This window comes from Barbus barbus, assembly GCF_936440315.1.
Source record: "Barbus barbus genome assembly, chromosome: 37".
Classification (NCBI taxonomy): domain Eukaryota; kingdom Metazoa; phylum Chordata; class Actinopteri; order Cypriniformes; family Cyprinidae; genus Barbus; species Barbus barbus.
This window is the reverse complement of record NC_136715.1, coordinates 24,850,884-24,983,344: the sequence shown is the minus strand read 5'-3', so window position 1 is coordinate 24,983,344 and position 132,461 is coordinate 24,850,884. Positions and strand designations below refer to the sequence as shown.

The following is a 132,461-nucleotide window of genomic DNA, read 5'->3' as shown; positions in this document are numbered from 1 at the left end:
CTTCTTAGAGCTGGCCGTCCGGCCAAACTGAGCTATCGGGGGAGAAGAGCCTTGGTGAGAGAGGTAAAGAAGAACCCAAAGATCACTGTGGCTGAGCTCCAGAGATGCAGTCGGGAGATGGGAGAAAGTTGTAGAAAGTCAACCATCACTGCAGCCCTCTACCAGTCGGGGCTTTATGGCAGAGTGGCCCGACGGAAGCCTCTCCTCAGTGCAAGACACATGAAAGCCCGCATGGAGTTTGCTAAAAAACACCTGAAGATTCTCTGGTTTGATGAGACCAAGATAGAACTTTTTGGCCTTAATTCTAAGCGGTATGTGTGGCGAAAACCAGGCACTGCTCATCACCTGTCCAATACAGTCCCAACAGTGAAGCATGGTGGTGGCAGCATCATGCTGTGGGGGTGTTTTTCAGCTGCAGGGACAGGACGACTGGTTGCAATCGAGGGAAAGATGAATGCGGCCAAGTACAGGGATATCCTGGACGAAAACCTTCTCCAGAGTGCTCAGGACCTCAGACTGGGCCGAAGGTTTACCTTCCAACAAGACAATGACCCTAAGCACACAGCTAAAATAACGAAGGAGTGGCTTCACAACAACTCCGTGACTGTTCTTGAATGGCCCAGCCAGAGCCCTGACTTAAACCCAATTGAGCATCTCTGGAGAGACCTAAAAATGGCTGTCCACCAACGTTTACCATCCAACCTGACAGAACTGGAGAGGATCTGCAAGGAGGAATGGCAGAGGATCCCCAAATCCAGGTGTGAAAAACTTGTTGCATCTTTCCCAAAAAGACTCATGGCTGTATTAGATCAAAAGGGTGCTTCTACTAAATACTGAGCAAAGGGTCTGAATACTTAGGACCATGTGATATTTCAGTTTTTCTTTTTTAATAAATCTGCAAAAATGTCAACAATTCTGTGTTTTTCTGTCAATATGGGGTGCTGTGTGTACATTAATGAGGAAAAAAAATGAACTTAAATGATTTTAGCAAATGGCTGCAATATAACAAAGAGTGAAAAATTTAAGGGGGTCTGAATACATTCCGTTCCCACTGTAACTGTACCTGTACTCCTTCAAATTTTTTAACATGTAGTAATGCTCGTCATGCAGGTATACTGTAAATGTACGGTGTTCTGGTGTGTTTCATCTGTATTTTTATTCACTTCCAATTTACCTGAACACGATCTGTGAAAGATGACTATTTTCAAGTCTAACATCATTTTGAATTTAGATACGTCATGAAACGCGATTTTATCTTGTGGTCCATAACCCAGACCAAAAAGATTCATCTTATTTTTTTGGATGACCATATTGTGAGCCAGGTCGCTTAACTTTCTACGGCCTCCGTCTCGCCTATTCCTTGCCACTGATACACATAACTGTAAAGCAGAATCGCAACCCACATTTGCATTGCTTTGAACCGCTCGTTCGATTTGATCAACAAATGTGTTAATGTCATGATTATTATCTGGCGTTAGAATCGCATTAATGTCTGTGGGGAGTTATTCAAATCTCATGCGATCTCATTCAAAATATCTTGCAAAAAGATATTATATGCAGCAAAATCATCTGTGTCGATTTCGCGGAAATGTAAAGTTCTACGAATTTCTAAACCGTTAAATCTCGGTCTAGGGATAATTGTAAAATCACCCACGAGGCCCCCTTCACTTATTAGTCTATCTATCAAATTTTGGCTGAGGCCCATATCTGGAGCTGACGGATCATAACCTGAGGCATCATCATTAGACGGTCCCGCTAATTTGTTCGCCATCATTTATAGACCATTCGTGTTGGTCATCTACCAGCTTGTGTAATCTTTCGATCATGTTAAGGGAATATGGTTGTAACATCTGTAACTGATTATTAATCAGATCGCATAACTGATCGGCATTATTTTGAAAATCGTGTCTAGGCCTTAATGATCTCTGTTCGTCTTCTGATTCATGGTTATGTAAATCGGTGTGACATCTTTTACTGCTCATTTTGAAAATTTATTTTTAAAATCAGAAAATACAAAAAAAAATTCAACTTTAAAGACAAATGTGTACACTCCCTTGAACCACAGCGGTTCACAACGTAACATAAGCAGATATGTAAAAAATAAACACTTACAGTATAAATTCAAAAATCGTATTTTGTCAAGAACTTGCAAATTGAATTAGAAATGAACAATAATAAGCAGGTACAAATCAACACATATATGAAATGCTAATGATATAAAGCGATGAGAAGAATTCAACATACATGAACTACTAATAACATGAATAAAACAATAATAATCCGTTGTCAATAACAAACGGTAATAATTGCATGAAAAATCCAATACCTGTAACATACAAATAATGTAAGAAATAAAATCAATAAAAAAAAAATAATAATAATTATTCCATACGTGGAAAATGATCTCCTAGCCATCATACGATCATGCAAATCTGCTAACATTCTCTGTATAAGATTTAGACTTTTACACCACACAGCACACTGGACTGCACTTCCCACAACCCATTGCACTGACACACAGCTGATTACACGGATCACACAGCTGATTTCACTGATCACCCTATCACACACACTATTTAAGCCATGGACTTCCTCAGCATCAGGGCCGAGTATTGTATAGCACTTATCACTTTCCCAGGGATAGCTACTTTACGGAGCATTAGTCATATTCTTAGTCTTGCCTTGTTTTTTTTGCCGTGTCTGACCCTGCCCGTGTTTCCTGGATTTACCCTTCGCCTCTGCCGTTTGGACTCTGTTCGCTCCCCGTTTGGATTATTGCTCTCGTTTCTGGATTATCTCTCTGCCTTGCCCCTTTGGATACTGTTCGCCGATCGTCGACCCACGCTTGCTCCACTGATTGCTGCGTCTTGCCCTTGCCATACCTGTTTGCCACTGTCTGACCCTGCCTGTTTTCTGACCATGTTTTATAATAAAGCTTTGCATATGGATCCGCACGTCTCACGTCTCGTCAGCCCCGTAACAGAATACTCGGCCCCACAAGGATCCAGCGGCTTTTCAAGTGGACATTGGCCAGGTATGGAGTCTGCACGGCTGTTATTAACCCTCGAGCAGGGCTCGCGACCGCTCAAGGATTATATTCAGGAGTACTTAGACCTTGCCTATTTTTCTGATCTGCCGGACTTTGCACTCATAGATTTTTTTTGTGAGGGCATTAATCAGCCGCTCCGGTCACAGTTAATCCGCGAGGGTCCCCGTTCATCTCTCAGTCAATTTATGGACTATGCTTTGCTGTGTGTGGGCTCTTCTTTTACTGTGGGTGTCGCGGAGGAACATGACACCGCACTCACTCGGAAAATGGCGGACACAACAGCATCCCGTTCTGTCACAGCTGCCAACCACGAGTCTCACCACGTCTCCGCTGATCTGCCAGAGTCTCACCACGTCTCCGCTGATCTGCCAGAGTCTCACCTCAGCTCCTCAGCCAGAGTCTCTACACGCCTCCGCCGAGCTACCAGAGGCTGTCACCAGAGATTTAAGGTCAGTCCTTCGAGTTCCTTGTCTGATATCCAGTGTGATGGACCCACCACTGATGTCGGTGCGAGAAGCTGGCATTCCCAGGGCCTCAACCCTGGCTGTTACAGAGACTGTTCCCCTGACCTCAGTGCTTCCCGTTATGGCGGTTGCCATTTTGAGTGTGTGGGCTGCACACTGTGCTACTGAGGCCTCTCCTGTCCACGAGTCTGCTCCTGAGGCCTCTTCTGTTCACGAGTCTGCTCCAGAGGTGGCGGCTTCCGCTGCAGAACCTCCCGAAGTGGTGGTGCCCACTCTTGAACTCCCTGTCTACCCTGTCACGGCCATGGAGGCCGTTCCTGAACTCACTGTCTACCCTGTCACGGCCATGGAGGCCGTTCCTGAACTCACTGTTTGCTCTGTCATGGCCACGGAGGCCGTTCCTGAACTCACTGTCTGCCCTGTCACGGTCATGGAGGCCATTCCTGAACTCACTGTCTGCCCTGTCACGGCCACGGAGGCAATCCCTGAACTCACTGTCTGCCCTGTCACGGCCACGGAGGCCATCCCTGAACTCACTGTCTGCCCTGTCACAGCCACGGAGGCCATCCCTGAACTCACTGTCTGCCCTGTCATGGCCACAGAGGCCACTCCAGAACTTCCTGTACCTCAAGTCACGGCTAAAGAGGCCATCGGTGAATCCACGTCCTGCCTTGTTACGGCTATGGAGGCCGTCTGTGAATCCTTGTCCTGCCCAGTCACGGCTATGGAGACCGTCTGTAAATCCTTGTCCTGCCCAGTCACGGCTATGGAGGCCACCTATGAATCCCCGTCCTGCCCTGCCCCGGCTCTTGAGACCATGGATTCTCTCCCTGTGGTGTCTGTCTCTGTTCTCCCTGTGGTGTCTGTCTCTGTTCTCCCCAGATCCCTGTTCCTGCCATGGTTTCCTGACCAGTCTGCCCTACCGTGGAGATCCTCTGCCCTGCCGTGGTGGTCTTCTGCTCGGGTCTGGTGGTCGTCTGCCCCGCCGTGGTGGTCTTCTGCTCGGGTCTGGTGGTCGTCTGCTCCGCCGTGGTGGTCTTCTACTCCGGTCTGGTGGTCTTCTACTCCGCCCTGGTGGGCTCCTGGTCCGTCTGCTCCGCCCTGGTGGGCTCTTGCTCTGTCCTGGTCTCCGTTTCCGCCGGGGTGTCCTGCTATGCCGGTTCTGCCTCAGTCCCCGGTCTTCCCACTTCCTCACGGACCTGGCCCTCCGTCCCTCTCCCTGTTCCGCCTCCGCTCCACCGCCCTCCTGGACTATATAGGAGCGCCTGGAAGCCGCTCCTTGGGGGGGGGGGGGCTATGTCACGAATCCTGGCCATGCTCTTCCGCTAACTCGCCACCAGATGTCACTCACTCACCACATGGACTCTTGCACCACACAGCACACTGGACTGCACTTCCCACAACCCATTGCACTGACACACAGCTGATTACACTGATCACACAGCTGATTTCACTGATCACCCTATCAAGATTCAAGATTCAAGAGATTCAAGAGTTTTATTTGTCACATGCACAATTATACAGAGTATAACCAGCAGTGAAATGTAGGTCAGGTCCGCTCCAAGGACAGTGCAATTATAAAGTATACAAATATTAAGAGAAGAAAAGTAGAAAAAAATAAAAAAAATAAAATAAAATAAAAGAATAAAATAAAAAGATAGATAAAAAATATAAATATAAATGTGCAGGTCAGTATGTTGTTGACTTAAATAGTACTAAGAGGAATGTGCAAAATAATGTGCAAAAAAGTTGTACAGGGTATATAATAGCAGCAATATGAGGTAGAGAAAAATTATGAATAGCTTATTGATATGGTGATATTTACATGGAGTCAAGTGATGTTATGACACAGAGTTAGAGTTTAGGAGCCTGATGGCCTGGGGGAAGAAGCTCCTCCTAAGTCTCTCAGTTTTTGCCATCAGGCTACGGAAGCGCTTACCAGATGGAAGCAAAGTGAATAGCTGGTTACCAGGGTGATTTGAGTCCTTGATTATTTTGACAGCTCTAATTTTGCAGCGTTTGAGGTAGATGTCCTGCAGAGAGGGGAGAGCAGACCCTGAGATGCGCTCAGCTAAGCGCACAACTCTCTGTAGTGCTTTGCAGTCCTGATTGGAGCTGTTTCCATACCACACTGAGATGCACTGAGTCAATACACTTTCTATGGTCCCTGAATAGAAAGTTTTCAGGATTGCTGGTGAGACCCTGAATTTCCTCAGCTGTCGCAGATGGTACAGTCTTTGCCTGGCTTTCTTTACCTGTGTTTGGATGTGTGTAGTCCAAGTCAGGTTCTCGGAGATGTTTACACCGAGGTACTTGAAGCTGCTCACCCTCTCCACAGGGGTCCCGCTGATCATAAGAGGAGTGTAGGGCTGCTGCTGTCTCTTCCTGAAGTCCATGATCAGCTCTTTTTTTTGTGTCTGAACAGGTGTCCAGTTATGGGTGGGGGGATGAAATTTTTATGAATTTTTGGAGACAAGGTGCCCTACCATCTCTCTCAACTGTTCATTTTTTTACAGTGTATCTATCACAGACTGTATAAAATTGTGTTATTTATAACACAATGAACACCATATTAAATCTACTTTTACACTGATAATGGGACTATATATCTTGACATTATTTATGATCTGCATAGTATCTTACTACAGTACATCTTGTAAGTGGTTAGGTGTGGAGTGTTATTTGAGTGTTGCCTGTGAGACTAATGTTAATTTTGATGTTAGCTAGTTAATAATTTCAACTGGGGAAAAAAATGCAATGTTTGTATGTTAGGTTACATTTTATTTTGATGTCCCCTTAGACTATTGATTATAAGCAACTTTGCAACTACATGTCAACTAACTTGCATTAGAGTATTAGTAGGCTTAGGTTAAGGTTAGGGTAGGTAGAATATTGGCGTACTCGCAAAGTTGCTTATAGTCAGTTTGTCTGTTGTGGAACCATCAAAATCAATGTGTTAGCATATATTTATCAGACATACTACTAATACTCCAATGACTGCTAGTTGACATGTAGTTGCAGAGTTACTTATCAACAGCTGTCTAAAGGGTACCATCAAAATAATCAAACTGATATTAAAATAAAAATAGTTCAAAGCAATCTGATCTGATATTTGATCTCATGGCTGTTTGAGAGAGAAAAAATATATATACTATTATTATTACTATAGTTATAAGTGGTCATTGATGGCTTTAAGTAAAGTAGCATAAGAAAGGTGGCAAAATACGAGACGTATAATACCTTATAACTATATGAAATATAATCCATTGTAACTTAAGTGGATGCAACGTGTTCACTGTGTTATACATCATCATACTCTTAAAAGCTATAACCACTAATAAGTAAATATTATAATACATTAAAACTGTTCTTATGGATATTCATAAGATGATAACATATTATAAGGTTTTTTATAATGCAGTATGCATTCATTATAATGCCTTAAAATACCCTTATAATGTATTATAAATATGGGCTTCATAGAAAGTGTTACCAATAATTACAATGCCATGCAATTACATTACCTGCGTATGGTCTTTAGTATCCATAACCTGGAGAGTAAATTAGTTGTTTGTAGAAAAAAAAAAAAAAAAAGATATTGTCAGGCACAAGATTGTTGTTACGGGGCGAACAAGACGTGAGGCGGGCGGATCCATGTGCAAGCTTTTATTTATAAACATAGTCAATACACAGGCAGGGTCAAACAACGACAAACAGATATGGCACGGGCAAGACACAAGAGTGATCCTAGTGCAAGTGTGAACAATATCCAATAGGGCAAGGCAGAGAGATAATCCAGGTACACAAGCAATAATCCAAACGAGGTGCAAACAGATTCCGAACGGTAAGGCAAAGGGTTAATCCAGGAAACACAGGCAAGAATCAAAACACTAGAAAAGGCAAGGCTATGATAGTAGCTATCGCTAGGATATGCGCTATACAATACTCGGCCCTGACAGAGAGGAAGTCCAAGGCTTATAAAGCGTGTGTGATTGTGTGATCAATGAAATCAGATGTGTGTGTCGTCAGTGCAATGGATGATGGGAATTGTAATCCGATGGTGAAGTGCCAGTAGTGTAGTGTAGTGCAATAGTCTCTGGTGGTGAACGAATGGAGCCCAATGGAGCGGCTTCCAGACGCTCCTATACAATCCAGGAGGGCAGTGGAGCGGAGGTGGAACAGGGGGAGGGATGGAGGGCCAGGTCCACGTGGAAGTGGAGTGGCCGGGGAACGAGGCAGAGCAGGAAGCGAGGGCGGAGCAGATGGGACTGGAGCCCACCAGGACGGAGCAGAAGATCTCCACGGCGGAGCGGTTGTGACAGATAGGGCAACCAACTCAGTATTGGCCTCCTTGAGAGTGGTTGGACAGGACAAGAGCTCACTGACGGCCTCCATAGCCGTGACAGGGCAGGGCGAGGATTCAGAGATGGCCTCCATAGCCATGACAGGGCAGGACAAGGGTTCATAGACTGTTCTTTTTACCATAACATGATGGGCTGGAAGTGTATTGTTGGGCGCCACCACCACACAAGGAGCTGAAGCCACCACCACTGCTTCAAAAGGTTCTGCAGCAGGCACCATAGCTTCGGGGAACACAATAACAAGCGCCACTACCTCCGGAGGTTCTGCAGCAACAGCCGCCACCTCTGGAGACATTATAGTGGTCGCCGCTGTCTCTGGGAGTTCTGTGGTGATGTACGCAGCCCAAACACACCAAAGAGTGATCCCCATCATGGGAAGCACTTCGGACAGGGAAATCAGTTCAGAAACAGAAGGGTTGGAGTGAGTGGATTTGGGGATACCAGCTGCACGTGCCGACACCAGCGGTGCATCTCTCACACTGGATACCAGACTAGGAAATCAAAGAACTGACCTTGAATATCTGGGTGTGACAGACAGGACGTGACGTGGTTCTGGATGGTTAGCAGTGATGTGAAGAGACTCTGGCAGACCAGGGGAGACGTGGTGAGACTCTGGCAGATCAGCCGAGACGTGGTGAGACTCTGGCAGATCAGCCGAGACGTGGTGAGACTCTGGATGACCAGCCAAGACGAGAATGACATTAAACAAACCAATCAAAATCATCTGTCTGCCCACTTGTAGCTTAAGTCCCACCCACTTGCCGTCTGGCCCACCCATTTGCAACTGGCTCCGACCTCCGTTTATACCAATCTCGATGGGTCTGGTGGGACTTTCATCTGTGGCAACCCAATGAGAAGTTGGTAATTTTCCAAATGGATGTAATTTATTAAACGATACTAATAAACGTCCTATTTCACTGTAATTTCATATATTTATTAAAAAAATATGAAACGCTTGTTTTCATGGTCAATTACAGGTCGTTTCTTAGATTTCCCTCTTCCTATAGGTGCATCACGTTTTTCAATATGATGATAAATATGAGTCCCACCCACAATGTTATGTTTACGACGTAAGAATATAATAGTATAATGCTCACGTTTGTGAAGTTAAATTTGAAAATAGCAGAGTTGAGCAATCATAAATCAGATCAATTCTTTAAAAAGTAAAAGTCTTAGCAATAAATCCGAACCGTCTACAAATGAAACTCGCCAGACCACCTGCGGGTGCTGGATTTATCGATTGGAAACTTCTGAACCAAGTGTGTTTGAAACATCATATTAGCATATGCACAGTGAGTGTCCTTTGTTGAAAGAAACACATAAACTTTGTGCTGGATCCTGGTCACCAAAACAAACTGCATAATTTGCAGCTTTGCACATTTCTGCGGTCCTCGATGTGCGTGAACTGACAGAGACGCTTGATTATGAAATCATCGGCGAAGCCCCTTTGTTTGAGACTGAGGTAATGCTTTTTAATAAACTTCCTTTAGTTAATGTTCATTAATGCATTAACTAACATTAGCAATACATTTGTTACCGTGTTTATTCAACTTTTTTAACCACCTCAGGCAGATGTTAATAGATACCACTTTGAATTTTAATAATGTCCTAAATTTTGAAATTAACATTAATATAAGAAATTACTAATGTTAATGCATGCTTTAGAAGTACTGTGTAATGAACCTTGGTGCTGTATTTTTTGTTGGCAATTTGACATGCAGTTTTCATATGCTAGACTCTTGGCCCACCCAGTTTTATGTAGGCCCACCCACTTTAAAATTTCTGGCTACGCTAGTGCCTAAAACTGGAAGACACTGCATATACAGACAATACTGTCAAAGGCCTGAGACTCATCATTCTTAATGTTTTAGCACGTGGTCAAAATAGAGTAGATCCAGGGGTGAAGCAGCCACGGGGGAAATGGGGGTAATGTCCCCCGCACTTTTAGAAACAGGTGATTCTGTTCCCTGCACTTGTTTTGACCCAACACCAATATTTCCACCTGTGTTCTCTGATTTGTTACTTGAATTTGAGTGAACTAACATGCAGCCAGTCACAAGGTGAATCATCTCTTGGGGGTGTTTGCCATGACTTTCAAATCTCCTGTTGCTCTCGTGATTTCTTTCATTCATTCACTTCTTTGCTCTTTGACGGTCTGGGGTAAAATGCACCCTGAAATTTACATAAACCCTGCCCACAGGAACATGCAACAAAGGGGCGGAGCCATGCTGCACAGCTTTAGAGAAGAGGAAGAGTTGTTGTCATGCCATCAAAACTAGGGGTGCACAAAAAATATATTCATATATGAATCACGATTCTGTCTTCTAATGTTTCAAAATCAATGTTTTAAAGCAGCGGATATTAGGCCCTGTTTACACTAGTGCATTTTTGTTTTAAAACGGTGCTTTAAAATGAAAACGATCCTCGTCTACACTGGTGTTTTCACTGTGTTTCAGAAACGATCTTCGTCCACACTACAAAACCGAAAATGCATGTCACATGACCATGCATGCAGGTACAACCATGTATAGGTAGAGTCCCCATTATTTAGATGGCGGATGCAGCTACATGCTTGGAGCGGTCGAATTCTACCTATATATATCTATGGGTACAACAATGATCATATTGTTATTATTTACATGGTCGTCAAGAATACACAGAGCGAAAGTGAGCAGCCACGCCATTGTTTTCAAAAGTCTCAGTTTTGGTCCGTTTAGACTGAAATGCAACCCCAGAGTTTTTAAACTGTTTTATTCAAAAGTCTTCAAAAGCCATAACCGTAGCAAAAGTTATGCATTTTAAAATGAAAATGCACTAATATAAACAGGGCCTTAATCCTGTTCCTCGCGTCCCCTGCTCTGCACATCTCTCTCTCTCTCACCTGATTCAGATCATCAGATAGTCAGCTCCATCAATGAACTGTGTTCCAATTATACACTTTATGTGTATAGACAAACAAATAGATATTTTTTCTCATACATGTAGCTACGAGAAGCGTTAGGGGCCATTCACGTCACGTCTTTTGCGCACTCAAGTTCATTATTTCAAATGTAGAAGCGTGGTATTCGCACTCATGATGGAAGCGGAGCAGTGCAGAGCTACTGCAAGCAATTTTTTAGTGCTGGGAATCCATTTGTCCTTTACTGAAACTGCGGTGTCTTCATGGAGAGCGCAGGTCATGGTTGCTTAGCATTGGCAGACACCACAGGAGCGCAAGCTTGGAAAGAAGGAGAAAACGGCGTGCCTAGCGTTTTCCCACACATTTTTAGGCATGACAAGTGAACGGCCCGTTAAACACGGATGCGCACAATGTAGTGAGCAATACTTGCTGGAAAACACTTCTTACTGTAACAAAAATGCTACAATGCAATCATGTATTCTGCTGTATTAAAGGTTTAATCAGGATGAAACGGTATATTAGAAGCTTACATAAGCGGTAGCATTTACAAATAACAGCATATCTAAAAGTATGAGACAACAACAACAAAAAACATACCATTATGAAATGTCCTGTAAGAGCTGTGCTTGCATAGGTTCTATGCGATCCTCTTCATTAATATTATCCGGGTCTCAACCGGGTTCAAACGGATAAGCAATATTGACGACACCATTGTTTACAATACAACCGCAGCTCTTGTCACTGAGGTGAGGGCATGACATTTCTGGACTGCACTAGGCGGTTTAGGAATCACAAAACACTGGGCCAGCTAAGCAATCTGAGCCCATTGTGTGTTTCTGAGGGAAGGGCTTCTTAAAACAAGGAAATCCATATAATAATTCATGCATTTATGACCTCAAGGTTAGACTATTGTAATGCTTTATTGGGTGGTTGTTCTGCACGCTTGATCAACTACAGCTGGTCCAAAATGCAGCAGCTAGAGTTTTTACTAGAACCAGGAAGTATGAACATATTAGCCCGGTTCTATCAACACTGCACTGGCTCCCTATCAAACATCGTATAGATTTTAAAATCTTGTTAACTACTTATAAAGCCCTGAATGGCTTAGATCCTCAGTACCTGAGCGAGCTCTTATCACATTATAGTCCTCCACATCCACTGTGTTCTCAAAACTCTGGCTGTTTGAGAATACCTAGAATATCAAAATCAACTGCGGGCGGCAGATCCTTTTCCTATTTAGCACCCAAACTCTGAAACAATCTACCTAACACTGTTCGGGAGGCAGACAGACTCTGTCAGTTTAAATCTAGATTAAAGACACGTTTCTTTAACCTGGCTTTATTCAAATCCATTAAAGGATTGTTAGGCTGCATTAATTAGATCAACCGGAACCGGGAACACTCCCCATAAGACACAATGTACTCATTACATCGTAAGAAGAATGGCATCTACACTAATATTTGTCTGTTTCTTTCTTATTCTGTTTCTCAATCCGTGTCCGGATCAGATGGTGGATTGGCGACGGGAGATGATGTCTCCCTGATTGTCGACGGAGGCCGGGACACCTGGATGAGCCCCGGGGACATATCCCTGTAACCTCGACTTAAATACAATAAAACTAAAAATACAAGAAAATACCTAAAAATATAATAAAATACCTAACTACATAATACTATTTTTGTTAGAAAATTGCAACAATATAAAATAGAAATATAATACATTTATACATTTAAAATTAAAACAATAAGTAAACAATAAATAAACAATAATCTCCTGGCCAAAGGAGAACTGGCCCCCCATCTGATCCTGGTTTCTCCCAAGGTTTTTTTTCTCCATTCTGTCACAGAGGGAGTTTTGGTTCCTTGCCGCCGTCGCCTCTGGCTTGCTCAGTTGGGGACAGTTAATTTGTAGTGATTATCGTCAATTTGATTTTGCAGATACTATTTAAACTAAACTGAGCTAGACAATAATGAAATGCCTTAACTGAAAATGTTGTGTTTAATCTTATATTTATACATTACTGACACTCTGTCCTTTGCTTTGACACAATCTGTATTGTTAAAAGCGCTATATAAATAAAGGTGACTTGACTTGACTTTCGAAATCTTTCGTCACTTGAATTAAGATTGTAATATTTTAATTTTGTAACACAACCACCCTACAATGATAGAAATTCACCAACGAGTAGTTTAGCAATGTGGTCACATGCCTGCTGTCTACCTGCTTCTGTGTTTCCCTGATAGCAGAGACAGAGGGTGAACCAGCTGCAGGGTAGTGTAATCTATTAAGTACACATATATAATAAACCTGTCTTTTTAGCCAAGTACCAGATATAGGTGTCATGTCAAAAATATTTTATACGGCTGAATTTGTATTAACTTGTATTAACTTAATAAAAACATTGTAAGATGAAATATTTCACAAGTGTGCAGAATTAAATCAGCGAGCGCACACACTGAACACAGGCATTTCAGCGATGACTAGTCTGAACTCCTCTAATAAATAGGTAATTGCATTCATAAAATCTTTTGTGATTGGTTAATGCGCAACACTGTAAAAATGCATAAAAAGAAATACGATGCAACATTAGCAGATCTAAATTTAATGGCGAAACTTTATTTCATTTTCATTCTTTTTGCGACAGCCATAAAGAATTTAGTTTAACTGTGCAGCAGCATTTTATTTCCCAAGTCCCTGTTAATTTCCGACCTCTGGCCAGGGGAAGACTAAGCTTTGCCCTGCCTTACTCACGCTCCACCTGGTGATACAATGACCAATAATCGACATTTTCAACACCAACATTTTGCAGTTTCCACCTATATTTAGTGCCCACCACTTGTGATCAGATCATCTTCCAGGTAGGAATGAGGCCTAGTGGTTTCTGGAAGCCGGTGGGATTTGTCTAAGTCTAGGTACGGAAGACTTTGATGAAACCAGTCAGGAATCTAATTCCATTCTAATGCCTTCTAATTGGATGAGACATGTCAGTTACGAATTAGCCCTCGGGCAAAGAGTGGGTCAAGAACGACACTCAAAAGGGCTGTGAGGTCATCTTTCATGTAGAATGAAACACTAATGATTTATTTCCCTTATCTTTTGATGACTGTAGCAGAAAATATCACAATAATCCACGTGTAATCCACACCACTCTAGTCCGTCAATTATTTTACTATGAAGTGAAAAACTGTGTGTTTGTAAAACGTTTTAAAAGTCCAAATGCCACTTCTGGCTAAAATATAAGTTCATAATCCATAATAATGCTTCCTCCAGAGAAGAAGTACCTCTACTGTCATCATCTCACTTTAAAATCCAACTTAGAGCTGTTTTGGGTCATTTTCATCTGTAAACAGTGCTTGATCTGTGCACATTTCTTTCCTGAGATATTATGGACTCATATTTTAGCTGGAAACAATGGTTTAAAGCATATCGATGAATTTGTTTCTTATAAACACGCAGCTTTACGCATTACAAGACATTAATTGATTATTGGAAATAACTTTGACTGAAATAGAGCAGGAACAGCTTAATTTACAGACAATGTTCAATAACTCTGATTTATGCAGTTGCAGTGAGTCATGTACTGGTGTGGGAAAAACAATTCCATCAAACAATGTATAAAATTGATTTTACTTGAAATATAAAAGGTTACACATATGCAGAAGTTGAGATGGTCACAAAGTTAAATGCTTTAGGAGAAATGCGAATGAACAGCTGTTGAAGAAAGGTTAGTGAGATATCAGGTATCAGGTAATTCATAATACTGTGAAGAGTTATTAGCAAGGTAATGAGGTAGTTGTGGGATACATTGCTTTGCCCACCTGTTCTGCTTTTGAAAAAGTAGCTATATGGTTAGCGAAGATCCTCCTGAAGTCAAGGGAGAATTTCAAGAGTTGATTTGGTTCAACGTCCACTTTGTGAAACTGTAATTAAATTTGTATTTAATATCTATTTGAAAGTGTCCATTAATATAGCTATAGTACATAGATTTCATTCTAACAAAGACATAAAGTAGTTTATGTAGAAGGTCTCCTGAAAAATCCAAGTCAGATCCTAATTTTGCTTCATGAGAAACCTATGGGACATGGCTAAGAGGGTAAAATTACTCTCAGATGTTGCAGGGTTAAAAGGCAGACAAGAAATGATTTAGTCTTAATCTACCATCTCCAGCAAGCATCTTCAGACAAGTTTCAGATTAATGTGGGGTATGGCCAGTGCTGCAGGCTGCAGATATTTTTGAATATGATTTTAATATGTTCTGTTTTCATTTTAGTTAATGTTCTAGTAATTCTGTGTCTTCTTTCTTTTTATTTCTTTATTTCATTTTTGTTTTTTTTATGTCTAAAATAAGTTTAGTTTAGTTGTTTAACTAAATGAAAAAGAGAAATTAAATATGTTTAAGGTTTCATTTTATTTTAAAATAAGCTTGTTTCCAGGTAAGGTTTTTTTTGTTTTGTTTATTTTTAATTTTTTTTGCTTTGCAACTAAATCGTTCAAGAATTTGTCGTAATGTGTGCAGACAGATGACAGCTAATGGTCTCTGTGGAGGTATCATGTTGGGAATGATGATGCTTTGTTATCACCTTCTAAGGAGTAAAATATCCACTGTCTTACTGCAAGTAATTATAAAGTTTATTAAGTTGTGGTGTTATCTCGTAGATTTCAAAATAATATTTTTTATTGAGTTGGACAGCCCCATCCTCATTCATTTCCATTTCACTGTAAATTATTTTCATAGCACCCTTACAATAAATAAGGGGTTTCTTGTGTTGTTTGATATTAAGATATTACCTCTACATTGGGTAAGCTCTGGGTGTCCATTCAAGTTTGGCACCGGGGTTGGAAGGGGTGGGGTTTATTACAACAAAGAGCTTGTAATAAACACATATGAATATGTATCTCAATATCTGAAGACTATGGTTAGGTCTTGGTGCCTGCTGTGATTTCTGCAGAATCCCTGCTCTGCAGATCGTTATCAGGCTGAGATGTCAATATTAGTTATCATCTGTAAGTGATGCAAAGCTCAAATATCAAGATGTGTTATCACTGGCACCTGAAACCAGGATTCAATCACTTCATGGTCAATTATGGGTGTAATGTAAGTTAAATTCAGTGGGAATGTAAATAAATGAAACTGAACTGGCCACACAAGCAGCCATTGATTAAAACCTTGCAAAACGATTCTCAGTTAAAACTATACTGAACTACAATCTAAACCACCATCAAACAGTAAACCACTTGAATGTCTTGATATTTAAAATCTCTTTATACATTTTAACTCTCTACAAGTCTTTTGTGTGAGCTTTTATACTGCATATGCCTCATACCGGCAGGCAACAGGGCCCCAACATGACTGTTTTTTCAAGATTAATTTCCCTGTGGGATCCATGTGGAATGAGGATTTTAATCCCATGCTGTACATTCCCATGACATGTGCAAGGTGACTTCTGATGTACCTCTACTTTCAACTTTATTTCTATGATATTTATTTGACTTTATTTATGTTTTCTGGTTAACATGGAAGCAGAAAGAAGGGGGAAAAAACAAAAACAAAAAAACATGCTAGTTGAAATATAGATAGAGAGCCAGGGTATAAATGTTTCCATTCTTAATTACTGAACCATTCTTTAATTATTCAGTTAGCAGATGAATTTGAATAAAAAGAAAGTGAAAAATGTCAGGATGTCATAGTCTAAGGAATGTTCCCATTTTGCTTAATGACAGCAGAATAAACAAGAGCTGACATGAACAAAACCAGGTGATCGTGTTCTCCAGTAAGCAAGAAAACTGTCTGTACTTTTTTTTTTTTTTACTTTCAGTTAATGTGTGACCTAGAACATAATTTGAAATATTCATTTTACACCATAACATTTCTCAAAATCAGTTTATATTTTCTTTGTGATCTCAGACTTTTTGACTCCACTGTAAATTCTTTATGTTTGAACTAGTTACATGCTATAAAAAGGATAAAGAAGATCAGTATAATATTTATCTTATATTCTAGCACTATTAGTACTTACTACTACTATAATGTTCTTAGCACTATTTCTCATCATTAATGTTTTTCATTATTTTTTGCATTATTTGTTCAATTGTTTGCATTTTTGTACATTTTTGAAGTAAAATGTATAAAATGAGACTTGGCCAACACACAGTAGACAAAGAAAAAAAGAAAAAAAAATCAAGTTCTCTGGAAACTTGTTGAAAAGTGAAGGCCAGAAGGCCAGAGGTCAGCATCTGATTGTTACCGCATGGCAGGGATCGACGGCACACTTTTAAAAATAAAAAGTAAGATAAGATGTCTGGACAAATTGCTTTGTTCAGACCCCACACTGTTTATAGTATTGGAGGGTATGTTGGAGATTAAATCAATCAATCAATTACCCTGGTATCGCAGTTTCAGTTCACACAATATATCATCTAGCTCTTCTTTGTAAATATTTGTGATGCTGACATTTATAGGTCATTTTGATACATACTAATAGTTATTTAATCTGCTAACAATGCTTTACAGAATGAATATTCTAAAATATCAGGTAAATTATATAATGATGTGAGATGTAAAATCATTTCTGAAAAACTGTTTATGTCTGCAATTATGTTTGGAACATTAAAAGTTCCAAATGCAAATGCATTAAAAGAGCAGTGTTGAGGCCAAAACATGCACTGGATACAATTTACTGTCACACATTTTTTTAACTAGACATATTTTCCCCCGCTGGACATGAACCACTCTTATGCCTAGTTGAGTCATTTTACTAACAGCTCTTGTCTACAGCTGCATTTTAAGAACTGGAAACTCCAGTGTGGTCCTTTGATTAATGGGACGTGTCTTGTTTGATAAAGTGTTAGTGTTACCGCGTGCGTGCATGTGTGATTTAATGACATACATATGACAACTGATACAGCTGAGACAACATCAGTGCGGTGTTCCAGCAGGCTGATAGGTGCTCACTATAAAGCCTCCAAGAGCGCAACTCAGGATGCTGTTCCGTCGCGCTCCACTGTTCTGTCAGAGAGGCGCGTTCATGTGGGAATAAGCCAGTGACAAAGAAAATGTTACTTTTCACTGCAGTTGGATCACTCAGCACTTCTGGTCAGTCCAGGACTTTAAACTGACTTTGTTCACGGAGACTATCTGGAATAACTGTGATGGCCAGGGTGTCATTAATACATTTGGGAATTTTGCTTTTTATTGGACTAACAGTCGCAATGGCGAACGGTGGGTTTAGATTGCATTGCACCACATTTCACTTGCAGAAAACTTGTACATTTATTGGACTAAAATCACTCTCCGCATATAATTGAAAATTATGTACTCTGAAGCACACAACATTTTATATGTCACAGTTTGCACAAAGCAATTTTTGATTTGGCGCCACTGTCACACGAAATCCACAAAGTTTAAAACATTAGGCTTTTTTCGAAAGTGTTCACATTTTAAAGACAGCGTAATATTGTTTACCTCCTCTTGCTAACGCGACAGGTGAAAATGTCCGCTGACCAAATCTTTATCCTAAAGTTTAAAACCTTTTGTTTGGAATTTCTTCGGGGGTTCAAGACCTTCATCACTGGGTAGTGACCCCCTACTTCAACAGCTGTTTCTCACCCTGAGTAAACCAAGGCTTGACCCTTAAAATACTTTCGATTCTGTAGCCTCTGTCACCCATATTAGGGACAATCGTTGACTTTAATAAACGCTTACCACATGAAGCATTCTACATTTTTAAGTGAATGGACGTTTATGGTAACGTAAAATAAAACCGAAATGTGTGTCAGATAGAAAGGCGTTTATCAGCGTTTATAGTGTCCTTTAAATCCTGTTGCAACATGAGATTATTTTAATGTATAGAATTGCCACTTGTTCTAATGAAAGCATTTTCGCTTGCAGGATTGTCCTCGTTTCTTCAAGATGCGCTCATGAAAAACAGCGCGAAGGATTTAACCCAAGCATCAAGTGCGACTCCGAAGCAGTTTGGTGAATCTGGATTAAAACCCGGAGCGTGTTATTTCTGCCAGGTTCTGAAACCTCGGAGGCGAGCCAAGAGATGTACGTGTTACTCGTACACAGACAAAGAGTGTGTTTACTACTGTCACCTGGACATCATCTGGATCAACACACCAGAGTAAGTTTTCATGGCTTGCCCATGAAATAATAATCAACAGCTGAAACCCGTGAAAGGTTATTCGGGATAGTTTTGGACGGATTTATTGTGCCTCTGACTTTTAAATTACAGACAGGGTTGCATTTACTACTACTAAAACTTTGATTCAAACAGCCTTTATGTGGCATAATATAGCATAGCAAAACCATATGAATACATGTGGCAATATATTTATGAATATTCTTTATTAAAACACAATTAGGACATGAAGACACCAAAACATTTGTAATTAATAAAACTTAATATGGTAAGGGTTTCTGGGCCATAATAATGAATATAACTAAGCAAATATGTTCAATGAAAATCCATTTAATATATTTAAGTGCAATGTAGTAAAAATGTACTTTAATCAAGTGTTTAAGAATACTTGCTATTGTGCAGATACAATGGTAAAGATGCGCGTGAAGCATCTTCCACCGTAAAAAAATGTCTACTTAAGAATAATGAAGATTTGGTCACTAAAATGAAAAACAGTTAACTGTATATGATTGTTGTCTTAGAAGCAAAAGTGAACTATTGCATTTGGCAGTGTCACCAGAGACACGCGGACAAACATTCTCCTTTCTGTCAAAACTAAATTATTTCTGGCCTGCCTCCTTTTTTATCACAGATAAGATTGCAAACTCCTTCTGTAGTTTAAACAAGTCAATGCATCAATCCTATCCAAAATGTTCATTATAACAATTTATTGCTCGTGATTAGAGAAACTTATATTTATTAAGAGTTGTTGGGGGAAATGTTTCAGCTTCTGCTGCAGGCTCCGTCTTAGTAAATTACTAGAACTATATGTTACCAACTAAAGTTGCCATTTTAAAGTGTTGGTGAAAAATGATATATATATATGAAATATATTCACTTTTAATGAAGAGAATTTGTCGTAAGTCATGTTCATAAAGAAGAACTGCAGTTTTAGTATATTAATCATAAGTCTTGAAATGTAGGTCAACATAGCTACAGTAATTCTTTGCACTGAGAGTAATTAATGTTCTCCGCCACTTGTCTAGGCACTTGTCTACCATATAAGACTGGCTAAAGAGAATGGGCTGAGATCGAAGAGATGCTTGCATGACAGGATGTTTGCAGGAGTAACTCTTAGCAGATGAGGCCTATGGCTCCCTGAGTACAGCTGTTCAGATTTACTGAGCCTGAGAGTTTGCTTTATTAGTTTCAATACAGTATAAATAAGAGTACTTTTTTGAGGTGTTACCAGAAAAACACAAAGCCTAATGAACTACTGGGTGGCCTGCAATGAGCTGAAGTGAAATATGTAATCAAGGTTAGACAAAAGCAAACTATGCCTGTTGTGTCCACGCTTTTGAGCTGAAATGTATTTTTAATAAAACGCCAAGTTTATGTGTTTTATTGTATTTGTTATTCTTACTGTCAAATATTTTTTATTGATTGATTGATTGATTGATTTACTTACTAACAAGCTACCTTTTCTAACTAAACTTGGTTGCCCATTAACATAATTTGTATGAAAGCTCTGGAGATTTCAGCAGAATTGAAGCATCCTTCATTTTCAAATCCTTTGCTCATCATCCGCCCCTTCGGTGTGTGTGTGTGTTTAAATATTTTGGATAATTGAATCATTCTAACTGCTATCAAGACAAGTTCAGCTATCTCAAATTGATGTTTTGATACTTCTATGATGCTTCTAGGTATTTGTGCAGTGGGGTTGGGATGTCCAGCACATCCATACTCCATACTCATATTTTCTGACCTCTGCATTATGCATGGTTCAGTGTCACATTTCAGACCTCTTGGCAGATTGTGTATGTAACCTGCTCTGTGAGTGCAAAAGAAAGATCAAACTGAACAGGGTGTTGAAACAACGCACAAAGACTCTCAGCAGCACACATTAAAACCTTCTGGTTTAAACTTCCAGCTTCTGACACGTTAAGGTGAATGGAGACGTGATATACAGTATAATTTATAGGATGAATTTGAATCTTCCTTTGAAAAAAGACTTGCTGGTTTAAGTCCTTTACTACATCAAAGAACTGAAAGTATTTCTCACTTTCACTGTATGCCAGTGTTGCAGTAGCGTTCTCTGTAACTCAAAGATCTTAACCTTTTTGTACTGGCAGGCGCACTGTCCCATACGGCTTGTCGAGTTATAGAGGCTCCCAGCGGGTACGGCGTTCTTCTGAGGGCAGACTTGGAGGTCAGCGCTGCATGTGTGCTTTACACAGCGACCAAGAATGTAACGCTTTCTGCAGTCGAAGGTAACAATAAAACCTCAGACCACTAAAATACCAACATAGAATTATTGGAAAATGTGCTTCTACCTACATTTTTTGCAAAACTCAATAAACGTGGATATACATATAATTCATATAATAGAGATTCCACTTGCAGGACTGTTATTTCCTTTTTTACACAAATTGTATGTGGTTTCTTGCCCAATACTGTCATGATCTCAAAACGCTTTCACCATAGCACATGATTTGTAAATTAATACATGTAAATTCATGTTTGCATCACATAACAATCTGCATATGTTTGGCTTTTCTGACATAGTAAACTTGCTTTTTAGCTCACCTGGTACAACATTGCATTTGACAGTCATTTTGCAGTAATGTCACCACAGGCAGGTTTTTCCAATGAGCCTGGATTGTAAAATACAAAGTGTCTTATCTGAATGGGATATGTGGACCATAAATATATACTGAATAGTAATATTTATCTTTATGTAAATAACATTAACAGCAGCCACCAGGTGGAAAATGTAGGCACATGCAATGTAACTGTTTTCATCAATAGATTTTAAAGTAACAGCATGTTTGTTCTCCTTCAGTAGGGGGACGTCAACATGACTAATCACTGGAGCACAGCTAAACTGATATTCACTCATCCATTGGACTGCTTCTTCATTCTCCTGTCCCAACACCTGGAGAATCACCTCAGAGAAAAGGTTCCTGTCTATTCAAAAGGAAGGTTGTTGGAATTCCATTACCGAGATGGAGAATTAAAGAGCAGAGAGAGTCGGGAAGTACTTACGCTATCAACATGAAAGCTTTACGTAACAGCACCTAAGCTAACACATCTCTGAAGTAGCCATGCATTGACTGCCACTCTCAGTGTGACCATGTGAGTCACATTCTGGTGAGATATCTGTGAGGGTTTAAATTATGGACTGTATCGACTTGCCGTTATTATCTGACTTCCAAATCAAATGGGCACGATGGAGTTAAATAAGCATCACACACAGGACTTTGAATATTTGAAACCGTTCAGACCAGTAACCAACATGTAATATGTATAAAGGACTTTGTTAAAATATTTCTTGAACAATTCATTTAAAAAAAAAAAAAAGTGCTGTACAGCAAATTCTACATTGCAACATTGGCTTTTTCTAAAAAAAATAGCTTCATATTTAATACAGCCTTTCATAGTTTTATACATGACTATTATGTTTCCTCAAGAGTATGAATAATTAACGAAGCAGACAATAGGAAAATTCCTAGCTTTCCTCAAGCATAAAATAAATCTTGTATTTCCCAACTAACCAAAAGGTGTCCATTTTAAATGCCACATTAATACACATATTACTGTATGAACAGTTGTGATAAAGAGTATATGAAATAATGATCTATTTATTTCATAACTATTATCTATCTGTTCATATCTATCTATTAAAATATTCCACTAACCAAATATTTTAATAATACATTCTCCAAATTGAAACAAAAAAGAACCAATTTTCCTTCCCAATTCAAACCATTAAAGGATGAAATATCCTTAATTTATTCAGAACATTATGATTTTTTTTTTCAGCAGTGAAAAAAAGCACATGTGGCAAAGGAAATGGATTGTACCTGTTCTTACTTTTCATGGCCGACATACAGGTCATTATGTATGTAAAAGTCCTGTACAGATTCTCTGTTTAATATTAAATTAAAACCTTTTTTATAACTTGTTTTTATACCCATGAGTTGTCTTGTTGCTCTTATTGAGTTCAAACATCAGAAATATTTAGATTATTCTGCAGAGCTAATTTGAAACTTGCATGTGGCTCAAAAATAAAATGAATGCCTCCTGTCCTCTGGCTAGATTACATTCTCTCATTACTTTGCAAAGGTACGTCTTATCCTTCCACAAGGGGGGCCAGCCAAGAATTGTTTGCTGTCTTGGAATATGCCCTCAGTACACCCTGAAAAATAAGAGGTAATTTCCTCTGATGGTGCATGATGGGGTACGTCAAAAACGGCTGTATCGCAGTTCTCATCTAGGAATATTTTCTGGTTGTTTTCAATAATAACAGTATTGTTCATAAATAAGAGTTCAGTAAATGAAAAGGCTTGCGCCAGGCTTCACCGATCTAAAAAAAAAAAATAATAATAGTTTTTTAATTGCAAAGTAATTTGAATGGACATTTGGATTATAAGAGAAAAATCTCAGTGTTTACACACAACCTTTGAAAGATCTAATTCATAATATGTAATAAATTCATTATTTCTTTAATGAAAATGTCCTTTTGTTGGCTGCATGCTGATTTTAGTTCAGTACTTAGACATTTCTTACACTCAGCTGACACGGAATGAACTATTTCTCAGCTTTTTACAAGACCCCAAGTGACTACCATAAGGAAGGTTGATCCAAATAAATCTACCACCAAAAACACCAAACTTCTAAAACGTGTTGAGTAACAAAATTAAGCATTTTTTTGTAGCCATGACTGTCAAGCTTTTTCATATGACCAGACTGAAGTCTGACTGCAGAAACTCTCCATGGGACATTTCATATTTATCCTGGAGTCCGGCAGAACTCTTTGCAACAGGTAATAGCTTGATGTGTCCCTTTAGGATGAATTGCTGCATTTTAATGCTGACTTTGGCTCATTGACACATTTTATCCGAACAGCGTGACAAAGCTATAGCTGATAGCTATAATAGTTTAAACAGAGCTCATTCTCATCCAAGAAAACAAGCAATACATTTGTTACCAAAAGTTACAGTGCATACTTACAGAACATTTCATTGTTAGTTTAACACTCAGTAACTGCCTCCAATATGAGATAGCACTCCAGGGAAGTAACCTCGCCACCTTTTCTGACTGTGTAATGTCGCATCCATCATGGACGTAAAATAGTGAGTCAACACCACAGTCTGAAACACTGTCTTTAAGACATCTATGGTACAATATAGGGTTTCCGCAGGTCTTAAAAAGGTCCTTAAAAAGGTCTTACATCAGAACAGAAACGTTTTAATTGATAAAGCCAAGGCAATAAATGTTGCATGCATTGAAAAAATAAAATAAATAATAATAATGTAAATATTACTGTTTTCCAATACAAATATCCTTAACATCCTTAAATCAAGATACATTTACTAGAGATGCAAAAGTAAAACTAAGTTTTGAAAACTTCTGAAAAATTAAGTGCCTTTACACTTAAATCAAGAGCAAATATCCGTCATAATAAACTGTGTTTTCCCTTTGAATTATGTAGATTCTTCTGAGCTTGTTGTCAGTTATTTGTTCTTGTTTCAATCATAAACTCTATTTATTTCCCATAAAACCATACTTCTTATGTCATTTCCTTCTCTAGTAAATGTGCCTTGATTTAATATCTTTTAGGCATTTGCTCTGGAAAACAAAACAGAAATACAGAGGAAAATGACACTTTTTTTGCTGTGTGTGATCAGGGGGTACAGCAGAAGTTATTTCTACTATTATTTGGTTGGGAGGTATTCAGTCCTTAATGTTTCTTTCTTTTTCTTTCTTTCTTTCTTTCTTTCTTTCTTTCTTTCTTTCTTTCTTTCTTTCCATTTAGACATTAATATTTAGAGAACAATGACATATTGTATTCTTTTAAATAAATTCCTTAAATTTGATCTACTTGGTCTTAAAAAGGTCTTAAAAATAACCTTGATAAGCCCTACTGAAACCCTGATGCTGCTCCATAAATAAATTACAGTCTATTTCTCTTGCAGTCATGAGTTTCTATAAAGTCAAATCACCACATAATGTGACAAACTATAATGAGAGGGTTTTTGTTTCGACAAAACTTTCCACCTTTGTTATTTTCTAGATAAAAAGTTTCATAACAGGCAGAGGTCGCACTAACTGAAAATTTTCCGTCATTGACGGAATTCTTTTAGCAGTGACAGAAAAATCTGAAGGCTGTCCGTCACTTTGACAGATTACTCGGAGGGTGATCTATTGTAATTTATAACTGTAATTCCCACACCTGTCCAGTTGGTGGCGAGTGCGCTCCAGTGTGCCACGAGTCTTTTGCTATGCGTTTGATTACGCGCAAGCAAGCATCCACTAGTAAAGCGAAAGAGATGATCAGTTCACATGCGCTGCCGCTTCGCTTGATCTGAGGTGTCTACAGCGATCTATCACGCCACATTAAAGAGTGCCAAAACTGTATTTATTGCTTGAATTTCCTAATAAAATGAACAGAATTTGAAATCTGACACTGTCATACTCATATCAAAAGTAACAATGCACAAAGCTTAGCCTATTTGGGATTTATTGGATAGGAGGCGCACTATATGTACAGTTCATTCATCGATAGAAAACAGAATTGATTGGGATTTAAGAATCGATATTGGTTCATAAAAATGAGAATCTATTGAAATCTTTTTTTCATTATTTTTCATTACACAGTCTCTGTTCATCTGTTCTCTTCATAAAAAAAAAAAGAAAAGCAGAAGCCTATACTCGTCCTGTAGCTTCAGTATTAAAAATAAAAATGTGAAAAAAAATAAAAAGCAATTAATTGTGTTATTATAATTAAAATCTGAAAATCAAAATTATGGTTAATAATAGATTATGACGAATTTTTTACAACCCTGTTAATGACGGACAATGTTAAAGTCTAACACAACCTCTAATAACAGGTGTTACTTGTGTAAATCGCACACATGATCAAACTAAGTTTAACCACATTATAGATGAATAACATGTCATTTGTCATTTTAGACATCAGTTTCATTGGACAACATTAGTTAAATTCACTGAGGGGAGACTCTCACAATAATGTAAAATCAATGCAAATATTGATTCATTTCTCACTTGTATTCTATGGGACCTAGAACATGAGAAAAACAACTCATCTTGAGTTCCAATTCACTCCAGCAGACACTGGCCCACCACAGCTCCAATTTTTCAACCGTATTATTAACCAAGAACTCCTGTATCCTTATCTGCCTACAATAGGTCAAATAAGGTTCAACTAAAGAAGACAGTCATTCACTAAAGAATATGAGATGCTTCTGTGTAGATTTACTGCAGTTATAGAGGGCTTGTTCATAATCCAACATTTTTTGCCATGCATTCACAACAAATCATCAAACCTCTGTTGATTCACAGAGTGTCTGCAGAGAATCCCAAGAACACCTGACCATATGGTAAAATTGCATTTGTTCACATTGACTGTAGCACAGTCATTTTCTATCATGATGCTATTGTACAAACATCAGCCATACCCACCCAGCTCAATTTAGTCAAGCATTTGTTTAATCGTTAATTGTTATACACCCACAAGAGCATGCCAAAATAACAGCAATAGCTGGCCCCTAATGGATTGTCAGGCTATTAAAGCGGCCAAACTGTAGTCACGATATAACATATATAACACTGTTATTGCTTCATGTTGGTGTAGTGGTTAATGAAATAATGGACAGAGTACATGACAGTAGTAAACTTTTTTTTTTCTTGAGAAATAATAGTGAATTAACTGATAATATCTTGTTTTTAGGGAATACATCGTGAAATAGGTGTTGTTCTTACTGCATTGCTAAATACATTTTTTCTTTAAATAAAGTTTTTTGTTTCTAAAAACAAAATAATTTTAACTGGAATAAAATGTATATGTAACATTCTGTGGCTACTGAGCTGAAATTTACATAAAACTAAACATTTCTCAAATTCCAACAGGGCACAGCTTTTGGTCAAAATAGCCATTTTAAACCCAGAATGTGAGTAAGTAAAAATGTGCCTGTCTTATTCTTCAGCACACTGCTGTGAGGTCAGAGGTAAGACTACTTATTGGTGGGTTTGGTCTCATTCCAAATTTTATAGTCATACATATTGCATTGGTTTTTGCATCCAGTATGTCAAATTGTGGGTTATAGCAATCTATCAGACATTCTGTAAGAAATGTCAAGTAAACTATTGTTCTCTTAAGGATTTGTCTGCCATGAATTTCTTTCATTCAACTAACAAGTGAAGGTGAAAAAAGAAAACTAGGCTTCTGTCCACTGGGAGTCATCTCAAAGAAATGGCAACACAAGCAAGTTATCAAGAGTTATCTGTTAGTTTAGTTGTTAAGCAGAATGTTAATTGAATTTACAAGCAATTATTTGAACAAATTTAAAATCAATTTAATACATTTGGCGAGCAGTGTGTTTTGATCCTGATATTCAAAACTTCATGAAAAGAAAATATCTTTTGAGATCACTCATTATGTTGTCAGGTATTTAATCCAAGTTCCACTTTGGAAGCTGAGCCTCAGCAGTAATACTTTCACAGACATAGGCCACGTATTATGTTGCCACCAAAATATTCACACATTTCTCTCAGAATTTGCTGGTTGTCAGTGGTTTTGGCTCATGAAAAGTGTTTGAGTGTGCTGTTTAGGATGGATCTGCAGTATAGGAGTTATTACACAGAATATTGCACTCAAAATTTACATATTGATGTGATAAGAATAAATAATTACAGCTAAAATAATGCAAGGCACATATACAAATGAATTGTTGTGTGTTTTATACAAGATTCAAGATTTTTATTCGTCACATACACAATTATACAGAGTATAACCAGCAGTGAAATGTAAGTCGGGTCCGCTCCAAGGACAGTGCAATTATAAAGAATACAAATATTAAGAAAAAGAAAAGTAGAAAAAATAAGAGAATAAAATAAAATAAAAGATACAAAATATAAATGTACAGGTCAGTATGTTGTTGTCTTAAATAGTAATATAAGAGGAATGTGCAAAAAAGTTGTACAGGGTATTTAAATAGCAGCAATATGAGGTAGAAAAAATTATGAATAGCTATTGATATAGTGATATTACATGGAGTCAAGTGATGTTATGACACAGAGTTAGAGTTTAGGAGCCTGATGGCCTGGGGGAAGAAGCTCCTCCTAAGTCTCTCAGTTTTTGCCATCAGGCTACAGAAGCGCTTACCAGATGGAAGCAAAGTTAATAGACGGTTACCAGGGTGATTAGAGTCCTTGATGATTTTGACAGCTCTATTTTTGCAGCGTTTGAGGTAGATGTCCATGATCAGCTCTTTAGTTTTGCTCACATTCAGAGAGAGGCAGTTGTCCTGGCACCATGATGTGAGTCTCTCTACCTCATCCAAGTAAGCGGTCTCATCATTGTTGGAGATGAGGCCCAGAACCACAGTATCATCAGCGAATTTGATAATAGATGTGGAGCTGTTAGAGGACACGCAGTCATGTGTGTAGAGAGAGTAAAGCAGGGGACTCAGGACACAGCCCTGTGGGGCTCCTACGTTCAGGGTGATGGAGTTTGAGGTGAACTGGCCAACTTTCACCACTTGAGGTCTGCCGGTGAGGAAGTCTTGAATCCAGTCACAGAGTGAGGAGTTTAGGCCGAGGTCTGTGAGTTTAGATGCTAGCTTGATGGGAACTATAGTATTGAAAGCTGAGCTATAGTCAATGAATAGCAGCCTTACATAATTCCCATTGTTGCTGTCCATGTGTGTGAGGGAAGAGTGGAGGACGTGAGAGATGGCATCGTCAGTGGATCTATTTGGGCGAGTATCAGGTATGGAGGAGCAAATGTGGCTCTTTACAAGTTTCTCAAAAACCTTCATGACTATAGATGTGAGGGCAACTGGGCGATAGTCATTCAGGCAAGAGGGTTTATTGTTCTTTGGCACAGGGATTATGACGGATTTTTTTAATGAGGTGGGAACCACGGAGGTAGCAAGGGACTCATTAAAGATGGAAGTGAAAAAAACAGCGAGCTGATCAGCACAGGACCTCAGAACACGGCCGGTTATCTCATCAGGTCCGGCTGCTTTCCTGACGTTCACTTTCTTTAGCGCCCTCCGAACCTCGTCCTCCGACACGGTGATTACAGGATCATCGCTGCTCTGCCTGCTGCTTCCTGACGCGCTGGTCGTCAGAGTCGCACTGTTGCCGTTGCAATCGAAGCGGCCGTAGAAGATGTTTAACTCGTCGGCCAGCAACGGATTTGCTCTCACCTCAGCGGAGGATTAGTTTCCGAAGGCACAGATGATCCTCTGTCCCTGCCACATCCGTCGAGAGTCACTGAGCTGGAAATGAGACTCAATTCTCTCTCTGTATCGGTGTTTGGCGGTTCTTACTGCGCGTCAGAGAGCATTGCACGATGCTTTGCACTCGCACATATTCCTGGTCAGAAAAGCCTCATTATAAGCAGCAGTGCATGTGTTAACCGCAGCACGGATAGTTCTGTCCGCCCACGGTTTCTGGTTGGAGAAGGTCCTTATAGTTATTGTTTCTGTAGCTTGCTCGGTTAGCGTGTTTACAAAAAAACATGTCCCAGTCGACGTCATCAAGAGCCGACTGTAGCATAGCCTCTGAGTGGGAGGACCAGCGCGTCACTACACTCTGCACCGGGGGATCCTGAACGAGCCTTTGTTTATATTCCGGTGTGAGGAAAATGGCGGCATGGTCCGATTTGCCAAAAGCCGGTAGTGAGCGGGCTTTGCAGGCATTCTTAAACTGAGAGTAGCAGTGATCCAGTGTATTTGGTCCTCTAGTTGGACAGGATACATGTTGATGAAATTTGGCATGACCTGCCTGAGGCTAGCTTTGTTAAAGACTCCCGCAGTGATGAAGGCAGCGTCAGGATGTTTGTTAATGTAGCCGCTGAGCACATCGTGAATCTTAGACAAAGCCAAGCCAGTGTCTGCCTGTGGTGGAATGTACACAGCAGTAACAATGATCGATGAAAACTCCCGGGGCAGATAAAATGGGCGGCAAGTAATGGAAAGATGTTCCAGATGAGGCGAGCAGGAACGGGACAGAATGGAGATATTCCTGGGATCACACCATTTCTTGTTAATCATGAAACACACTCCTCCACCCCTGAATTTACCGGCCTCTGCTGTTCTGTCCATCCGAAAAACAGAGAAGTTATCACTTGGCATAACAGCAGTGTCCGGGACCGAGGACGAAAGCCATGTTTCTGACAAACAAAGGATATTACAGTCCCTAATGTCCCGTTGGAAACTAATACTGGCTCTAAGATCGTCCATCTTATTCTCCAAGGATTGGACATTTGCGAGCATAATGCTCGGAAGAGGAGAATGTGAGCCCTTTTCCTGAGTCTATCTCGAATCCCAGCGCATTTCCCGCGGTGTTTCTTGATCCGTCGCCTCGGGGGGTTATTGTTCATCTCCGCGTTCCGAAGAATCTCCAGTGGCCATGATGGATTCGTGGATAGAGTGTCCTGGAACAGGTTAGTGTAGCGGTTTCCAATGTTCAAAAGTGTTTCTATGTTATAGGTGATCAGTGCCGACGTGAAATGTGTAAAAAGAGAAAGTAAAAGTAAGTAAAAAAGTAAATTAAAGCAAAATCTGAGCGGAGCGACCTGGACGGCGTCCGAACACAGCGGCACCATTTTACAAATGAAAAAAAAAAGAGGAAGTGGTGAGGATTCAAAACTAATTAATTTGGGAAACTTAAACGAGGGTAACTGAGCATGTAGAGAAAAAAAACCTTACCCAAAGCCACAAGACAATAACAAAGAAACCAAATTAATTCTTTTCGCCCACAAAATCTATTTAAAGTTCAAACAGTTCATCAATTTCACCTGCTACATCATAACAGAAAAGCTAAACTGAGATATATAAACTGAACACATACTTTTTTTTTTTTGCCATGTTTCTGTACTCTTCAAGCAAACTTAATTTGTAGAAAGAAATGTTTATTTAAGCATTGTACATAGTTTGGTATTTATTTGAAAAGTTAACAACAAAACTATTTCCACATACTGTGGATATACCTTCAAAATTTTCTAGTAAACCTTGAAATTCAGTAACCTGCACAAACAACAATGCATTGGTTTCAGCATCATTCAAATCTACAATTATGTAAAAAAAACTTATAGGTTCAAATAAATAATAAAAACCCTTAAAACTCCATAAAAAGTACAAAACCCATTGGTAATCATCTGTAGACAAGGTGCTTAGTAAAGGCGTCTCTTTTCCTGGACTCCAGTCCCTACAAAATGATCTCCCACAAAAAATCAGGAATGTTTTGGCTCATGAAAACCAAAATCTACAATAATTGAGTTGGTAGTTTAAATATTAGATTCAGTATTGACATCCAAAAAACACAATGTTATTGTTGTACCACAGGGAGCTCAAGGCATGAATAAGCAACGCTCACAGGTCAAACTGTCAAGATTTGCCATACATACTTTTGAAGAATAAAATCTTCTCAAATAATATATTATGTATGATATATGGATTTCAAATGAATAATCAATTGCTAATTATTTTTATAATTAGTTTTACAAATGTAAAATAGTTTAATAGCATGATACTTATGCAATTTGTATGTGGCACCAGTCATTTTTCCTCCTTGCAATCAATATGACAGCAAGGCCAAAATACATTTTTCTTCATCTTCTGGTCTGTTGTTAACGGGGTGTTACTAGCATTACTGAAAGAACACCTCAATCTGATTGATTGATTGATTGATTGATTGATTGATTGGTTGATTGAAAGAAAGAAAGAAAGAAATATTTTTCTAAATTAAATGCACTAAATTAATCAAAAGTAATAGTAAGGTCAAATTCAAATAAATGTTGTGCTTTCTAACTTTCTATTCTTCAGTCCTGACAATATATATATATATATATACACTCACCTAAAGGATTATTAGGAACACCATACTAATACTGTGTTTGACCCCCTTTCACCTTCAGAACTGCCTTAATTCTACGTGGCAAATTCTATGTGGCATTGATTCAACAAGGTGCTGAAAGCATTCTTTAGAAATGTTGGCCCATATTGATAGGATAGCATCTTGCAGTTGATGGAGATTTGTGGGGTGCACATCCAGGGCACGAAGCTCCCGTTCCACCACATCCCAAAGATGCTCTATTGGGTTGAGATCTGGTGACTGTGGGGGCCATTTTAGTACAGTGAACTCATTGTCATGTTCAAGAAACCAATTTGAAATGATTCGAGCTTTGTGACATGGTGCATTATCCTGCTGGAAGTAGCCATCAGAGGATGGGTACATGGTGGTCATAAAGGGATGGACATGGTCAGAAACAATGCTCAGGTAGGCCGTGGCATTTAAACGATGCCCAATTGGCACTAAGGGGCCTAAAGTGTGCCAAGAAAACATCCCCCACACCATTACACCACCACCAGCAGCCTGCACAGTGGTAACAAGGCATGATGGATCCATGTTCTCATTCTGTTTACGCCAAATTCTGACTCTACCATCTGAATGTCTCAACAGAAATCGAGACTCATCAGACCAGGCAACATTTTTCCAGTCTTCAACCGTCCAATTTTGGTGAGCTCGTGCAAATTGTAGCCTCTTTTTTCCTATTTGTAGTGGAGATGAGTGGTACCCGGTGGGGTCTTCTGCTGTTGTAGCCCATCCGCCTCAAGGTTGTGCGTGTTGTGGATTCACAAATGCTTTGCTGCATACCTCGGTTGTAACGAGTGGTTATTTCAGTCAAAGTTGCTCTTCTATCAGCTTGAATCAGTCGGCCCATTCTCCTCTGACCTCTAGCATCAACAAGGCATTTTCGCCCACAGGACTGCCGCATACTGGATGTTTTTCCCTTTTCACACCATTCTTTGTAAACCCTAGAAATGGTTGTGCGTGAAAATCCCAGTAACTGAGCAGATTGTGAAATACTCAGACCGGCCCGTCTGGCACCAACAACCATGCCACGCTCAAAATTGCTTAAATCACCTTTCTTTCCCATTCTGACATTCAGTTTGGAGTTCAGGAGATTGTCTTGACCAGGACCACACCCCTAAATGCATTGAAGCAACTGCCATGTGATTGGTTGATTAGATAATTGCATTAATGAGAAATTGAACAGGTGCTCCTAATAATCCTTTAGGTGAGTGTATATATCCTTTATTTCATGAAACATTGAGCAGCACAACAAATTTCAGCTTTGATGATCATTTGAAATGTTTCTTGAGCTACAAATCAGCTGAATGATTTCTGACACTAAAGACTGGAGTAATGATGCTGGAGTAAATTCAGCTTTGTTCTCAGAAACAAGCTACTTTTTTTAATAAACTGTAATAATGTCAAAACGTTGTTGTTCTTCTTGTATTTTTCATCAAATAAATACAGACTTAGTGAGCAGAAGAGACTTCTTACAAAATATCTCACTGACCTAATTTATAAATTGCTTCTTTTTATTTTCTCTCCACCTTACTATTTTTGCAGAACCATATTTGAAAATTATTATGTAAACATTTTATACAGACATTATATAATTTGATAACAAACAACTGTTGGAACCAGTGTTACCTAAGAAGTGAATATAAACTATTTGTATTAATTATGTACAGTGTTATAATTCAAAGAGCCCATCAAAAATAGTGTCAAAATTGATTCACCATGACCTAAACGAAACACTGAGCAGCAGCCAGGGATCAGAGGAGTGTCCTGAAAAAGCTTTAGAAAACCAAGACAGCTCAAATGATTTACAAGTGTATACCTAAAATCATTTATGCAATGATTCATAAATGATTCACACCCCAAAAATGCAGATGTTAATATGATCAAATACATGGGAGGATTTTTTTTGACACACAGGTGCAGGTAAATGGCTTTACTTTGTGACCGGGATTCTTGGACAAATGACAGAATCACATTTTAAACCGCAACACATTATCTCTAAACAGATTTTGAACTGTACTGCTGACCTGTTTATTTATTTTATGCTTTTAATTTAGTAGTGCTTAAGTTGTAATTAGTGATACAATGTGGTTATTGGTTTTTAAATAACAGCACTCTCCAACCTCGAGAGTTTCATCAAGTCCACTTGCTACGTAGTTTGGCTGCATGGCTATAGGCGTTCATAACAAATAAGGATGATGGTCCAAAGCCAGAAGGTTAATATGGACTTTTTGCTTGTGGGGGCTCAAGTGAAAAAGGAAAAAATCCTCCCAGGTTGGTTGTTCATCACAGCAGGAGTAGTGGGAGAGAGTTACAATTTATGTTTTTGTAGAATCAAGACATAAATAACTTGACTTGACTGTGGGTCCATTCCCACTTTCCACCGTGAGAGTTATTCTGCTTAATGAAGTAAACAGTGATGCAAAAGTGACAGTTCTTGGCCATACAAATGAGTTAAATTAGTAATTAAACAGTTGACCCAAGAGTCCGTTCTTTACTGACAGCAAGCCAGATTATTTTAGTAGTATATTGCATAATTCATAAATGCCATTTAAAATTATAATTGTAGTGCTCTGGGCTGCTCAGATGGGGCTATGTACAGTTTCCTCAGATCTTTGTGTGTCTCTACAAAGGCTTACAGCACAGCTCACACAATTTGTAATGAGAATGCCATTGCCAATAAGCATATCCAAGGAGATCATGCAGGTCTGGGAAATATTAAAATAGTTTGAAGAGCTGCAGTCTCCATTGTGCAGTTCCAGCTGTGTTTTCTCTTAAAACTGGATGAGAAAGGTTAACATTATTTTCCTTAATTGTTATTTTCCTGCTTCATTCCATTTCTTGGTTCATTTCCTTCAGCTTGTTAGTTTGAAGTTTTTATTTTTTAGTTCTGTCGTGTAACTAAGCTGTCAACACATCTTTAAGATTTATACTAATATGAACTATCAAATAGGCATCAAAATTGTTGCTGTGCTGCTCATATGGTTGAAGAAAGTTCAAGTCTGGACTGTGAGAAATCCCCCCAAATTCCCCTGTCTCACAAAAACAGTTTCTTAAAGTGTGGTCAGTTTGTTTCTGCTCTGTTAGCCTATCTGAGTTATCAGAAAGAGAACTGTTTTAATGGGAGTTAAGGAGATGAAAATCAATTTAAAATGGTGTATCAGATGTCCAAAACTCACTACAATACAGTTTGGAGAAGTAGTTTCCATACTAACCAACAAACTCATCTACCAAAGACAGATAACACCAGAACGGCTTCACATTTCATACTGTGGCCCAATTTATAACATTACTGTCCAGGGTATGTCAGTAAATGGCTCCGTTCTATTAACTGCTGTTTGGACTTGACTTGTGCTCAACAAAACCTCAAAACAAAAATATCACATTGGCCATCATGATAAAAAGAACATCAGCATGAATCATTGTTATATTCTGACGTGAGCCTTATTAATCTATCATCATATACTGTTGGAAGTGTTATTTTGAGTAATACTACAAATCTGAAGACAAATATATCTAAATATATCTTTCTTAAAGCTAACCTGCCTTCATAATACTAGGATTCTTTGGATGATTGTCAAGTAACTATTATTTTGAGAAATACTACAGTGAAGGTCTCTTTAGAAAGCACTAATAATGAAAAGTAACCAAGCTGTATATTAAGTCAACATGGGTAACTGTCAGTTTGCTTCCAGCAAAAAGGAGAAAATCCACAACCACAGAAGGTTAACTTAACAATTGCCTGCATATGTAGGTAGAGCGAGGTTGGTGACCGTATGACCTTACTGTGTCTGTTGCTTTAGCCAGGCGAAGCATGTTGGGTTTCTATAAGAACCAATCAATCCTACAGGTCAAAAGACAGCAGGCTAGAAGAAAATCTAATGGTTAGTGCAGTTGGAAAAGTGCTGCACTCTACTACAAACCAAATGGCACATTCTAATAACCATGCAGCCTTTTGAGGGCACTTGTGTTGTGCTTCTTTGAAAAGAGTTCACACTCAAAAGTATTTCTTACAGTAGTGATAAGGACAAAAAAGTGGCTTTTGCACTGGGTAGTTATAGGAACTACAGTAGCCACTATCGTCAGTCACCTGAAAACTACATTTTCCTGTAGGGCAATTTTCCTAGTTGCATTCGCACTGCCAGTAGGAACAATGAAGTGAAGCTGCCAGACAGTGATGTAATTTAAGCACAGCATTCAACAATATTAATTTGTGAAGTAAGAATACGTAAACTGTGTGTTTACAAGGCTTTTTAATAATGTAGGGTGTCAGTGCTTCATATGGCATGCATTCGACCAATCAACGTATATTTATATCACTGGTAGTTCCCATCGTGCAGCGTTAAACCCTACACTGAAGTAGGAAGACATTTAGTCCCCCCAAAAGGCATTCTTATAACCAAAATCATTCCCAATTCCTGAGGTGTGAGTGTGCCAAAAAGCGGGTACTTCTGCCAATAGTTTTGGGAAATATAGCTACAAGCAACAATTAAGGGGCTAAGCACAACAGAGGCCAAATAAGGAGCTAAGCATGGCAAGGAGCATCAGAACAATTTAACTACAATTAATGAATAATTAAAGCCATTTTAAGATGATGTGATAAGATGATCAGAATAGGTAAATGTAGCTGCAAGCAGTAATTTTCAGAGCCAAGCACTACAGAAGCAAGGCAGCGCGCATCAGACCAACTGCAACAAGTGTAATTAAAGCCATTTTAAGATGATTTCAGTAAAAATGGCTGAGAATCATAAATACAACCACTAGTAATATGATTTAATGGCTTATCACTTTTGATCAATAGGCGGCGCTGTTATCAAATTGATGTGAGGTGTGAGGTGACAATGGCACACACAAAGTTTAGTGTCAATAGCCGCGTTTCCACTGTCGGGCCAAAAGCGGGCGTGCTACTGCGTGCCAGGGCCAGTTGCATTTCCGAGTTTTTTTGCCCAACGAAAACCTTGGGCCAACGCAGGCAAGCTTGGGATAGAGGAGTAGTTATGAATAAAGGCGGAGTTTCTCCGCCTCTGGAGAGCGTCAGCACTTTTATAAAGTTAACAGCTATAACACCAGCATTAAAGACTTAAAATAATTTTAGCTCAGAACTCACTTTCAAACAGCAGTGAGGTTAGATGTGGATTATGATCACCATACATGGCAGAAATTTCTAAGCGATGCAAAAGACTATGCACGCTAGCCATTACCATAGTAAACATGGTAAAAACGACCACTTGAAGAAATAAGCTTTTCATTCAGGCTATTACAATCGTGTATTTATTTAGTATCATATTTTACCTGTCATACGTCTCGTCTCAGGCATTTAGCACCACGTAAGTCATAAAAAAATATCATAATAATGGTTTTTGTTCGGGAGCTCCCTCTGCTAGGCTACTCAGGTCGTCTTTTTGATGGAAAAAATATAGAAATGATCATTCTCGGGGGAAGTCGTGGCCTAATGGTTAGAAAGTCGGACTCGTAATCTAAAGGTTGCAAGTTCGAGTCTCACGTCTGGCAGGAATTGTAGGTGGGGGAGTGAATGTCCAGCGCTCTCTTCACTCTCAATACCATGACTGAGGTGCCCTTGATCAAGGCACTGAACCCCCAACTGCTCCCCGGGCGCCGCAGCATAAATGGCTGCCCATTGCTCCAGGTGTGTGTTCACTGCTGTGTGTGTGCACTTTGGATGGGTTAAATAAAAAGCACAAATTCCGAGTATACTTGGCCTCACGTCACTTTCACTTTCTTGACTACAAATAAACTGAAACAGACTCGACTGAATGTAGGCTATGTGCACTCTTTCTTTTGTGAAATACCGGTTCATACCGCTTTATTTCTGTGTGACTAATTTTCAATCCTGATTAATTCATTGTGATCAATGTAGGCCTATCACTTATTTTTGTAAAACATCAATGCTTTTGGATTTAAATCTTTAACAAAACATGCAAACAAATGGCCGCTTTTATCATGTTCGTTTTGTGATTGCGCTAGTTCTAGTGAGTGATTTATTTCTGATTATAGTTTTCTGATAACTGACAAATGCTGAGGTTGTGTGACGTTATTACAGAGAGGTGTGTAAAGTGTGGGTTTTAGTGAAGCGCTGCGTAGCTTCTGGCACTACGGTGGAAATGTATTGTGATTTTGGGCTCGTGCTACAGGTCTGAGGCTATTAGCCCGACCCGGCCCGTTGAAAGCACTGGCTCGCACTGGCCCAAGAGTATGTCAAAGCTTTGCAGAGATACAGCCTCAGTTTGGCATCATTCCAGCAAATTTGTTGATGCGATAAAAAAAAACAATTTTTATATTGACATTAAATCCATAACTTTTTGCTAGCATGGTCTAAAGATAAGACCATGTCTGCCTCAAATTTGGTGAAAATCGGACCAACGGTCTAGGAGGAGTTAAAAAAAATACAAAGAATATATTGAGACCAGTTATATCACAAGAGTCTAATATATTCAAAAGTATTAATAGCATTTTTGGAAATTTCATTTTAATTTTTGACCACAAGGTGGTGCTGCCCCGAAATCTTTTGAGTAACATCAGGGCATGGTGCTGAAGACACATACTGAGTGTCGTAACGATACGCCAATGCATTCATAAAATATAGGACTATACAATAAAATTCTAAATGGCCGATGCCCATAATAGCTGACATGGAAAAATTGGGTATGGTCTGACTCTAAAGAGACCAGTTCTGTGATTTTTATTGGCCAAACCATTCAGAAGTTATAAGCAAAAATAGCCATTTTTATCTATCTACTGTCCACTTGGTGACTAATCTATTTGAATTCCATAAATGTTTTGCCAGCATGGTCTGAAGATGATCTGAGCCAATTTTAGGGAAAATCAGACAAACCATCTAGGATGGGTTTGGAAAAAGAAGGTTATTTAAGGTATTAAAAAAGGCGAAAAAATCTTGACAGTGGAATTTTACATTTCGGTGTGCGGAATCAGCAGAAAAAATAAATGCTTCTAAATGTAATGGTTCAAAAGATATTAGCATAGAAATATAGTGCAAATTTGAACTGTTGGTGGCACTAGAGAGTTTGAGACTCCAAACCTGCTATGGTTAATGCTGAGGCTATCCTCTATCTGTGTGCCAAATTTCATAATTTTCCCAGAAGCAGTTCTATGGGCTGCCATAGGCTCCCAGTGCAGAAGAAGACGAGGTAAAACATTGGATTAAATAGGTGCTTGGCCCCTAAAATAATAAATATAATGACGAATAGATGGCACTGTTACAAAACGTATGTAATGTTGTCAGTGCAAAGTGACAATGGCACATACAAAGTTTGATGTCAATGTGTCAAAGCTTTGCAGAGATACAGCCTCAGATGCAGTTTGGCATCATGCCATCAAAAACGTTGATGTGATAAATGTAATCCACTTTGTAAATGCATTATGTCAAAAGCCCCAAATGACTGACATGGGACAACTGGATATCTGTCAACTTGGTATGCTGCACTGACTGTAAAGAGACCGGTCTCATGATTTTTGGCATGACCACTGTTTTGGCAGCTTCTTTATCAAATTCATTTGCACATATTTAGTTTGAGTGATAACAGTTTGACTATTCTACTGTACTTGAATTCTATAACTTTTTTGCCAGAATGGTCTGAAGATGATCTAATCTCATTTTGGTGAAAGTCAGACAATCCATCTAAGAATAATTTGAAAAAAACAATAGTTTTTTTTGCATAACTGAAAATTGCGAATAATCTTCACCCATAAAAGGACAGGGTATTTGAGAGATCTGTTGAGTGGGTGAAGATGAATAACAGCTTACTGCAAGGTATACACCCCAGGCATATTTAGACCAAAGCATTTGAAAATGGAACTTGTGATAAGGGTTTTAGTAGGGGCAACCACGAGGCAAGAGAGTTTAAGTGTTTTATAAAGTCTAGCCAAGGCTTACTTCTACACATCCCCAATAAACATCTCATATTGCCATTCCACTAGCCCTCACACCAAAGGGAAAAGCATTAGGCCAATGTTTAATCTACAGCAACACTACAAACACTTCTGCCAAAACCATCGCAGACCGTAGTGGCATTCTTCATGAAAGTTCCACCCATCAGTGGCTGGGCGTTATTTACTTAATTCAGTTGCTTGTTATCTTTCTTGTTCATGAAGAATAATAAAGGGAATGACAATAGCTGTCTCAGTTAGTTCTACAAAACTTGCAAAGTCTCTTGTTTGCACATAGAAACCACAGTGGAATGAATCCCAGGATGGTGGTCCCTCGAGAATTTGCTGGAGTCACACAAACACAGGCTAAAGAAATACAATCAAAACAGAAGGTTTAAATTCATGCCCATCCCCTGCAACGTGAACTACACTATTGGGTGCATACCAATGTTGAAATGCTATCTAATTTTCAGTCTAGCATGAAGAAAAATTTAAAGACCCCAATTCTTTCTCTACAACTCAAAGTTTAGCTTCATTCTGGGACTGTGTTGTGTTATTAAAACGTCATCCAAGTTTTGATTTGGCAGTTACATTCAGATCACCTATGATGCATTTAAGACGGACGTTTTTGTCTGATAATCTGCATTTTTTTTGTGGTGTTTTCATCTACATTATAACTATATACTGGCATTCCAAATACTAAGACTGCACAAGATTAGCCAACAACCTGAAATTCAAAGCTTTTGAGTAGACACACACCAGTCGTCTATTCTTGTTTGAGAAGGTGCAGACCCTCGTCTAGGGTTCATAAAGTTTTGATTTATGATAAATCTTAAGGGAATCATGCAACTGTGGTTTTAATGTGCTACTTTTCCACAAAAAAAAAATAGCCTCAGTGTTTTCGTGGTATGCACACTGGTCAAAGTCACGTGCTGGAGTCAGATGTTGGATCATGGCTGTGGGAATTTGCTCCCATTCAGACCGGAGCATCAGTGAGGTAGAGGCAGTGATCTCGGGCAATGGGGCCTGGCTGAAAGTCACTGTTTCCAATTATCCCAAAGGTGTTTGCTGAGGCTTTTTGTAGGCCAGTCAAGTTCTTCAACATCAGACTAAATAACGCATTTCTTAATGGACCCCATTTTGCGCACAGAGCCACTGTCATACTGGGACAGGAAAGGAACCCTCAGAAACTGTTGCCTTTGGTCTGGCCTGAATTTGACATTTCTAGGATTTCCAGATCACATCAGATGAGCAGGGAGCTGTCTAGCTCTGAACCACTAAAGAAAGGCATCAGACACGTCCAAAGTAAGCTGTATGGAAGATGTTGAGTTGATTTGTAATTTACTTGTCAACGTTTTGACAGAACTGTTGATTACAGTCTGCTCCTGCTCTCACAAGGAAAATAAGAACGCAAGTCACTGCATAATTCAACAGCCAAAAGCAACAATATTCCTGCAACGACAATTCAGCAGAGCATTTACTATGAGACAACTACTGCCATCTTATTTGCTTATTTCATTTAATGAGAAGATTTTTATAGAAAGCAGAACATTTTCTTCAAACTATTCAGTATTTGGGTCTGTAGATGTTGAGTCATGGACATACAGACAGTAAATTGTTGTGGGCTTCTATTCAGAGTTCCCCTTTGGCAAGTGCAGTGTTTAAATGAGATGTTTGTAATAATGTGGCAAAAATAAGACAGTCTCAGCTTTGACTCATCTCTGCTCAAACTCGATCGTTATGACTGTACGCACTAGAGATGATTGTTCTTGGTGTAAAGACCTCTGTGTCACAACACCCTCGCACCGATCATAAGAACAAATCATTATCGTTAAACTTCACTGCAGTATTTTTGCGCATAACATTAGGCCGGCTTTGCGTAACTGTGTTATGAACCTGTTGAATGTGTTTTCACATGTCGTTCTCCTCTAGTGGAATGTCTTGTTTGGAGATTATATAACTGAGAACAGACTTCTGTTTCCCACCTCATCTGACTCATAAATTCATCACACTGGACTGCATCCAGGACTGTACCACTGCACGCAACCTGGCAAACGTTCCTTTGCCACAAAGCATTTCCTGTCATTTCATTTAACTGACCTTTTTTACTTGGTATTGCTTAAATGTTTTGTCGCTGAACCCTCTCTTCATTTAAAAGTTACATTCTGCTTATTTGATATAATTTCATAACAATAGAGTGGAGTGTTTTACAATCACCATCTGTTCATTAAATGATCACGGCTAGCACAAGAAGTGCATTGCAACAACCACACATACACTAAAAAATAAAGAGACACTGCCACCTAGAGTAAGAGACAGACAGGGTTTATAAACACCATGATAATTTGCATGGTCTTCAGCCTTCTTGCATAACAATGTTACTGGTTAGTAAACCAGGTGTTTGGACTACATCGGTGGAACTGAATGTACGGATCATTCAGGTGATTTCTAAAAACCTTTCCTTTCAAGTTCCATTTGTCCACTCCCATGCATAGACCCATGTTGTCTTTTTCATATCACGATAAACTAAAGAACAAACATTATCCTGGTGCTTTGAGAAACTCAGTTACTGCTGATAAAAAAAAGTACATGTTCTATTTAGGTAGACAGTGTAATATTTAGCCCATGTTTACAACATGGGAAAAGGCATAATGAATGGTAAATCAACAATCAGCGATGCATCATTTAATTTATTGAGTAAAGTCACTACATTTTCAATTTATAACAGAAATCCCACATAATTAGTGCAAAAAATGAGTTTTCAGACTTTGACAGACATTTTATTGAATTCAAAATTTCAACAATTTTGTTTGCTAACCATTTATAACAAAACCTGTGAAAGTAAAAACATACATCGCATGTTGTGGTAATATCCACATTTTAGCTTACTCTCTTCAACAATTGTGTTTCTCACACAAAACCTAGGCAATACTTTTACAAAAAATCCATGTAAAAGCACTGAATGATGAAGACAGATTATGTGAGCCAGTTGTCAAAGATCAACCAAAAGAGTTGCTCCGATGCACAGGTAACAGTCCAGTCCAAACCAGTTACTCTCAGGTTCAAGACAGTCCCAGAAGCTACTGAATATTATTTCTTAAGGAGGCTGTTAATTGCTTTTATCTCACCATTGCTCAGAGGAGAAAGGTTGTATCCTCTGAGTTCAGGCTTACCTGTGCGAGAAACAATTTGAAACAGAAAAGATTAGATGCTCTGCTATCTACTAATATTTTATGACAGTAACCTCAGTACATTTAGGTTACTTAAAGATGAGATTTTATATATGAAAAATGATGAATGAATAGGCTGGCAAAACAGTTCTACCTTGCAATTCATTGAGACGATTTACTTTTGCTTTTAGTAGTTTGCGGAGGTCAGTTATTTCCTTGTCAAGCTGCTCTTGGTCTGTTGGGAACAATATAACATCAAGAGGTCAAGTAAACACAGAGACAAGTCTAAATGTATTATTCAGACAAAAAATATGGTTGAAGGCGGCACACTCACCTTTAAGGATCATGGACCTGGTGCATTCTTGAGGGAATTTGATGAACATATTTCCAAAACACACCTTCACATTATCTGGATTAGATTGGATTAAACTTTATTGTCATGTGCAAAGTTCAAGCACAGAAGTATCAAATCAGCATCCACAAATGCAAATAGCAGCATGTGTTTTATATAATGTTATGCTGTAAATGCAAAATGTTATGATGTTAATGCAAATGGTTTCATGTATAGCCTCCTGGGACCCAGCTATAAAATATAAAATAACACTTTAGGAATTTTTTTATGTTATCAAGACAATTTCATCACAATTTCAGTACATTTTAAACAGAAATGCACTACAGGTTCCTTATATTATATATTTTATGTATTTCATAGCATAGTAGATTTAATGTTTATCAGGAAAAGACACTTATTACTGAAATACATATTTTATAAACATATTAATTCAATATTTAAGTGTTACAGATAAACCAAATAAATAAGCACTGAAATATCAATTATGTTGCGAGTATTGACTCATCTTCTTCATAAGTCCTATACATGACACATATGAATAATACCATATTCATATGTTGACCAAAGAAACACTATGCACATCCACACAGGATCCCTGGAGGATACATAACCAGTAACAGATCAGTGAAAATGCCAATAAAACACGGCACAATATAAATAGAGATGGTACAGTGTATTCAAGAACAGCAAAGCTTGCTAAATGGCAGGGAAAACAACGGTCTGACAGTAGTGATGAGATCATATACACATTTGTACTTGCCGTTTGGAGAAAGGTTTCGTAAAGCGCTGAGTGCTTCTCGATTTCTGTTTCTCCGCGAATCCAGATCCACGATCTGTCAACATTTAAGCGGATATTAGAAAACCTATTTAAGCGAAATGTCTCATTCTGCGTTTGACTATAATTTTCTGCTTTTATCATTCAAACATACCTGTTGTTTGTCACTAAGAATATCTTCGGCAGCAACTTCTACCTCAGTCAAATTCTCCAGTATTCGCTGTGCTGTCTCGTCCATGCTTGAGTCTGCTGTGCGCTGGAAAAACATTCCCCGCTGCTCCGGGAAACAAGTTCTGTTCGATTTCAGTTCCGTCCGCCAGCGGCCACACAACGGTTCCCACCTTTGACGTACACAACGTAAAGTATCCAATCGTTAGGACATATTTAACGATACCTTAATAAAAAAATAAAATAAAAAATGTCCACAACACATCACTATACCATAATACTTTTAGGTACATTTTAGGTAGGCTATATAATCAGACTACTTTTTGGTTACTTTTAGATTACTTTTGGCCTAACTTGATTTAAATAAGATAATCTTGTACTATGATATACAAATATAAAGAGTAAGAAAATATATTCCATTTGTTGTAAGTAATTAACAACATGACGTGCATTTCCCAAATTGGTGATCATAAAACTGCTGGGGGGTTAATGAAAAGCTAATAGTCATTAAATCATAAAAAGTAAAATTAAATTAAGTCATTTTAAAATAACATCAATCAAAATACTCTTAGCAACTAAATATATATTATATTTCATTTGTTTACCTGCATGTCATGTGACCATTAACCAGAACCGTGAACATGCAAATGTGATACTTAATTATTAATACATTTATTTTAAAATCGCAGGGGGTGCTTCAAGTAGGAATAGGCTGAAGGAACTTTTAAAACAGGTATTTGAGAGAATCAATAAATTCTGATTAATTACTTTTTTGTTTTGTTTGTTAGTTTTTTTGCTATTGTGTGAATACTATAATCATAATCAATAAAAAAAAGTAGCTGTAGCTTTTTTTGTCTACTTGATATATTTCCCATGACTGAAAAGTTTGGGACTCAAAAGAAGGGACAGCTTGTCACCATATTTTGATAGCTTCATTACCTTAAAATACAACATTTAGCATTGTAACTATAGTGGGGCATGTTGTCACAGCAATTATTTGACAAGAACACGGTTTATCTGTAATAAATATCTACATTAAAATTTAACCAGTAAAGCATTCTAAATACTCTGAGATTAAACGAAAAGGAATAATTTGACTCTTGTCTAAATGTAATTTCTATGATTGATTCATAAAAAATAACTTAGAGGCATTTATTTTATTCAACAGACTTTAACAGCAGCTAGTGTTGGTAAGAAATGAATCTGTCCTTCAAACATATGGAATTACTTTGGATATGGCTATCATAAACATGTCCTAGTAATTATTCCCTTGTCAAGAAGATTGTAAAGTGCTTTAAAAACATGTTTTATTTATGGTCTTTACATTCACCTTATGAATCAGGCATAGAATGAGAAAAACTATATGTTATACAAAGTAAGACGGTTGCTTGTGCTCATTGGGACAGTCAGGTTGAGGGTAATGGTGAGCAGACACATGAAGTTTCAGCTCGAGCGTATCATGTGTAACTGTAAACTCTGGAGTGAGAGGTTAACCAGTGCTGCTAACAATGAAACATCTGTTTACTATTAAATACATCACTGTACCTGAAACATCTCTGTAAGCACGGCCTACATATAAATGAATAAGTATTGCAGAAATAACAATTGTCTGTTCCCTAAAGGGACCTGAATTTATAAAATTGCAGTCAGACCTGTTGATAGACGATGTTTCAAAGAAACTAATGCAGATATATTGCTATTTCAACCAATTAATTAATAGAAGTTGTTTAAACAATTTACTAAAAAATAAGATTTCAGTAAAAATAAACATGGGGGGATAGCATGCATAAAGTCTTACTAAACAACAACTTAAAATAATGCAGGCGTAAACAGGCAAAAATAATTACTGAAGAAGAATATGTACATACAATCATCCAAAAACTATTTGGACACTTAAACCACACTGAACAGAATGTCACCACATTAGATGAAAATAAAATAATACACCACGTGGCATTTACAGTATTAAAACATATTAAAATCAATAGTTTGTTAGGTTTTAAATGATCAGTTAATAGATATGCTGACAAATAAAGTTTTATTCTGTGAAACAATCTGTTTGCAAAATGTTAGTGTAGCACAACGTTCATAATTAATGTGATGAACTGACTTCATGCATTCATTAAAATAATGTTGGGATCAGTTGTCTAAATGTCACTGTGATACATTTCTCAGAAAATATGCCACTTGGTTTGGTATTTCTTTATCTAATGCTATGAAATTCATACATTTGAATTGATTTCCAGGCTCCTGTGTTGGAAGCTACTTTGTGACAAATTCAACATGCTTTCGCCTCCTGTTCACTTGACTAGTCGCTGAGTCTTTTGAGCTATGTAACCCATCAGCACAAGATAATTTTGAGTCCTGTTGATTTTTATGTTTTTCACTACGTCCTCGTGCCCTATAGCCAACCTCCCTCGTACCCACACAGGAATTACTCCTTTGCCCTGGCTTTCTCTTTTTTACATCCCCAATACTGGCATTGCTGGCTGTTGTAGCTGTAGAAGAAACTTGGTCAACACTGTATGTGGAACCAACCGGATTGCGAATGTTACCGATGGCCTGCATGCGCCTCAAGTGGCTACTCTCGCTCAAAGGGTCGCTGAGTCTGTGCTCTCGAGATCGGTGTCTGGGATCCGGCTGATGAGCCCTGCTCTCACTGCTGCTCCTTTTAGGCAAACCTGAGGCCTTCTTCTCCAGGAGTGGACTCAGCCGTGTGTGGTGGTGGTAGGCATAAGAGCGGCATGGGCCATTCAAGATGGGATATTGATTCTGGCAGTGTGGGCAGGTACAGCTTGACAGCTGAAGGGTGGGAGCACTGGCCAAAGAGGACAGTAACGCCAAAGGGAACGCTCGCTGGCACTGGAGGATGCATTTAGGAGAGCTGAGGCTGAGATGAGAAGACAAATGAGGCAAGTGGCGACCTTTAGGTAATGGGGCGTTGGATTTGCTGCTGTCTTCTTGGACCGTTTGGATCTGATGCCACTCCAATCGCAAAAGCCGGTCCAAGTATCTCTCAAGCTGCCCAACGGGCTTGGGACGAGGAATGCCCTTGCCTTCTGTGTTCAAGTACACAGCTAACTGCTGGAGACTCCAAGAATTAAAAGGAGGCGGTAAGAAATCTGGATATCTGCCTCTGGACTTGTTGTGCGCTCGACAAGAAGGTCTCGAGGGATGAAAGTCTGACGGATCTATGATCTCTGCACGTAGGTTGAGGTCAGGTGGAGAGATTTGAGCGGGAAGCGCAGAGTATCTTTCAGAGTCTGAGAGGTCACTGGCACTGTCCTCTTCTCCATCTTTACTTTGTAGCGTACAGCCCTCGTCTTCGCTTCTGCACTCTGACAATTCTTCTCTCTGAACTTGTACAGAATGAGGGGTTACGGGTCTTACACTTGAACTTTTACCCCTGCCACCACTCTCTTTTGCACCATGGCTGTTTTGTCTTTGTCGTCTCTCCTTCTGTCCATTTTTGGAAGTGGGATGAGATTTGATCTTAGTGTTGTGTTGCCTTGAGGAACCAAAGGAAAGGGTTTTAAATGTCTTTGCAATTTTTTACAATATTTGCCACATATTGACAAAAATAATTATGTATTTGGTGTGGCTTTATTTATATATTTATTTGAGCTGCTTGTCCTATTATAATAATTAGGCTATAGTAAAATGTAATATGCATAACTTAAACACTGTAAAACCTTTATTTCAATTAATCATCTATGTGCCAAATTATTTTCTAACCTGTCTGTGGGGTTTGCCATGATCAGCATTTTGTCCAGTCTTGTCCTTCTTAACCTTTGCTGAGAGTCCTGTAGACATGAGGAAAACAGCACTCACTTATAACCATCATATGCTCAATTTATACTGATGTTTACTATTCGAAATCTATTTCATTTAATTATTCTATACCAATGTTTTTGTTGTTGTTTTTGTTTTTAATTAAGTTCACATTTAAACCACTGCTGTTGAGTACTCACAGGTTCAGATGACTGGCTGATGCCATTATTCGTTGGTGGATGCAAAGGTGCTTTTGTGGTTTTCTTGCTTTCAGTGAAAAAGTCAGGTTAGTCAAGATCAGTTCAGAAATAAAGGCAGCTAAATTTGGTACATTTTTTTAAATAAACTAATCCAAGCTACTTATGACCTGGCAGGTAAATAAAACATGACCTTAAGTTAATTAAGGTTATTTATCGTTACCTTGGTGCATGTCCCAAAGCTTTCGTTTTTGTTCTATCAGACGAATGAAGCTTATTCTGACTGTTCTGCACAGTGCTCTCCTGTAAGACCGTTCCCATCACTGACATTTCTCAAAGCAGTCTGGATCTTCTAGAACGGATGGATTGTCTCATATTACATGCAGGGAGTCTTTTGATGTGAAGGCATATCCATTTTTTCTCGATCATGTGAGGTTTACTCCCACGATCAATCGACTGTCTCGCGCACTTCTCCCTTTAATCCTCGGTGCATCAGTACCGTTCTGTCCTAAATAATTCAGCGACGACCGGATCAGCCTGTCTGTAATGAGATGCATCGGTCAAATTAGTCGGTCTGTCCGATTCCGTCTCATGCACTACACTAATCGATATGTGGTTAATTGTCTGAAGCTTGTAAATGAGGCTATTTACGCAGGCTGTGTGGATGCTGAAGGGCGCATTGTTGTGTGGGAAATGTAGTCAACAGTGTCATAGGCTCACAGTGTAGCATACACGATACTGTAAATACGTCTGAGACCCCATGTGCACTGTAAGCGAGCGACGCGACAAAAAGACAGCCTGAAGCGCGCTATTTAAGACCATTTCGTTGCGTTCTAGCTTGTCGTGGCGTTTATTCGCATCGAGATTGACTGAGATCTCACTGAAATATTAGCGCTATGCATTGTTTACAGACAGGACGTGAGAATATCTTATCTCATGTACGGTGGTCTAATAATAAAGGCAGTTCAGACTACACCTCCCTTGGGATCAGTAGTTAAATGTCATAGGTGCTCGATCTCCGCGTATTTTATTCCAACCACACTGGGTGAAGAGGTCTTCTCCACTTTAAAATTAGCTACATTTTCCTATATTAGTTTAACTGCACATAACAAGGGCGTTCTTCGTAGTTCGTAAAGTTGTGTCCTCACATCTTATATTTCCTCACACCTTTCAGTAAGGTAAGAATGTTGGCAGATGTAGAGATGTAAAATTTAACAGTATTTCTCGATTTTCGTGTTAAGATACTGTCAATAAAATGTTACAGGATTTGTTTCCCTGTGCTATTTATGTGTTTTAAGCGTTCTGAGTGTAGAAACAATGGAAAATAATGACTTAAATTAATAGGCTAGTGAACACTTTAACATGTTTTCAAATCTTTTCGTTAATATAGCAAATAATTTCATAAATAACGAAGTTTGTTATAAACAGTTCAAAATTTAGTAACACTTTATGGTTGTCAAACAGTGGTCCATAATTTGTAAAATGTCTCTGGCAAAAGAGCAAAAAGATGCTACTTGGCAAATACACTCTAATATTTTCAAGTGTGACTTGAGTGAAACTAGTCAAGTCAAGTCACCTTTATTTATATAGCTCTTTTAACAATACAGATTGTGTCAAAGCACTTAACAGTATCAAATTGGAGGATAGAGTGTCAGTAATGTATAATAATAAGATTAAACACTCAATTTTCAGTCAAAGGCATTTCATTATTGAATTCAGTGATGTCATTGTCTAGATCAGTTTAGTTTAAATGGTATCTGTGCAATCAAATTGACGATAATCGCTTGACGATCATCGCTAAAATAAACTACATTATTTTTTGTGTTGGCAAGTTTTTCTCCTTTTGCTAATAGACAGCGCAGAGAGAATGGAATCCCATCCGCATGGATCAGGACCTGCCTTGCAGTTCACAAGTGGTTTTAGAGAAGTATCTAGACCCGTCAAGACCTTTCATCTTCGAGACATCTACAGCCCCAAACCTCCCCCACAAAGGACCCCTGTAGCAATACGGCCACCCAGCCCAAAACCAGGTCCTCCCCAGGAGCCCTTCGTCCGGCGTAGGCAGTCGTGTGAGCCAGAGCCAAAACCCATCATGAGGAAACGGGCTAAATCCCTCTCGTCATCCACAGAAGAGCACACCTGCAGGAATGTGCAGGTCCGCTTCGTAGATTCGTTAGGGTTGGAACTGGAAGATGTGAAGTTCTTCAAGGCCAGCGAGGACCCAATGGTGCCGGTCCACGTCATCACAAGACTGCTGGCAAGCGCTGAGCTGGCCTCCAGGAAAAAGCTGGAGCTCTCTCTACCGTACTTCCAGCCATCCTTCCCTGACAATATGCGTCCCGAGGCTGGTTTCCTCGAGCGCTTGTGCCGGCAGCGAGTTTGTCTGGAGCAGGTGTTTTGCTCCGAGCTGGGAATTATCGGAACTGTGCAAGTGCTGAACTTGGCCTATGAGAAAGAGGTTGTGGTACGATACTCGTTTATGGACTGGAAGAGCAGCGCGGAGAGTAAAGCGAGCTGGATCTCCAGCGTCCCCAGAGATGGGCCAGATCCGGAGTCGGACATGTTTCGTTTTCACCTGCCTGTACCGCCGTTTATCATGCAACCAGGTGCCATGCTACAGTTTGCCATCTGCTACCGGGTCAGAGGATTTGAGTACTGGGACAACAATGGTGGATGTAATTATAAACTGACCTGCCAGACGTACAAATTGACGGTCCCCAGAGAGTGTGAAGATAGCCTGGTGCATTTCACTTGACTCTCCACTAGCCATGTACAGTGCTGTGAAAAAGTGTTTGCCCCCATCCTGATTTTGTCTGTTCTTGTGTATATTTCATACTAAACCTGAGTAAATACAGCTTTTACTGATTTACTTTTAATGACGCTATCCAACATCTATCACCCATGTGATAAATAAATTGCCCCCTTAAACCTAAAATCTGGTTGTGCCAACATTAAATGGATCCAAAGGCTTCACATCACTGGAGATCCGTCTTTCACAGCGCTGTGGTGGGATTTTGTCCCACCACACAGCGTGGCCCCATTGGAGGGTTTTTAAGCATGAACTGCCTGCTCAAGGTCCTGCCACAGCATCTGAATTTGGTTCAAGTCAGGACTAATCATTTATTTTCAATTAAATTTGTATTGTTACTCAATAAATGAAGCAAAACAAGTTTATGTATGCTTTTGATGTTTGCGTATTCACAGGAAATTAAATATGAGTCCTCATTTTCTTATTCCCTTGCATTAGCACTCTTCTTGACCTTTCACCGACAGAGATTTCTTCAGGCCGACCTCCTGCTAATGGCATCTGAGGAAGGCAATCAATGTGCTTCTGACTCAGTCCAGCTGTAAGGGCACATGATAGAAATTTGAGGTCAGGTCTAAAAATATCCTCATCTTTAAACCAAAAACAAAACTACTATAAACACGCCTTCACCTTTGACACACAGCCTGACAGTTGCAGTGCATTTCTGAAAATATTCAGCCTGGCTGCCTTTACTATACGGGGTTAAATACAACCCAGTGCTGGGTAAATATTGGACAGAACACATGCTGGGTTGTTTTCAGCCAACAGTTGCTATAACTACACAAACGTATGCAGAGCATTAGCCTACCATCATTTCTAGAGTTACTGTCCTCTTTTTTAATAACATGTTTGTGAAATTTCTAATTTGTTAGGACTACTCCATTTCTTTCTTTCTTTGTATAACAACAGATAATTGTGAACTGGGTTGTTGATAGTAACAGAAAGCATCTGTGATTTTAAATAATACTGTGATCAAACACTAGATGGTACTGTGAATCTTGAGGTGCACATTTCTATGCTTCCACATTTGATTAGGGGAAAAAAGGACGATCAAAACAGTATGATGTGAAAAACTCACTGTATATACATACTTAGAAAATTGAACCTTGGCTGTTGCACAATGTTGCACAATGTGTTGTGCATTCATAGCTCACTGCATACTATAGGCAGTTTCTTTTAAAATAACTGTATCTATATGACAAAGTGTGGCCATATTTGTCAGCTAATGTGTGAGGAATAAACTAATCTCGGTGTGTTCCTTATACCATGTTGCAGATTTTCTGACAAGAATTTCTTACAAGATGAGACAGAAAATCCCTCATTTAAGTGTTTTTCTCTGCCTTGTGTCATGTTGTTTCATACAGAAATGAATCAAGACATAATTGCACATGACACATTTTCTGATATTTACCTCAAGATAAAAAGGAAGGGCCTGGAGTTTGCGTACAAAGACATATAATAACTAGACCATAGCACTTCTGTTTGTGTTTCACTGGCTTCACACAGAAATATTAACCGGGTGTTTTAGTGGCTCAGGCATCAATTTCTTCCGATGAAAGGAGACTGACCCAGTTAAGGAGCTAATCTCTTATGCATGAGCTTTAAATGCCTTTATTAAAAATTAATCATTAGGGCTGTCGTGTAAATAACTAGATTGTAAGTACAATAGCCATATAAAAGAGGAGATCAGATGCAGGTCTTGTTATATTTATGAGAGCAATTTTAAACTGGATTACAGTTTGTGGTTTTGTCATTAACTTAAAGACGTGGTCAGGTTGTGGCAAGCCCTGGATCATTACATCCCCAAGCTCTTTGTGTTTTCACTCCTCACACCATTCCTGCTGTGAATAATGTAATCAACATGTTGGATGTTCACTGTTCTGCTGCCAGGTCTGTGGAGCTGATGCAAATACAACTCCACTGAGAATAGAAAAAATACACATCTGATGCTCTTACATAAGCAGTGCTGATCTGACACAAAGATAGCTTTGTCATTTATGCACAGTCTCTTATACAAATGTTATAACACCAGTGCAGAATCTGTACATGACAAGACAGACGCGTGGTTGATTTTTACCGCAGAGGCCTGACTCAAACCTGTGTAGTACACAATACTAATAATATGATGTATGTGCATGAATTTCAAGATGTTTTTATATGAACTATACAGAATGAGTCATTTTTGGGAGTGGTAAGACTTAAGGTCTTGAAATTGCCACTTTGTTAAATTACACATTTCACATTGCAAAGGAAAATTGCACTAAACAGTGTTTACGTGTCTAAGTGTGCCGTTGGCACTAATCTTCCTTCACCACAGGGAGCGATGAATGCCATGTTGGAAATGTTACAATGCACTTCATGTTATTTTAAAGCAGTCATGTTCTCCTTGTGAGATGTCTGGAACATCATACTAAGAAGCTCAGTTAGAAGGAGAAAACCCCCTTAAATAAATTGTTTTCTATTAGTCATTAAAGGTGAAAATCATGCACAAAATGTTCCTATTATCTGTCATTATCAGTGAACAAGGTGTCTTGAGAAACACACCCGTCTCTGTTCCAGCCCCAACAAAATAGAAGGGGAAAAATGTTTAAAGGAGCTGCCTTTCTCATCATCATCATCATCTTTTTTTTAAGAGAGAGAGATTTTATAAAATGAGCCAATCAGAAACACTCTTTGTGAGCCGGTCTGATTTGATCAGTTTTGTGGGACACCATGCAGACTCTTTTGATTACTTTGTCCGTGCGATATATTAAAACATATTTTGAATATATAGCTGTCATTGACACTCGCAGGTATGAACTCTATAGAAATAGCCAATATTTCTATAAAAAATTACTCAGGAGAATAAAATTAGACATTAGAGTTCAACTTTAATTAGAGTGAAACTTGTAAATTGTTGTTGACTTATAACAAGAATATATAACCTAGTATAATAAAATGAATGTGGACTACAAAGGTGCTTTGGCATTGGAAGAAACTGATTTCATTTTAAAGGGATAGTTCATCCAAAAATGATCAATCTGTCATCATTTACTCACCCTCTAGTTGTTCTTTAATCTGTTGAACACAAAAGAAGATATTCTGAAGAATTTTGTAATCAGTAGCCATGTATGAAAAAAATACTACAGAAGTCAAATTTGCTCCTATCATGTGGTTTTCACCATTGCTGTAGTTTCTCATCAGACGTAAATGTTTTCTAAATTTATTTCAGACTCTTGTTTGCGATCTTCATGTCTTCTTTTCCATTAACCTCAAAGGGAAACTGTGGCGTGTTGTAAGGTGATTAGTGCGCTCTCTCCATCAACCAACACCACTGACCTGCTTTCTGCTGGCCCGCTTACAGCAGCTACTCTGTCAGGACGGAAAACCTGCGACTTCTTAAAATATAAGCTTACATTCCAAACAATTTAATCCGTGTTTATTCAGAAAGGAGAAATGAATGTAAAACTAAAGCCAGATCTTCCCTCCTCATAGCTCTGTGATCTGTGATGTGATGTGTGTGTGACCATGGAAATAATGACTTGTCATGTTTTCTTCAAGGACAGTGAGACCTCCTGAACACTTATGTAAGACTACTATAACTAAAAGACATGACAGAAACTGAATCTGGCGTACATAAAACAAGAGATCGATTAGACAAATGAGCACAAGAGATGAGGTTTGTCAGTAAAGTCCATGGTCCATGAGAGCTGAAGGAAAAATGTAGTATGTGAACCCAAATACGAGCATGTTTCGGCCAAATCGATTCCTCATCCATCCATTCATTCATTCAGAAAAGAAGACAAACATTGCCGTTTGTTAAAAATCCGAAGCTTGTACTATACAGACAATAAATAGTCCTTGCAAAGGTAAGACATGATCTCCATTCTTCATACTAACATCTATAAGCTGATATGAAAATCAAGTTTTAGTAGGAGACCAGAAACGTGGGAAAATGCTTAGAAGAATTCACATGCTTGACCCCCCCCCCACACACATTGGCAAAAAAAGGTGACCGTACGGCCCATTACAAAAAAACTAAAAAGTACAATGTCTTTTTTTTTTCAAACAGTCTTCCACCGTGCCACCAGAGTCCCCTGAAAAAGAATAAAGGTTCAGTAATCTACAGACTTGCAGCTGGACTGAGTGGAGTTTGGAGGGTTTTGGCTTCTTCAGGCTGAAGATCCAGAGACATAGCCTCCAAGGTTCACTAGCGCCCAAATATCAGGCCCTCCATGGAGCAGCCATGGACAGCCTCCTGAGGTCTTTGACTTCACAGAGATACCGTTAGCATATTCTTCATGGAAGAAACCTTGCTATGGTCGATGGAACCTGTAACGCAAAGGGAGAAGACACCTGTATGACTATCATCCATCAAATGTGTATTAATAGAAGAGCGGTGTGTGTGTGTGTGTGTGTGTGTGCTCCAGACAGAGCTCTGCTCAGCAGGACGATCTAGCACAAACCCAACAGGACTGGGACCTTGTTTAGCTATTTGTGTCCACAGAAAGGAGGTCTAACATAAAACAAACGTAAGCTACATTTGTTATACATGTCGGCGAGCATTCATGTGTGCTTATTCTGCAGATTCTGCACTTTCAGGACAGTGCAGATATGGCTATATTTAGAACAGCCTCCAGTGTTGATCTACTGTATGTGTCCTGCACCTTTAGCTGTTACGCAAGCAACCGTGTGAGAAGTGATCTATCGTAGATGCGATGACTTTTTTGTGTTGAACGGTTTTGCAAACGTGGAACAATGTATAGAAATAGGCCATGTATATATACACAAGGAAGAAATGGAAACACACACTGACCTTGTCAGGTGTTTGCATGACGCATGAACCTCCATTTCGTTGCTCTTGAACTCGTTCAGCTCTTTGCGTATCGCCGCCTGCAAGGCAAAAACAACAACAATGAGCTCCTGATAAACAGTCAGTGGACAACAGACACGCTCTTGCAGCAGGTCACTGGAAAGAAGATCGCCTGCTTTCTTCCTGATGTTTTATAAATGATCTGTTCTGGTTTTGTTGACTTGTTGACACAAACTGCTCATGATAAGGCACACGCAGAATGTTAATGCACATCATCCACATCCTCTGGAACTTGTGTGTTTATTTATTATAGAAAAAAATTCAGATTTTAGGAATGTGAACTCTGCAGACCATCTGGGGCAAGTTATACAAATATTTTTTATTTATTTCTCATTTTATTAATGCATTTTATATAACAGAATCACATCATGACATTTTAGATGAATCAAACATAGAATGTTTTTTTTTGTTTGTTTTTAAATGTATCTCTATTATCTTAATGTATCAGTGTGTGGAGGCCTGTAGGGGGCGCGTGTGAGTTTCTAATGCACACCTTATCTGAAGCAGATAGTCTGGTCCAGGGTTTGTCTGCTCTCCTGTCGTAATCCTGAGCTTTGGCCACTTCCACATAGTCACTGAAACGGATCAGAATCTTTCTGTCCCGCAGCTCGTCAATGGTGGGCCGCTGATTCAGCTGGAAAGACAAGAAAAAGAGAGGTTTAGTTGAACAGCTGCATCAAGGAAACAATCAGATTGTTCCTACTTAAATTCTGTAAAGGATGAGATGAGTTTCAAGTAATTGTAATGCTCAAAGAAGACGCAGATTATAGTCCAAAAAAATGATGGGTTATTTCAACCCAACATTGGGTCAAATATGGACTAACCCAGCTGTTTTTACATTCAATGTTTAGCCCAAAAGTTGGGTTAGTCCATATTTGACCCAAAGTAGGATTGAAACATCCCAGCATTTTTAAGACTGTATATTATTCTGATTCAGGTCATGTTGTTATAATTTATAAATACATTTATTCCTTGACCATTGGTGTCTATTATTTCTGACGCTGCAGTAAACCACTCAAGGTTGTGTGTTACACGTGTGTCTTTTCTCAGGCTAAGCAGTCACATGACAACAAATATGTGTGCATATGTGACTCGATTTTGTCAGGACTCACATACCTTTCTGTTTAGCCTTTGCTTGATCTCCCTTCTCTCCTCTTGCTCTGTCTGGTCATTTCTCTCTGTAAATCCACCCCCCAAAAAATCACAGATGAGAAAAAGCATGCATACGGTCCGCAAAGGTACAGATTAACTTTAGAGTTTTACATCCAGCACACTACACAGAGATCATGCTTACACTCCACAGCACGTACACTCATGCACTACTGCTGGAATCTCTAGCAAGTCAGTTTTCCTCTTAATTCAAATGTCAATTAATTCCAATTTAATTCAAATAAACCAATATTCTTATGATGTTTTAATAAAATCTCTCATGGCTTGGTTCCATGTCTAGTTGGTGTTAAAATCAGATCTCTTGAACATCTGTGTCTGCAGCTGGCCTGAAGACCCCCGTGCCCCTGTGCTTAACACCAGAGCGCCAGATTACTGCATTTCTTTAATAGGCTTTATCTTTCACAGCACAGGATAACATTGTTCTCTTACATTTCCCTCTGTCAAATACGTGGATTATCTGAATCTGTGCTGCGAAGGACTTAGCGTGGGAAAATACAGGACGCACGTGTCTATCTAGCATGATTAAACTACGATAAACGCATTTAATGTTCCGTCACTTCAGGACTCTCTCCTTGTTGCTCATCATTGCTTGTCTCAAAGCCCAGTTCTTGGAGAGTGAGTGAGTGTCTGGAGCATGTGTAAGCAGACAGGCAGGAGAGATCAGCCACAGTCAGCAGACAGCTGCTCAGAGTCAGAAGACACAGCGGCCCAAGATAGAGGCCTCGCCTCAATCAACAAGCCCCATCACAAGTGTGCTGAGGACACATGCTAGAAATACATTATCCTTAGAACTAAAATTCCATTTACACTAATGAAGACAAGCCTGAACACAAAAACGTGTAAAATTCACTAATTATTTCAATCATGTGGAAATCATCTACAAGGAATCACAGAGCAATTCAATTGAACAGTGAAATTACTCTCAGTTTCACTCAGACTGTGATCATGTGCAGACCTGTGTAAACCACTCCGTCTCCTCTCAATCTGAAATCACTGATATTATTGTGTCCAGCTCCAGACGGATTGCATCTATAATCTCCCTCGGATTTATCATGTTTTTGTGTGTGTGGATTGTTTAAGTCCTGAATTCAATTATTTATCAAATTTAATATTTTTTTTTTTATATATATATAGAGACCTGCTACAGAAGAAATATGGAATATAACTTTTACCATAGAAATCCACTTCAAAATATTTAGAGCTGAAACCAGCAGTTAACTTCACAAACAACTACAAAGAAACACGTTAAATTAAACGTTGAAAAATTTTAATGGTATTTTCTTGTAAAACATACTCTGATGATCTTTGCTTACTTCAAAAAATAAATAAATGTTGTATTAGGTGCTCACGTTGTATGCGAATATAGTGTCAAACTAAAAACAAAAGGTGACCAATCACAGCATAAAATTGAAGTGGACACGGTTGTGACCTTAGAGAACTATTTATATTTGAGCTACTCTTATAAATTACTTTTGTGATTAATGCTAATCAGGTCAAGATGATTTAGTCACATGACAGAACAGTTTTGTGAATAAAACACTTTATTTAAAAAAAAGAAAACACTTTATATACTTTATGTGAAAAACACAGTAGTATATCTGAATTTTAAGCAAAATGGTGATGCTATTTGTCAAAAGGCAGGTAATAAACATGATTTTGAAAGGAAGAAAAGTCTACCTCCAGTATCCCAGACGCTTTATCTCTGATAAGACAGGTGTCATACTCACGTTTGAGGATGTTCCGGCTCTCCAGCTCCTCCGCTGCTGGTCTCTGACTCAGTCTCCTGCGGAAAAACACCAAAATCACGTTCTGGACCATCTTTATGCAATCTCCAAAGTGTCTGTGACAGTCTCTGCTCAGCAGCGGGGATCCCGCGATCCGCGCATCTTACAGGGAAACCCTGCGTCCCATCTCGCGTCTAAACATCGCCGAGGATCAGCACGACTAAAGCACTTCCACATCACCAGGTTAATTATTATCTGTGCTTGCGATTCCCTGATTTCACGGAACGAAACCAACGGCACTTGTTCATGGGAGCGCGGTTATTACGCGAAAGCCTCATCGACGAAGAAATACGCCGATAAGTGTCGGTTTGTATCAAAAAGCAATAGAAAATAGAGAAAAAGATGAAGTGGAGACGGAGATGAGCATCTGGCCCTGAGCTCTCTGAAGTCTCAGAGTGATGTGTGTGATACTGGAGATCCTTTACGCATCATTTATAAGGGGGCGGCGCGTGCGGCAGAGATTCCCACGCACACTCAGTGCGCGCGCCGGAGGAATATGCTGCAGTCAGGGAAAATACAACCTGCATCCACACCTCTGATTGATCATGCTTTAATATCAAAACAATATTAAAGTTGATCGCAACAGAGTGGGCCCATATAAAAGATCAACTCATCTACTAAAGGACATTGTTCGAAGGAAAGGTTTGGCGTGACGCTCCGCTTTAATTCACTCTCTCTCTCTCAGTTTCTGTTTCTAAAGAGAGGTGTTGGGCGGGGCTTTCATATCATATGAAGAAATATATGCATGTAAAATTATGTAATCGTTCAACTTATTTAAACAATAATATGCTTTCATGATATTTAAAGTCACGTAATGCAAAACGCTTTTCACAACGCTTGAATCCAACTCTAAATCGCTAAATATCATAGTGTGTATTTTATGTCAAGTACAGCTGCAAATGCACCACAATTCCCTAAACATTTTCTTTTCTTGATTTACAAAATGAGTAAGCTAAATTCACTTAAAAAATCTGCAGATGCAAAAGGCTGAATATAGAATAGCACCCCAACTGCATCAGTGACAAAAACACACATGAACATCCGTAAGGATGTGCTCACACACTTTGAAAATCAAGCAATGAGTCGAGTGATGGCATGATGCTTTTGTTCAATGTAACAAGACTGGTCTTGTTTGGTTTAACGGTGCTTTAAGATAACAATGTATAGACCTCACACTGAAATATATGATCTGTTCATTTATTGTAGACCACCTTGCAAACCCCCGGGGCCCTAGGTGACACTTATATCGTCTATATGATGGGTAGCTTCATATCACTTGCTCACTGACAGATGCACACGACAGCTTTAGTCTTCAGTGTGATGAAATGTTGTGTTCACCAACTTTAATTGTTGCGGCACAACAGAACATGACGCCATGAATCATACCAGCAGGCTTAAGGCTGACTTGTAAACACACTGCTGTTAAAAAACAGCTCCAAACAAGAGATGTATATTTTTAAATCTCGCCTGATTGGCCCAGATCCTGGAAATATTAGCTGTGGGAGATTAATCCGAGCCATCCGGAGCGGAAGCTCAGCTGTGACATCACATTCACTAAAGCCTTTAAATGCACTCAGTGTGGGAAAAACAGAAACAACACTAAATAAACGAATAAGGTTGAATTTCATAGGTTTTTCGGTTCCATTAGTGAACTGCATTAGTTAGCATGAACTATAATGAAAAACACAATAAGATTCCATTTGTTAACTATATTTAATGAATTAAATAACATGACCTATACGTCTGTTACAGGATTTATTGATCTTTATTAACGTTAGTTAATGATAGTACAACTGTTCATTGTTGGTCCATGTTAACTCAGGTCCATTAAATGAGTACGTAGATACAACTTTTGATTTTACTAAATGTTAGGATAAATATTAACTAAGATTAATAAATAGAATCATTTTTTTCATTGTTAGTATATGTAGTTATCTAATGCTAACAAATGGAACCTAATTGTAAAGTTTTAGTGAGCATTTATTAAACTTAGTTGATATTCATTACATTATCAAAATTAAAAATTATTTCTGTTAATATTATTTAATGGACCCGAGCTAACCATGAACTGAACTAACAAAGAACAGATCTATTTTTATTAACTCATTTGAATAAATAGTGTTAAGTGATGGAATTTGCTGCAAAGTGTTACCGGTTTTCCTAAATATTTCCAAGGTTAGTTTGCTCCTGTTAGATATAAAAACTTGAATATAGACTATAAAAAGGCTATGATTTTTTTTCCAACATGTAAAACTCTAAAAACTACATCTAAAAAAAAGCCACTAAAATCCAGCATTTATTTCTGAAAATGTGCTATACAGAGAGTACTTATGGAGACATGGCTATTCAGAGAAATGCTTTTATCAGCACAATATAACATCTCAAAGGTGTTTAGTTCTTTATAGTTCAGAACACCCTGCTACCCTGAGGTCTTGCTCCTTCCTGACGATAACTTCCTCCACTTGTGAAACATGAGGATGTGCTATATATTAAGTGAGCCACCGCTGTGTCAGAGCGATAAGCCGGATACAGGAGCAGGCCCTGATGGGAGTGTCAGTGAGTGGTTGTGAGTCAGTCTGGATTTCACGGCCTGCCATTGTCCAGTGAGCTGTGCCTTAATGCCCGACCCTCGTTCCGGTCGACCCAGCAGAGCGGCCGGCGATATGAAGGAAGCTTCAGACAGTCACTGACTGCATGGGTGGCCATTATGGCTTTGACTGACAGCCAAGTGTGTCTAGGACACCCTGAGGGACAAGGATGCCAAGCATCATTACAAAGGTTACATCCATGTTTAGGAATAGTTTGAGCATTTATGTAACTTCCAGGGTGATTTGTCGAGTGTCATTTGGATTCCTGAGTGCGTACTAAAAATTAGATGTACAAGAGAGATGAAGGAACTGAAATCTTGATTCTTTGTTTCTCTGACACATGTAATATTATACAGTGCCATTTGCAGTACGTAAACAAACAACAACAAAATTTTTTTTTTTTTTTAATTAGACAGATGCTTTATTAACATTTCTGATTTTTAGCCAAAATGATGTCCGAGTTGGTAAGTTTGATTCATTTCTGTGAATCATTTCACTTTCAATAATTTCAATTAATCTATTAAACAATCAGATCCACATACTCAAATTACTCAACGTGTTCAAATTAGTCTCCAATTCATGTTTAAATTGTTAAATATATGCCATTTAAAGGTTTGGGATCAGTATGATTGTGAGAATATGCTTAGATTTTCAGCATCATTACTCCAGTCTTAGTGTCACTTGATCCTTCAGAAATCATTCTAATATGCTGATTTGCTACTCAAGAAACATTTCTGATTATCATCAATGTTGAAAACATTTGTGCTGCCTAATATATTTGTGGAAAATGCCTTTTTTTTCTTGAAGAACAGCATTAATTGTGTAACCCCATCTAAGTGTAACCAGTGTGGAGCCTTATACTATTTCACAGTTTAGTCTACGTATCAACACCAGCTGTTTGAAATGATCCTCTCACATTAATATCAAGATATAAGACAAATGGAAAGGTAGCCAAATGTTGAGCCATATTCAAAATGCCGTACCTACTGTATTATTTAGTAATATATATAAATAAAGGCTTAGACATGAAAGCAATTTCATTCATGGCTCGCTTTTAATATTTCATCAAATCTCTTGGCTGACCCCAGGTCTGCTCTTTAGAAGAGAGCAACATGTGAGACAAAGAGCTGGTGGCCTCGGTCTGTCCCTGCATAACCCACTACAGGAGCAACGTGAGGTCTGATCTTCAAACGCCTCCACATCTATAGTCACTCTAAAGTGAGATACGGTCTGAGCTGGCGCCCGCTGTGCTTCTCCTCTGATGTACTTCAGAAACGCATGGCAGCTGTGAGGCAACAAATGCGACTGATTTATTACAAGAAAATGGATTTACTGGCCCGCTTTTAAGAAAGGACGCTTGGCTTCCCTAAAATGCATTATAAATACTATGAGAAAGCATCTTTTCTTCTTTCTTCAAGTTGGGTAAATTGGTGCCGAACAAGATACTAATTGCTTCATGCATTATTTTTGACCCATTCAGCTCTTTCCTTAAATAGATTGTGTCCTCATGAGGCCAGAACAGGGAATGAACACAAATCGATTTGCTGCTGGGTTGAAACAATGTCTGCCACTGGAGGAACTGGCTATTTGTGGCCCACATAGCAACTCAGCCCTTTCCAGTGATTGATTTTCCAATACTGGGATTTTTTATTGGAACCGGTTCAGTGGATTGGATTTTGGAATAGTACTATACTACATCTTTTCAGCTGACAAAACATCACCCATGTCTTGTATGCTGTTTTGTAAATAGTCTAAAATGTACCTTTTTTTTTTTTTTACACTTCTGTTTATTCATACTCTTTGGAATAACATGCACAGCTCAATCGTTCACAGCAAGAACAGGAATATATTTTAGGAAACTAAAGAAGATCATTTTAATTTCCTTCTTGAAAGAGTAAAACAGGACAAAAGATTTAGAAATCATGTGCCTTTGTATTGAAGGTCTGGAATACGTAACTCTGATGCAATGGAATGTGGGCAGCGTTTAATTGGCTGTGTATGGTATTGTGCCTATGATGACTTAATTAGCAAGTGTATTCAAATGTAAATATAGCGCTCTCACTGTGGGACGGCAGCATCTAATTCCAGGATCTGGGCTTTTTTTGGAGTTGTAAAGGCGATGTCACATCCGGCGCTAGCGTATGATATCTAGTAGTTATGAAGTCACCATGGATCCCAAGCATTGGGCCGTTGCCTGGTTGCTTAATTTAGCAGAGAGAGTACAGGCCAGGAACACACAGTCGATAATATTGCTGTAGTGCTGCATGGGTAACTGGTCCAAACTGGCCCAGTCAGGAGACAAGCTGAACGCCCATCACAACAGAGCGCAACTAGAGGTCATGACTCTGCTTGAGTCCTGTGGTCACTATCCGACTGCGTGGCAGAATAACATTTGTTTTGTGGGGTGATGAGAATGATTTAAAAAATGTCAAAAGTCCAACATATATCTTTGAAATGATACAAAAACAATCACAAATGTTTTTGTAGGGTTTTCTAAGGTAAGTATCAATACGTTTGCTTGTATTAGAAGTACATTGGAGAAGTAATTAGGGAAGTCGTGGCCTAATGGTTAGAGAGTCAGAGAGTCGGACTCGTAATCGAAAGGTTGTGGGTTCGAGTCTCGGGCCGGCAGGAATTGTAGGTGGGGGGAGTGAATGTACAGCGCTCTCTCCACCCTCAATACCACGACTGAGGTGCCCTTGAGCAAGGCACCGAACCCCCAACTGCTCCCCGGGCGCCGCAGCATAAATGCTGCCCACTGCTCCGGGTGTGTGTTCACGGTGTGTGTGTGTTCACTGCTGTGTGTGTGTGTGTGTGTTCACTGCTGTGTGTGTGTGCACGATGGATGGGTTAAATGCAGAGCACGAATTCCGAGTATGGGTCACCATACTTGGCAGTATGTCACTTCACTTCAAAAAGTATAAAAGTATAAATAATGAACCTGTTTTTAACCTGTCTGCTTTTCTCACTATGCATGGTTTTATAGTTTTATAGAAGCTTTTTCAGAAAGCTGTAATGTTATATCTATAATGCTTCTGTGCTTTACCATAGAGCAGGTTTTTGCACATAACAATGTCCTTGTGTATCATGATCATTAAGAGGATTCAGGAAACATCAATGGAGATACGATTGGTTGTCTGAAGTGAAAGCTAGCCGTTTGCCAAATAGTCTGATTCTGATGTGAGTATAAAGGCATCAAGAAATGGAGAATCAAAATGCTCTTGACATTTGCATTATATGAGAGGTTACTCTGCAATAAAAAAAAAAAAAACTGTATGTTTCAGAAATCAAAACGAACTCCCCTGTTTAATATATGAATTATTTGGTCACACTTTAGTTTGGGGACTAATTCACTCTATTAACTAAGTTTATTGACTTTTACAATAAGATGACATTGTTTGAGATGTCTTTGTTATGGACTAGGGTTAGGGGTAAGGGTAGGGTTAGGTCAAATAATGTCATTTTTGCATTAAAAATTACATAACTGAGCGAATGACACTTAATGACAGTTGTCATAAACATGCATAAAACCTCCTTCATATTCATGACTTGTCATGTCATGATTATGAAGGTGTCATGTCAGTCTTATGTACACCCCTTCAAGTAAAGTGTTACCAAAATAACTTCTGTCATGGCAAAGACACAGATGATTAGACTTATTGACTTCCACTTAATGCTAATAAAACAGATGAAAAAATCCCACCGACTAACAATTTCAAGTCTCTTTTGACTTCACTCGGTAAGCAACCACCTAGCAACTACCCAGATCTCCCTAGCAACCCATAAGCATTGTGCCGATGAGATCTGTAGAGTCAAGCTGCTCTGCTCACATTTTGTTCATGTAATGTCAAAATTATCTTCAGTCCAATGTCATCAGAAAAACTAATGAGGCAGAGCCACAAACGTGCAATTTATTGAAAAACTGTCATTCAGCTCAATGTACACTGTGAATTGTATCATATGCTTGTACTGAACGTTTTGTTTCTGCCTTGAAGGTAGAAATTATGCCTTGAATCACAGGTTGTACTGTACAGAGAATTCCTGAGGAACCATTAATATTTCAGCAGCTAAAAGAGAGACTCCCCTATATTGCCACCAGAAACAAAAAAACACATCCAGCCACTACTGACTGGCCACTGTTGCCTAGCAACTGCAGCTGCCATTGAAATCTGTGGAGAGGGTAATGAGCCCAGTGTGCACCGAGCTGGAGTCTGAGTCGTGAGGCGTGATGTGGGCTATAAATTGTTGCTTCTATAAATAGCAACCGAGTGAATTTCTACATTGGGTGTTTTCTGGAAGAAGGAACTATTCCAGGCCCCTACATTGTGCACTACAGCATGACATTCATGTGATGGGTGTCTATTAATATTTATCTCATGCTGATTTTCTTTACTTCACAAGTCACTGCAGGGTTTAGTATTGTACTACTGTATTACTGTACAGTCTGCTGATCATTTTCACCAGAGTGACCAGCACCTGACGCGAAGCTGCTTGGCAAATAAATAAATAAATGTGCATGGAATATTTATATGAGTTGTAATTATTTTATTATGCAAGAAGAAAGAGCGTATGGAGTGATACGAGAGATGTGAGACTAGCTTTGGTAACAGTTACTCCAGAGAACCGTATTATACAGCCGGCCCTTTCTGATCAAAAGGCATTCATGAAGACAAGATAACTCTTTATTCATCTACTCATGAATTCTAACAATGATTATAGTACGTAATATTTCAAAATGCTTGAAAAGTAAATTTCTTTCTCTTCCTTAAACAAAGCTCGTGTGAAGCACGATGACTTAGTAAACTCTTAAAATAAAGTTGTTGTTTTTTGGCAACTATGGTTACACAAAGAAGCATTTAGGTATCATTTCCATTGCACAAAAAGTGGAAAAAGTTATTTGGACAATTAAATGTATATTTTGCAGGACTACTAAATGAATATTTTCACCCACAAATGAAAAGTTGCTCTCCCTCATGCCTTCTAAGATGAGTTTGTTTCTTAAAGGGAACAGATTTGGAGAAATCTAGCATTGCATCACTTGCTCAGCAATGGATGCTCTGCAGTGAATGGGTGCCGTCAGAATGAGAGTCCAAACAGCTGATAATAACATCACAGAAATAAATCAATCATTACGATGTTTTAACTTCAAACCAATGCTTTCCACTAAATTATGAATCCTCTATCCACGATGTTGCTTTTTCACCAGTGAAAAAGTATTCGTCTAATTAGGCAAGAAATACGCACAAATCAAGCCCTCGTTATAAGGAGATGGACCTTCACTGGAGGAAGCATTATTATTTCCATTCTCCCATTCACTCCCATCAAGATATTGAGATCCATATCTTCTCCAAATTCTGAATGGCCTGAGGGTGAGTACATTTTCAGCAAATTTTCATTTTTTGGGTGAACTATTCCTTTAAAATGTTCTTTACATTAAGGAAAAAATGGTTCCTTTATGAAAGGTTCTTTGGGGAACCTAAAATGATTCTTCTTTGTCAACACTGTGAAACACCGCTTTATTTTCAAGAGTGTGTACAGTGCATTCAGTTTTATTGTGATTTTAACACTGTGACCTGCTGTAAAGAAACAATGCCACATTGTAAAACTTCATGGTGAGCCATCCTTCAATCACTTGCTTTTTCACAGATGCGTTCTATTTTCATAACTGTCGTATCAACAGAACGGAGCGCTGACAATCAAAGCTGGTGCCCTAATGTAAATCTAAGTGTGAATCTGGCTGTGGTTTAGTGGAGCATCAGTGAGTGGGCGTCTTGTTATTCTAGCACCTTGCCGTCGCCACAAAAGAACACGCAGCTCTGCACGTTAAACAGCCAGCTGTCATATTCTCCCTGTCTCCATCACGAGCTGCGCACTGCTCTCATGAACGCAGAGGACAGACTGAGGACTGCGAGTGTGGCCATGCATAATTCATCAGCTCGCCCGTCTATATTTAGCCACAGCGCGAGTCCTTTGGGCATCGCTGTTTGAGAAGGACTATTGATAGTAAGGTCATCCCAGGAGTGGCTCAAGGATCTGCCGTGGAGGTGGGTCACAGGCACGACATAAGATCGTTACAGCAAGCCAAGGTCGATGGGGAACAGTGGGTCACTATGACAGGACGGGATTGGAAAGCGGCAGTATGGCGGGCTGTGAGGGGGCCGAATGCAATCTCTTCCCTCCTTGAGGTAGCAACAGTGACGTAGAGCATTGATCGGGAGTCCTGCTGCGGATTTTCAGAGCCACTGACAATGCAGCAGGCTAAAAATAGCATTAGAGAGGGATCCCCCTTCCAGGCCAACCCACTGCAGTCTGGCACAATTCAAATGCTGATGTGCCCAAAACAGTGTTACACAAGAGCACGTACAAAGAGAAGTTACACAACAAAGAATGAGAAGATTGTGTCGATTGATTCAAACGACCAGACAGAGGTTTATTTCCTGACCGGGGTACATCTAAATCTGTTACATAATATAACAACAAAACGTACTGTAGTACTCCTAGCTATAATAATAGACTATGTATATGCTATTTCAACAGTAATGCAAGTGTCAGAATGTCTAGCCACCATGACGGATATACAAAGCAAATTAGTTCTCAATGTGTTTTTCATGATGTAAATTCTCATTTCGAGAGCTGTTCTGCCATAGATTACTGGGACTGGATACTATCACTGCACCAATGCCACACAGACACATAAATCAACATTTTAAAATACCAAAAGTGCACTTATTTTAGCATCCTTTATAATGACTAAAATACACATTGCAAAGCATTGTAGGGTCTGGTTCCACTGGACTGAAGGATGTCAGTGAACAAAACCAGATTTTGTGCTGAAATACTGATGAATACTGGTGAATACCCTGAAGGCTTCCTAACACCATGCTATTGGCTTATAGTTAGAAGCATTTTGGACACAGTAAATAAAACCCAGCGGCTCAAAGACACAGAGCTGCATGCACACTTGACTGAATTCATGCTGCATTGTGTGTTTACTACATCAGGCAGCAGTTCATGTGCTCCAGCAGACCTTCCTGTCACAAACAGAGCATGAAGATACAATTTGACACGTGATATTGTGCCATTCTGTTAACGTGTTATCTGTAAATTACCTTGCCATAAAAATTAGAAAATTATACAAATCATAAAAAATTACAAATGGTTTAACATTGCATTATATGTTCATTTATTTTTTGATTTTGTTTAAAATGATGTTGTTTTGAATGTACAAATATGAGCCAACTTATCATGTGCTGTGAAAAGCAAAAAAAGGACATGACCAGAAGTCCCTGCATGACTCTTCACATATGACTGTAGTTTTTGTTAGCAGTTACAGTAGGATGAGCGTACAAGTACTGACTATGATTTATGGATAGACCATTTATCATCAGCTCTGATTCATCACACGGCTTTCTAGTTTACCTCCTGTATACTTATGGTAGTTCACACTGTAAATGGTGGTTTTACTGTAAATTTAACATTGGGCTGGGATATTTTGATGGCTCTGTTAATCAAGCTGTATAATTTCATCTGCTCTGTTTGGAGCAGATGGTGCCAAAGTGCTTCCATCGTAACCAAAGATTGATTGACAGTTCTTCTTTTCCACCAGCTAGATATAGGTCAAGATATGAACAGCCATTTGGTACTGTACCAAAGCATACTCAAAGAAATTAAATGGAAAGTGAGCTCTCTCTACTGTTTTGCCCAGACATCATTGAGAGAGCAAATGGAAACTTTGTGTAAGGTTTACACGTCACTTAAAGGGGTCATATGATGTGATTTCAAGTTTTCCTTTCTCTTTGGAGTGTTACAAGCTGTTTGTGCATAGATAAGATCCCTGAAGTTGCAAAGACTAAAGACTCAAAAGCAAAGAAATATTCTTTATAAAAGTTAAGACTGTTATAACACTGTTCCAGAACAGTTCAACCTAAATATTCGAGTGTGTGCAGCGCATTTTGACTATTTCCTGAACCTGGAAGTAGCCTGCCAGCTGTGCTCAAAGGCCGTTTCTTTAAAGTGGGGCAATTCTAACTTTGCAAGGACACTCTGGCGGTTCTGACTCACTGCCTGTAAGTGCGTTTTCTTATTTAAAGAATTTGCCACTGACTATTCAAACACGAGTTTTAAGCTGTGCAGAGTAGCACTTGTTGTTTGTCATTTCTCCGATCACAAATGCAGACATGGTAATGTTTATGCAGCGCGATGCAAAGTGACGTGTAAAAAGACAGTATAAGTCATTATAATCAGTAATTATGTCCCCACTGGATGCAGCAAATGCCTTGTTTATAATGGGTTTTATTGTTTTAGTCTCATCTCGCCGGGACACGGCATCACAATATGGTAAGGGGCGTAACATTACTGTCTCACGCTTGAGGTATTCGGCCAATCACAATGCACTGGATAGCTGGCCAATCAGAGCAGGCTTCTCAGAACGATAAGCTTTGTAAAAATCGGCACGTTTCAGAAAGGCGGGGCATAGAGAGGCAACAATAATCTACAGTATGAGGAAAATAATGTTTTTTGAACATTAGACCACATAAACACATTGCATTACACCAAATAATGTTCTTTTTAGCAACGTCACATGACCCCTTTAAAGACTTTCTGTGTCATATTTGCCACAATCTCCAAATTCAGAGATTGCAATATGAACAACAGTTTTCATTAAATGCTTCCAAGACCAATGCTTCCAAGAAAGAAACATGATTAGGATCCCATTAAGTCTTCTGAGCTATTAACCAACAGCCTCACAGCAATAAAAGCTTCTTCTTGGTACCCAGAACAAATTGGTCAGAGCAGCATGTTTGGTTTCTGCTGAAAACGAGGGCATCAGATTTCTGTTGACCAGTCATTCTTGCTAGAGATGACTTCCCAGCACTGAACAAAGGATACGATGTGTATGGTACACATGGCTCCCCTGCGGTCATTGTGACAGGAGGAGCCGGCACCTGTGTTTACCCAGCGCGCTCGCAGAGCTCCGGTTACATGGCCAGCCAGTCCGCTCTGGATCCTCTGCTGTGGGCTTTCTGCTTCTCACAGTCTGACTTGCTGCTGAGCACAAGGGTCATGAGAGCTGTTCACATGCTTTCATTATGCACCGGCTTCTTGAGTTTCTTCCTGTAACACCCTAAGAGTAATTCAATCCCATCATAAAGTTCCCTTCATATCTGGTCATCCAAGATCTCCTTTTATTTCTGTATGAAAAACATTGATCTAGTTCAGGGGGAGGTTCACCATTTACAGATCCAGGGATCCCTAACCAGACCCCCAGTCAACACAGGGAACCCCAGTATAAAACAACAATAACAGCAAAAATAGATTTTCTTAATAATATTACATTAGTAGATTGTACAATGATTAAGAGAAAAATAATGAATAATCCAAAAAATTATGAATCTCTAATTGTTGCATTCAACTTTGCCACAGCTTATTATTTGTATCTGTTTCCTATTATATATTCACTATTACTAATGTCCATACTTAAAGTTACAGTGTTACACCTAAAGGCTGGAATACACTAGAAAACAATTAAAATATGAACAGATTTAAAAAACAAAACAAAACAAAAAACAAATAAAATTTGTTATTGATATAAGTATTAGTTAGTAATGTTATATATTGTATTTACTATTAATTAATAATAATTTATTATATTTAAATGTATATTTATAAACATATATTAGTAATATATATATATATATACAGTGTCACAGTCACCAGTCGAACTGCACTGCAATTCCCAGAATCCCTCTTGCCACTCACCTGCACTTCATCTGCAATCACTCACACCTGACCTTCATCAGGGAATCCTCCTCACCTGTTGCCACTAATCAAACTCCCTATAAGGCCCTATTCGCACGGGATTAGTATTATCTGGGACCATGTGTGATTTTGAAATTATCAGGTCATTTGCGGGGGAATTTTTATCTTTACAAATTACAGACATGGCCGATTCGCACTGGATTAAGATCACAAACAACCTCTGCAATTATTACAAATGACTGGAGGTCACCAGGTGATACTAATCCCATGCGAATAGGGCTTAAGACTGCACTCATTCTATACCCTCATTGTCTGGTCTCGAGGTTACAAGTTCTTCATCTGTCTTATCATTTACCTGCTGGATCCCTGTGGCTCTGTGGATGTCTTCCTCCAGTTGTTTCTACTAAAGGGAAAGGTAAGGACGATTGATTCCCCAATTTATTGAGCTTCATTGAAAACGGAGTTATTGCACTTACCTGTTGAGGTTGTTCTCAGTTTATTTAATAAAGAAGCTCTTACCTTACTCATCCTTGTATGCCTCTCCATCCAGTGTGTGACAGTGTGTGTATGATTAATCGCATCCAAAATTGTTTACATGAGATGTATGTGTACTGTGTATATTAATTGTGTGTTGTGTATATAAATGCATATGTATTTCAGAACTTATTTTCATATTAACTGTATATAAATTTAATGTGTATATATAGACATTCAAGTACATGTAAATATTTTCAAAATATAGTGTGTGTGTGTGTATATATCTCAGAACACGCACATTATACAAACAAAAACTTATTTTGGATGCGATTTTTAATCTTTTGACAGCACTTAATGTTTATAAAACAGTTCTTCCTGGTCTTCGACTCTAATTGGCTGATGAGTGTGACTTTTATTAGAGTCCAACAGCTTGTACACAGTCAACAAATGCACCAAGCAGCACTGTCATCAGGAATCACCCTTAACAGATAAAAGGATAGTACGAGCCTATCGGACATTCAAACTAATGATTTATTGAGAATATGAGATTGATCTGAAGAATGAATGCTTTATCAGATGCACGATCACTCAATCTCTCGCTCTCATAATACTCTACTATACATAATACACCGCTTTTAATACAGTAATACAATAAGCTTTTAATGAGTCAACTCAACGTTCCTTCGTTATTAGTTCTAAAGTGATGTTTTGGAATTGGTAACAGAGACTTGGGCTCAGCTGTTAAACTGTCAAACTGTGATTTGAATCCATGGCGGAAGGAAGTAGTTCTGCATAAAAGAGGGCTTTTAAAGACACCGTTGTTATTTTGTTTATGCATTTATACACTCGTGCCATCAAACTGTTGTATAAATGTAATATCACACCCATAGCGGCTGTATGTCAGCAAGCTGTGATTACCTACGGCCGAATCACAGTCGTGTCACAGGCATATCATGTCTACGAGTGTATTGCATATATACAGTACATGCATATATTTTTGAATTTTCTACTCTAGTAACTGAAGAAGAACCTTTAGGGTAACCGTGAGGAGTTCTTACTATAGTTCTGAGCACGCCAGTGTGTCTTTGAGCAACACAGCATCTTAAGTAAGTATGAGCTGGGCTGTAGAAGAGTGGAAGGATGGCCTTCCTGCAAAGGTCTTACAAAAGATCCAAGAGATTGAAGGGCAACTTGACAAGTTAAAGAAGGAAAGTCAGCAGAAACCATTTCAGCTTGATTCCCTTGAAGCTACTTTACAAAAACAGAAGCAAAAGATAGACCGTGAGAAAAGTGAAGCGTCTGCCCTTAAGAGGGAAAATCAGTCTTTAGTCGAATCTTGTGAAAGTCTGGAAAAGACTAAACAGAAACTTATTTATTTATATATATATATATATATATATATATACACTCACCTAAAGGATTATTAGGAACACCATACTAATACTGTGTTTGACCCCCTTTTGCCTTCAGAACTGCCTTAATTCCACGTGGCATTGATTCAACAAGGTGCTGAAAGCATTCTTTAGAAATGTTGGCCCATATTGATAGGATAGCATCTTGCAGTTGATGGAGATTTGTGGGATGCACATCCAGGGCACGAAGCTCCCGTTCCACCACATCCCAAAGATGCTCTATTGGGTTGAGATCTGGTGACTGTGGGGGCCATTTTAGTACAGTGAACTCATTGTCATGTTCAAGAAACCAATTTGAAATGATTCGAGCTTTGTGACATGGTGCATTATCCTGCCGGAAGTAGCCATCAGAGGATGGATACATGGTGGTCATAAAGGGATGGACATGGTCAGAAACAATGCTCAGGTAGGCCGTGGCATTTAAACGATGCCCAATTGGCACTAAGGGGCCTAAAGTGTGCCAAGAAAACATCCCCCACACAATTACACCACCACCACCAGCCTGCACAGTGGTAACAAGGCATGATGGATCCATGTTCTCATTCTGTTTACGCCAAATTCTGACTCTACCATCTGAATGTCTCAACAGAAATCGAGACTCATCAGACCAGGCAACATTTTTCCAGTCTTCAACCGTCCAATTTTGGTGAGCTCGTGCAAATTGTAGCCTCTCTTTCCTATTTGTAATGGAGATGAGTGGTACCCGGTGGGGTCTTCTGCTGTTGTAGCCCATCCGCCTCAAGGTTGTGCGTGTTGTGGCTTCACAAATGCTTTGCTGCATACCTCGGTTGTAACGAGTGGTTATTTCAGTCAAAGTTGCTCTTCTATCAGCTTGAATCAGTCGGCCCATTCTCCTCTGACCTCTAGCATCAACAAGGCATTTTCGCCCACAGGACTGCCGCATACTGGATGTTTTTCCCTTTTCACACCATTCTTTGTAAACCCTAGAAATGGTTGTGCGTGAAAATCCCAGTAACTGAGCAGATTGTGAAATACTCAGACCGGCCCATCTGGCACCAACAACCATGCCACGCTCAAAATTGCTTAAATCACCTTTCTTTCCCATTCTGACATTCAGTTTGGAGTTCAGGAGATTGTCTTGACCAGGACCACACCCCTAAATGCAGTGAAGCAACTGCCATGTGATTGGTTGATTAGATAATTGCATTAATGAGAAATTGAACAGGTGTTCCTAATAATCCTTTAGGTGAGTGTGTATATGTGTGTGTGTGTGTGTGTGTATATATATATATATATATATATATATATATATATATATATATATATATATATATATATATTTTTTTTTTTTTCCCAAAGACAAACTTTCATTGAAATTATTATTACTGAACATCCGACCCCTATGACTATCCCTGACTATATTCAAGACATCTATTGTCAGATCTTTCCAGTCTGGCGATTCTGTTCTGGCTTTGTTACCCGCCCCTGGTTTTGTGTTCCAGGCGAAGTTTACTGGTCCCTACATCGTTAAAAAGAAAGTGAGTAATACAAATTACATCATTGACACACCTGACCATAGGCGCAAAAGCCGTGTGTGCCACATCAATATGCTAAAAAGGTATGTGACTACACAGTGTAAAAGTGAACCAGAATGTTACAAGTGAAGAAGAGTGTGAGAAGGGGAGTGGGTTTACTTCTACTGTTGCTATGGTTACTAGCTACACCATGGAAGATGGATTGCATAACCGAGATGTTCAAGTTCCCTCTACATGTTTACATAATTCTGTTATTCTAAGCAATTTGAAGAATTTCCTTGCTTATCTTGATGAAAGTCAAGGTAAAGAACTGACAGAATTGCTGTATGAATTAATCTATTTTCAGATGTCCCCAGAAAAACGACAATTTGTTCCCACGACATTGAGGTTGGAGATGCATCCCTAATTAAACAGCATCCCTATCGAGTTATTCCACAAAAGTGTGATATAATGAAGGCTGAAGTGGAGTATATGCTGAAGTATGGATTTGCTGTGCCCAGTCAAAGTCCCTGGAGTTCGCCCTGCTTACTTGTACCAAAACCTGATTCCACCTATCGCTTCTGCACTGACTATCGTAAAGTTAACAATATTTCTAAGGCTGATTCGTTTCTGCTTCCTAGGATGGAACGTTGTGTGGATAGGGTGGGTAACGCTAAGTATGTAATGAAGCTAGATCTTCTGAAAGGATACTGGCAGGTGCCTCTGACTCCGCGTGCATCAGAAATATCAGCTTTTGTTACTCCAGATAGCTTGCTGCAATATTCTGTCTTTGCTTTCGGGATGCGGAGTACTCCTGCCACATTCCAGCGTTTGATGAATACCGTGTTGGCAGATGTGGAGAATTGTGAGGTATACTTGGATGACGTGGTTTATTATTATTATTATAGAAACCTGCCGTGGGGATAAACTGTATTGTATTTAATCATGTACATTGGTCCGCATGAACAAATATTTTGGGATTTTTATAAATTGTTACCATAAACCAGGGTTTCCCAAACTCGTTCCTGGAGCTTCCTCAACGCTGTACATTTTGCATGCCTCCTTTATCAATCACACCTGATTCAACTCATCAGCTCATTATCAACTCCAAGACCTGAAATGGGAGTGTAAGACAAAGGAGCATGCAAAATTTGCAGTGTTGGGAAGGCTCCAGGAACGTGTTTGGGAGCCCCTGCCATAAACAAACGCGGAGTCATATGAAAATACATGTTTCACTTAAGGCAAAAGTAAAAACATTTTGTTCGCCGATGTTTAATTTAGTTAACTACCTCTAAATAAAGGCAGCTTTGAAAGACCGAATGTCTTCAAATGTTGCCTCAAATCATAGAGTTTGTTGTAACATCCACTCTTGCATTGTGGCTGTGTGTCTTTCACATGCCATCACTTCATTTTAGTCTGAAAATTCAGTTGTTGAGCAATTATTGTGGAAAGTGACCACTCTAGACATCACGTCACACCCAAAAACAGCATCATGTGAAGCCCATTTGCTGATTGAGTACAGTGACAAAGTTCAGGGCTTCTGACACACACACATCGATATGAAATCCTAACACCCTGTGGCACAATCTGACCCGGGATCCATTTCTATTAACCGCTCAGTTCATCCTCACAAATGTGTCCGCGATCGATCTACAAGCGCTCAGTTGCGTAAGCGGAGGCCTTACATAAGCTGTTTGTGTGTGTGGCCCATCTCAGACTCCCATCCGAGAGCGGCTCAGAGAAGACTGAACTCCAGAGGGGTTCCCTGTATACTTGCACCTGCAACAACATGACACATCGTAACCCTTCAGCCGAACCGTGTCTATATAGGCAACATTTCAGTTCTGAACATCCAGATTTCAATAACAGATGGCCAAAAATTGACTAAAGATTATAAATGACCATTGAAATGTAGCTGATCACATTTTCCCAGAACATCGTCTGATCTCAGATTTTTTTTGTAATAGCCTTAGTGCTTTAAACCTAAAATAGAGCAACATCCTCCTTATTACTGACAAATTTGTCACAGAAGTGTGAAATACTGTGTTTGTTTGCGTAGAAAATGTGTGGCATCACACGACACAAGGGTGATTTTCCTCTGAAACCTGTCATGCGGTAACGAGCATCAAGAGAGAATGTCAGAGGAAGGTGAGACCTCTGCCGTACTCCTCATCGCTCCACATGTAATTAGTACATGCTAATTACACACCACTGAGGTTCATTAGACTAGGGTAGATTTTTATTAAATAAATTTTATTTGAAAACATTTATTTGACATGTTCACAACATTACTCTGACGTGTCATCTAATGGCAGTTGCTATTCTGCTGGAAGTTGCTTGTTTGCTCTTGAACAAAACGCTAACCACCGACTAACACCGTTTGTACTACAGACCTTGTTTAGGAAATGTGTGCTCGTACTAGAGCTGCAACGAATTATTATTTTCATAATTGATTAGTCCAACGATTACTAGTCAAGTCACCTTTATTTATATAGCACACTTAACAATACGGATTGTGTCAAAGTAGCTTTATGGTATTAGGAAAATAGTGAGTAGTAATGCAAAAGGTCAATAGTAAACACTCAATTTGCAGTTGAAAGCAGTTCATTGAATTCAGGGATGTCATCATCCAGTCCCGTTTAAATGGTATCTGTGCAATCTCCACCCTAGACCCATGAGCAAGGCACCGAACCCCCCCAACTGCTCCCGGGCGCCGCAGCAATGGCTGCCCACTGCTCACACCACTTCACCCTTTATCATAAAGCAATCTATATACTATATCTACTATAGAAAGTGTTACATAGACAAGACGTGACTGGAGCAGACATCTACATCACTATGATCCGATGCTTTCTTAACTGCTGTTTTCTCAGCGCTGTCATGTTTGTTGTTTATTTGGCTATTGTGAGGAAAGTGTTAGATATTTACATGTTCATCTAAACATCGCTCTTAAAGCATTGCTTGTGTATATCAATCTTCTTTTTACCCCTAACCAATGTAAGATATCAGAGACCGAATCAGACGAATTTAAGATGCATCAGAACATTTGAAACCTGAGGAGCTGGAATGCAAGCTTCAAAGCTGTAACAGGACAACGTCATAAATCGGATTCCTGGCTCCTAACAAGCAAACTAACCAGCAAGCCTCTTTCACAGAATAGCTTACAACCTTGAGACAAAAGAACACTTATTGATAATTCCAATTCAGGAAGGAGACTGTCAAATTTGTTGCATGTAATCAAGACTGATGGTCACATGTAACCTGTGATAGAAAATCACGAGCTACAGACTCTCTTGGGTGGGTCTCCACACACAGAAGACAAAGAACCAGACTGAAAGTCCTTCGTTCATAGAGACAATCTGTTCACATGTACTAAAAATCATCTTAAAAGGACATACAAGTTATTTCTCTCCATAGAAATAACCTATATTATGTTTGTAAACTACACATTAGATTATCATGCTTTAACCAAATATTATGTATGGTTTTTTTTTTAATCACTATTGAATAGCTGAAGGATTCAGATGCATGTGTGGTATGTATGAGTGTGAAAATTCATGCTTTAAATGTTTCTTCCAATCAATTCTTTGTCGAATGCATCATAGTCTTGTTATAGAAATCATGTTCAAAAGGTATACTTTGCAAGAGCCTGTAAAGTTCGGACCTCTGACTGAACAGATAACAACGATTTATTAGTGGGGTGGAGAAACAAAGCAATACCCCAAACAAGGACAGTATCTAATTGGTCAAGACATCCAGATGGGACGGTCTGAAAGCTGAGTTCAAAAACTCGGGACACCATCAAACTCTCTCTTGCCCTTCTCTTTAGCCACCGCGTGCTCTGGCCCACGTGCCAGCTGCTACCACGATGGAAAGAAAACCAACCTAGTCTCGTTACATCCTCTTTATTTTTATTCTTTTACTTTGTTTCTTTTCTTTTTGTGAAGTTTCGTGTTCTAATGTAAGTTTGCTACAAAGTCCAGCTCCGACTGCACTCGCTTCAAACTTCGACCAGACCAACTCTGCATTCTCAGCCAATGCCCAAGACCTCACTTCAAAGACTACTGAACTCTCAACCAATCAGACACTTTGGGGAACCCCCTGTCTGCAAGGACGACACAAAGGAAACCTCTTAACACAGGCAAAGCAAGCAAGTACACCTCCAGGTTCTAACTGAATCCGGTGCATTTAATACCAATTTTAGCCTCATTGAGAAACTCAAAGCGAGGGTTAAAGAAGTGATTGCTGGTTGTTCAGGTCTATGCAATTGAACATATTGCTGTAAACTTGGGATTTCACATTTTCATTCTCTTAAACTCATCCTTTCCTTACTTTCTCTCTTTTTGCAACATGTGAATGCTGTTAGATTCTATGAATCAGCACATGGGTTACCATATTTGGCTACACGTTACTTCACTTGAATTTTTATTTTCAACGCTGTCGAAAAAAATGTTGACCAATTGTTTCAGCCCTAGCTCGTACTTACCTAAACTATGTAACTGTAATCACCTAGGGGGTGATACAATGGGTAAAATGATCCCACAGATGTAGGAGGGACTTTGTTGACTTAAGCCACTAAAGCCCAAAGCACACGGCATAAGCCTTTCACATTGCCTTTTAAAGTATCATCTTTATACAGTACCTGCACAATTTATCTTCAGAAATTAAATATGACAATTTATCACTTAAATATATCTTTACATGCTTTGAAAGTAGAGTTTTGTGAATATCTGAACCCCATGACACAAATAATTTGTTGCTCGAGTTTTTCCTTCTCATCCATTTCTTGTCTGACTGCAAAACAACACCTAGCATCAGTGCTGCCACCTTGTGGAACAACTAATCAGTGCAAAACTAATTCAATGTGCATGTGTGACTCGAGCATACAGAGAAAGCATGGTTAGAAAAATCATGTAGCTTTAGTAAAGGAAGCAGTTGCTTAGAAGCGTCCATTAGACAGTGGCCAGTTAGCAGTCTTTGCTCTGTTCCTCTTACTCCAGCAACTCTCCAGTTATTTACAGCCATTGGGATTACACACAACATTATCATTAATGTTTTATTAGCTCACTTATAATTACAGCTGAGGAGGAGGAATACACTGCAACCAAGAGGACACTGGCAGAAATAGCTGTTTATTACCAGTCACTGAGGAGGCATAACCAGTTAATGACTTGAACAACTTAAGCAAGAAATATAAATGATAAATTAGCCCATCTCATGAGGACGCCTGAAGGTGGACTACTCCAAGAAACGAAATTCAAAGTGAAAATAAAAATGCCACTAAGAATGAGCAGGCTTGTAAAGACTGTGTTGATTGTTTTTTTTCTCTAAATGAAATGGCTTTCAAACCACTTACGGTAAGCAGATGTCCTGTTTTGCAAGGGAAGGTCCTGCATTTCCCAGGAAACAGAGGACATCTGGCTACCCTAAAAGCTTGCTTAAAGTTTTCTGGAGAGCCAGAAAAAAAGAGGTTTATCTGACTATTGCTCTATGCAAATCTGTGACGCCCTTAAATATCTAAACCGTTTACCTTTTGAAACACCCGCCCCACTGTCTGATTTTCAACTGATTCATTTGAACAAATCATTTAATAGATCATTTTTCATGGCTCAAATATTCATATACTCATAAAAAATTTGTAAGGATCACAGTTGAAGAATTGCAGAGATTAGATGGTCTTTGAGTCAGAAAATCTCCAAAACTACCATCAGACGCCACCTACATAACCACAACTTGTTTGGGAGGGTTGCTATAAAAAAAAGCTTTTGCTATCATCAAATAACAAACTCGTGCACCTACAGTTTGCCAAACATTATTGGAACTTTTAGTGGAACTCTTTAGTGAAATGAGGCCAAAACAGCTTTTTGGAGACACAACTAGGAATGGATTTGGCACAGACCGAAGTTCTGAAAGCTAAAAGGTCCCATAAACAACCTGTACATGTTAGCACCGCTAACTGACTATCAGGAAGCCTTGGCCAAGGTTGAATCTTCTAGCAGAACAATGATCCAAAGCCCACTTCAAAATCACACAAACTCAAAATGAACACAAACATACTTCACTGACTAGAGAATCAAGGTTTCGCCAACCTCATCCAGTCTGTTGACTCCAATATCACAGAAAACAAAGGGTGGCTATACTAGTGTGTGATCATTTGCATGGGTTTCACAGAAATGTTGTAGCTCCCCCTACTGGTTGACATGCAGGTAATATGTGCTGTAGTTACTGTACACATGCACTGCATGGACATTAAACTGATGGCTAAAAACACACCTGACAAAACATGACAAATGCAACACGAACCGGAAATCACCAATGTCTCATTGTGCAACAATACATTTTCAATGATATCTATCAGAACGATGAAAGCAAATAATAACATGCAACTAGCCATATAATAATGCACTGGATAGGAAAATAAATTTCTGAACATTTAAAAGGGACAAAAAAATTCCCATATCTTTTAATCATTTTTGTTTACTTTTGTGTGACAAACAATTTTACTTCTGTATTGTGTCTGCACTCGATGTCTAATGTAAAATCAGGGTACTAAAGCAAAGTCACTGTTGAGAAACATTGATTAAATGGAACTACTTATATTATATTTGTATGCTACCATTCAAAGATTTGGGGTCTGTAATATTTTTAATGTTTGTGAAAGAAGTCTCAAACAAGGCTGCATTTATTCTATACAAATAGAGCAAAACAGTCATATTGAGAAATATTATTACAGTATAAAATAGCGGGTTCCTCTGTCAATATATTGTAAAATGTAATTTATTTCTGATCAAAGCTGAATTTTCAGCATAATTACCCCAGTCTTCAGAAATCATTCTAATATGCTGATTTGCAGCTCAAGAAACATTTCTGATTATTATCAATATTGAAAACAGTTGTGCTGATGAATATTTTCTGGAACGAAAGCATCCTTGCTGAATCAAAGCATCCTTGCTGTATTCCTTTCTTTAAAAAAATCTTACTGACCCAAACTTTTGAACAGTAGTGTATATTAAATGTGAATGAAACTATAAACCACCTTTACAGCATCAGCATGACAGGACATGGAATAACCAGACTCACTTGGCAAGCTTCATTTCAATCTGCTGGCGGATCTCCTGCCGTTCCTGATCACTGCGCACTGGGAAGATGTTCTTGTCCTCCAGCTCCTGTTTACTAGGTCGATTACGCAGCTTTACAGTCAGAAGCTCTTTTCTTATCCGTCGTGGAAGTGTACCTGCACAGACCCAAACACACATAATCATTTATGAGGGTAAAATGGACCAAAAAGAGCCAGACACATTCATGTCCCAGGGGTTGGTTTTATTATAACTAACAGGTTTCATGACGTTCATTCAATATGATGTGATGTGTATCAGTTTGACTCTCAAACTTCTTTAGAATTGTTTTGCATTTCCACTATAAACAGTAAGTTTGCTCCAAATACAGTTTTATTCAAAAAGTACATGAAGGAATCAGCAGTGTCAGTGCAGAGCTGTAGACACAGTCAGTCCTGTTTTTGCAGTCTGTCTCTCTCTCTCTCGCATGTAATGACAGCAGACTGTGTTAGAAGTGGGACACCAGATGTTGCTGACAAATCAAGTCTAGAAGAAGAAAAGCCTCTTCACTTCTGGCATGAGGAGCATTCCGGATGCAACAAAATTCCCAATGTCAACATTTTTAACAGGTACTCAGAGACCAATTTGCAAATATATATCAGCAATATCACAGCCACTGAACCTGGGTGGTTGGCAGGATGTTATTCCAGTGTGAGTGGCTTTTTAGCACACACACACACACACACACACACACACATATATATTGTATGAATATAAATACTAATTACAATGAGAAACGCCCAAAACAAAAGCACTAAAACGGAAAATATAATAATTTTAAATATTCAAACATTTGCTGAATTAAAATATATTCCAAAATATTAATGCATACTATAATATAAATAATGCTAAAATAACACTGATCCCAAATCTCAGTTCGAATCCCCAACTCTAAGTGTAAGAAACAGACCAGAGATGACGGACTCGTTCCAGCTGTCCTGGTCGCTGTAGTATTCATCCAGACGCATGTTCTCCTTGTTCTCTTCGGACTCTTTTTTGTTCTGCACCTCTTCGCTCGGCTCATTCTCAGTGCTGACAGTGCGGGACAGCCGTCCATCCGAGCGCCGTCTGGGTGAGCCACGGATCTCCTTACCATGGAAACTATGCAAAAGAATAGATGTGCATGTAAAAATGATTGAAAAATGGATAATGCATCTGAAATCCCTGAATGTGTTTGATTTCCCATGCTGTCTCACCTGAGGGTTAAATACAATTAGAGAACCCAACCGGTCAGCAGTCAATCATCTCAAACATGGTGTGATGCCATCATTAAATGGCAACATGCATAAATTGTTAAAAAAAAAAATTATGATTTTCAATGCATAATGACACATTACTGTTTAAATGTTTGGGGTCAGAAACTTTTGTTGCTCTTGTTGAAAAACATTAATACTTTTATTCAGTAAAGATGCGTTAAATTGATCAAAAGTGACTTCAAATCATAATTTCTATTCATCAAAGAATTCTGAAAAATAAAACTAATCACGATTTCCACAAAAAAAAAAAATTGACAGCACAACTGTTTTCAACATTGATAATAATGAGAAATGCTTCTTGAGCAGCATATTAGAATGATTTCTGAAGGATCATGAGACACTGAAGACTGGAGTAATGATGCTGGAAATACAGCTGTGCATCACAGAAATCAATTACAGTTTAACAGATCTTCACATAGAAAACATCCATTTTAAATTGTATTAATATTTCAGTATTTTTTGGTCAAATAAATGCAGTTCTGGTGAGACTTTTGAAAAATATTCAAATATCGTACTGACCCCAAACTTTGAACAGTAATGTACGTATCGTGTGACTACATACTGTTCATATGAGCTACTTTTATATGGTGCTTTTAGTAAATGATGAGAGAAGCTGGATAAATTATTCCTGAAGGACTGTCTCACCTGTCCTGCCGGTGTTTGGTGGCCAGCGCACGGTGCAGTTCCTCGATGATGCAGCTAGGAGGCAGATGAGGGTGCATGACCCCAAAGTGAGGGGAGCCTGTGGGGGTGGAGATCCTGCCCCGCAGGGCATCTTTGGGCAGGGTGAAGTTCCTTGGCAGCGTGGCTGGAGCGGGCCGGCTCTGATTAGAGTGGGTACCTAACGGATGAGCAAAAATGAAAATTGTGACTAATTTAGTTTCATTACTACTTAAAACAAGCACTCTTCTGGACAAATCTAGAAAACCATTATATATACATCTGATAAACTGATACGGACTATCGAGGCTTCCCAGTCTAGTGAGCAGCTTCACAGGAAGTTTGACTGGAGGAGTGTGGACTTCTCTGAGCGGCGCCTCCTCTTTTTTCTGCTCATGGCACTCAGGGGCCTCAGGGGGCCCCACACTGGCCCCTCTGCTCAAGGAATCGACACAGGACTCATCCTCACTTTGTTCAAGTTCCTCTTCTGTGTCTATCATCTCTGTGGCGTCTCGTGCTGTAGAGATAAAGGCCAGAAAAGAGTGTTCTGTAATCTCTGCCACCACCTAGTGCTAATTCAGCGCTGCTCGTTCTGTCAACCCTAGTAAAAAAGTCAGACATTTAAAATACATGTATTTCATACTAAGTATACTTAAGAAATTTACTGACATATCGCTCGAGACTTACTGATATACAAATGATAATTAAACTTTATTTGGAGTCCTGCTTGTGCACAATGCACATTAATATTTAGCCTAAAATTGTTTTAATTTCACTATTTACTTTAAAATAATTTTCTCTCAGAAATTGCTAACAAATTTCACAAATAATTACAAAGAAATGACAAATGACACATTGAATTAAATTTTGAAGTAAAAAAAAAAAAAAAAAAAAATTCTTGTATAACATTCTCCAATATTCTTTGTTTTATTTACAACGTGGAAAAAAATATAATTTTTTTTTTTTACAGTGTGAAGCCTGAAGGTCAAGTTCACCCACCAGAGCACTAAATTACAAAAACATTATTGTAGAAACATTGCAACAGGGGTAAAGTACTCAGCATCAGTTTTCACAATCATCCGTTTTGCAGAAGGCCACACAGATCCTGACCTGCAGACAGATTGTCCTCATCAGAGCCCAGATCCTCGGTGTTGCTGGCCAGCGGCGCCATGGGCTCGTTCTCGCACCCCTCTCCATCAGACTCGTCCAGCGCTGGAGCTCCTGCCTCGTCTGGACTCATGCCACACGCCAGGCCAGACTCTGCAAGCATGGGAAAAATGGCTGTCATCACGTGCTCATAAAAGCCTCATAACTCTGCTGGTGGTCAAACAGGACCAGGTGATCTCGCTAACGTTACGCATGTACACTGCGGGGAGCGTTTGGCACCGCTGAAGAGTGATGTGGATGTTTCTCACCCATGCCAGCCTCTGCCAGGCCCTTCCTGACAAGATCGTCTCGATTCTGCCTGGTGGGCACTTTCCTCTCCAGCCCTGCAGATGCCATCAGACAGAGTTAAATATAGATCTCACTGAACACAAATACAAACACTACAGTCCTTCGGTCTCTAAATCAAGCAGTGTGGGAGAGATACTAAGAATCAATTATAGAAATTAACACTGTCAAAATTCATTTATTGCATGTGATACATTAAAAATGTTTCAAATGAATAGTTCTTTGACCGTCAGAAAGGTTGAGATCCGGGAAGGCAATGTCGGTCCTGGAGTGCCGCTTTTCTGTCGAGTTTAGCTCCAACCCTACTCAAACACACCTGAATAAGCTAGTCTTCAGGATCACTAGGGCTACAGGCAGGTGAGGTGGGGTTTTTCATGGGTGGAGCTAAACTCTGCAGGACACCGGCACTCTGGCACCGACGTCGCCTACCCCTGCTGTAGCTTTAATTAAACAGTAAAATTATTATTTCATTTATTGTCCATATATAATTTTTCTACATCATTATATTAAAGAAATTATCTATGTTTAATACAAGTCTATGTCAATTGACAACATTTGTGACGTAATAAGGAAAACATTTTTGACTAAAAAACAGCTTGTACCTGTTACTCATCTGTTTCTGACAGTCTATCAGTTCATGCACTAGGTGAGGATTTCTGCAGATTACATTACGCCAGTAGATGTCTTTATGAGTCACTGAATCACTCATTCAACCAGTTTAGACTCATTCAGGAAAAAAACAAAAACCTACCATTCTGCTTAGAAATGATCAGCACTCTGGACAAATAAAGACAAAGTAAGTTGCACTATTTTACGGTTTAAAATGTAAGTTACTCAATATTGACTAATTGTTTATTGAACTGTAGGCATGAGGCCAGTTTCCCTTGTTGATATTTAAATTAATCACACTGTTGGTGAATGATGTTTTTTAAATTTAGCATTAACCTGTCAGAATCTAGAAATTGATCTATTAATTTATTTACTGAAATTACTGTAATATAATGTAATAGCATGAAAGCTGAGATGCAATGATATTCATTTGATGGATGGGTAATTATCCATGTGATCTTATACATTATTATATGATATTTAAATGGTTTATTTTCCGTAACTCACCTGTAGAGCCCTGTCTCAGCTTTTCATTTTTCTTTTTCCTCCACTTCCAGGGCTTGAAGATTCGTCCCAGGCTGGCCAGTTTGCTGTTGCGGCGGATGGGAGGAGTTCGGACCCCTGACACCAGACAACCGGAGTGAAGCGCTCTGTGCTGATCCATCACATCTACAACAAAACACAGACCAGAGAAGCGCTGAAACCAAAGCCCACTCCTGTTATTAAAGGGTTACTTCACCCCAAAATGAAAATTCTGTCATTCATTACTCACCCTCGTAAGACCTTTGATCATCTTCGGAACAAAAATTAACCGTAAGTTTATGAAGCTACGAGAATATCTTCGTAAAATTTGGGTTGAACCACTGATGTCACAAGGACTATTTTACCGTTGACCTTACTATGTTTCTGGGTCTGGGAACATTTCAGTTGCATTGCTATCTATGGAGGGTCAGAGAGCTCTCGGATCATCATCAATAATATCTTCATTTGTATTATGAAGATTAACGAAGGTCTTACGGGTTTGGAACATAATTTTCATTTTTGGGTGAGCTATTCCTTTAACAGGTTACAACCAGTCTGACTTCAGATTCTGAAAGTGAGGTGTAAATGAACCTTTAAGGCCATTGCACACAGAGTGAGAAATTCTCGTGCATTAAAAATAAATACGACCTCACATTGTGTCAATCACATTTACACACTGCCTCCAAAACCTTCGTCCTAAATAAAAAATTCGGATCAGTTTTGATTTTCTGCGTTTTCGCATCCGTAGCAAGCATTTTGATCAATTTCGGCATCAGTGTGCAAGGACCTTCAAAGTTTCAATCTGATTTACAAATAGGTTTATATTTGCATTACATGTATTAAAAACAAAACAAAGCCACTGCAATAATGTAATCAGAGCTACCGTCATTACTGTGTTTTCCCTCTATGACATTTCTAAAAGGAAAGTTGATATTGAGCTCATCTGGATCGATTGAGGTGTTTACATCGGCCTGATTATAGAGTTATTATTTGGGTGCATGTAAATGTGGCTACTGACTGCATCACAAAACATTTTGAATGCTATTTACACGAGTATTTAGTGTTGTCCACTTGACATCAGAACACCTGAGACAGGTGGTAATAACAGCTGCAAAAGGGGCCTGCAAGAGCCAATGATATTCCATGGGGAGTGAATGGTGTCTGCAGTACAGCAACAAGGCCTGTGCCGAATCTCAGGACACATGGCTGAGCATTTGCTGGGCCAACACCATTTGTTTACCAAGGTGGAACAGCATATGGGTCATCTCCCCAAAGGCAAAACATTAGTTTTAATTCAAAAGATAATGAAACGCATGAAAAACTGACCAGAAATTGATCTGTTACTCTGAAATCTGAAAAGTTCTCAATCTCATGTTGTTCGAAACCTAGATGATATTCTTCCTTCCAAAGAACACAAAAAGAGAAACAGCGAAGAATGTTTATGCTGCTATTTTCCCTTTCATTAAGAAATTACTAAAACAAGATGAAAACACCACAAAAGTCTTCTGAAAACCTACAATAGCACTGTTTAAGGAAGAGACCGAAGGCATAGAAAATATTACACATTTTCAAGCATGCTGTGTGAAAACACATGGAAAGAGAGTTTGACACGAATTATTCCAAACGCCATTGGTCCTTACTAGTCACATGACTGATCGAGACATGGCGAGTCCAGCTTGACAGCTCTTGTTTACTGTATGCAAAATCATTCGCAAAAGAGCATGCCATTTAAATGAAGAGCCACCGGTTTCTTTAACTTTCTACAGATGTCCAATTCACTGGTGAATCCTGTGACTAACTGCAGTGGACACAGAGCATCACATTATGTCTGTCTCACATGGTCTGCACAGACACCAACATGCAAACAATGGACTGTTTTAAAAGACCGTCCAGAATTACCCACGGAAATCAAGTCAGTCCTGCAACTCAAGGCACAAACTGCTCCTCGGTTCACTGACAGCTGACCAACTCCAAATGCACACCGACTTCCATACGTCAATCTAACAGGCAGCGGATTAGTCCGTCTCAAACCCCATCAAACACGTGACACGGCTCCATCTACAAGACCCTTCGAGTAAGAGCTAGAGGGTCCAGTATAATGAGGCAGCGCTGCTGGAGGCTCAAACCCTGCACCGGAGCAGGAATAGAAGCATCTCTCCTACTCAGTCTGGCTGAGATGGAGAACTGACACCTCCAGAAGAGTGCAGATGAACCGTGGGCAGCGCTGAGAGCTTCTATCTCTGTCTGTTTCTTCCATTTCTCACACCTAAAACCGCACAAAAAAACCAACAACAATCAACACCTGTTTATATCAGAAGGAATAGTGATGATATTATAACTAATCCTCTACAATCCTTTCTTTAGAACATATGTGACCCTGGACCACAAAACCAGTCTTAAGTAGCACGGGGATATTTGTAGCAATAGCCAAAAATACATTAAAATCATTTGGACATTAAGTAAAGATAATGTTCCATGAAGACATTTTGTAAATTTCCCACCGTAAATATATCAAAACTTAATTTTTGATTAGTAATATGCATTGCTAAGAACTTCATTTGAACAACTTTAAAAGGTGATTTTCTCAATATTTAGATTTTTGTTTGCACCCTCAGATAACAGATTTTCTAATAGTTGTATCTCAGACAAATATTGTCCTATCATAACAAATCCATACATCAATGGAAAGCTTAGCTTTCAGCTTTCAGATGCATTTTGAAAATTGACACTTAAGACTGGTTTTGTGGTCCAGGGTCACATACGTATACTTATAATTTAATGAATTGACAACCTGTTTACGAATCTTCAGCATGTTTTACACAACACAATATCTTTGGTGGGAACTATACTGCATGTAGATTTACCTTGATAAAAATGTTCTTTTTAAGAGAAGACAGAGTAGTGAATGTCGCGACAGGTAGGACTCGTCAGCAAATGTGTGTCGCATTATTATTTAACAAAACATATGTTATATTGTGTATTGTATATTGTCTAAAAATATGAATGTTTTCTTTTTTGGGTTTTCAGGTTTTACTTATGTCTTATGTTGATATAATTCATTTTAATGAATAAAGGACATTAATTATTTCAATTATGTTCTTCTTTCTATGGATTCCAAGTTTCAATAAATAGACTTGAATAAATAAATACATTTTAGTCACTAGAATCAGTGTTATGTTTTGTTTTTCCCAATCATGCTGTTTTTCATGCTGAACAGAATAAATCTAATCCTAAATAGCAGTGACCAGTAAGTGACCAGCAGTTTGCGCACGTTTTTACTGTAATCGACGGTCGTGGAACTGTGAAAGCCGAACACTAATGTCACTGCCATTGCATGATTGGCTGAGGTGCCTCACATGATCCAAGTTAGCCGTTACGCTTTTTCCAATGGTGAGACCCTAGCATCTTTCACATAGTAAGACAATCTCTGGAAAAAAGGAACTAGCAAGCTAGCTGAAGAACTGGGTGTGTTTCCCAAAAGCATTACTAACTATAGTCACAAGTTAGTTTTACTACAGTCCCTAAGGCAGGTCATTTCACTAGCTATTTCAGTCATGCAAGTACAGAGCCTATGTCTTTGAAAGGGGAAACATCAAATTCTCCAAAGCTGTTTTGCTTAAGCTTATGATTACCAATGAAATCTGACAAGTGTCTCATAAATGTTTTTTTCTTCAAATAGCAGACAAACATTTGCCAAAAGAATGAAAGCATTGTTTTTAAAGAATGTGCATGTGTGAATGTGGTCTAGTACCCGAGGGTACCAAAACTTACGACCGAATCACACATTTGTCAGATGTGCAACAAGTTAAGTTACTACAGTAACTAGTGAGTTCATTTATCCAATGATGCATCATACTATGGTAGTCAATTAGTGAGTTGAGTTATTGTATGAGAAACATAACCCAGAAATGTTTACTGAAACCGTAGTGACTTTGTCCCACATTCATAATTCAAGCCTCATTTTCTCAATAATATAGAGCTGTCACTAATGGTGAATGCAGGTGGTGAAGTAAACTTCTGATAATTAATCCAGACCAAATTAATGTCAGATTATTGCTGAAAATAATGATCATAGCATCAGAAGACTACTTCGCTATATACTGTAATTAGCATTTAAAGTGGCAGACAGCAAAACCACAGCACATGCTTACAATTAACAGATTGTTACTATTGTAGTTATCATTCTTGGTATTAACTACATAACATGGAGATTATTAATAAATTCCAGCATTAGTATAAGTGTTATTAATAGCTATGCTTGCCTTAGCAGGCACCATAAAATATGTAATCAGTAATGTAAAACAAACAATACAATAATTTGATGCTTCATTTAGTGAAAGCTTATAATGGATCATACAAAACACACGGCTCTATGGTGAATCAATGCAACCAAAACAGCACACGGTTTCTGTAGTTTCATGGCTGATATCAAAGAATCGTTGACGGAAATAAAATTGCAATTCCACATTAATAATGCTAAAGGGGGTGCGGTTCTTTCCAGTGCGGCTAAATATTATCACAGTATGTGGTAAAGCATGGCAGCATGTGGGTGATGGGATGGAGTGTCACTGTAATATTAGTGGTGGGAAGGACCACAATCCCCTTTCAACTTATCTTTCCCTTTAAAAAAAAAAAAGATTTCTTTCAACTACAGCTTCCACTGCTATTAAATCTGTTAAAACAGCCATAACAAAATCATGTATGTTTGTCTACAATTATTCATGCTGAATGTAGTAGCTGTTCAGTGTATTACGCTCAACAAATTGTGCATTAATGTCAGGCATTTATATAACAGCTCAGCAGTATTGCTATCACATGTAAAGTTTCTATAGAGAGCAGAGGATGCAATGCAGCTTCGATTTCTCCAAGATGCCGATGTGGTGCTGTCAGACAGAGCCCAGACAACGTAAAGCAGGTCAGCTGTTCATGTCTTACTAAACCAGCAGTGCAGAATCCAGGTCAAGCCTTTTAGTTACTGCAGCTAAAGCACAACCCAGGGTCAGAGCACCGTTGCCATGACGACTCCTCCGGATGCTGCAACGCAGCCCTTGCGAGGCGCAGCTTCACTAACGGGGCTTGTGGGTGGATGGGGAGGCTGTTGCCACGCAGAGCGACTAGAAACCCTCCAGAGCCAATCAGAGTCGAGAGGCACAGAACACACACCAGGCATCCCTCTATTTATAATTTCTTGATGTTGTTTTGAAGAATTTGTCATGGGATGCTCAGAAGCCACTGGAGTGAAAACATAAACATATCGCAATATAGAGAAATATGCATGGAAAAATCCCTGCACACGATGAACCCCCACATGGCTTTCCCTGAATTATGAAGGTGATCTGGTGCTTTCCGCACTCCCTCTGTGCTCGAGTGTTTCATAACATTTGCACAAGACCTCTTCTGCTATTAGACCACGAGAAAATAAATCAAGAGGAAGTTTATTAGGTTCATTCAAAGGTAAAATTAGCGAGAGTGTGCAAATTAGCCTTCCCGGTTTTGTCATTACTTAGCCTATTACTTGATCATTAGGCATCTTGAAAAGTCCAAAAAGTAATTTTTCACACCTGAATTGGATTATTACCTGAGAAGTAAATATGCTAAAGAACCCTGCTCATTCATAGATGAACATTGCATGGAGAAAGCAAAACTGAAGGAAAGTGTACGTGCACGTGTACAGTTAAGTTGAATGAAAATGTTTACTCTCTTTAACATATTAACGCCGTTAAAACGAATGCATGCAGCAATCAGTTTGATGAAATATCAACAAGTTTGAAAACCACACTGAAATAAGAGCGTGTGGTTTATCTGTCAATCAGATGCAGGCAAGTCGCGTTCAAGCGCAGAGTCCTGCAAGCACTTTCTTTCAAAATGATCATTGGTTCAATTCATTTTAATATTAAAATTGAGTGATGTACATCCCCTGCTGAAACAAAAACCCAATAGAAACCATCACAGGAATTACAATGGGTTTTCTGTACAAATACCACTACAAATATTACAAACCATCAACTTCTGTAATGTGTTTTAGGACATATTCCATTAGGATTTAGTGGTTTTAAAAAGCCACCAATAGAAGGTGACCAATTACCAGTAGAGAGGGACCATACAGTTTCCATTCAGACCATTACAAGTCCCATTATAACCAGTGAAACCATTACAAATTCTGTGATGGCGTCTATTGTTTTCTTTTTCAGCAGTCATCATCATTGTGTAATTGTTTTTTCTTGATATTTTCTTTTGATGATTTCTATGCCTTGTCTATCAAGTGCATTAATGCATTAAAATTACATCACAGAATGGTCCAGTAAATGGTTTAAAGTAGATCCCATGCTAATTTATTGATATAGCTACAGTAGGCTAACAAGGTACTGATATTTTGGAAGCAACAGCTTGGTGAATGCCCGAAGGGTCTTCAATTTCTAATGCTATAGTTAAAACTCAATAAATACTGCAAGCTTTGATTCGAATGTCTCAGATTTACTATGAATTTTGATTTGGGCGCAAATAATGTACACTGTAAAAAAAATTCCGTACAATTTACGGTAAAAAACTGGCAGCTGTGGTTACCAGAATTCTACCGTAAAAAATACGGTAGCAATGTTTTAGGTTTTACGGTTAAATTTACAGTTAAATACCGTACTTTCTTTAACTGATATAATCTTAATATACCAACCTATTAAAGTACTGAAATCTGTTTTGTTCCTTTGAAATACACTGATAACCACCAAATGCAGGTGATGATGAGAAAGTCACATGATGAGTCAAAGCCCATCACAAGCAACTTTTAAAAAATAGAGTATACAGAAGGTGCACAGTGTCATTCACACAAACTGAATATGCTATAAACATTAATTTAACAACATTAGATGTAACATACAACCCTAATAAACATAACTGATAAGAAACAACTAAGAAGAAACATAGTTATTTCAAAGAAAAAACGTCAAATTCAAACAGAATTTGAAATGGAATGCAGGGAATTCTGGGAACGTCAGTTTACGGTTTTTCCCTGTAAATTTTATAGGAACTTTCCGTTAACCATGTAAGAGGTTTTTACCGTAGCATTTTCACAGTTTTTTACCGTTAAAATCACGATCATTTTTTACAGTGTAGGCCTAAATGTAAATTCAGAACATGTTTGAGAGTAAACATCTCAGAGTCAGTAATAACGTTCTTTTCCTCACGCCAAACAAAGAAACGGTCAATAGACAAAGTCAACACAATAGATGCTTGATGATAAATGCACTTACGCGTCATTTCAGTAACTTCCTGCACACGCTCAAGAGTTCAGGCGCTGCCGTCTCACGGTGAAGTCTGTGTGTGTGTCACTATCAAAATGTGTGAGAAGAAGGACAGCTGGACTTCGAATCTTCCCTGCTTCCATGAACACAACAAAGCATTCCTTATCACTGATGGGAAGCGAGCAGTCATTCCCGTGACCTACAGTAACCCTCAGATAGCAGCAATGTTGTTCGTAAAAGCAATATTTTTAAGCATTTTATTGTATCTTTGATACATAAAAAAAGTAAAAATGTAGAAAATGTATATTTGCAAGAATGTGACCTACATGCTGAAAATCTTTCACACACGAGAGAGGATGCTCATGTGAATGTGCACACAGATGATGACAGTTCAAACTTGCATGACATCAGAAATATTCACTGTGATACAGCTGCACTCAGTCTACCATATTTGTAAAGGCATCTTTAATTTTCTTTAATTAAGTCAATTTCCCAGCACATTCCTTAAAAGTTTTAGCTGCAAAAACTACTATACCTTTCTAACCGTACTGCTCATAAAAAAAGAAATGGGGTAAGCGGTCACAAGCAACCTGCCATTAAAGGGACAGCTCATCTAAAAAAGGGAAACACTGTTTGTTCCATGACTCTTTCTTTGCTTCTGTGGAGCACAACATGATGATTTCTGAAGAATATGCTAATAATAAAACAGAATTAAATACGTGGCTGCATGCTTGTATAAACATATTGTAAAAGCAGTCCATATGCACAATATAGTGTTCCGAAGCCTTTGTGTATTTTTTGCAAAAATTATAATTATTTAAAAATATTTCATTATACAAGACAAGAAAAAAATGTTGGTTTAGATGAGACATAACATGTAAACATTAACATGTCACATCTCATAATAGGCCATAATGCAGTCAAGGGCACACGAGTTCACTGTTAAGTAACTGGTAAACACTCAGCGGCTCTTTCTCTGGGTATTTTGAAAGCATTTCAGATAGCTTTCCTTTCATTACACATCTGGAGTCACACAGGATTAATTCTGAAAGCATGTTCAGAATGAGTTGCTTTATTTCACACTCAGATGTCAGCTGCAGCTCCTTAGCGCCAAGATCGCTTGTTTACATCATACTAAAGCTAATGACACATGTCATATGACTCCCTGAATTGAATTGCTGCTGAGAAAGAATCATTCTGAATAGAGATTATGGCATTTTTAAGATTAGGAATAAGAAATCTGGACTCAGAAAAAAGAGAGGCGTACAGGTTTGGAAAAGCATGAGTTTTCATTTTGGGTGTCGAGCTGTCTCTGTTTAAATGACCATCATAACATCACCAACACAGCTACATTATTATAGCAAATAACAGCACGAGAGGCTGATGGCATACAGGAAAATGTCAAGAGGTTTGTTTGCTTCCATCTATTCATGAGCCTTTATGGGCTTGTTAACAAATTGGCAACACGAACTAGGACATGATGTAAAATTCATTACTTGTGGTCCAATTTTTTTAATGTTTCATCACATTGATCTATGTCCAAAATTGCCACATAATGGGAGTCCCGTGGAAGGAGTCTCCGCTGGACTGAGCACTTTATCCGTTTGTTGATTCATGTGACAGCAGCTCAGAATCAAATCCTCTTCTTGATTTCACATTGTTCAGAACCAATAAGAATATGAACAATGAGTTAACTAATGTCTGGACGTCCCCAGAGACTACAGCGGTAAGTAACGCCACATTAAAGAGAGAACGTATCTCTGAGGACTTGAAATGGAACTCAGTCAATATATAGAAATATTGTATTATAGACATGATCGATTGTGGTCGACGCAGCATAAATGTTGTTTAAAGTCTTCAGTGGTTGTCGGGCTCGTGGGAGTGGAGTCAACAACATCAGCGCAGATACTCGGCATAAATCAAAGCTTCAGACATATACAATAGAATGTCTCTACTATCACAGCAAAGTGTTTTATGATTGATTTTTCTCTGTGCTAAACCTGCACTTTGACCATATAGAATACAAAATATGTATGGCCCAGGAGTGTGAGCAGACACACAACAGCAATAGTCTTTACATTTAGCATTAAATATGCATAGGCATTGAGTTCACTGCAAGCTGCTAATCTTTCCTGTCTTTCAGGCCTTGGGAACTCAGTCATGCTGAAGTCTTAGACACTGCAGGGAAGAATATGGATGGTAATTTAAATAATGTCATCAACATGGATTTGCCTCGACTCACACAAGATGCCAGACTTCATTGCCTTTGAAACACAGCTTGACCTTTGAGCCACGTTTTTTTTTTTCTCCAGAAAGCTCTATTGACAGTATATCGATATGAAAGTACCAACGGAAGTCATTTTCAACACAAAATGTCATTAACGGGATGCAGCAGAAAAGGTTTTGTGTTTGTGTATAGGTACATCTGAAAGCATCCAGCACCATTCACCAGGCTTAGCTCTACAGCAAAACAGCCTCATGTGTGCTTGTTTGTCTTGAATGTTTTTGAGTGGGAGGCTTATTGTTATTTTTAATGATAGAGACAGGAAATAAAAGGAGGAAAATGATCGTGATTTTAACTTATCTTGGATTTTAAAGGAATACAGTAGCAATCTAATTATCAGCAAGTAATTAATTGGCTTCTTATTAAAGGTAGGGTAGGTGATTTCGGAGAGGCTAATAGCAAGCTAGCTCTGAAAATCACTCTCCAAAACACATGACCGTGCACAGACTAGGGGTTGCACCGAAACTAATCGACTTCAGTGATCTGCCATGACGTTTTTAGCTTGACGTCGACTAGTCGCTGGTCCTATAGAGGGCGCAACAGGATAAGAAATCCACATTTATGCTCCGTTTCCAAACAGTTAAAATGACAAATGAATTCATACTCTGAAAGCGCTCCACAAGATATGTGTGATTATATTACTGGAAATTGAACAGGAGAATGTACGTTTTAAACAGCTTATTGCACAAGTAAGTTAATCTTATAATTGCTGCTGCACTGTATCGCACAAACATAGGCTTCAGTAGCGCGTACAATGCATCACGCGCAAATCGCGCGCACTCCTTCAGCGCAGAAATTTACTGTCAACACTGTTCTGTGATTTCGCAATAAAATAGCTTAGAAACTGAAAAGTTCAAGCGTATATTTCTTAATAACTAAATCCCACAGCTTCACTACTAGTAGAGAGATGCTGACAGGTACAAATATGCATTCATATGAAATCTTTAAGAGCAGAAATCAGTGAGGAATATAAGAGCCAAAGATGAAAGAACTGATAAAAATAAGCTGTTATAGGAGCAATAGCCATGTGGGCAGTGCTGTGTCATATGCCATAGCTGTGCACAAGGTGTTTGTCACAGCTCCAGATTATATGTTCATTAATGACATCAGCGACTAGTCGACTTCGACTTGACTTTCATCACATAAAAGTCAACTTTAAAAAATCAGAAGTCATTCAACCCCTAGCACAGACAGACCAGAGGCTGACCAGAGACATGATGAGAGACGGCGTCAATGTAGGGCTGGGCGGTATATCGAGTTTGTATGATATATCGATGTATTTTTTATAAGCGATATGGTATGAGGCAATACCGTTTCTATCGATTACAAGTAGGTTAGTTTGAAACGAGCACATCTGAAAAAAATAATCTAGCAGATATCTAAATGTAATGGGGTAATCAAAATAGACTTTTTACTCGATTAGTCTGTGCTTTTTATTATTATTTTAATTTTTAGTTTAGTAAATGTAACTTCTGCTTTAAAAGCATTATTTTTGTTTTTAGATTGCAATGTTACAATATTAGAATGTAATGTGATTTTAACCCTTTTTTGCACATAATATATGCCTACATGGTTACATTCACTTTATTTGTCTAATCCAAAAACAAAAGCATAGAATATACAGAGATATATACCGTATACCACTAATCAGCCAAAAAATACAGAGATATGAATGTTTGCTCATATCGCCCAGCCCTACGTCAATGCTGTCAGACATTGATAATCAGAAATGTTTATTGAGGAGCATATTAGAATGATTTCAGAAGGATCACGAGCCACTGAAGACTGCAATGCTGAAAATTCTGCTTTGATCACAAGAATTTAAATAATACATTTTAATAAATACATAATATTAAAATAATATTTCTGTAGTTTTTATCAAAATTATGCCGTTTTGGTGAGCATAAGAGACTTCTTTCAAAAACATTTCAAAACTTTTCAATGGTAATGTATAATATATGATTACAATAATACATTTAAAATAAAATCTTAAAAGGTTGTTGAAAGCATAGAATCTTAAATCATGCTAATAAAAAGGCCCCCAGTAACCAGAGGCTCTGTAGTCTCATATGTGGTCATGAGAACGATCATAAGGGATTCCTCTGAGACAGATAAAACAGCCACAGGTTGGGAAAGTAGCCAGCTCTATGAAAGCGAGCCTTACAGCAGCCGCGTCTGACTCTGAGGTGAGCATGAGAATGACTAATGCATCAGCCACTCCATTCACTTCCACAGGGCCAAACGCTCTCGCAGAGGAAGAGAACAGGAGTTACAAAACTGCACTTATGAAATCTTTATATGCCACTGCAGTGCTGTGCTTCAGCAAACCACTAACACACAGATGCATTCAAGGTGGGCTCTGTAACTGAAACGCCTGATTCTGACCATATATAAAATATGGCATGGAAATAATCCATTCTGTGAATATTTTGAAACTCCACACACCATGCTTGAAGTGCACACAACGCATTTTGGCTCCAGAAGGATTTAGGAAGAAACACGCTGTAGCTACTTGACACCACAGTAAAAGTAATCAAATCTTAGCAGTCTGTGAGGCAAACAACATTTTTTTATTTAAAAAAATAAAAAATAGAAACATTTACGGTAAAAACCGGCAGCTGTGGTTGCCAGAATTTTACCATAAAAATATGGTACTGTAGCAACTTTTTCGGTTTTATGGTTTTAACTTAAATTTACAGTTAAATACCATAATTTCATTAACTAATGTACTGTTAATATACCAACCTATTGAAGTACTGAAATCTGTTTTGTACCTTTGTAATATACTGATAACCACCAAAGCAGGTGGTGATGAGAGTCACATGATGAACCAAAACCCGTCACAAGCAGCTTTTAAATATTAACAAATATAGAAGGTGCACAGTGTCATTCACACAAACACTAAACACCATCATGGTGACACGCATGAAACTGAAATAATGAAATAAACATTAATTTAACAACATTAGATGTAACATACAACCCAAATGTACAAAACTGATAGGAAAAACTAAGAAGAAAGTTATTTCAACAAAAAACATCAAATTTGAAATGAAACGCAGGGAATTCTGGGAATGTCCATTTACAGTTATTCACTGTAATTTATACGTTTTTTTTTTTTTTTTTTTTTTTCAAAAACGGCATACTACCGTAAAATTACGGTAATGTCCAATACAGTTTTTCACTGTAGTAGGGGAACTTATCATTAACTATTTAACAGGTTTTTACTGTAGCATTTCTATAGTCATTTACTGTTAAATTCACTGTTAAAGTCAATTTTTACAGATTTAATTACAGCGCAACTGAGATGTACACCACTGACAGGTGACGACTGACCATATTGTAAAAAAAAAAAAAAAAAAGCTATCCAGAGTGTAGAAATGTAAATGAATGAAGAATTATGTAAGTGTCATATGTATTTGAGATCCAATCAACAGCCACATTTACACTTTTTATTTCCATCAGAATGAAATCATTCCGACTGATAAATCTGAACGTTCACATAGTGTTTACATGAACGCTAAATTAAAGTGATTGGGTTGATGTTTACATATATATATATGTCACAAGCTTCAGGTCAGATTTAATCTTTGGACATGCACACACTGCACAAGTTTTCTGCTGTTTTTGCATTCTAACCATCCTCCTTCTCTTTGTTTTAATACATCTCTGTTGCTAAAAATAGCTAATCCAAAACAGGTTAAAATGTTGCCTTTCAAAGCTCTTGTTTACAGCCAAAGAGTATGAAATAATGATGCCCGAATTCACAACATTAGCCGTGCCAGTGTAGACAGTTTGAATCCAGAGTCTACAAGCCTTGCCAATGCACAATGTCTGTTTTCAAACATTTTAGTGACTGGTTGGAAGTATTTAATTTTTTTTTAAGCTACTTTAATTGCATCAGCCTGCATTACACATATAATGGCATTGTATCATTAATCAGCTAACTTGAAAAAGCCATATTGGTCAACCACACCCTTGTGTAAAAGAAGTGATCTTAGCACTTTTATGTTAAAAAATGCACTTGAAGATCATGTATTAATGAAATAAAAGGTCTCGTTTACTTAAAGAGAGACACTTTCATGACTGTTGTTTAACATACTTTTAAGGTGTGCTTTGTAATAAAGTAATATTTAAAGTTTTACCTTAAAATACATTTTAAATCATGTTTTAATAATCTTTTCTTTTGCTTTAATGAAGTACACTAATGTTGATGTTTTGACTAACATACTAAAGTACGTGTAAAGTACTTGGTTATAATTTTAACTCTAGAATATATTCAATATTACAATTAACGTTTTAGTGCTGTCAAACGATTAATTGCGATTAATCGCATCCAAATTAAAAGGTTTGTTCACATAATATGTGTGTGTGTACTGTGTATATTTATTATTTATATATAAATGAACACACATACATGTATATATTTTTTTTATATTTACACGTATATTTTTATATTCATAAAATGTATATTACATATAAGTATATTTAATATATAAACATAATATTTTTCTTAAATATACACATGCATGTGTGTGTGTTTATATATACACAATACATATACACAGTACACACACATATTATGTGAACAAAACCTTTTATTTTGGATGCGATTAATCGCGATTAATGGTTTGTCAGCACTAAAGTTAATATATTTTACTGCAGCTTTATCGTGTGTTTAACTACAAATATATTTAAATACATTACATGCAAATTAGAAATTACATTGAAGTATATTGTAGTTTACCACAATTTCTTGTGAATACATTCAGCAGCACACTTTAACCATACTTCAAAGACAATATAATTAAGAATTTGCATATGCACTTAAGTGTAATGTAAGTCCTAAAACACACTTATTCATTGCATTTAATATACATTTCAACAGTTACATTTTCATTCAAATGTAAATAAAATTCAGTTTAACTGTTTAACATTCAGTTTGCACTTAAGTATAGCCTATCCTTTTTAAGTGGAGTATTTCCATACTAAATAATCTGTTTAAACGTATGCAGAAGTGTACTTCTTTTTCACAAGAGTAATTGAGTTAGAAAAAAATAGTCCGATTTTCAGAGTGGATTTTGCTAATGCCTGGAAGGAGGAAAATCCATAATGAATCTGGGTAATCCTGATAGTTGAGATCATAAAAATGGCTTATATATGTTGTTGTTTAAATTAGAGCGCAATCACAGGGGACTAACGATCCTGACTCATGACCTCTCTGAGTGTGTTGTTTTTCTCTCAATCCCTCGTTCTCGCGCTTCCTTTGATGTGTGGGTGAGCGGCAGCTACATCCGCCCTGCTGGGCATCAGCATGCTGCCCTAATTACCGCCCAAAATGAGGGAAAAGCTCTCCGTTCCACATGCAGAACATCCTGCATTTTTATGCTTTATGGCTTAACAGATTCATTTTTTTTTCTTCTCCGATTGGCTTCTTGAGATCTAGGCAACATATTATTTAGGAGGTGTCTCATATAACAAGGTGTCATACAGTTTTAGGAAGATCAGGTGGGCGTGTTTTTTTTTCCCAATGTGCATATTTTGGTGTTATTCAGTTCTGCAAGCATTTAGGTCAATGTGTGAATCATTCATAAAGACACTTGCAGCAGTCAGGAGCGCATGGATGGCGGCTCTTAACTGCACTCCCTTAGGGCCATTTCAGATTAGCATGGCATAAAAAAGAAAGCATAGGATTGAACGACATATGGGGCTCCCTATGGAGGTCAGTAAACCCAACCCCCAAACACACATGACCTTATGGGATATTCTGTGGTTCACAACTTGTCTGAATTCAGGAATTGTAAACAAAGAGACCCTTAAAATGAGACTCTGTAGTAAATGAATGAATTCAAGAATAGTAGAACAATAGTGATGTCCAATTATGTATTACCTTTTTATAATCAGATCTTTAATAAATAAGATTCATAAAACTATAGTCAGTGTTATTTGTTCATGAAATCGACTTATCTGGTCCTCCAGTTCATTGCCGTGGTTATCAACTCACTGGAGATGAGAATTATCTTCCATTTCAAGTCTGTTCAACACAACAATCCATCATATGACTTAGGAAGAACTGGAATATAGTGCATATAGCGCACAAGTCCTATAGACTACTTTTAGTCCTTTTTGGGGTGCTTTTGCATCTATTTTTGGAGCGTGAACACTTTAGTCCCCATTACATGGAAATGAGTGACTAGCATAAAGAAACTCTTTTTTTTTTTATCCACCCAAAAAAGGAAAATACATTTGTTCGTGGCTTTCTAGGATGAGGCCATGTCAGGCGATCAGTCCATGTTGGCATCTGTCTAATTTGGCTCACTTCTATCTGACAGATGAATTTGTGCCAGAATACTGCAGTTTGAATGAATATGCACAGTCCTCAACATCAACAACAGAAGATATCAAAAGCATTTTCTCCACCCGTTTATTTTTATATCACGACTGTTAATGATTATATAGTTGCTTTTTTAACTGTTTTTCCCCTGCAGTCTACAATCTTAAAGGGCAAATCTGAAAATGTACCTCCTCTCAGGCCATAATAACACTTCCTCCAGTGAAAACGTTCATCTGCTGTTGTCTCTCACATCAAAATCCAGCCACATATTTGTTTAAAGCTGTTTTGTCTTGTAAACGCTGCTTGATCTGTGCAGATTTCTCTCCTGATTCAGACCAGACAAATTTTAAACTGGAGGAAGCGGTGTTATGAATAGAGGACTCAAATTATACCCGAAAGCAAAGTTTTGAAGATAATAATAAATCTTAATGATGGATTTGTTTCTTCCAAACACACAGCTTTTCACTTCTCAAGATGTTAACTGAAGGACTGGAGTGGTGTGGATTATTGTGATGTTTTTCTCAGATAATTCTGACGGCACCCATTCACTGTAATGTTAAGTTCCTCCACATCTGTTCCCATGAACAAACAAATTCATCTACGGGTGAGTACATTTTCAGCAAATTTTCATTTTGTTGTGAATTATTCCTTTAATAGAACGGGTCCACACGCCACTTTTCAATCATAACCCACTATTCTGGTTTGTTTTGCATCCTTTGGTTTATGCTGATTGGTGTGCATCCAAAGAAAATAGTAGTTGCCTTACATGGCAGTTTTTTCCCGCCGTCTCGTTTCTCAAGAGCTGTTGGTGTTGGAGTTAATCTGCTCTCTGGCGGCGTGTGCAAATGTCGATTTAATGAAGTGTGGAGAGTCTTGAGTGATGGCTACAGTTCATAATCTCTCTGCTCTCTCAAACCTGCTTTTGCGAGCTGGTCAGTGCAAAAACAAACACTCACACTTTCTAGGTAGCTTCAAGCAGAGGTCCTGCCTTCCGATGTCAATCACCCAAACCAGCCAAAGGGAGCGAGGGGCATGTCAGAGCCCTGGGAATCAACTGGCTGACAGTGGTGATCATCTTGGGAAGTCAGGGAAATCTCTGCATGACACTGAGTGGGAGGGGAACCGGAGAAGTCAGTAATAGGAGTTTGACTACAAGGGTGTGTATTCAGTTTTACAAACACTGCTGTCGGCGTGAAAGATTACAACTATTCCAGAGCAAAGCCCTGAATGAGCAGACAGTGTGATGCAGCAAAACACTGCACCTAAAGCTCCGACTTTCAACAGGCATTTATATGAAGACCAAGAAAATAATACAATTTCCGATCATATTGAAATTATGGAAAATGTTCTAGTATTTTAGGATTAGTATAAAGAAGATTCCAGGCAATCCTAGATTACATTTATTTTTAAAAATATTTACCATGATCTTGGCGCATTAATAAAAGCACAGTGTAGCTTAATGCGATATTAATCAAGTTTTTCATAGATCACGTTTTTGTGAAATTTTAATGAATTTTCACTGCAATTCTACACACACACACACACACACACACAATGGTGTAGGATTTACTTTGTAACAATTTTCACTCAGAGATGTCTAATACATATCACAAATAATTACAAAGAAACAGCAAGTAACACATTTATTTAAACGTGAAATTGGAAAATCTGAAATTGTATTTTCTTGTCCAAAAAATAGAATTGAATTTTAGAAGTAGTATATAATGACCCAGCTCTAATGCCGTATTTCAACACTGGTCCTGCTTGGCTCTTTGGCTCAAAGCTCTGCGCATACAGTGAAACTGAAGGTCACGTGAGACTGATGGGACATCGCTGACCTTGGACAGAACTTGCCCAAAGCGCAGCACACCGTAATCCCTGCTGTCGGCCAGGTGGCCACGTAACAATTGCCTCGACATCGTACACTAGTCACAGACCGACCGCAGTGACACTGGATAAGAACCAAACATGATTGCAATCCCCTCACAAGCCACCGGAACTGACTTATTCCTCAGAAGTCTGAGCATACAGTCTTATTTTGGGATGCACTAAGGACTTCCACAGCGTAAACAAACTCAATTAATTGTTGTCTCAGCAGTACTACAGAGGCTGTGTAGAAATGCTGTACTCCTGCAGATTCATTTGGCAGGGCCTCTCGTCTCTTAACCTCCCTCTTTAGCACCATTTTTTCAGTCCTCATGGGAACAGGCAGGCAGGTGCCTTTTTTTTTTTAGACCTCCTCCTTTTTCCGACACTTCCTATCGTGCCTCAAATAATGTCACAGGACTCTCATTTATTACGTCCCGTCGTATACACAGCTTTAAGAACAGAGGTCAGAACATATTATAATGCACACAGGACAATGAATGCAGAGTCCTTGCAGTAAAGTCATTATCACAAATTACAACCAGACAGGGTGATCAGGATCCCGTTGCGATGTGTGGATGACTTGTAACATCCTGAAGGGGTTCATGCACATGCTTAATTACCCAATAAATAAATGACTGGATTTAATTGGGGATCAATTCATTTTCTTTCGTTTTTTTTTTTAACTCCACCATTATTTCCTGCTGCTACTAAATGATAGATCTTATATTTAGCTGAGCTGTGACTTTGCATGAGACTTTGCTGAATGCGATGAGAGAGAAACTACTAGGCTGTGTGAAACAATAAAAAGACAATAGCCAAAAATACATCTTTCTATCGTGTTATTATCTCTGGTTGCATGCAACAACAACAAAAATGCAGCAAGAAGCATAGACCAATTTGCCAAAGTGTCCGAAATGGTTATTTGTAATGGATCAGTCAAAAAGTTTCAGCAATCGTTGCAGGGAAAAATGAAAATTACCCCATGATTTACTTACCCTCAAGCCATCCTAGATCTTTCTTCTTTCAAACAAATACAATCAGAGTTATATTAAAAAATATCTTGGCTCTGGGGGGGGTTAATAAAGGATGATGTCTCTTATGTCCCACTGGTTAGGTTTAGGTAAATTCTACAAATTCATATGAAATTGTCATCTCATTAAATGGATGTGTTTCCCTTGAGATCGGGTTAGTTGAACTGGACTCTGAACCAGATTTGCTTAATTTCTTTTAAGTAAATTACCATCCTACCCATGCACAATTGTAATTGAACTCAAGATTTCTAACGCACTTCTGTCTCTGCTTAAAATCATCTTAATGTGTGACAAGTTCAATCACAGTGATTCCAGTCATCCCAAAATTCACAGAATGGAGGCTACCAGGAAATGTGTTATGCAAATTCTGCAAAGTTCACATTTATGATAGAAAAAGAAACAAACAACAGCTGATCAGGCCCACATAAAATCTGTGTGTGCATGCAGAACTCCCCAGAAAGCTCCTCAGACTTCAGCAGAATTAGAACGCAGCTCATTCACAATGGCAAGAGGTCTGTAACAGCTCTGCCATGGGTGTCGTCCTCAACCTCAACAGTAGTGCAGTACAGGCAAGACTCTTTGAAGAGCTCCTCCTGCATGCTCTGGATTAATCACTGCTCTGAATATTCACTGCAAAAATCCTACTCTGGCTAAATATAGATGTCTGATTAATAAAACATGAATACAAACGAGGTGGGGGGGGGGGGGGGGTCTTAATCTAATAGTCCAAAAAACTCCAACATTTAAGAGTCTTATCCAATGAAAATAAGAGAGAATCATGGGTAAAAAAGTGGGGTAGTCTTTGATGTACAAGCAAAACTGATCCAATAGGTTCCTGTTGATTAGAGGAGGAGGCTAATCCAGCTCAAGACACCCTGGAGCGACTCTGAGGACAAAGAGACTGATCTGCGAAGCTTTATACTGATCTGTGACCCAAACACCAACCATTTGCAAAAACCAAACGGGGCTAAACTGGTCTAAGATCAGTATGGAGAAAAAAAAAAAAATTCACTATCTGAAGAAAACGTGAGTGGTGCCAAAAATTTCCACTGCAATGCTAAAATGTTTGCCAGGGGTTTACTGTATGGTTTTCCCAAGGTGTTCTGAGTGTTTTAGTGCGTTGCTATGTGGAAGTCAGCATCACCCCGATTCCCTCGACAAAACCCAACAGAAAACTCCCAACCAACAATTTTTCCTCTGACTTTTGGATTATTGCAGAAAAAAGGTCTGTGACCAACAAAAGTTATGAATTTTGAAGCATTAGTATTAGTAAAAGGCTAAACATAGACTGCAAACAAACTACACGTCGTGTGACTTCAGTGTCACCACCATTAAGTTTCCAACAGCTGTTTGCGTCTTCAGTGTTGGGGAAAGTTACTTTTAAAAGTAATGCATACAATATTACGTTACTCCATAAAACAGTAACTACGTGCGTTACTTAGTTACTTCTTATGGAAACTAATGTGTTACTTTTGCGTTACTTTTTGTCACCTGCATGGGCTGGGCTTGCTTATTCGTTTTTTTAACAAAAACCCCAAAAGTTATATTTTTGGCAACTGTAAGAGCCCTTTCACACCAATAGTGAAATGAAGTAGCCTCAGGATGCAGGAAGTACCAGTGTAAATTATTTAAAAAAGTAATAATTTGTTTTATATTGAAAAGTAATGTTACTTTACTAGTTGCTTGAAAAAAGTAATCTGATTATATAACTCATGTTAGTTGTAAAGCATTACCCCCAACACTGTCAGTCTTTTTATTTTCCCTGAAAGTTTTTTTTATTTATTCTCTAACTGCTAGCTTTTCTTGTAAAACTAACACTAGCTTTCTTTTTTACATCAAGCAGGCCAAAAGCTCAATGTGGGTGCTCAACCACAAACTATATCAACCAGGAAGAGCAAAGTTGGCACACCACAGCTCCAAAAGTAGAAAATATTTTATGTATAAAATAAATACATAAATATTTTTTCTACTTTTGGAGCTGTGGTGTGCCCACTTTGCTCTGGTTAAAAACGAGATTATAAACACAAGGCCGTGAAAGCAATTTGTGAGTAGATTACCTCTTCTTTGCGATGACATTTAACGCCACCATTAAACTTTGCATTTAGGCATTGATTCGTCGACATGTAGGTCTAGTGGTTGTCACAAGGTCCAAGAAGCCACGAAGGCAAAGAAGGCAGAGTTCAAGTGGTGGTGTGTCTTGTTGGCGACCAACGACTGACAAGACTACCGATGACTTAAAACGAGAACGAAGAAGGCGGTGGCTTCCGTGAAGGCTCAGCACTAGCTGAATCTACAAACTCGCAAACGCCCGTCATCGCTCGACCCTGGACATCAGTCAAGTAATGAATATCAAAGATGCAATACCAAGTCCTCCGCGATCCTCCCACCATTATGCAACACTGGAAAAGGTCATTTGACTCGATGTGCAATGAAGAGTTCCTGTATCTGCCAATCACAAGCTGATAAGCCTTGTTGAGGTAGAGCTTGCGATCAAAAGGATGAACAACAGAAAGTCCCCCAGACCTGACAACATTCCTGTTCAACAAGATCATCGACGAGGGCACCATTCCCTCAGTGTGGAAAAGAACCCACCTGATCCGCCCTCTCTGCCACACCATGAAGATATTTGAGTGTGTAATTGAAGATTGTCCCCATCAGTCCCAATCAGTGTGGATTTGTTAGAGGAAGCAGGACTACTGATGCGATCTGGAAATGCATCAGGAGAAGAACCAAGTTCCTTGGCCTCGAGAAGGCATTCAATCGTGTGCCCCGGGACCTCAACTGGCACTCTCATAGCGTCCCGAAAAGTCCGTACAGTGGATCCAGCTCCTCTACGCCAACAACATCAGCATTGTTTGATGCCCAGCTGGCCTGTCTGAATGGTTCCTGATCACAGACAGCGTGCACCAGGGATCCGTCCTCTCCCCGCTCATGTTCATCCTTTGAATGGACACAGCCACGGCAGACATCCAGGTGCCTCAGCCCTGGTCACATCTATTTGCACATCAAGTGCAAATTCGGAGCAAGTGGCTGGACGTGCACGGATTGTACCTCAACATCAAGAAGACTGAGTACATGGAGTGCGGGCCCCAGACCGACGAGACAATCAGGGTAAAGCACGAGACACACTGCACGATTTTTGGCTGTTCCAGACGAAAGACTGGCATTGTGAAACAATCGTGGCAATTTCTTTGATTATGGCTCCTAATCAGTGGTCCTATGTCATAACAGTGGTCATGGTCTTGCGACCAAAGATAGCCTACGATAATTTTTTGACAGTGTCATCGCACAGTGTGTTTGCTGATACCCACATTTACCAAACAGCTGATAAAAATGTGACATGAAATCAACGCAACATGACGCTAAAACATAAAACCGCTTGCCTCAAACTCTTTTCCCTTCCTCTTTTCCCACTTCCACTTTTTTTCAGCACACATAAAACCTACAACTGGCAAAGTGTAATTCATAATGCTCTTTTTGTTTACCACTAGCTATGCTAATAACGTTTTATTCTTCTATAGAAACGTGCGTCGTAACCTACGAGTCAATAGATCATCGTACAGTCTGCATGCGGGTCATACCCAAGTTTATAAGAACCATGTCGCAAAGTGTGATTTGCAATGTTCTTATAGGATTGCAAAAATCCTGCAGTGTGTAGAAGGCTTTAGAGGGCAGCCACTGAACAAGGTCACTGAATACGGCGACTCACAAAGGAGTTATTTTATGTCGTAGAATAAAGCGTGAAAATATCTTGAGCTTGTGTGAACCATAGACTTTAACCAAAAACCCATAGTGCTAAAACGCCAACCCATTTCTGGGTTTTGGCCTACAACAATGCATCATCCCTGTAGCTCAATATTACATACACAAATCATTACAATATGACATTACCCAGATAATCAATTCGAGACGAGTGAATGTCAGTGGAAATTACAGTTCATGGTCCATATGAAATGTTGCTTCGGCAGCCGATGAGTCAGTCTCTACATCCTGTCCAGTGAACACCACACAGCTACAAGTTTAAAATACCCTTCAGTGGCTTGCTGCTGCCCACCACAGTGTGGAGGAAGGGCTCTTATTAATACTCAACAATACTGCGCTGACTGGTTGGGAGACCGTGTGATTAAGGGGTCAATGGTTAGCTAGTGTGGGCTACATCTTTGCAGACAGATTCCCTCTTCAACCCTAAACAATTCAGCTCGCCATCTCTATCTGTTTGGACCGTAATACGTAAATGTGGCCCAAACATTCATGCATCTGCGGCACAGCTGATGCTCTCTCTAGTTAGGAAACCTTGTTATGTCCTCTTTTCAGCGTTCCTCCTGTACAGTATCTGTTCATCTCTGTCTTTCCGAATGAGGGTTTGGCTCTGTTTCTCAAGTGCAGGCTCAAGAGGCGACATCAAAGCTGCAGTGGGTGTGCTGCAGGGATGAAAGACTTGGTTCTCACCAGGGAAAGAGATGAGAAAGCTTGGCCAATGGCATCACTGCCATGTCACATTTTGTTATGCAGCATGCTGTCAATATTCTGATGTGCACTGAGGTGTGATTACATGGACTGATGTGTCTTTTAAGGGACGAAATCTTCTCATAATCTGAAAAAGCACATATTGTCCAGTACATTTGGTCTCTGTCTTGTTCAGTCTACAGATCAATTTTATGGTCTGTGCTGACTGGTGTATATTATCTGCTCGGACTCATTCTTTTCTTGACTTGGACTCAACCTACCCATGGCCTGGCCTGGACTATTTTATGAGAAGTATTCATGAGTTTGGAAGTCATTTTGGTCGGAGCAAGATGGTGATGTACCTTTTCTACCAAAAATTAAGCTTAAAATGTTTTAATTCTACTTCTACAAAATAATAAAGAATGTGCATCAGGAGTGTTTTTGCTTTTTATGTTTTTATTTAATTTATGAAAGGGATGCAAATGGAAAAAGTAATAATTTCAACAAATTTACTGTCAGTCAATACAGATGCTGCATCTGTTGTGCTCGCCATATTTTTTCATTTATACTCTCCCAACTTGGAAACTCGGGACACCAGTAGTATCAGTTAGTATAGTTTGTGGCTTATTAAGGACAAGAGCTACCTACTTTGACAGGAAGAGACTGTTTGGCATGTTAACCAAACAACCAAATTTGTTTTGCTTTTATTTTTTACATGACATTTAGGGGCTGCTGATCTAAAATACAAGATGGGTCCAAATAATAATAGAGATCAATTTTAAAGGAATTACACATCACCTCTAAATGTCAAATAAAACTCTGACTGTCTTTCAAAGAGTTATATTTTGCATTATTCAAAGCACCTCATGGTGCATTCAAGGCATGGATTTAACAGTATGTTGTCTTCCCTGTCAAACATGGCCTTGGCTTTGGACGTGGCATGCTGTACACTGTAAAAGTACAAATGTGCAGTTTCATTTATGTGTAACTTAATTAGGTAGTCAGGTTGAGTCAGTCATCCTGGATAATACTTTTGACTTCAATAAAACCAGTACTTAGATCTTTCCACATGACATACATGTGGATAAAACACTTTTTACAGCAGCTGAGCCACAGAAGTTCATTAAAGGAGATTTGAAATATGTGTACTTCTTAAAACCGTGTTTTAAAAAAAGATTATTAAAACAATGATTTGAAATGTTCTTCACAGTAAGAGTTTCTTTAGCAGTGGAGAAAATGGACGAAACATGAAGATGGAGAAGAAATGTGTTGCACACAATGCATGACAGAGTTAATAAGACGCTACACATTAGATCGTGCAGGGATCATGTTTGTGATGATCTTATTAGAGACATGCTAACATCTCCGACACCGTGCAGAAATGCCATAGCGCCAGAAATCACTACATTAACTGCTTTAACATATTTGGCAACTGGAAAAATGCACCTATGCAGCAGTGATGATTTGGGTCTGTAACAGCACTTATTATGTCGCTGTTCATTTCCTATAAAATACGTCAAGTATGACAGCATGGTAAATAAAAAATAAAGAATATATATACATATAATGTGTGTGTGTGTGTGTGTGTGTGTGTGTGTGTGTGTGTGTGTGTGTGTGTGAGAGAGAGAGAGAGAGAGAGAGAGAGAGAGAGTACGGTAAAACAGGAAAAATTACAAGTGAAGGCTTAAAATAAACCCTACTCTTAAAAGCACTCTTTTATTTCCATCTTGACAACCAACCAATCACAGCCTTCAAAAGAACGCGTCATAGCTAGCAACAGGGTCAGCCCCGCCTCCTCACTAAGATAAAAGTTTGTGTCTTTTCCTCGCTCAGAGTTGCTCTCAGATTGGTCCTGAATCACTCTTAAGCTCAGACTCCTAGTTAGACATTAAGATCAATTAGGAGCTCTCTAAAAGGATTCTTACAATCTTTACGAATACGGGCCCTGGTCTTTTTAAAAGCAATGTTAGCCTTAAATATGTTAAGAAACATAGTCATGAAAATGTACTTGTGAAAGTGGTGATTTATTAAATTAAAATATGTTCTACAAGAAAATTTTAACTTGACTTTTAAGATTTGAAACTATAGTTGCACAATAAGGCGGTAATGTTATATAATGTAATCAGATCACAGATCAAAGTGGTGCATAACTTTTAAATTTACAATGAAACATGTTAATTTTTCAAATATCTCCTGTCCTCATTTTAAGAGTTTTTGACAAAAAGTAAGGGGAAAGTAACATACTGCTTTAATTTCCATAAAAAGTAACAAAGTAACGCAATTAGTTACTTTTTTATGGAGTAACTCAATATTGTACTGCATTACTTAAAAAAAACCAAAAAAAAAACATTCACATAATAAACCACAAGCAACATAAAGCCCTCTAACAAACATACCTGTGTTAGTTACAGGAGGATATAAATAAGGTTTTGACTGGTAGCTATATCTACTGATTAAACCGCAGTATCCAGGACACATCGTTTGGGAAAGTGTGCATCAGTTAAGTAAGCAACTATGTAAACGTATTATGCCGTTGATATGTTACCGGTGTGATCCCGCTCCAAATCCAAGGATAAACGTTCGCCACCTGTCTGTGTCCAAACAAAGAGCTTTTAACACATTTCAATCACTAATCCCACATTAGCCTTCCAGGGTGAGGGAGTTTCCACATGCTAATGGAAAATGATGCAGAAGTACATTTAAAAATAATAATATCACAAATCTCAGAGATAAACACAACCGAATAAATGTTTATTGCGGCAGATGCAAACACATTTTCACCGCTACAGAACTACAAGTGCATTCATTCAGAACTAGTCAGAAGCAACAACTGCTTAAACTAGCTGCTTTCTCACATACCCTTACTAACGAAAATTAGCAAGGATCTTTGTGATAGATTTGGCCTGTCTCAGCTGATTGCATTTATGCCCTCTAATGAAGCCATTATACAAACACTTTGCTACAACTTGAAGTAATGAAGGTTCATCCTTCATTCAGTCATCCAGGATGAATCACAGTCTAGTGCATATTACTCAAAGGTCAGTAAAAAACAGTGATTCACTGCTGTAATTAGTAGCGTGTGCTGCTGGGCAAATGCAGAGGACAGCTGGAGGTAAAGAGACTGGGCGAACATGCTGCTTTTAATGTCTAAATACTAAAACAAGCTCATCGTGCTGGACATTTCAGGATGTACAGCCCAAAGCATCCATCAGTCATGGGGAAGCCCATGCAGCGCGTCAGAGCAGCATCAGCACCAGCACTGAACACAGCTAGGATGAACAGCACACTGATGCATATCATCAGCGCTAACATCAGTGGGCAATGCATGGGTAAAGACATTCAGTCATGCCAGTATTAGTGTTTTGTTTCCTCGATAAACGGCAGCTGGTCCTAACTATCCCCCCGCCGTGGTAAAATCAGATAGGCTGTGTCTGCGGTAAAGAGACATGCACGTCTGTATCACTCACCTGTGCTGTTCGTATAAACGACACGAGCGTCGGTGAGGATGCTCGGGTCACTTTGAGATCTTCCTCTCTGCACAACGCAATCTTCTGATCCACCTGATGTGGCCATGGAGATGAGAGCAGACGGTGAAACGCAGAAAAGGCGATCTGCGTGTGTGGTTATGAGCAGCGAGCGTGCTGATTCAGTTTGACAGCTTCAGCAGCAGCGCTGGAGGAGGAGAGTCGAGTGCGCGTGCACTGCGTGTGCTGATGATGACGGAGGCGCATCTGGCCACGAGAGCGTGCTTTCACTTGCATTTATTAGTGTGGTTATTCATTTGAAGAAACGAGTCATTGGTGATGGGTGATTTTAATGTGTGCACGAGCATCAAGTCATGTGTGTGTCTTTTTGCGCTGTAAGTGAGTTTTACAGTAGCCTATTAATAATCGTCGTCGTATGTCATACAATCAGCGTTATCTGAAACAGATTCAAGAGAAGACTGTTATATTGATTTGTCAGAGGAATTAAAGAATAGTTAGCCTGTGACGCCCTCTTGTGGGCTCTTTATGATAGTGGTGGAGTCTGATGGTGAGAGGAGAAAAACAATCAATGAAAAATGAAAAATTAAGAAAAGTCAGAGGTTTCTGCATTTTCTTTTGATCAACTCCTCCCGCCAAAACACAACACACAAGGCAACATGTTGTGGGTTTTCCTTTACTAACAATTCTTGTGGTTGCAAAAAATAACCTAAAACTAACCATCAGGGAACGTTCTCTATACGTTATTTTTAGGCTGTTTAATAATAACCACCATGAAACTTTCTGAGAACGTTATTTTATGGTTACAAACAAAAAAAAAACCTAAAAAGAACGTTTCCCTAGTATTTGGTTCCCAAAAAAATAACCAAACGGGAACCAAAAACTAACGTTAGGGGAACCTTCTGTGTTTGCAGGGTCACAGAGAGAGACTCATATTTTTGTAATAGTTTATAGGCCTATATATATATATTCATTATTTTGTATTTACCATGCTGTCATACCGTAAATGAACAGAGACATAATAAGTGCTGTAACAGACCCAAATCATCACTGCTGCATAGCTGCATTTTTCCAGTTGCCAAATATGTTAAAGCAGTTAATGTAATGATTTCTGGCGCTATGGCATTTCTGCGCGGTGTCGGAGATGTTAGCATGTCTCTAATAAGATAATAATAATACGATATTCTCTTTAATTTTAAGAGGAAACACCCATATTTCTAAGAATTTTCTTAGAATTGTGTTACTAGGAGCAACTCTTAGCAGTAAAATTCTTCATGAATACGGGCCTAGAAGATTAAGGAAACAGTATAGACAGGTAATATTGTATCTGCTTGTTTCACGTGCATTTGACCAACAGATGTCCTCAGCGCGCGCGAATCAGTGAATCATGGTTCAATTGATTCGAAGATTCAGGAGGATTAATATCTCCCATTATCACTAATGTAATCATTTCCATTTATATGCACCAATATAGCAATATGTAGCAATATTTACGAAAATATTTCACTATGACGTTTAAAGAACGTGAAGCTTTTGACGCAAATGAGTCGTTTCGGGGTTTCGAGTCGCCTCGGAGGAGATCCGCTCCTCCACACGGATACAGTAAATATGGCTGAACGCGGCAGGGAGTCTCGAGTCGATATTCTAGCAAACCATGTGTCGAAGTCAAGTGAAGCTGACCTCAGAAGTGTTCTGGTTACAAGTGTCTTGAATTTAGACAAGCTCGACACCGACCTGTACAGGTAAACAAATGCCTTTTTCAAAATGTGTTAGATACTGTATTAGCACCACAATAGCTACAGCAGAAATCCGAATGAGCCATTTCGCTAAGTATCGAAAGACCTTCCACACTAACAAAAGGTGTTTTCTTTCTGGCAGAGGGACACATCACTGGGTTCCTCGCACTAAGCGCCTGTTCGGGGGCCAGATTGTAGGACAGGCTCTTGTAGCTGCAGCTGATTCTGTCGGTGATCATCTCTATGCTCATTCACTGCACTGCTACTTCGTGAGAGCAGGTCAAATCTCTAATTACATATAGGCTTATGCATATGGAAAGTGTGGTTTTTCCTCTTTTGAGAAGGGTATTCCTGCACAACCGGAGACTGCAGTTTCAGGACCGTATTTCTAGGAGCCTATAGTTTTTTTTTATTAAATTTGTTTTTTTGTATGTATTAGCAGCTCATACTGTTTTATAGCACTTGCTATTCAATTCTGTATTCAATAATTTTTTTTCGAATATGTTTTTTTCAACTGCTTGCACAGTTTCTGAAAGCTGACACTCAAACAGAAGCACAGACCAAATCTGCAAACGCACTGATTCTCAGCCTTTGACTCAGTTTTCAAATTCATAAAACACAACACACAATTCTCTATGTAACACAAATCTAACAGGAATTAATATTATGTGTTTACAAAAGTTTGCTTTTGAGATGTATTTGTGATATTTTGAATGCAGTGCTACAATTGGCAAGAGCATCTGAGAGTTTGATGTTTGAATCAGGTCTCCTCTGTTGCAATAGAATTGGCTAGATGGTGCTGTCACAAAATATAGGGTCCTGAAACTGCAGCCTCCGGTTGTGCAGGGCTTTTTTTCTCAAGCACTGTGTGTTCCAGGGGACCCAAAGGTGCCTGTGCTGTACCAGGTGGAAAGGACTCGGGATGGCCGCAGTTTCTGTGTGCGATCCGTCAAAGCTATTCAGCACGGTCAGCCCATCCTGATCTGTCAGGCGTCGTTTCACATGCAGCAGCTGAGTCCCCTGGAGCATCAGTTCAGCATGCCCTCCGTCCCGCCGCCGGACACCCTGCTCACCATAGAGGAGCTCATTCAGCGCTACCTCAGGTCTCAGCCAAAACAACGCATTTACCAGAGCGCATTGTTTTAAATGTAGCACTTTTACGCATGATTTTCTTTTTGTTTTACAGCGATCCAAACCTGGCAGACAATACGCGACAGGGTCTGAATAAAATACTTGCGGATGAAGTTCCTATAGAGATCAAGCCAGTCAACCCACCTGATTTTTACAGGCGTGTTGCCATGGAACCAAAGAAATTATTCTGGGTGCGAGCGAGAGGGCATATAGGTATAACGAGCATGTCATCCAAACACTTCTTTATAGTAGAAGACACTTATAATGATGCCGTGTGCCATATAATTAATGCGTTGCAATTAGTTACAGGATTGTTTTTCTTTTCAAACGGATTACCCTCAAATTATTTTTTATATAATTCAGGCTTCCTGCAGTCTGGGAATAAACAGGGATGCCCTTGTGAAAAAGAAGTACAATTCAGCAGCTTTTTATGAAAAAAAAAAAAAAAATACAATTTAAAATAATATACTTAGAATGTAATGTTTTCGGGAACTTAGTAGCATTTTAATTAGAATTAAATGAGAATGTATTATAGTTTAAATTTATATCAGATGCAATTAGTTCAAATTTAGAGTGATTTTTTCACTTTAGGAGGACTTACTCAAGAAGATCTTAATATGTAATTTCATAATTACATCAGTTGTCTTTGAAATGACAAGCATTTATAGTAAACTAAAATATATTTTAATGTATTGATGTTTACTATAAGGAAAACATCAAATTTGAAATGCAACACAGGGAATTCTGGGAACGTCAATTTATGGGTTTTCCCTATAATTTTACATTCTTTTCCATATCCAAAAACGGTATTTTACCATTAAATTGTCTGAAATATTACAGTTTTTCACCGTATATAGTAGGGAAAATTACCGTTAGCCATTTAACAGGTTTTTACTGTAGCATTTTCACAGTTGTTTACCGTTAAAATCACAGTAATTTTTTAACAGTGTGTCTATATTTATATATCTATAATTATAATTTTTTTAAATAATATTTTTACAAATATTTTCTCAATATATATAGATTTTTTAATTCCCTACCTAAAATCTCACTCAATGTAGTAAGTGGTGTACAATCAGATGAACAGCCATTATTGTAAGAAAAAAATCCTGATTATGTAATGACCAGCTGAAGGTATGTTACATATTTAACACTTCATGATTGTGTATTGTGTGGTGCTTTAGGACCTGGTGATATGAAACTGCACTGTTGTGTGGCAGCGTACGTATCAGACTACTCTTTCCTGGGCACGGCCCTGTTACCTCACCCAAATCACAGGGCCCAGTTTTCCGCCTCTCTGGATCATGCCATGTGGTTTCACAGCACATTCAGAGCAGACGAGTGGATGCTGTATGAATGCGAAAGCCCGTGGTCAGGTCAGCAGATGCTTCTCTGTCCATTCTTGCAAGTTTATGGAGTTCTTTAGGAACAAACCTGTTATGAGTCCTGTGCCTGAAGACTTGTCTAGGATGGTCAGGAGTTTAATATATGATGATAATAATAACTTGCGATCTGTAAATGTTTTAATATACCTTGATTTCCTATCAGGAGGCAGCAGAGGCTTTGTCCAGGGCCGCTTGTGGAGACAGGATGGCGTTCTCGCAGCTTCCTGTGCACAAGAGGGAGTGATACGAGTGAAGACGCTTTCTCAGAGTAAATTATAGAGGATTCAAAATATACTAAGTAGCATCAAATTCTTGAGATGCCTTACAACAGCTGCAAGACTGACTTTTTTGCTTATTTGTCATATTGCAACGCACAATCAATGTCAAGTTTGCATTTGGTCTGCAGTGCTCGAGAACACAGCAGTATGTGAAATAACAACATGATTTTCTGTTTTGTCCCTTGTGCTAAACTGATTTAGATTAATCTTGTTTAAATGTGTACATCATATTTGAGGATATGTGACCCTGGAGCACAAAACCGGTCTTAAGTCGCTGGGGTATATCTGTAGCAATAGCCAAAGATACATTGTACGCGTCCAAATTAATATTATTTTATTTTATGCTAAAAATCAGTAAAAAAAAAAAAGTAAAGATCATGTTCCATGAACATATTTTGTAAATTTCCTACTGTAAATATAAAAACTTAATTTCTGATTAGTAATATGCATTGCTAAGAACTTCATTTGAACAACTTTAAAGGAGATTTTCTCAATATTTAGATTTTTTTGCACCCTCAGATTCCAGATTTTCTAATAGTTGTATCTCAGCCAAATATCATCATAACAAACCAAACATCAATGAAAAGCTTATTTATTCAGCTTTCAGATGATGTATGATTCTCAATTTTGTAAAATGGACCCTTATTGACCCTGGTTTTGTGGTCCAGAGAGTATATTTAACAATGGGATTTTGCATCTTAATTGTTTGTGTTCAGTTATGACCAAAACACTTGAAGTCTTCATGACAAACTCCAGTTATACAACGAGTTATTAATGAGTCTAAACAGTCGTTAATTATTTATAATTATCAATAAACATAACAATCTGAGGTTGTGTTGTATATTGCAGTCATTCAATATCTAAACATCAATTATTTTAAGTAAAAAAAAATAATCATCAGTTACTGCTGCAGCGCGCGTAGAGACCGTAGCACACCGGAAGTGACGTCAGAAGCGTGTCCGTTATATCCTCTAGGTGGCGACTCCGTGGAGACAGACACTCAGACAGAGTTTAAAGCTGCGAGGGTTTGTGTGTTTGGTTATTGTTTGCTAAGCATCACCATGCCTCGAGTGTACATCGGCAGGCTGAGCTATCATGTGCGAGAGAAGGACATACAGCGGTTTTTCGGCGGCTACGGGAAGCTTTTAGAGATCGATCTGAAGAACGGGTGAGTTTTACCGCGAGAACAGCTTTACATTTACATTCCGATGCATTTTATGTAATAATATATTATTTTATAACACATTTCAGAAATTACACGTAATGGGATGTGTATTAAATGGCTAATGTGGAGACTCGTTAGTTGTGTTCCTCTAGTCGAGGCTTAAAATGGCGGAGGTTTGTTTTGCTCCGCGCTCGAGCTGCTTTTATACGACCAGCTGATATTTAATAAAGCTTTTAAATTGGTCGATGATTCTGAGACACAATAATGAGAATCTTTTATATAAGAGTTGGTCAACTGTAGTTATTACGTACAATACACCTCGTTAACGGTGCTGACCTGAATTCGGTGCGCGCATTGTTTCTTGCACACTTTAGTAACGTTAGATATTTACACGCACTTTAGTAGATGTTTGCACACACGCACACTTAAAGAAGGCCGGTAGTTTTGGAGTGGTATACTAAGATGTCTTGTGCTATTTCTCCATTATGTAGTACGGGACCCGTGCACCGCTTCCATGCGTGAAATACCCGGATGATCTTTGCCGTAATGGATGTGCTGTCAGGAGCCAACATGGCGCTCACTTTGGTCTTATATTGACAGCGAGCTGCATAATGCACGTTAAACTGAATTGAACAAACACAAATCGGAGTACACACACGCACAAAAACTCAACTTTTTGTGGTTTTATTTGCTTAACCTAACTTTGCCAATTCAAATATAATTGTATAAATCAATTAAATACAGCGTATACATATTCATGCGTTTTATATTTTTGTGCATTATCTTGCATGTGGTGCAATTGTATTTCAAATATAATTGTCCACAGAAACGGGGGCATTTTTAAACCTAAAGTGACCACTGCTTCAGAATTACTATTTCCATACTAGAAGTTTCATTTGAAGTGTTATAAGCCAAGAAACCAGCCTGATTTGATTTGAATAACATTACAAACTTTGATTTGAAGTTAAGTGTATTTGAACATCGGCCGAGAGGAGTAAATGGCTTTAATTGTGGCAAGAATTGCTGCGAACGACAATCATCATCAAACACCATTACATTTGACCGCTTCAACAAAAGCAGCATGAAATAATCATTAAAAACCAACTGCTGTTCTGTTTTTCAAGCATGTTTTTAAAAAGTTTCCAGTGTACTGTGCATTAAGTGTTTGTTCTTTTCCTACCAATGCCTTTCTGGTCACCTGACAGTGGATGGTCCCCTCGGTTACTCTGTAGGCCCTTGAGGACTGTGCTTAGACTGTCGTAGAGAATGAATCTACATGTTTTTTGTGTAATACTAGAGATTTATTGTTAACCAAGGTTCTGCTTAATTTCAGGTATGGGTTCGTGGAGTTTGAGGACACCCGTGACGCAGACGATGCTGTGTACGAGCTGAACGGTAAAGATCTGTGCGGGGAGCGTGTGATCGTGGAGCACGCGAGAGGACCGCGGCGGGACCGAGATGGATATGGTGGGGGTTATGGGGGCGGCGGCGGCGGGCGCAGTAAGTACAGCCTCGATCGTCATCTCAACGAAACTTGTCTTTTTTTTTTTTCCCCCTCCCTCAGGCATGAAGAAAAAATGGAGGTGAATAATAACAAGTGTTTTTTTGTTCATTTAGAGTGGACTATCAATAGCACCTGCATCCAGTGACTAACTACATTTCTCTGTTAAAGTCTGAAGTACCTGTGATCCGGACGGAAGGCTGTTGGGATCTAATGTTCCTTAATGAAGTTGGTCTTGAAATGTGGTCTTTTTAAATGGGACTCCCTCAAAAGATGCCTCTGCTTTTGTAGTTTTGGCCCGTTTTAAACGCCAAGGGTCATGAGAATGTGCAGTATAACTTGAGTAATCTTCAAAAGCTAGGGAGAGTGACTAAAGATGTTTACATGTCAGATAGTGGGCTATTTCCACTTTTTATTGGCCCATCTCTAAATCTATTTTAGCCAATAGATTTAGTAATCAGTTGATGTTTTCTGAAGCCTCACTGGCATGTAAACAGTATGACGTGTGACGATGCGATTTTGTGTTTCCATCTGAATTCAACATTAACAAAAGTCCTTGATGTTTCAATTTAAAAGAGTCCGGTGCGGGCTGAGTCCGAGTCCATTGAGGCTAAGATGACTGCCTGTCCCGTTTGGCCTTGGCTTTCACCTTACAATGTGTGTGTGACCTTTGCCCTTTGACCCTTGGCTGACCTAACCGGAAGCCATGATGACAGCTGCCTTTTGCCAATAGACCAGGGTGATGGTGAGGAAACCCATTGGTTTTTATGTTGAAAGAAATATTGGTCAGGTTAAACAAATTTCTGTAGCTACCCGCTAGTTTTTCCATTTTACTTTTTCTTTATTAAAAAGAGCAATGGGCTTCCCTTGCTATGTGTCTTGTGCTGTCGCTGTTCTGTCAGTAGACAGGTAACATGTCAGCATCTAATGTAAGTAGTCCTGGATACTTTTATTTTTATGCATTTATTTTCCCCTTCTGTTTGTTTTCATGAGGGTATTGTGTACTTGTTTGCTGTCTTTATAATTGGGGCTCGCGTTAAAACCTGTGTCGCTGGAGCGGTATTCATGTCCCGAGCATTGCTGTTCTTGAGCTGTTGGGTGAAGACCAGCAATGCGACCTCTGACCCCTTCAGAGGGACTGATTGAACAAATCCAGTGCGGTCATATGTCAGGATTTATTTTGTTTTTAATAATTCCACCATAATCGTTCCCTTCAGAACTATGTGCTGCTGAGGTCTTATGATGTTTATTTGGGTGTGATTATTCAGTGGGGTGGGATGGGATTTCTCATGCCTGAACATCATGCTTTATGCAGATGTCTGAAGAGGTTGCCTTGTGCGCTTGTTGGATTGCATCTAATTCTGTACTGATTGTCTCTTGGCTTTTGTCTGAAGGCAGTAGTGGTTATAGCAGCAGGAGCCGAAGCGGAAGAGAGAAATATGGACCTCCGGTTCGCACCGAGTACCGACTGATAGTGGAGAACCTGTCCAGTCGCTGCAGCTGGCAGGATCTCAAGGTGAGCGTAGGTTCATGCTTTCCAAAAATGAAGAGAGAGGCTAGTTTCCATTTATATTAAATGCGGTTGGCTTTGGGGAAACCTCTGAATCTTTAATTGAAGGCCTTGTTCTTGACTCTAGGACTTCATGCGTCAAGCTGGAGAGGTGACCTATGCTGACGCCCACAAAGAACGGACCAATGAGGGTGTCATTGAGTTTCGCTCCTCCTCTGATATGAGGAGAGCTTTGGACAAGTTGGATGGCACTGATATCAACGGAAGAAAAATCCGTCTTGTGGAGGACAAGCCTAGACGACGTCGCTCCTACTCTGGGAGCAGATCAAGGTCAGGCCTTCAGTTCTTAGCTTCATCTCACTTGGTGTTTGCACTCATGCCTGTGATTTATTCTTTGAAATGTCTTGGGTGTCTGTAGATCTCTTGAATTGGACGCTTTGTTTTATAGGTCCCGCAGCAGGCGCCGTACTCGCAGCAGGAGCCGCAGGAGTTCACAAAGCCGGTCCAGGTCCAGATCTCGGTAGGATACGCCTGGATAAATTTATGAAATATAGGTTCTTAAATCCCAACAATCGATTAATCTAGCCTGTTTTCAGTCAAAGGACAGAGCATTGTAGTGCGCCTCCCATCCAATAAATCACAAATTGTTACTTGTGATATGAGAAAGTTTCAAATTCTCACCATTTTATTACAGTATTCTGTCAATAAATGCCATTTTGGCGCTTTTTAATGTTGAGTGACAGATCGCTGTAGTGCCTCAGTAATGTAGCTGATATATATCCAGAATAATCAAATTAGAAATTGAATCCAATCGAAAGCTTGTGAGTCAATCGAATCATGACATTTGTATCAAACCCAGCCCTACGGTAGGAAGGCCTTTTCTTTTGTGTATGAGATTTAAAATGTGACTTAAGTGCTCTTCTGAATAGTTTGTGTCGGTCTTTTACAGGTCAAGGTCCCGCAGCAAGCACCACTCTCGGTCCAGGTCTGGGAGAAAGTCTCACTCCAAGTCCCCAACGAAGTCCCGCTCCAGGAAGTCAAAGTCTCGTTCCCGCTCGCGTACGCAAAAGTCACGCAGTCGCTCCAACAGCCGCAAGTCTCGCTCTCGCTCCGATGCCCGCAAATCTCGCTCCAAGAGTCGCTCCAACGCCAAGTCGGAGAGGGATTCCAGGAGCCGCTCCAAGGAGAAGTCAGTCAGTAAGAAGTCCCGAAGCCGCTCTGCGTCTCCAAGGGAGAATGGAAATGGAGACCGGGCCATGTCCGCTTCTCGTTCGCCATCCCCTAAAGAGAACCGGCGTCAGTCGGAGTCGCCCGGCAAGCGTTCTGCATCTCACTCTCCTTCACGTTCGAAGTCTCGTTCCCGCTCTCGGTCTGCTTCTCAAGACTAGTGCCCCCCCCCCCCCCACATGAGACGTGTCAAATCAGAATTTGTTTTCATTTTTAATTCGTTATAACTTTCTGTGCTAAGCATTGCTCAGGCCGTTGGTTGTATTGGACTCTTTGGTATGGGGCGTACGTCTTTAAGAGGCTCTGTGTTTTTGCTTTAGTGAGGTTTAAGGAGGCTGTAACAATGTTATAACCTAAATTTGATCGAATGTGTAACTGCTACGTCAGCTGCCCTTTTGTGTAGTTAATTAACAAGATGTGGTTTGCTATGAAAATTCTTCATTGTATAGTCATTCATTCCTGTCTCTAATTTTCATGGAAGCTTTTTGTTACTTAGTGCTTTGGATCATTTTGTTTTGTGTATTTGTTTTTTTTTTTTTTATATACAAGGAGTTTAATACATCCCTTGCCGTGTGATTTCTGTGATTGATCTCTTTTTTTGAATAGTTTTAGTTAAACATTTAATTGGTTTTGATTGTTGCTGCTGTTTTGTTTCCTGAAATATGAGTATATATGTTTGAAGACTATTGCTTTGTTTCCCTCACAATCAGTTCTGTATTTGTTCCACCTATATTAGTGTACTACTCCAGTAGAAGCATTGCTCCTCTCTGCTGCCCTCTGGAGACTGCAGTGTTCAAGTATTCAGAGTCCATTGATCATTATAATGTAGGAGCTTAAGTATTTAATCTTTAGTACAGTCTTCAGTGTAATTACTATTATATAACCTGTTGAGCTGAAACGTTGGGTCCAGGCCCCGGTTTTTCAAAAGTAATCCACTAGGATTTTGGATAACGGATTGGATCAAATCTTTAAAATGGGTTTTTCAAAAGAAAAAACGGATTACATAATCGGATTAGATCACGTAATCCAATCTTGGTTTTGATCCGGATCAAACCTTTAGTTTGGGTTTTTCAGAACTTTTTTGTAGGATTTGGATCACTTTGGTCCAACAAATCTGGATTAAACTGATCCCATCAGAAGGGTGGATTCAGCGTGGATTTCATGCCCAAAATGTAATGAAAACTTTAAAAATGTATCAAAATACTATATTTGGATCATGCAGTATCTTACAAGATATCCTATTTATTCATAAGGTTTTAATTTGATTTGTTCATCCGTCAGGCTACAGTGATTAGGTAGGCTTTAACGTATTCAGCCTTTCAGTATAGGCCTACAGCAAAGTAGAAAGAGTTTGGCCTCATAAAATAATCCCCCAAACAGCTGTCAAAATTGACCAAAAACAATCAATTTTATTCTGTCACTAATTGATATATTCATCACAATCGAAAATATTTTTGTTTTTAGAATATTTATTAGTGATGCATGCAATGATGACAAAATAACCAAAAAAATGCAAAGAATGGCAATCACTGATTTTTGAAATCCAAAACAAATCCAAATCAGAAATAGTGTCTAACAATAGTGTCCCTTGTTGCTCTTTACATATCTATAGTTCTACATTGTGTTTTCCTATCCTGTTTGAGCACTGGTTATCCAGATTTGGTGATCCTGAAAAGTTCCTATCCGGATCAGATTGATCCAAAACGATGGTGCTTTGAAAAACTGGCTCAAAAGTAAGATGGATTACGTGATCACGGATCGCAAAAAAAAGGATTACTAAATCCGGATCAATTTTATCCGGATTAAACCTTTTGAAAAACCGGGCCCTGGTGCTTCGGAGCTTTCATCATTAGCACGGGAAATTATCTAAAGTCTAAACTTCCTTATGAACTTCCTTGAGTGAAGAATTATACACATTGGTTGTTGCTGGATTATTTGAATAAAATTAAGTTACAGCAATTAAAAAAAAAAAAAAAAAACTTTTTTTTTTTTTTTTTTCCAAAATCAGTTTTTGTGTTTTCCGTCATTTGAAACGTTCATTTTACAGTGTCGATATTATGTAAAGGCAACAGAGATCATCTCTTGGTTATAAAACCGACTCATTCCTTCTGATGATGAATGCTCCACTGAGGAAAGCTGTACGGCACAGAGTTAAAATTAGTGGAGATCAAAATTAGGGCACAATCCATAAATACTTGATTTTCTCTGAAATAATGTTCCTCTTAATCCCTCAAAATTTGAAGGAAGAACCACTAACATGTTTATTAATCAAGGCATGATTTCAACAAAACCTTTTATTTTGTTCAAAACATGATCACAATTTAGAGAACAGTTACAGCTGTAAAAAACAATATTAGGAAGTGAAGAGGTCTCTGCTTTAAATGACTTAAGCACAGCTGCAGCCACTGTGCTGGTGTGATCTTGGGCCACTCTTCTAGTCTCTTCCATAGTTTGGTAACTGTAGTGGGTTTCTTTGTCGCCAAAGATTTTCCAGAGATTTTCAGCCAGGTTTAGATCAGGACTCTGGACCGGTCATTTCACAATGTCTGTGTTCTTAGCTTCAAGGAACTGCTTTACCTGTTTTGCAGTATGACGGGAGTACTGTCCTGCATGAAAATTGCAGGCTGATTGGGAGATGCTTGCAGGGAAGGTACCGCATATTGCTGAAGTTTCTGATAAACATTTGCATTCACTCTGCCATGTAGCTGTATAAGAGGCTCAACTCCTGCTGCAGAAAACATCATCTAAACCATGACACTTCCTCCTCCACTTTTCACTGACTTCTTTATAAACTTGGGCTTCAGTCTTTCCCCAGTTTCCCATCAAACCCAAATAAATTAAACTTGCTCTCATCACTAAAGTGAACTTTGGACCAGTTCTCTCTCAACACAACATGCTCCTCAGCAAAGCCTTTTGATTCTTTCTGCTGATGAGAGGTTTGGTCACTGCAGAGTGGTCCTTCAGTCTGACTTCTCCTTAACGTGCCGAGTCAGATCCTTACACTGTTCAGCACTGAAGCAATTCCAGCTGCAGCGTTGAACCGATTCGCCATTGAGAGTCTGCATTATTCTGTCCTCTCCTGCAATTGTCTTATGTGGACGACCAGCCTTTTTGGGGGACTTGAATGAATTTGTATCATTGTAAAGCTGCAATATTGTAGAAATCACTACTTCTCTTTGCAATGGCTGAAAGGGTCATCCCTTTAGGGGGTCCCACCTGGACAACCTCTACCTGTCACAGGGTTTCTGTCGCCATCTTGCAATCTCTGTGAAAATTGGAGGAATGCAGCCAGTTAAATTGTCATATCATTAAGGAAATTAGTAACAGGTGCCAGATTAACACTAATAACATGGCGGTATCTGTAAGTGTTCTCTAATTTTGATCGGAGCTCTTTTTCAAATATCTCATTTAAGTTTTGTTATACTGTGCTTCATAATGCAATTAACTTATGAAATATGCTTAAAAAACTGCCCTTATACTCTATATACCACTACTGCATTTATTTGATAAAAATAGACAATCAGTACAGAAATATTTGGTAAAAACAGACATATTGTAAAATATCACAATTTAAAATACCTGTTGCAACACCTCGTCTCTTTAGAGCAGTTACTCTGAGGGGTCCAACAGATTTCTGACATGTACTGATCAAAATACTCAAAATACTGCTTAGCATTTTTATGAAAACAATACCATTCAAACATTTGTGGTAAGATTAAAAAAGAGAGAAATTAATACTTTTATTAATCAAGGGTGCATTCAATTTATCAGAAGTAACAGTGAAGACATTTATAATGTCTAATAGATTTATATTTACTAAATTGTTCAATAAATTTAATAAACGCTGTTCATTGAACTTTCTATTCATTAAAGAATCCTGAAAAAAATATCACCATTTCCACAAAAAAAACCATTAAGAAAGCAAAAACTGTTTTTAGCTGTTTTAATAATCAGAAATGTTTCTTGAGCATTATAATCTTTCCATACTTTTGACAGGTATGTATAACATTGTTACCTAGCGCTTATGTTGCTTAAATGCCATTCATTTGATGGGTTTGTGGCCCAAGATGCTGGGATAGGCTTCAGCCCCCACGACCCTAGAGAGGATAAGTCTCATTTTGCATCATTACACCTGTGCTAAAATTTTTCATTTTAAGTACTGATAAGTCTTTATTTTTGATGGTCTGGACGGCATGTTGTATTAACACTAACTAGTTAGAGCTCAGGCACCACCCAAAATGCTGCCATAACCAATCAGAAAAAGAGAAATATATTGTCACGGTAATCATCGAGTACTGAGTCTGACAGCGATGATCAGTCATGAAAATAATGATTGCAATGACTCTAGTACTCTAGTGCTTAAACACACATACACACCGTATTGAGATATGATGTATACTGCATTTATTTATGCTGTAAATGCAATAAACATTTAAATCATACACAGTGCCCTCCAAAAGTATTGGGACAGTAAAGACAAAATTGCGCTGTTGGCTGTGGAGTCGAGACATTTACAAATATGATTAAAAGATGAATATGAGACAAAACTACAGAATGTCACGTTTTATTATCGGGTGATTCAACACATACATGTTTTACCAGCTAAGAAGTTCAGCACTTTTAGAGTCTCATCCCTCTATCTGATGAGATATTAAAAGCAGGGAATGTGTCGTATCAGTTATATCCATTACTTCTGTATTCTGAATCCTGCAATCAATGATGACACACACAAACCAGGATGAAGACGAGGGAGCTGACTTTGAGAGAAAAGCAAGCAATTTGGATGCTAAAAGAAAAGAGGAAGTCAATTAGAGCTCTAGCAGAAGCAAAGGGCATGGAGAAATCAAGAGTTTGGAAACCACCAGCAACCAATAACGCAGGGACGGATTTGGTGAATTGGGGGACCCAGGCAAATATAGGAATGGGGCCCTGTACGTTTGCACACATTTACCTAGATCAACCTTGAGGTTTCTTTTTTGTTGTGATGCTTGCTGCTGCACAATGGTGCCCCATAGTTGTGTCCAATGTTTCTACATTTTTCATGTACATGTTATAAAGGAATCATTTAATTTAGCACTTTTATTCTTTCATGTTGCAGACCACAAAACAGCAATTGATTTACCATTGAGATACAAGTTTTAACATATACATAAATTATAAAATGATAAACTTCACAATTGAACCTTTAAACCATTTTTTATTTTTTTTAAGAAAAGGGATGAGTCAGAAGTACAAATTATTATATTATTTAAAACGGATTTGTGTGGGTGGATTTTTGCATTGGTCTGAACAAAAACACTGTATTATTGAAAATGCACATTCATTCTCTGCCAGCAGGAGGTGCTTTTGGAGCGTCAGAAATATAGCTGTTTCCCCGGTAATGGCTGTAAACAAAGCAGCGCTCAGCTCATAAATGATACTTTATCAGATAAAATGAAAATTTGTATCTGTTCTAAATGTAGCCAACGTGGCACAGAGAGGCAAACAAATGTAATAATAAATGTACATTTTCAGAAGAAGTGAGCTGTCCTGTTCGGCGAAAATGTTAAGAAAGATAAGAAGAACCTAGTATTTCTATGGTCTTTTTTCATGTGTCTAATAGACATGAACAAGTTCTTTGAAAAACATCTATGACCTATGAAACATGTCTACTCTTCATGCTCTTATTTTAACTATGGTTTCACTAATAATACACATATTTTGCATAAAGCATCCATATTTGTCCATGCCCATGTTGATTAGAGTATTCAAAACTTGAAAAGTATTCATTTAAGGTAGGCTACTGTATTTTGATGGTTTTCATTTCATACTGTTTTCATTGGTATATTTTTCTGTTTATGTTGTCAGACAACGGAATGAATATGAAATAGTGACTGAAACGCGACCCATTAAGACTACATAACCAGCTCTCCCTTCCAAAGATATTAATCTGCACAAAAATCCTGATTTATAATTGCGCCGTCATCTGATAAAATCAAATAGGCTACACATAAGATAAAGACAATGTGCTATGATTTCGGCTATACTTGCATGTAAAATTAGAGAAGCAACATATCTGTGTTTTAACTGAAAACGCAGCTCATTTCAGGCGCTCGCTGAACACAGAGAAAGAGAGGTGTGTGCACGCGCTGGGAAAGAGAGACCTTGCACTCGGCAGTCAGCTTCAGACGCATAATATTTTAATTTGCTACAAGCAGGATATACAAGAAGCACGTTCAACTCGGACACGCAGATGGTTGTCCTAGTAATAAACACTGTAAACAGCAACCGTTCGCGTGCCTGACCTGATCGGCTGAGAAAACAACAGTAGTTGATGACACAAATCATAAAAGCTGTGAAAATGAACCCTAAAAGACGTGTCTGTAAAATCACCAACATCTTCCAGAAAGCTGGGGTGATGCTCTGACAATCTACTGTCCTCAGGAGACTTTGACACAGAATTACAGATGCTACACAGCAAGATGCAAACCTCTGACCAGCACCAAAAATAGAAAGGCAAGAGTAGAGTTTGTAAAAAAGCACAAAGGTGAGCCAGAAGAGTTTTGTAACTGTGTTTATGGACCGATGAGACAAAGATGAACCTTTATCTAAGTGATGGGAAAGCAAAAATATGGAGAAAACAGGGAACTGCTATGATCCCAAGCATACAGCCTCATCTGTAAAGCATGGTGGAGGTGGTGTCATGGCATGGGCATGCATGGCTGTCTCTGGAACAGGCCCTCTCAACTTTACTGATGACTTAATGTATGATGACAGCAGCAGAATGAATTTGGAAGGGTACAAAACCATCTTGCCTACCAATATTCAAGAAAATACCACCAGATTCATTGGGAAGTGCTTCATATTGCATCAGGACAATGACCCAAAACACCCTGCCAGTTCAGTCAAGGAGTTTATAAGGGCAAAGAAATGGGAAGTCTTAGATTGCCCAAGTCAATCTCCAGATTTAAATCTGATTGAACATGAATTTCACCAGCTGAAGAGGAGAGGAAAGGCAGAAACTCCCCAAAACAAGCAACAATTGGGATTGGCTGCATTAAAGGCTGGGAAAAGTATTTCAAAGGATGAGAGCAAGAGTCTGGTGATGTCTATGGGTCACAGACTCACTGCTGTGATTGTGCGCAAGGGATCTGCAACTAAATAATAGCTTTTAATCTTTTATATCTGCCTCATGTTCAACTGTCCCAATACTTATGCTCACATCAATGAGTGGGATGAACTCTAAAAGTGCTGTTCTTTTTATTTGGTGAACGGCTAATAATAAAATGTGACATTCTGTAGTTTTGTCTCATATTCATCTTTTAATCATATTTGTAAATGTCTTGACTCCACAGCCAACAGAGCAATTTTGTCTTTACTGTTCCAATATATTTGGAGGGGACTGTATCTTGTCAAGTCTTGTTACTTCTGTATTTTCTTATTTTTTTAGAAATTATTTTACGAACAATCCTATTAATAAAAAATATTGTATGATAAATGTGAGCATATTGATCTAGAAGAAATAGGGCCATAAAGAGCCTTTTCATAAGTGTTTTTTGTAGAAACTTTAAAAAGGGTTGTTTGTGGAACCAAAAAAGGTTCATTATGGCACCAAGAAAAACAAAAATGGTTCTTTAAAGACCCTTTCACAAAATGTTTCTTTGGGGTACCAAACATGGTTCCTCTATGACATCACCTCAAAACCCCCTTTTTGGTTCTTCTTGGCACCTTTTTTTTTTTAAAGAGTGAAAGCATCTAAAGACTCCATCAATCTGATCGTCTGAAGCCAGGGAACCAGTCATCAGGATCTGAAACAGCCCTTATATGCATCATATAAAAACACAGACCTAAAGTCCCTCTCAGTGGACAGGAATGCCAAGAACTGGATCTAATTCATTATTTAACTTCTTAAGACCCAATAAAAAAGTTTTAGGAATAAATTTGTTTTTTCATGTCCTTACATTGTTTAAAGCATTTAGAATAATGTAAAAAAAAAAGAAAAGATATTTCATTCAAAAGTTATGCTATGTTTTTGATAGAGGACATTGGGACTCAATTCATTTAAAAAAATTAAAAGACATGAATGAACATGCATAGGCAAAAACAACTGATATTTTAAATCACCATTACATTTTTAATTTAAGATTTTTTTTTTTACCAAACTTTGTATAAAGATGATTCTCAACGGTGTTATAACAGAATGATTCGATATACCTTTTTTCTTTCTGCAAATTGATGAATTTCCTCCCGTGTCCATCGCCTCCCGTGTCCCTCGCCTCCCGTGTCCCTCGCCTCCCGTGTCCCTCGCCTCATGTGTCCCTCGCCTCCTGCGTCCCTCGCCTCATGTGTCCCTCGCCTCCTGTGTCTCTCACCTCCTGCGTCCCTCGCCTCATGTGTCCCTCGCCTCCTGTGTCCCTCGCCTCCTGTGTCCCTCGCCTCCTGTGTCCCTCGCCTCCTGTGTCCCTCGCCTCCTGCGTCCTCGCCTCCTGCTTCCTCTCAAGCGTGTGTCCAGTTACTCCACTCCAACGTCTGTTTCTTCCAGTGATTTCATATTATGAACTTTAATTGGTATGAAGATTGATATAATTTTTGTATCGTCTGTGTGTGCGCTCTGTGGTAACTAAGATCTTTTAAATATTAAATTAGAGAGTAGAACATGTTCAACTAAATGTTCCTTATTTCATTCCTCTCAATATCTCTCATTTCAATTCAGAAAGCTTTATTGGGATGACAAAAACATATATTTTGTATTGCCAAAGCATTAAAACAACATAAAAAATGATTTTGAATATCTGAACATTTAGTAAAGCTTAGAGAAAATAATAGTAATAATGAAACTAAATAAAGGCAATATTATATAAACACATGGCTAGATATAGCAAAACAAAATGCTAATAGTGTTAATAAAATATTAATAAAATAAAGAATTAATAATAAAAGATTATACTATAGACATCATGTAAGAACTGAACTTAGAAATTGTAACATTGTATAGATGATATAGATGTGTGTAGCTGTAAAGTGTGTGTGTTTGTGCTATGAGTGAGTGTGTGTTTATTGGCTGTTTGTTTCTCTCTGGCTGTCCCTCAGGAGATGACAAGATGCTACAAATCTTCAGCTATATTACAACATTTGGCTTCTTCACCAAGAATGAAACTGAGTTTTTGGGTTGGATTACATGTGCTAAATTGGGGGAATATTTGATTAATTTTGGGGTAGTATTGGTCTCTGATATCTTTATATTTTGTGCATTCTGTGAGGAAGTGCAGCTCCGTCTCCGTCACTCCCAGGATGCAGTGCGAGCAGAGTCTGTCCTCACGAGAGAGCCAGGTCTGTCTGTGGCCCGTCTCTACGGCCAGACTGTGTTCACTGAGTCTGTACATCCTCAGTGTTTTCCTGAGTCTCACGTCACTCACGGCTCTCAAGTAGATCGCAACAGTGTATTCTCCATTTAGGGCCGAATAACATTCCAGTTTGTGCTGGTTTTTAATGCTGTTTGTCCAATGGGTGATGTACTTGTGTTTTTCTGTGTTTATAATGTGTGTGAGTGTGTGTGTGTCCTGAGGCTGACTGATCTCTGCGTGTGTGAGCTCAGTCAGTCTCAGCACCAGCTGGCACAGGGGACTCTTACATAAAACAATTGGTTTAATTATAGATTTGAACAGTTTGAGCCAGATTTGGATTGGGATGTCGATTTTAATGGATCTTTTTATGGCATAGAAAGCCCTTTGAGCTTTCTCTTTGAGTTCATTCACAGCCAAAGCAAAGTTACCGGTTGGAGTTATTTTCAG

The 132,461-nt window shown here is 38.8% G+C and overlaps 8 protein-coding genes across 9 annotated transcripts; 4 read left to right on the top strand and 4 right to left on the bottom strand.

Moving 5' to 3' along the window:
• The first annotated feature begins 17,784 nt into the window (after positions 1-17,784).
• On the top strand, positions 17,785-22,980 carry LOC306856685 (endothelin-3). The gene is made up of 4 exons (XM_079396077.1): positions 17,785-17,992; positions 18,662-18,896; positions 21,026-21,163; positions 21,736-22,980. The coding sequence occupies exons 1-4, from the start codon at positions 17,923-17,925 to the stop codon at positions 21,752-21,754; spliced, it is 462 nt and encodes a 153-aa protein (XP_079252203.1). The 5' UTR covers positions 17,785-17,922; the 3' UTR covers positions 21,755-22,980.
• Positions 22,981-42,376: 19,396 nt separating this feature from the next.
• Positions 42,377-44,270, bottom strand: pdrg1 (p53 and DNA-damage regulated 1). The gene is made up of 5 exons (XM_079396128.1): positions 44,156-44,270; positions 43,987-44,059; positions 43,209-43,283; positions 43,029-43,109; positions 42,377-42,877 (listed from the first exon to the last, which is right to left on the bottom strand). Exons 1-5 carry the CDS (start codon positions 44,267-44,269, stop codon positions 42,795-42,797), a joined length of 426 nt encoding a protein of 141 aa, XP_079252254.1. The 5' UTR covers position 44,270; the 3' UTR covers positions 42,377-42,794.
• A 1,191-nt stretch (positions 44,271-45,461) lies between these two features.
• fam217bb (family with sequence similarity 217 member Bb) lies at positions 45,462-48,458 on the bottom strand (the record flags this gene model as incomplete). Its single annotated transcript, XM_079396579.1, has 4 exons — positions 45,462-47,677; positions 47,905-47,972; positions 48,141-48,207; positions 48,361-48,458. 4 exons carry the CDS (start codon positions 48,456-48,458, stop codon positions 46,432-46,434), a joined length of 1,479 nt encoding a protein of 492 aa, XP_079252705.1. The 3' UTR covers positions 45,462-46,431.
• A 397-nt stretch (positions 48,459-48,855) lies between these two features.
• On the top strand, positions 48,856-52,204 carry ppp1r3db (protein phosphatase 1, regulatory subunit 3Db). 2 transcript variants are annotated; one of them, XM_079396188.1, is made up of 2 exons: positions 48,856-49,315; positions 49,970-52,204. In XM_079396188.1, exon 2 carries the CDS (start codon positions 50,005-50,007, stop codon positions 50,890-50,892), a length of 888 nt encoding a protein of 295 aa, XP_079252314.1. In that variant the 5' UTR covers positions 48,856-49,315; positions 49,970-50,004; the 3' UTR covers positions 50,893-52,204. The 2 variants fall into 2 exon arrangements, with proteins under 2 accessions (XP_079252314.1, XP_079252315.1); XM_079396189.1 differs by having other exon boundaries at positions 48,872-49,315; positions 49,991-51,370.
• Positions 52,205-53,795: 1,591 nt separating this feature from the next.
• LOC306856895 (phosphatase and actin regulator 4-like) lies at positions 53,796-59,158 on the bottom strand. The gene is made up of 5 exons (XM_079396432.1): positions 58,693-59,158; positions 56,912-56,973; positions 56,289-56,429; positions 55,739-55,815; positions 53,796-55,254 (listed from the first exon to the last, which is right to left on the bottom strand). Exons 1-5 carry the CDS (start codon positions 58,781-58,783, stop codon positions 55,239-55,241), a joined length of 387 nt encoding a protein of 128 aa, XP_079252558.1. The 5' UTR covers positions 58,784-59,158; the 3' UTR covers positions 53,796-55,238.
• Positions 59,159-70,315: 11,157 nt separating this feature from the next.
• LOC306856988 (phosphatase and actin regulator 3-like) lies at positions 70,316-112,849 on the bottom strand (the record flags this gene model as incomplete). Its single annotated transcript, XM_079396578.1, has 11 exons — positions 70,316-70,385; positions 81,541-81,694; positions 82,486-82,676; positions 83,477-83,672; positions 83,772-84,008; positions 84,602-84,751; positions 84,907-84,981; positions 86,060-86,221; positions 88,201-88,340; positions 112,470-112,545; positions 112,744-112,849. 11 exons carry the CDS (start codon positions 112,847-112,849, stop codon positions 70,316-70,318), a joined length of 1,557 nt encoding a protein of 518 aa, XP_079252704.1.
• A 1,291-nt stretch (positions 112,850-114,140) lies between these two features.
• Positions 114,141-118,120, top strand: acot8 (acyl-CoA thioesterase 8). Its single transcript, XM_079396431.1, has 6 exons — positions 114,141-114,500; positions 114,637-114,773; positions 115,372-115,597; positions 115,681-115,838; positions 116,810-117,001; positions 117,174-118,120. The coding sequence occupies exons 1-6, from the start codon at positions 114,301-114,303 to the stop codon at positions 117,287-117,289; spliced, it is 1,029 nt and encodes a 342-aa protein (XP_079252557.1). The 5' UTR covers positions 114,141-114,300; the 3' UTR covers positions 117,290-118,120.
• Positions 118,121-118,223: 103 nt separating this feature from the next.
• On the top strand, positions 118,224-123,254 carry srsf6b (serine and arginine rich splicing factor 6b). Its single transcript, XM_079396430.1, has 6 exons — positions 118,224-118,456; positions 119,787-119,953; positions 121,349-121,470; positions 121,592-121,794; positions 121,913-121,984; positions 122,414-123,254. Exons 1-6 carry the CDS (start codon positions 118,350-118,352, stop codon positions 122,850-122,852), a joined length of 1,110 nt encoding a protein of 369 aa, XP_079252556.1. The 5' UTR covers positions 118,224-118,349; the 3' UTR covers positions 122,853-123,254.
• The last annotated feature ends 9,207 nt before the right edge of the window (positions 123,255-132,461 follow it).

Excerpts from the sequence above, each read along its gene's own strand:
- acot8 (XM_079396431.1), top strand. The coding sequence starts at position 114,301 with ATGAGTCGTTTCGGGGTTTCGAGTCGCCTCGGAGGAGATCCGCTCCTC. Across the intron at positions 114,501-114,636 it reads CTCGACACCGACCTGTACAG|AGGGACACATCACTGGGTTC; the intron begins GTAAACAAATGC and ends TCTTTCTGGCAG. Across the intron at positions 117,002-117,173 it reads ATGCGAAAGCCCGTGGTCAG|GAGGCAGCAGAGGCTTTGTC; the intron begins GTCAGCAGATGC and ends ATTTCCTATCAG.
- ppp1r3db (XM_079396188.1), top strand. The coding sequence starts at position 50,005 with ATGGAATCCCATCCGCATGGATCAGGACCTGCCTTGCAGTTCACAAGT.
- LOC306856685 (XM_079396077.1), top strand. The coding sequence starts at position 17,923 with ATGGCCAGGGTGTCATTAATACATTTGGGAATTTTGCTTTTTATTGGA. Across the intron at positions 17,993-18,661 it reads AACAGTCGCAATGGCGAACG|GATTGTCCTCGTTTCTTCAA; the intron begins GTGGGTTTAGAT and ends TTTCGCTTGCAG. Across the intron at positions 18,897-21,025 it reads ATCTGGATCAACACACCAGA|GCGCACTGTCCCATACGGCT; the intron begins GTAAGTTTTCAT and ends TTGTACTGGCAG.
- srsf6b (XM_079396430.1), top strand. The coding sequence starts at position 118,350 with ATGCCTCGAGTGTACATCGGCAGGCTGAGCTATCATGTGCGAGAGAAG. Across the intron at positions 118,457-119,786 it reads GAGATCGATCTGAAGAACGG|GTATGGGTTCGTGGAGTTTG; the intron begins GTGAGTTTTACC and ends GCTTAATTTCAG. Across the intron at positions 121,471-121,591 it reads GCAGCTGGCAGGATCTCAAG|GACTTCATGCGTCAAGCTGG; the intron begins GTGAGCGTAGGT and ends TCTTGACTCTAG.
- LOC306856895 (XM_079396432.1), bottom strand. The coding sequence starts at position 58,783 with ATGGTCCAGAACGTGATTTTGGTGTTTTTCCGCAGGAGACTGAGTCAG. Across the intron at positions 56,430-56,911 it reads AGCAAAGGCTAAACAGAAAG|CTGAATCAGCGGCCCACCAT; the intron begins GTATGTGAGTCC and ends TTGTCTTTCCAG. Across the intron at positions 55,816-56,288 it reads GACTATCTGCTTCAGATAAG|GCGGCGATACGCAAAGAGCT; the intron begins GTGTGCATTAGA and ends TTTGCCTTGCAG.
- pdrg1 (XM_079396128.1), bottom strand. The coding sequence starts at position 44,269 with ATGTTTTTCCAGCGCACAGCAGACTCAAGCATGGACGAGACAGCACAG. Across the intron at positions 43,284-43,986 it reads ACGAAACCTTTCTCCAAACG|ATAATGTGAAGGTGTGTTTT; the intron begins GCAAGTACAAAT and ends AATCTAATCCAG. Across the intron at positions 43,110-43,208 it reads CAGGTCCATGATCCTTAAAG|ACCAAGAGCAGCTTGACAAG; the intron begins GTGAGTGTGCCG and ends TGTTCCCAACAG.